General features: G+C 44.4%; 1 long non-coding RNA gene across 3 annotated transcripts; it reads right to left on the bottom strand.

Moving 5' to 3' along the window:
• Positions 1–71216: 71216 nt before the first annotated feature.
• LOC137371790 (uncharacterized) lies at positions 71217–129762 on the bottom strand. 3 transcript variants are annotated; one of them, XR_010975286.1, is made up of 5 exons: positions 129706–129762; positions 92029–92119; positions 91439–91672; positions 79171–79401; positions 71217–73450 (listed from the first exon to the last, which is right to left on the bottom strand). It is a non-coding gene; the product is annotated as an uncharacterized lncRNA (long non-coding RNA). The 3 variants fall into 3 exon arrangements; XR_010975287.1 differs by lacking the exon at positions 129706–129762 and adding an exon at positions 129621–129662; XR_010975288.1 differs by lacking the exon at positions 91439–91672.
• Positions 129763–144179: the final 14417 nt, after the last annotated feature.

Genomic DNA, 144179 nt, shown 5'->3' with positions numbered 1-144179 from the left:
ATCAAGAAGATGCCTGAAGGTTTTCCTTTTTAATACCAATGAAGCATTGCGGGAGCTGCTTTGATTTGAACACAACCGATTTTAAGTGAAACAGATCTGACTGAAAAATACCACACTCTGGAAGCATCATTCGGGCCATTGACACATTTGTTTAGTTTCCCTTTGCATCTGCTGCTTCTTTGGATGGTTCTGGAAACATTTCTCTCTGAAAAGTATCACTTTGCAGAATACAGCTTTTATGTTGATTGATCTACACTCCAATGAATATGTGGCCGAGAGCTAAAAAGATTTTAAAGATTACTTTTCCTGCTGTGCAAAGGTCCACTTTAACGTCTGTATCACCCAGCCACTCCTCAAAATCCCATCAGCAAGGACTTTTGCAGTACAATCCACCGATGTAACAAAGCTGGTTGCCCCTTATCTGGTACCTCAGATTAAACACCAAACTCTATCTAATTCCCTTTGTTTTGTCTCTCTTATTAGTTTATCCTCAAGCTTAGTAGCAGTCACCAAAACGTCATGAGCATGGGGACTTCTGCTTTTATTTCTAGTACACAGGTACAGCAAGTGATTAAGAAGTGTTATGACCAAGGTGGGAGTAATGCATTGTTAATTTAGTCCCAGGTCACAACATATTAGTAAAGTCTCCCACCTACTGGAAATGAGCCAAATTGAGCACTTTGTTTATCCCCCAGTATAAAGCACACCAAACCAGGTTTCTTGAAACAACAACAAAATGAACTATTTATTAATAAACTAAAAATGTAAAAAATAATGGGATAAGTTTATATGTATGAAAAGATTTGATAACTCATAAATCTTCCTAACCCTCATGTACACACATACATTCAAAAATCAACGGTTAACTGGTTGATTAAAAAAATGTTTTAAATTGCAACTGTTTCTCAGGCAAAATAAAATAATTGTTTATCAGAGTCTGGTAGGATATTTCCGGATTGGTGAGGTGTCCCAGAGTCGAATAGTCTGATGTCATTCGATATCTCTCAGGTGAGTTTGATAAACAGTCTGTGATGGGTAGGCATTCAAAGCAATGCGTCTGCAGCAGGTGTCACACCAATCCTTCAGCTTAAGGTGTAGCAGCAGGTCTACTTAAATTTTAAAGTAGCAGTCTAACAGTAGAAACTTTTTTGAGATTTCAAGATCCTCCAAAAACACAAAAAAAAGGACTCACTCTTGAGGCAGGGATTCTTGAGACTGGAGGCAACAGCAACCTGTCACACCCGAAACACAAGGCTTCCTTTCTCCAAAGCAGTGTTCCTCCAGAGAATAGCAACTCCTCTTTTCCTGGGTCTTTATTCTCTCTTCAGGCAGTTCAAAACTACACTTTAAATGTAACACTTCTTTCCATGAAATGTAAAGCTTATTTTTCAGAGAGAATATGTCTTTTTCTCTGGTCAATCAGCAGATCACAGCTCCCAGTCAGCTCACTGCTCTCCCTGGTCTGTTTCGTACTGTAGAACTGACTAAAAGCTTTTCAACAACAATCAAGTCACAGGACTGTCGTAAAACTTTTTGGTTGCTCGGATATGAGATTTACAGCCGGCACTTCAAACACCAAATCAGCATTTAGTGCTCACAGAAAATCCTTTTTTTCCCTCAGTCTTAAAGGCACACAGACCTCTTAGTTTTTTTTGAAAAAACAAAACTCTTATGACAGAATGCAATGTTGTCGTTTATTGCAAGGGAAATGGAATGTAAAAGTAGAGATGTATTGCTGCAGTAGGACAGGGCATTGGTGAGACCACATCTAGAGTGTAGTGTACAATATTGGTCTCCTTACTAAAGAAAGGATATAATTGTGTTGGAATCAGTTCAGAGAAGGTTCACTCGACTGATTCGTGGAATGAGAGTGTTATCTTATGAGGAAAGTTTGGACAGATTCGGTCAGTATTCATTGGAGTTTAGAAGGATGAGAAGTAATCTTATTACTTGTCCCAAGATGCTTCACAGGAGCATTATAAAACAAAATATGACACTGAGCCACATAAGGAGATATTAGGACAGATAACCAAAAGCTTGGTCAAAGACATAGGATTTAAGGAATGTCCTAAAGGAGGAAAATGAGGTAGAGAGGCAGAGAGATTTAGGGAGGGTATTCCAGAGCTTAGGGCCTAGGCAACTGAAGACATGAGCAGCAATGGTGGAGTGATTCAAATCAGGCATGCTCAAGAGGCTCGAGTTAGAGGAGTGCAGATATCTCAGAGGGGCTGAAGGAGATTACCGAGATAGGCAGGGGTGAGACCATGGGGGGATTTGAAAACAAGGATGAGAATTTTAAAATAGAGATGTTGCTTGACTGCGAGTCAATATAGGTCAACGAGCACAGGGGTGAGAGATGAATGGGATCTGGTGTGAGTTAAGACATGAGCAGCAGAGTTTTGGATGACCTCTACTTTATGGAGGGTAGAATGTTGGAGACCAGCCAGGAGTGCATTGGAATAGTCAAGTGTAGAGGTAACGAAGGCATGGATGAAGGTTGCAGCCGCACTAGAGCTGAGAAGTGGCGAAGTCGGGCGATGTTATGGAGGTGAAATAGGAAGTCACAGTGATGGCGCGAATATGAAGTCAGAAACTCATCTGTGAAACTCAACTGTTACACTGAGATTATGAACAGACTGGCTTAATCTCACACTGTTGCCAGGGAGAGGTATGGAGTCAGGAGCTAGGGAAAACGATGGCTTCAGTCTTCCTAATATTTAATTGAAGGAAATTTCTGCTCATCCAGCACTGGATATTAGATAAGCAGTATGATAGTTTAGCAACAGTGGAGAAGTCAAAAAAGCTGATGGTGGGGTAGAGCTGGGTGTTGTCAGGGTACATGTGAAAGCTGTGCTTTCAGATGATACTGAGGGGCAGCATGTAGATGAGAAATAAGAGGGGGCCAAGGACAGATCCATGGGTGTCACCAGAGGTAACTGTGTGGGAGCAGGATGAGAAGCCAATGCAAGTGATTCTCTGGTTATGATTAGATAGATAAGAATAGAAACTCTGTTTCTAGGTGGCAGCACAGTGGCGCAGTGGTTAGCACCGCAGCCTCACAGCTCCAGGGACCCGGGTTCAATTCTGGTACTGCCTGTGCGGAGTTTGCAAGTTCTCCCTGTGACTGCGTGGGTTTTCGCCGGGTGCTCCGGTTTCCTCCCACTGCCAAAGACTTGCGGGTGATAAGTAAATTGGCCATTGTAAATTGCCCCTAGTGTAGGTAGGTGGTAGGGAATATGGGATTACTGTAGGGTTAGTATAAATGGGTGGTTGGTCGGCACAGACTCGGTGTGCCGAAGGGCCTGTTTCAGTGCTGTATCTCTAAATAAATAAATAGAACCAGGTGAGAGCAGTCCCACCCAGATGGACAACAGTGGAGAGGCATTGGAGGAGGATGGTTTGGTCAACTGTGTCAAAGCTTGCAGACAGGTTGAGAAAGATGAGGATAGAAAGTTTACATTTGTCACGGTCATATAGGATGTCATTTGTGACTATGATAAGACCTGTTTCAGTACTGTGGCAGGGGTGGAAACCCAATTGGATGGATTCAAACATGGAGTTCCGGCAAAAGTGGGAACGGATTTGGGAGGTGACAACACGTTCAAGGACTTTGGAGAGAAAAGGGAGGTTGGAGATGGGATAGTAGATCTTCAGATCATAAGAAATAGGAGCAGGAGTGGGCCAGTCGGCCCCTCGAGCCTGGACTGTCATTTAACAAGATCATTGCTGATCTGATTGTGGCCTCAACTCTCCTTTCCTGCCTGGCCCCCATAACTCTGATTCCCTTGTTCATCAAAAATCTATCTGACTCAGCCTTGAATATAATCAGTGACCCCGCCTCTGCTGCTCTCTAGGGAAGAGCATTCCACAGATTAATGACCTTCTGAGAGAAGAAATTTCTCCTCATCTCCATCTAAAATGGGAGACCCCTTATTTTTAAACTTTGCCCCATAGTTCTAGACTCCTCCACGAGGGGAAACGTCCTCTCAGCATCTACCCCTGTCAAGCCCCTCAGAATCTTATATGTTTCAATAAGATCATCTCTCATTCTTCTAAACTCCAATGAGTGTAGGCCCAACCTGCTCAACCTTTCCTCATATGACAACCCCTTCATCCCAGGAATCAGTCTAGTGAAGCTTCTGTGAACCGTTTCCGATGCAAGCATATTCCTCCTTAAGTAAGGAGACCAAAACTGTACAGAGGACGCTAGGCACAGTCTCACAAATGCCCTATACAGTTACAGCAAGACTTCCCGACTTTTATACTCCACCCACCTTGCAGTAAATGCCAACATTCCGTTTGCCTTCCAAATTACATGCTGTACCTGCATGCTAAAATTTTGTGATTCGTGTGTAAGGACATAAAGATCCCTCTATACCATAGCACCCTGAAGTCTCTCTCCATGTAAATATTGTTCTACTTTTCCTACCAAAGTAGACAGCCTCACATTTTCCCACATTATACTCCTTCTGCCAATTTTTTGCCTACTCACTTAACCTATCTAATATCCCTTTGCAGACTTTTTGTGTCCTCCTTGCAACTTGCTTTCCTACCTATATTTGTTTCATCAGCAAATTTGGCTACAATACACTCAGTCCCTTCATCCAAGTGATTAATATAGATCGTAAATAGCCGAGGCCCCAGCACTGATCCTTGTGGCATTTCATGAGTTACAGTTTGCTAACCTGAAAATGTCCCATTGATCCCGACTCTTTGTTTCCCGTAAGCCAATCCTATATCCATGCTAATATATAACCCCCAACAGCTAGAGCTCTTATCCTATGTAGTAACCTTTTATATGGTGCCTTATTGAATGCCTCTTGGAAATCCAAATACACTACATCTACTGGCTCTCCTTTTTCCACCCTGCTTGTTACGTCCTCAAAAAACTCTAAATAAATTTGTCAAACATGATTTCCCTTTCACAAAACCATGCTGACTGCCTGATTGCATTATGATTTTCTAAATGTCCTGTCACTACTTCCTAAATAATGGATGATAGTATTTTCCTAATGACAGATGTTAGGCTAAGTGGCCTATGTTTCCTGCTTTCTGTCTCTCTCCTTTCTTGAATAGAAATGTTGCATTTGCAGTTTTCTAATCCATTGGGACCTTTCCAGAATCTAGGGAATTTTGGAAGATTACTACCAATGCACCTACTGGCAGCAGACCTGGGAATGGATGTTATTGCTGCCTTTGATGCATGCGGTCGGCTGACTGCGATCATGCAGTGGGCGTCCACTTACCACAATGGAGGCGCGGGAGCTGTCCAATCACTTGATGGGGGTGGGCTCTGAGGTGGTGATTGTGGCATCAGATGACTCCAAAGCAAGTGCTGGTGCCATATTTAAAGCACTGTCAGCTGCTTGTATTGCTGCTATTCAGTGAATCACTGATTCTGGATTGCTGCTGGACCTGGTGAAGTGGTGTTGGAACTCTTGCCCCCTCTCCCCCTGTAGCAGGACGTACCAACGTTGGCACAGAGTGGGAGTGATCTGGCACTATGGTGAGGCAAGACACAGGGTGGCCCCATGGTTTAACGATGCCTGCCTGGAGGTTCTCCTCCAGGCTGCAAGGGAAAGGAAGGAGGTCCTGTTTTCAAGGGATGGCAAAAAGAGATCCTCCATCATGACCAAGCAAGCCTGAATGGAGATCGCAGAGGAGGTAAGCAGCTGTGGGGTCACCCCACTCAACTGGATCCAGTGTAGAAAAAGAGTGAACGACCTGCTTCGTTGTGTTAAGGTGAGGCTTCCATACCTCTCTCCTCTTTGCAGCTTGCATGTGGAAAGAGCACCATGTGGGAAAGGAGTAACTGCGAAGGTGGTGGCAAGGGGGGGAGTGACTTGAACCCTCAATCTTTTTGACTCAGGTGAGAGTGCCAGCAGCTGAGCTACAGCCAAGTCGAAGACTGTGATTTTCCTGGTCGGTACGAATTATCTGCTCATTTGGAGAAATTCACAAAGCCGTCAAGAACCAGTGAAATTTCTGAACGCTTTTGTTTAAAGGGACAGTTAACAGTTATCTTCTCAAAAAACCAGTTTGATTAACTTTTGACTAACATCCTGGCAGATGCATGGCTGCATCTCGGTGACAGGCCGCCGCCGCCTTTCACAGCTCATCTACACTACGTTCCCTGAGAGTGGACGTGGGGAGAAACCATGTAAGGAACCCTATCGGGGTTGAGGGGCTGCCACCAGCAAAACTTTTGTTGCTGGACCCGTAACACGAGGGATACCTTGAGGACTGGTGGGGGCATCCTAGATCACCGGCCTCTGTCGACTGAAGCTAGCAGGGGTCCAGGGTGGCTGCTCAATAGCGGATGGTAAAACATGAGCCTCTGCACAAGAGAGTGAGGATTGTGTTCATTTAACCTCCACACATCTTGAAATCCACATCACGCATGGTTGGCATAACGAGATCTGCACAACCTAACACAGATATTTGTGTTCCCATGCAGGTCATCCGCTGCAGGTGGCACGAGCTGAAGGGGTACAGCCGTCAACCTCTGAGGAGGAGGAACAGTCAGAGGATGCACCATCACATCATTCTTTTGCACGTTCCACCAGCGCAGACACTTTCACATTGGTGGGTATGCGCTCGGGCTTAGAATCAGGGTCACAAGCTAATAAGAGCACCACACATGTTCCCAAGCAGCTAATGGGGGCTATGACAGCTGAGGCCGCTGATTGTCAGAGGACTGTGAGTGGCCAGGCCCATGTTGAGCCCCAAGCTGATGATGAACCTCTGGTGTCGATAGCATAGGCCATGCTGAGTTGCAGACAGTGGTAAGGCAACAACTGGTGGAGCTGCCAGAGACAATGCATGGCCATGAGCTGCCGATGGAGGAGTCCATCCATGCCATGAGTGCTGTGATGACTCAGGCATGTGAGCACATAGCTTTCTCCATTGAGAGGTTGGTGACCCTCATGTAGAGCAAGATCCCGCAGATGCACGCAGACCTGCACACCATCGCCTTGGCCATGCGCTCAACGTAGCAGTGGCAAGGTGAGAGAACGATGAGGTGCCTGGAGTCCTCTCCAGGCCCTCTTCCTTATTTGATGTGTAAAGAGGTTCAAGTGAGCCTTGAAAGGATGGAGGAGAGGCTGACCTCAACATCTGGGAGTTATCCTCAGGGTGCTGTTTGTGTGGACAGTGGCTCCTCAGCCCCTCCGCCAGTGAGCTCAGCTCCAGTAACCGCAATGACGATTGGAGCCACCTGTACCTGTGCAGAAACCCATCAGGCAGCTGGGGCTCTCCAGGCCTCAGGCAGCCAGAAGAAATCGTCGAAGTCATCCCAGGCCAAGGGGCAGCCTGATCAGCAGCCTGCCTGCATCCCAGCTGCTAGCGCAGGGTTCATACCTTGTAGAAGCACTCGTAAATGTATAAAGAAGAGCACCTAAACACACTTGGGGATTCATGGGTGTCCTCTATTTGCCATTTCTAGTGTTTTATAAACCTTTGTCGTTCATGCAGTTCACATTAATCGTTGTGAAATGCTCATTCTTTAATTGTGAGCTGCTATCTTCACCCTTGCTGGCTCATTGGGCTGTCATTGTAGGCATAGGCCATGTTTGGTAAGTGTCTCAGATTTGCCAGAGCATGTGATGAAACTGGGCACTAGGCGCGGAATCAAGATAGAAAGGAGGCGACAGTTGGAATACAGTGGGTTGAGTCTTTATTCAGTTCACTTTGAGAGGCCATTATGGTGGCTGGAAGCGGGTAAGCATGAGATTGTCTCTTGCCCTCCTTGTTCATCTCTCAATGTGCCTGGCCTCCGGTACTAGGGGTTCAATATACAGTTCTGCCTGCTCATTCGTCTCCTCCACATCCCCCTCGTCGGTTGAGGTCTGGCAATCAATCATGTGCTCTTCACGCAAGATCTACCCCTCTGCAGTGTCAGATTGTGCAGAGCACATCAGACCACCATACTATATGAGACCCTCACTGGAGAATACTGGAGGGCTACACCAGATCGATTGAGGTACCAGAATCTCATCTTCAGCAGCTCAGTGGCCTGCTCGATGGTCACTCTGGTGGAACCACGGCAAATGTGCACCTGCTCTGCTGCAGTGCGATAGTTTCTCACAGGCATCAGTAGCCATGTCTTCGATGTGTAGTCCATGTGCCCGAGAATTCATCCCTGAAGGCGAGCGGAGAGCCTGAAAAGCTGTGGCACCTGAGACTGTTGAAGTATCTAGGTATCATGGCTGCTTTCCGGGAAGCAGGCCCACACCTGAAGGAAACACTTTTGGTGGTTGCTGACCAGTTGAACGTTGATTGAATTAGTTAGGCCACAACTTGAACTTGCAGTCTGGTCACCTCATTACAGAAAGGATGTAATTGTACTAGAGGATGTTGCCAGGACTGGAAAGTTCCAACTATGAGTAAAGATTGGATAGGCTGGGGTTGTCCTCCTTGGAAAAGAGGAAGCTGGGGGAGATTTGATTGAGATGTACAAAATTATGAGGGGCCTGGATAGAGTGGATGGGAAGGGCCTATTTACCTTAGCTGAGGGGTCAGTGACTGGGGGCATAGATTTAAAGTGATTGGTAGAAGGATTAGAGGGGAGATGAGGAAAACTATTTTCACCCAGATGGTGGTGGAGGTCTTGAACTCACTGCTTGAAAGGGTGGTCGAGGCAGAAACCCTCATCTCATTTAAAAGGTGCCTGGATGTGCACTTGAATTGCCGTAACCTACAGGGCTACAGACCAAATGCTGGAAATTGGGATTAGGCTTGGTGGCTGTTTTTTTATCTGTTGGGCCAAATGGCCTCTTTCTGTGCTGTAAACTTTCTATAATTCTATGAATGGAAGCCCTTCCTGTTGAAGGCAGCTGGCTGCTCAATAGGAGTCTTGATGGCCACATGCGTGCAGTCGATACCTTGCACCTGGGGGAATCCAGCGATGGCCCCGAACCCGATGGGCTCCCTCATCCCTTATCCAATGCTCCCCATGGCTACTGTGACTGTACTGAGTCCTCCCATCGATGTTGTCACATATCAACGACTGGGGATCTGAAGGCAAGTGATCCCCGCCCGCCGTTGACTTAATTCTAAACCCTCCATGCAACTGTATTACAATGAGCTGTTCACCAATTTAAATTGTAGTCCTGCTGCATTGGGATGGCGACGCCACCTTGGAGGTTTCCCACTGCTGACACAATCTGGAACTGACTTCATGACGTCAGGTTTCCAGTCATGCGCATCCGTCCCTTTTCTTCAGCACCCCCGCCCATGCCTCCATTCCCACTGCTGCTGGCCTCACAACATTCCCCCCTTTCTCTGCAGCCATTTCTTTTAAGACCCTCAGATGCAGCCTCTCTCAGCCTTTAGCCCTGTTAGTTTTCCTAGTACTTTTTCTCTTGTGATAGTGATTATTTTAAGTGTCTCCCTCCCTTTTACCTCTTGATTTCCTACTAATCTTGGGATGCTTTTTGTATCTTCTGCTGTGAAGACAGATGCAAAATACTTGTTCAAAGTCTCTGCCATTTCCTCGTTATCCATTATTAATTCCCCAATCTCATCCTCACAGGGACCAACTCTTACTTTAACTACTCTTTCTGTTTTTATGTACTTGTAGAAGCTTTTACTGTCTGTTTTTATATTTCTTGCTAGTTTACTCTCATACTCTAATTTCTTCCTCTTGTTACAGACAGATGGTAAGGGGCGTGGGTAGTTCACCTCACAACTGACCGCAATTGTGTTTTGTTAAATTGATACGTTAGCCCCTGAGTGTCCTTAGGGTTGAATGAACAGACACATGACTGGTTTTCTCATGGGTAAAAAAAAGATAACTATTTTTAAACCATTCCTGAAATAGTTGCAACCTCACCCACACACACATACACAAGACTGGATATATAGAGAGAAAAGGATAGGAGGTAGTTGGAAGTCCAAAGTGAGGTAAGTGATCATGGTTTACAGAATATTGTTGAGTCTTCTCAGGAAGAAAAGTCTTTTTAGAATTGCGGGCCTGTTTATTCACGGTCTTGAACTTGCAGAGGTATTGTAGAGCTCTAATGCTTGTAATACAGACCAAAGCTGGTGGTGTGTAGTTTGTTACCTTTACAGATATTTAATCTCAGTCACTTTGTGATGTCTCTGCTGTAATTGCTGTTAAATTTCAGCAGGATTCTTCTCTTGCCTGTCTAGATCTTTCAGACAGCTCTTGGTTGGACAGGCTTTCTGTGATGTTGGCTTGATCTCCCCCCCGCCACCTCCCCCCCTCCCCCCCCCCCACACTCTCTCTCTCCCTCGAGGGCTTAAGGTAAAAATCTCTCACATTGGAATTTCTGTTTGGAGACAGATGGCCCTCTCCTCTGTTGTAACCACACAGTAGGCCAGGATATCATAACCATGATTAATGTTTGAATGGGTACTATTAGGTTATGATCTTGCTACTTCAGATCCATTAATCCTGGTTTTGACGGTGAATCAGACTGTCTCCGGCATCCTTTGTTAATCCATTCATGTCAATAAGGGTCATTAATATGCGATAGTCCTTTCAATTTCAAAGGCCTTCTCCCCAGAGCTATTTCACACGGTTAACGAGTTCCATCTTTTCAGACAAGTTTGTTTATTTCCAGTACAGGAGGGGTCATATGGCCGCTATTCCATTTTGACTGTTGTTCACGTGTCCAAGTTCTTGTGATTTAGTTTGAACAGTTGACTTTTTAACTTATTAATTCCTCCATTTCATTGTTTATTTCATCATGGCTCCTTCCGTGCATGACACTCTTTACTTTTTTTTAGCCATCCTTTGCTTGTTTCTAAAATTTTCCTGATCTTCTGGCCTACCATTAATCTTCACAGCATTGTATGCCTTTTCTTTCAATTTGATACCATACTTAACTTCCTTAGTTAGCCACGGTTGTTGCTTCCTTCTGATAAGAGTCTTTCTTTCTCAATGGAATATATCTTTGTTGAGAGTTATGAAATATCTCCTTAAATGTCTGCCACTGCTTCTCTACCGTCTTACCTTATAACCTAGTTTCCCAGTCCACTTCAGCTAACTCTGTCGTCATACCTTTGTAATTGCCTTTATTTAAGTTTAAGACACTGGTTTCAGACCTAAATTTCTCACTGTCTAACTGAAAACCAGGTGAAGCAGCATATTACTTGTACTTCCTTCAATTTAGTATACTGTATTCACTGCTCACAATGTGGTCGTCTCTACATTGGGGAGACCAAACGCAGATTGGATGACCACTTAGTCAGTGAGCATGAGCCTGAACTTTTGGTTGCTTGCCATTCCAACTCACCACCCTGCTTTCATGCCCACATTTCTGTCCTTAACCTGCTGCAATGGTCCAGTGAACATCAATGCAAGCTCGAGGAACAGCACCTCATTTTCCGATTAGGCATCTACAGCCTTCTGGACTGAACATTGAGTTCAACAATTTCAGAACGTAACTGAACTTTTAAAATTTTATTTTATTATTTTTTAACCACGTGCCTGCCTTAAACTTGGTTTTTCATGTTTGTGCTTTTGGACAGAGCTGCTCATTACACTCTCTTTGGACTAATGCTTTTTCTTTCACCACACCATTAGCACTCTCTTTGCCTTTGTCCCATGATATCCTTGTCATTTAATCTCTCCTGCCCTCTGCTCTGTCACACACCATCCCTTTTGTTCTCTTTCCTCTTTCTCCCTGCCCCCTTCACTTGCTCAAAACCTATTACATTTCTAAACTTTGCCAGTTCTGAAGAATGGTCACAGACCTGAAATGTTAACTCTCCACAGATGCTGCCAGACCTGCTGAGTATTTACAGCACTTCCTGTTTTTATTTCAGATTTCCAACATCTGCAGTATTTTGCTTTTATTAAACTGCAGATCCGCTGACTTTTCAAAAATAATTGGCTTATCATGCTCCATGTCAAGTTTTGTTTGTACCTCTTTCATAAAAGGTTTACTCAATAGCACAAGTATCTCACTAGAGATTACATCAGTACTTATAAAATGGCTTAAATCCAGCTATTTTACAACTCACTTTAGTGACCTCAATGCATTGTCATCATCAAAATTAAAGCAAGTAGTACTTTTATACTCCTTAACCTTACATCGATCCTCACTCCTTAGTAAATCAGGGTAACATTTTAACCAATCTGTTCTACATAATGTTGAGGTGCAAGTACTATCTAGCACTTCACAGTTAAAGAAGTGGAGTCAGGGAGTCATTATGACACAGAAGGAGGCTATTCGGCAATTTGTGTCCATGCCAGCTCTCTGTAGAGCAATTCAGTCAGTCCTATTCCCCTGCCCAATCTCCGTAGCCCTGCAAGTTTATTTCCCTCAAGTGCCTGCAAGTCCCTTGCAGACCTCAACAAGAACTATGACACCCTAGGCAGTCATGGAAATATGCAATCTGAAAAACTTCCCCAAAAACCACATGTTTATTGGGATGCCAGAAAGGCAGTTTGAAGCAGCACTGCTACTATGAAAAGACAGGCTGTAACAACTGTTAGGATTTCTGAATGCATGAGAGAGATGCATATGTGTTTTCCTGTACTTATCTTCTCTCTAGTCCCTTTTAGTGAAATTCTCTTTTTAAAGAGAAATCACATTTCATTCTGCTGGGTGTGGAGGTGTCATGAAGGCCCCTACCTGCCCAGAATGAGGCATATTAATTTTGTCATATGAACATCAATTTTAAATTGTTGCTGGAGTGAAGAGGTGACTTGTTTTACAAGGGAGCACCAGACACTTGGCTGGAAGGACATTTGTATACTAAGAGACAGTGCTTGGAGAGACAAAGAACTACTCCCTGGTCCAATTAGCCCAAATGGATTTTGTTCACCAGACATTGAAGGTGTAAGGAAGCTCGCATTCCAGTGTCTGCTGAGATGATAGAATCCACAAACGCAGAAGTGGTTAAACCAGCTGGTCACATGACTAACCGGCTGGTCCAGGCTTTTTGAATTAGGCACAAGGACAGTTTGAATTCAAACTACAGAGTGTAACTGAACCTGGAACAAGAAAGCCTCTCTCCTGGCTGGCTCTCTCTCACTTTCTTACAAGCCTCTGGGCCCACTGAAGACACGTCAACCTCAAGAGAGAAAAAAACCCTACATCAAAACAAGTTAAAGCGTAAACTGGGGGCCCCAACGAACAACAAGATTTACCAGCAACCAAAGACTCAACATCAAACTCAAAGAACTGTAACTACTACCGGATATTGCCTCAAACTTTTCCCCTCTATTCCTTCTATTTTTTCTGTCTCTGTCTGCATGTGTGTTTATCGCTAATGCATGCTAGCGTGGTCGCATCGCATATTCGTAGTCGTTAACCGAATTAGGATTTAAGATTCATACATTTCTACCGTTCTTGTTTAAATCTATGAAAACCTGTCTGAATTGATTTATTTTCCTTACAATTGGAAAGCGGTGAACAAGGATTCACTGAAGGGGAGCTACAACATGGTTTTTAAAAAAAATTAAACCCTGTTACGGTTAGACCAGGCAAAGGCTGAGATGGAACCCCTAGACCCCTTCTCACCTGGTCGTAACACTTATTTGCCCTATGCCATTTTGCACGTGACTCTGGTGATAATCCAGAGATTATTATATTTGAGGTCCTGCTTTTTAATTTGGTGCATAGCTCCTCATACTCCCTATGCAGAACTTTTTTCCTAGTCCTATCTATATCATTGGTATCTATGTGGACCACGACCACTAGATCCTCCCTCTCCCATTGCAAGTTCCTCTCCACCCCTGAGCAGATGTCCCGAACCCTGGAACCGGGCAGGCAACACAGCCTTCTGGACTCTCGCTGTCGGCTGCGGAGAACAGTGTCTATCCCCCTGAGTTTACTGTTCCCTACTACCGCTACATCCCTTTTAACTCCCCCCCACTTGAATGCTTACTGTACCATGGTGCCTTGATCAGTCTGCTCATTCATACTGCAGCCCTTGCTCGTGTCCATTCAAGCTGCAAGAACCTTAAACTTGTTGCACAATTGAAAGGGCTGAGGCTGCTCCACTCCCATCTTCGCGATCCCTTTACCTGCCTGATTTGCAGTCACACCCTCCTGCCCCTGACCACTGACCAAATCAGAAGACCCTATGCTAGGAGGTGTGACTGTCTTCTGGAACAAAGTGTCCAGGTAACTTTCTCTCTCCCTGATGCATTGCAATGTTTGCAGCTCGGCCTCCAGTTTATCTACTCTGAGCCGAAGCTCCTGAAGCTACAGACAATGCAGACATGGTTGCCATTGATTGCCGTGGCATCCAGGAGTTCCCACTTACAGCTGCCATGACGCATCACCTGTCCTGCCATCTTTATTGTGTTAATTAAATTAAATTTATTTTCCTTAATTAATTTATAGTTCCCACGTTCACCAAACTCTCTTCTTCACCCTTTGTGCACTCAAGCAGCACCAAACTCCTCCTTCATGCTTTGTGCACTCAAGCAGCCCTCAGTGCAGACAAGCAGCACTCAGAGAACCCTGCGTTTTATACTATTTGAAAAACAATGATGAGTCAGCTTTGCTAGAGCTCTGCTAGAACTCAGCAATGTGTTTAACTAGCTACAGCTATTCTCAGACAGCTTGTATCCCTGTTTAAAACTGGAAGAAACTTAACTTGACTCTTAACTCAAGCAGTAATTTTACTGAATTGCTAAATGTAAACAAAGAGATTGGGGAAGAGGAGGGTGGGTAGAGAGGAAAGATGGATTGTGACTGGGGAGAGTGGTTGGAAATTGGGGCTGGTGAGAGTGGGTGGAGGGGGAAGATGGATTGGGGCTTGGGAGAATGTCTGGTGATTGGGGCTGGGGAGAATGGCTGGAGATTTGACTGATGCTGAGGAAGGTGGCTCAACATCGATGCTGGTGAGAGAAGAGATTAGTACTGGGGAATGGGTGAATATTCTTGTGGCTGGGGAATTGAGGCCACTATCAGCTGTGGGGAGGCCAAAGGCTTTCTTGAGGGGCTGTGGCCGTGCCCACGAGGAGTGCTGGAAAAGGTACTTAACTTGTGGAGCCGGCAGCTCCTGCCTCCCTTTCACTGCTGGGTTTCCCACTCTCTGGGAAACACGTGTTCCAACAGTCAATTTTAAGTCAGTCTCCTAATTGCACGGTAGGAGCCCAGTTTAAATATGTTAGTAAAGTATCCTGCCTCTCTACGGTGGCACACTCAGGTACTGCAATATCCATCAGCTTAAAAACGGTAGTGGGCACTTGTTGGGGCGTGTTTATCCTTATTTAAGTCAGTAACCACATCCCCTACAACTCCCCACCCCCCAGCCTCGCTACCTGCTCAGACCCTTTCCTGCCCATCATAGGGGGTTTTAATATCAGGGCCATAGTTTCTGCTTAGAATCACATTGGATTGTCACATTAGGTTTAATGGTCATATTTCATGACAATCTGTTTAAATCAGCATTAACACCAATGTTAACCCACTTATTTTCATGAATTGCCATCAAGGTTACAATAATGCCAATCATAAAATATAGTATCGTAGAATGATAAAGCAGAGAAAGTGGCCATTCGGACCACTGTGCCTGTGCCAGCTCTTTGAAAGAACTAAAAACAGAAAATGCTGGAAATACTCAGAAGGTCTGGCAGCATCTATGGTGAGCGAAACAGAATTAACATTTCAGGTCTGTGCCCTTTCATCATCTGTTCTTGCTTTTCTCGTACTCCATGCTTCTGTTTATAAAGCTAAGGATCCTGTTAGTATTTTTTAATAGCCTTCTGCCATCCACAGAGACTTGTGTATGCATACCCAGGTTCTCTCTGTTCCTGCACCCTCTTTAATGTTGTACCAGTTAGTTTATGTTGCCTTTCCTCATTCTTCCTAACAAAATGCATCACTTCACACATCTCTGCATTAAATTGCATCTGCCATGTGTCTGCCCATTTCATCAGTCTTTGTATATCCTCCTGAAATTTGTTACTCTTCTCCTCACTGCTTACTGTATTTTCAAGTTTTGTGTCATCAGCAATCTTGTCCTGAAAATTCATACACTTCCTCTTTAAATTACTGGGAAAATAATGGCATTTGTAAAAAGAAAGTCCTGTGAATGGCTAAATCATTATTGATTGATATCAGTTCCTTATTGTAGATGTTATATCAGGCAGCAGTTCATCATGGCCTCCATTTGTGCTAGGTGTTCACTATTCACGTCTGCTTGTAAGTTCATCTGTGTTCAAAAGAGCCTATTTTTTGCTTCTGTACAAAAGCTTCCATTTTGTTCGAATATGTTTCTACACTCTTTTCTGTTCCAAATATGCAGACATGATTTTCAGCATCATTAATCTTGCTTATCTTTCCTCTGCCATTTCCTTCAATGATTTTATCACACACTTTTGACTTGAGTTTGCACTGCTCTAAAGAACAAAGATTACTGTCAGAGAAATTAGCAGAAGAATATAGCACCATCATATTGGAATTTTAATACAGGCATTTTTTAAAAATCCTTTTATAATGGTGGACAGAGGATTGTCACCTAAAAGTGTTAAGCATTCATCAACCAGTGTCACTAACATTAATTTCTAAGCTTAATATTTCAAATTCTCTGAATGTGTATTTAGCTATTTTCCAGCTTCTGCAGTTCAGATCAGGTGTCAAAAATGAGGAATAGTATCTTAATCATAGGAACTCCTGAAGTATTAAAATATATTTATCTCCAATTTCTCTCCATTTCTGCCCTAGCCTTCTGTACTGACTCACACTATTGTATGTTCCACTTATCCAAATGACCATCCCTCATGTGTGAAATTAGATAGTGTTGACAGCTACTTTGGCTGTGAATGGTATTGTAGCTGAGCCCTACTCAATGCCAACAAACATATACTTTCCATTAGAAATCATTGGATAGCAATCAAGTTAGAATCATAGAATCCCGTAGTGCAGAAGGAGAGCATTCAGTCCATTGTGCCTGTGTTGGTTCTTTGAAAGAGCTGTTCTGCTTAGTCCTGCATCCCTGCTTTTTGTCCGTAACCCTGTAAGTTCCTCATTCTCAAGTACCTGTTCAACTTATTTTTAAAATTAATCCTTGGAATCAACTTCCACCACCTTTTCAGGTCCAGATCCTGACAACTCTCTGAGTGAAAAAGAGTTTTGCTCATCTCCCTTCTGGATCTTTTTCTAATGATTTTGAATCCATAACCTCTAGTTATTGACCCACTCACCAGAGGGAATATTTTTCCCCTGTTTACACTATCAATGCCTCTCCATCTTGAAAACCTCTCTTAGATCATCTCTTAATCTTCTCTATTCCGAGGAGAACAGTCCTAACTTTTACAACCTCTCCTCATAACCAAAATCCCTTATCCCTGGTAACAACCTGGCAAACCCCCTCTAACCTTACATCTTTTCTGAAGTGTGGTGCCCAGTTGAAGTCGAACCAGTGATTTATAAAGTTCTAGTGTGATCTCTTTGCTTCTATATTCTATTCTTCTACTTATAAACCCAAGTAACCTATATACATTTTTAACCACCTTATCAACTTGCCCTGCCACTGTTAAGGATTTGTGTATATGGACACCAAGGGGTATCTGCTCATTGAGGGCTAGAAGGGATTGGGAGTAGGTAGCCAAGAAGATCAATTCCTGGAATCTGGCCCTGACAACCTGGCAGCAGTACCATAAGATGTCTCATGACCTCACATGGATTTTCAAGGCCAGCACATGGATGACATCTCCTACCCACTACATCACCAACTTCTCGCACTACTCAATGCACCACACTCCCATCACTCACCCTTTAGCAACCCTGGCAATCAGATACACCACCTCAGCCTCATGCACATTCCAATAATGCCAACCTCACCCAGCTCCCACTGCTTCCACATACCTCCAACTATTCAGCTATTGCAGGCACATCGCACAAACACAATGCAGCATAACCACTGACATTCTGCCGTCTCTCTTGCAGGACAAGGTGGCACACAATAGACGGGAGAAGAGAAGAACTAGTATGGGAGAAAGATGCCTGTATGTCCTGAGCCCTACGGAGCAGATAGCTCTCTGTAGCATGGGCTTGGCTGTGATGGAGCCCATGGTGTCCGGCATCACTGAGAACATTGAGGATGGTGGTAGTTCCTGCCTTATGTCTCTTCACAATTCCCAGATCATGTCATCTTATTATATGGCAATGTTACAAGCTGCAGGTAATGTGACCATGGACCTCTTGCTTCCTTCCTCACCCCAACTTTCAATTTTCTGATTTCCTACTTTCAGAAACCCAAGAATTGCTGTCTGCCCAGTCACAGCACATCCAAAAGGAGGGGAGAGAGCAACAGCACAGCAATTATAAGGAAGCTCCATTACTTGATCTGACACTCTGCCACCAACTCAGTTACTGGTACTGCACGTGCCTCAGAAGCAAGTGTAGAGTTGGGACCAGCATGTGGTCAGTCACTGGGCAGGAGTGGGCTACAGCCAGACCAGGGCAACAGGATGGTTCATTTGTCAGCTCACCAGAGGGCAAGTTTGCTGATGCGTTCTGCTACAGGAGGCTCAAATAAGGACATCAATGGGGAAACATACATGAGAATGCTGATGATGTAAATCTGGCCTGCCAGACAGCCTCCTTTCACTGTCAAGGAGCATGCTGGAGTTCTGGCTCCAACTTGGCCTCATCTACAGGGATAGGAGCAGTCCTTTTCCTAGAACAGCCTGATAGAAGATGAAGACCTGTAAAGAAGCTCTCGCAGTGGGATTGTGAGAAGTTCTCAGATGATATTATTGACTTAAAGGTTGTCATAGAGATGGACCAAAACCCTCGTTTCCTTATCTTGTTGAAGAGGAACTCGCTAGGATGCCTCCGAGAATCCAGAGATTCCAATTGAGGCTAATGAGGTTCACGTACGAAAAGGTATATGTACAGGGCAAGCAACAAACGACAGCAGATGCATTTTCCAGAGCTACTGTTGACCATCCTACACAACAAGATATTAACTGTAATAATGAAATTGAGTCATATTCTCATTTCATTGCATCACAATGGCCGGCAAGTTCAAAAATGCTCAAAGAAATTTGTCATGTTTAGATGCAAGATGAAGAATGTATCTATATCAGCTAATATTGCAAGCAAGGCTGGCCGCAGCATGCCCCACTGATAAGAGGATGAAAATCTTCTTCAAACACGGAAGACACTTTACGATTGTGGATGATTTGCTGATGTATGACTTGAGGCTGGAGATTCCAGAGTCACTCCGGGTAGACATGTTGGAGAAAATACACCAGGAGCATATAGGGATGATGAAATGTAGAGCACTGGTTCAGGCTTCTATGTGGTGGCCAGGAATTTTGAGAGATTTAGAAGAATTGATTTCTAATTGTCAGGTATGCGCAGTGCACAGACAGGATCACTGGGAACCTCTCATCTTGACCCAGTTCTCAACCAGACCATGGCGATAGATCTATTCAGGTTTATTGGAAAATCCTATCTGATTGTCATCGACTACTTTTCAAGGGGGATTGAGGTCAAATGTTTGTACACAACACAACAGAGGCAGTCATTCGAGTGTTACAAGAAATCTTTGCAAAACAAGGTATACCTGACCATACCAATAGTGGACCATAATTTGAAAATGACTACTTCACGCACTTTGTGGAAAACTGGATTTGTAAGTCTTACAGTTCCCCTAGATATCTGCAATCTAATGGTGGAGCCTAGAGAGGAGTCAGACTATCAAAGCAGTGTTAAAGAAAAATCAAGATTTTCAAACTGTACTCCTAAACTGTAGAACTACTCCATTGCTATGTGGATTAACACCATTAGAACTGTTGATGGGAAGGAAGCTTAGAACACAACTTCCAAATCTGCCCAAAATGTTACTTCCAGGGCTAGAAGTCCAGGATCATCAAAGAGTTCAAGACAGAGAAAAGTCTTACCAAAAGCAGCAAGCCTATCATTATGATAGAAAATACCATACCAGGAACCTACCTAAGTTGTATGAAGGACAAAAGGTGTGGGCACGAGACCAAGGCAGAGAAGGAGTAATCGTCCAGAGAGATGAGAATCAACAGTGATCTTATTTAGTACTTACTTCAGAAGGTACTATAAGAAACAGGAGGAATCTTATTCCCATTAATCAGAAACATTAATCGGTCATACATTTGGACGAACCAGATGCTGAACCTGAAATTCAGATAGCACTGGATACTACAAATCTCAATGAAGGCCGTCCAAGTCAAGAAACAAGAGTTCAGAAAAAGACTACTAATCTTCCGGGTCTGACAACAATATGATCAGGGAGAGTTGTGAAGCCTCCTGACAGATTGAATCTGTGATATCAGAGACTTGGGGAGATGGGGTAGTATGTAAAATTTAAAAAGTGAATGTATAAATATGGATAAAGGGGGAGGGCATATGTAGTATAAGGGTCTGAAATGGTTAATGACTGAGACAGTGTAGAGAATACCTCCCACCATAATGATGTAAGAGATCACATGTGAGAGAGACTGGAGGGAGATGCAGCATTGCTTCAGAGGAGTAACACAGATTGGTGTGAAGCTGTACATAGAAAGAGTTAATGTTCAAAGTACTGAAGACTCAGTAATCTCTGTAAACTAGACTAACTAAGTATATTAAGGTGGCAGCGGACAAACCAAACATACAACACATGATAGTTAAGAGGTATTGAAAGCCCACTCTAGTTATCGGTAAGGGTCCCACACAATCTACCAGAAACCTGCTAAAGGGTTCGTCAAAGGAAAGTATTGGTATTAGTGGGGCGGGCTTGATTGCAGGTTGTGGTTTTTCAACAACCTGTCAGGTATGGCAGGTCATACAGAATTCAACTACATCTTTGTGGAGCTGATGCCAATGAAACTGCTGGCTTATCTGGGCCTGGGTCTTTCAGGTACCCCTGTTCCTAACCATTGGGATTTTGTGGGCAAGGTTTCCCTTTGCTAGCCAGGAGGAACTAAAGTTTAGTGGACCACTGTCCACTCCTCCTCTGCAGATCGCTGAGGAGGTCTCCACTTTCTCATCACCACCCAATTTTTCAAGTAATAGCATTCGGGAAACCTTTCTGCCTCTGCCTCAAAACATTTGGTTTGTGCTATTTCTTTTAAGTCGGGGTCTGCCTGTTGAGCTTCAATTAAGGATGATTTGCTGAACACCTCCTTCTCGCTTAAATCCCTGAAAAGATTTTGGCCAGCCAGACCTCTGAGTCGTCTGTCCAAATTACTGGCTCAGCTCCCTCTAGTGGCACTGGCTTAGCCATGGACCTGGTCACGACACAGTCAGGGAGTATGCCGGGGCCTTCCTCCTGTAACTGTTCTGTCTCCCTGGCCTCATTTGGCTTGTCTTAGCCTGCCTGAAAGGCTATCTCTCGACCCCCAGCCAAATCATTACCCAACAGCAAATCTACACCAGCCACAGGCAGACTAAGGACAGAATTTTTGTCTGTATGCCTCAGGGACTAGCCATAGGCAGCTTTGGTTTGCTCATAATCTAAAGAGCTTTCCTCGAATAGCATGAAGTAAGCTTCATGGGCTCTTCCCACTAATCCACCTTGTAAAAGAGTCCAAGACGCTTTTGGCCACTTTAACATATGAGCTCTTTTCTCAGAAGAGATAAAATATGATTGCACCTCATCCTCATTAAATTTTGGCACTAATCGTGAGTGTTTCAGGAAATCAAAGCTTTTCTCCAAAACAGGATCAGTATTTCAATTATTAGTGGCACCCACACTTTGCAATTTCAGTCTTTCCCTATCTAGCTCAAACTGCATTACCTCTCCCTTTGCATTTCTCTTTTCTCTTTTTGCCTTTGCATTTCTCATTGAAACTCTAATTCCATTTTTTGCATGGTAATTTCTCTTTCTATTTGAATTCCAGCTAATACAACTTCATCAGTCTCATGTTCCATGCCTGTTTCTTCTGTGTCCGGGTCAATATCAAAATGATTAGCGAGGGTTTTAAGAATCTCGGGCTTTCTTGCTTTCAATCTTAAACTTACTCATGCCTGGTTAGCTACAGCTTTTAGTTCCTCAACAGTTGATTGATTTAATGCAGCCAAAGATAACTTTTCCTGTTCTAATGGAGCCATGTTCTAATTTTTTATCTGAAAATATGAGAAAACCTGCTGATTTTTAAAAACAATTTTAGCAATTGATTTACCTCCCATTTCCAATTCACTTGTTTAACTGTTCAGATCCCAGACAAGCCCCCAGATCTGTTATGGACAAGAACGAGATGATGGGTATGGCTCCCACTTTTCACCTCTCGACTGACCGAAGACCGCGTGTTTTAAAAAAGTGTTTTAGCTCCTGAGTGCTTTCATTGTCAGGAACAGACAAATGACAGTTTTTGTAGTAAGTTTTAAAAGAAAGATAAATGTTTATTGTTCAACACCAAAATATACACAACTACACCCACTGTCATACAGTACACACACTCAAGAAAAAATTGTGATGATAAAAGTAACACGATTATTTTAATGATTTCAAAAGTTCTCTGCCACACTTGTTTTTCCCCAGGGTGAAAACTTGAAACTATGCATGCCTGTATTCCTTTTTTTGTCCACTGAAGAAAAGCTCTGGATGTTTAGGAGGATGGATTTGCTATTGTTTTATGTTCACAGTAGCAGATTTGTCTTGTTATACTTCAGTCAAGGTTCAATGGCGAATGGCTCCTCAGGTGGGGAGTTCAGGGCCAATTCGAGTCTCTGCCTATATATGGCATTAAGCTGGTGGTCTTCGGCAGGATCTTTTCTCTTTGTTGGCATAGATGTTTTTTCAACTCTGTCAACCTAGAAAATATGTTGTTAAAACTCCTTATTAGAAACCTAGTTTGTGTCATGTGACCAGCACATCCCTTTCCATTGTCCTCATAAATAGTTTCTGATGGCCGTTGTCAGACAATGCAGTCCGGGTATCACTCATCCACATACCACCTTGATATAATAAAGCTTTTCACATCCATTTTCTAGATTGCAAGTTTGGAGTTGAAAAGTCGGCAACAGTATTTGGACCCAGTTTTTTTTTAGTTAGTTGGAGAAATGCAGCCATTATCACAGGAAGAGTCATTTGCATTTTAATGACTTCTTAAAGATATGTCCAGAAAGGTCGTTTGCAGTTTAAGACTACACCGAGACTTGTCTAGACATGAAAATTAACTCGGGGTTCTTGCAGTTCCATGTGTATTGGCAGGAAAGAAAAGGTCACCTGACGTCTCAACACCATTTTGTTTTACAGGGAAGTGTCTATTTCAGGTTTATAGTTCATAAGTTCGTATTATGTGAGCATGACACACTGCATGAATTTATGTATGTATGTATGTGTTTGCAGTAGAAGCGAGTTCACAGTGCCTGGGAGCGGGGATGAACTGGAGGCAGATTGTCATTGTTTGGTGTTTTGATGTCAATGGAGGAGGAGGCAATAGAGCTAGGAGGGGTTTCAGCAGGGCAGCTTGTTGCTGAGAGTGAGTTGGGTGTGGAGCCCGCAGAGTGAGTTGCTTCATGGAAGTGTCTCTTGAATGTTATGATGAGCACTACCTATGGCACACCTATGGCCAGTGATGAACACAGGGAGCTCCAAATGCATGACGGGCAGAAAGAGTTGGTGGAAAGTACAGCGTCCAAACATCACTCTTGTCTCTCTCACAGGTCAGATAGCAGATGAGGCAGCAATGAAGGCAGAGAAACTGCATAAGACCTCAGAGAAGGAGCTACTATCTGAAGAGACAGCTTCACATCATTCGAGCACAACCTCCACCAGTGCAGATACTCACAAGCTATAGGCATTTGCACGCGGTTAGAAAGGGTGGCACAAGCTGTTGAGCATAGCACAGAAGCGTGCGAACAGCTTACAGAGGCAATGACAGCTGTGGTCATTTCCCATAGGAGGATTGAGGAAGGACCCAGCGATGCTCAGCTTCATGCAGATGGCAAGCCTCGACAATCGTCAGCAAAGCAGCAAACGCTGAACCAGCAGTGTGAAATGTGTGGACATCTGTCAGAGATCCCAGAGGCTGCTCGTACCATGCGCGGATTTTGGAGGAGTCCATCCAGGTCATGAGTGGTGCCATGCCTCTGGCTTATGAGTGCATGACCTCCATTGAGAGAGTGGTGACCCTCGGAGAGCCACATGCAGGCATACCACCCAGTGCATGCAGGAGGTGTGTGCTGACTTGCATAGTGTTGCCTCATCCATGAACTGTGTGGAATGATGAGTGAACGTGATGGCCCCAAGACACCTGGATCCCTTGCTAGGTGCTCAAGCACTTCAGGTACGCAGGGAAGGTCAGGTGGGCCTTGAAAGGGTGGAGGAGCGGCTACCTGAAGCCCATAGGGGCTCCTCTCAGGGTTGTCCTGCTGTTGACAGTGGCTCCTGGGCTCATTTGATGCTGACACCAAAGCTTCATGAAGCCATGATGACAGAGGCAGGTTCTGCACAGATGCAGGTAGCCCTCCCCCCATGTGCCGGCCCTTTAGGCCTTAGGCACCAAGAGGGCATATGCTGCAGTCATTTAATACACCAGAGTAGAAAGGCAAGCAGCCTGCCTCCACTTCAGCTGCATACGCCGGGAGAGCATAAAGTAGGAGTACCCGCAAGCATTCATGTAAATCCACTTAGTTGCATTTCTGTCTCTCTGGGTGATAGTTTATTGTGTAATGTCAGAGATTTTGTTTAATGCGTCAAATGAAAGATCATGTCTTGCTTCAGATAATGTATCATGTGATCATTTCTGCACCATTGGGCCGTCACCAGCTGGTGAGCTTTTGAGAACGAGGGAATGAGCAGATCTGCACTGCATGAGGGCATTGGTGAATATATGCCATGACGTCATGTCACGATGGGCCCACTGGGATGGTAAGGGCATTCAAGGAAAGGCCATCAAGTCTGTGTGAGGGAGAAGAATGAAGCGTTTACATGGGCATTTAAGGTAGGCTCAGGGTGCTTTGCCATTGGCCAACCTGGTCTTGAGCCACTTCTAGATCCTCCGCCTCAGAAGTAAACCTTTCAGCTGGATGGACTCTTCTGTGACCATGAACCTCCAATCATGTTAATATCCGCCCTACTCATACATCTCTTTCATCCTCATGAACGTGCCGCTCCTCTGGGTGTTGCTGCACCGCTCCTTGTCTCTGCATCTGTCTCTCTCTCACACATTCTCCTCCTCGCTGGAGGAGTGAAAATCTGAGTGCATAAGACCTATTGCTAATTGATGCACTCACATCTCAAAGCCTCTCAATCTCTGCTGCCTGACAGCCTCTGAAAAAAATTAGCCAGTCAGGTTCCATTCTGACGCGTTCCCTTACCATTTTACCAAACACCACCCCCACCCCTCCAACCCAGCCCCAGCCTCCAATCCCATCGCCCTTGGGCCAGTAAAGTTCAGCCCTAGGATTTTATATGTTTTCTCCTTTCCGCATTCATTTCATGACCATTACTATAGGGTTTACAGCGGAGGGAAAATGAGTCATAGGACCACCCTGTTGCAGCTTCGGATTTCCCACAAGGCACTGAACAGACCAGTTCAAGTTCAATTGTGTACTTTTATTAAAGGGAATTCATAATTTGTGGATATGATTTAATAAGTTTGGGACAGTGATCAATAAAGGAACATGCAGTATTATATTAAGTGGTAACTTTATCATGGTCCAGATAACTGGGGTCTAAATTAATTCATGTGGAGCCAGTCTGAGTTCAGTACTAACAATGGTGTCCCATAAAATATCAGTAATAGCTTTATGCAGCTTAATGTCAAACCAAGCCAAAGTGCTAATTTTAGAACTGTGAGCCCTGGTTGGGTTTGTAACCCATCCCCACATCCTGCAATAACCAAGTTACAACCATTCCTTAATTCATGACTACTGATACAGCGTATTGATGCTTTACAAGTTTCATCATAATGCTGGGGAAACAGCAGTTTGAAAATTGGTGGCAAAATCAGAATGTCAGAAATATGTAATGTTAGAACTTGCGATGGTTAAATGAACCCTGCACTTTGGCAGTGGAATGTATGGTCCAGGGTGGTCCATTTCTGGTGAGTTAATCAATCTCAAGAACTACTACAATTTACATTTAACCTAGTAAAGCATACCAAGATTCTTCACAGGAGTGTTAATGTATAAAATGTGACACTGAGTTACATAAGTAGATAAGGCTTCTTTGATCAAAGGTTTTAAGGAACATTTTAAAGCAGAAAAAAAGAGGTAGAGAGGCAGAGAAGTGCAGGGAAGGAATTCCAGAGCTTAGGGCCTAGGCAACTTAAAGGCACGGCACCAATGGTGGAGTGAGTAATACTGGGGATAAGGAAAAGGCCAGGATTGGACGAACGTAGCCATCTTGAACTGATGTCATAGCAGTGCATAATTGGCTTCAGCCTCTCTGGAGCTGCAGAGGTCAACTTTGGGCAGGGTTCTGGTCTTGTTAGATCTCAGTGGCAATAGTTGGACTTATACATCGATTCATAGAATGGTACAACACAAAAGGAGGCCATCCAGCCCCCTGACTCTGTGATATCTGAACATCAGATGAAGCTAGCATAGGGCTTAATTTGATGGTCACTATTGTCCAGTCTTGACACATATGACACCATACTTCAGCTAACTGACAGCCCTTTTGGCATTGCTTTTGTGGCTAGTGTCACTTGGTCTGTACAATAGTGGAGCCATACACAGCAAGGTGCAACAGCTTGCACCGCACCAGCATGTCCACTCTTGTGTCCAAGCATGGCTTTTGCTCTTTCCGTGCAAATGTTAACAGAACAATTCTACTCAATATTTTCATCTGCCACAGAGAGTGGCAAATGCGACACCCTTATTCACGAAAGGGTGTAAGGACAGTCCTAGTAAACACAGGCCAGTTAATTTAAAATCAGTGATAGGTAGAAACAATAATCAGAGAAAAAAATCAACAGACACTTGGAGAGGTTTCAGTTAATTAAGGAGAGTCAGCATGGATTTGTAAAAGGCATATCATGCTTGGCTAATCTAATTGAATTTTTGAAGATGTAACATAGAAGATTGATGAAGGGAATGCGGTGAATGTTGTCTATATGGATTTTAAGAAAGTGTTTGATAAAGTACCACATAAAAAGCTGGTTAACAGAATTGAGGCTCATGGAATAGGAGGGTCAGTGTCTAAGTGGATAAACAATTGGCGTCAGGACAAAAGAACAGAGAATCATGTTAAATGGTTCATGCTTGGAAAGAGCCATGGTGAAATAAACAAAATTGGAGGAATTATGAAAATAAAAAGCCAACTGTTAAACTGAACCACAAAAACATGGACACTTGTGTTACAGACAAAATGGAGTAGTGGTCAGGTGACCCCTCCTGTCCTGGAAATACACACCTCCGTCTGTGAGAATGAAATTAGTTAACCTCATCTGAAATAGCTCCTGGGATAACTCATTGAAATTGAAAGGAGCACCATTGCATATTGATGACTCCTATCTACACAAATGAATTAACAAAGGGTTCTGGAGACAGACTGAGTCACAATCAAACCAAAATGAATATGTTTAAGTAGCACCATTACAACAGAATGGTTCCCATTCAGACATCAATAGATAGCCATGGTTTCCATATCCTGGACCATTGTGTGGTTACATCAGGGGAGAGGGCCCTGTAACACCTGACAGAGACTCAAATGTGATGGAATTTTTTTTACCTTAAAAGGTAACCCTCTAGAGAGAGAGAATGAGATGAAGCCAAGACCACAGAAAGCCAGTTTCCAGCCAGAGTTATCCAGCTGAACAAAAGAACCTGGCTGAACAAGAACTGAATAGCCACGACAGCATAGAAATTACAAAGTGACTTTGAGACTCTCCATCTGTGAAGGTAAACCAAATTCACACCACCAACTTTGGGCTGAGTTTCAACCACTAGAACTCTACAAAACCTCAGCAAGTTCACAACTGTAACCATCTAGGCCTGCACCTTTAAAAAAGACTTTACTCCTGAGAAGATTCAACAGTATTCTGTAAACCATGAACTCATATATCATCTTGGATTCTAATTGCATCCTACCCTTTTTCTCAACCCATCTACTCTTGTGTATGAATGTGTGAGTGGGTGAAGGTTGCGACTATTTCGTGAATTGTTTAAAAATAGTTATCTTCCTTTTTTATTAACCTACGAGAAAACCTGTAATTTTTCTGTTTATTTGACCCTAAAAACATGCAGGGACTAAGACACCATTTTTAACAAAACACCATTGTGGTCAGTTGGGAGGTGAAAAGTGGAAGCCACCACACCACTTACCACCTGTCCATAACAGGTTGTTTTTCAGACTGTAGAATGATAGACAGTGGTGTTCCATAAGGGTCAGTGCTAGGACCACTGCTTTTTTCACTATATATAAATGACTTGGATCTTGGAATACAGAGAAGAATTTCAAAATTTGCCGATGATATCAAACTTGGAGGCATGGCAAACAGTGAGGATAACATAAACTGCCTGCAAAAGGACATAGGCTTGCAGAATGGGCAGTCAAGTGGCAGATGGAATTTAATATAGACAGGTGCGAGGTGATGCATTTTGGGAGAAGGGATAGGGAGAGGTAATATAAACTTAATGGCACAGTTCTAAAGAGTGTGCAGGAGCAGAGGGACCTGGGGATCCATGTGGATCGATCTTTGAAGTTGGCAGGACATATTGAGAGAGTGGTTAGCAAAGCATTTGGGATCTTGGGCTTCATAAATAGAGGCATAAAGTACAAAAACAGGGAAGTTTTGCTGAACCTTTATAAAGCTCTGGTTAGGCTCCAACTAGAGTATTGCATCCAGTTCTGTTCACCACACTTTACAAAGGTTGTGAGGGTCCTTGAGAGAGTGCAGATGAGATTTACCCGAATGTTTCCAGGATGGGAGATTTTAGTACAAGGTTAGTTTGGAAAAGCTGGGATTGTTCTCCCTGGAGCAAAGGAGATTGAGGGGAGATTTGATCGAGGTGTACAAGATCATGACAGGCTTAGATAAGTTAGACAAGGAAAAACTGTTCCCATTAACCGATGTTAGAAGGACTAGGGGACACAGATTGGGCAAGAGATGCAGGGGGAAATGTGAGGAAGATCTTTTTACGCAGTGAGTGGTAATGACCTGGAACTGCTCATGAGGGCGGTGGAAGTGGAGAAAATCACTGATTTCAAAAGGAAATTCGATGGCACTTGAAGGAAATAAACTTGCAGGACTACAGGGATCGAACGGCGGAGTGGGACTGATTGGATTGCTTCGCAGAGATCCAGCATGCTCTTGATGGGCCAAATAGCCTCATTCTATGCCCCATATGACTCTGTGACCAATCTAAAATTTTGAAAAACTCCTCGCCAGTAGTTCCCATTGAGGCAAAACATCCAAATAAGAAATCCTTAGATGAGATGGTGATGCATTGAACTAAAACCATCATTTGTGTTGCACTGGCACTTGTCATTTCATAGTGAGCAAGATCTTTGTCTCATTGTTTGGACTAACTCCTCCTTCATGTCTCCTGCCACATCAGCAATTCTGCGTCTAACCGTGTTGTCAGATAGTGGGCTGAGACTTAACTGGTCAGCAGCTTTCCTTCCACATACAGATGCCATTTCAATTGCTGCTGGCAGTGTTAGATTTTCAACAACTGTATGAGGTGTTCCACTTCTTGATATTTGTTATGAGAGCATAGGATGTTTCAAGTTAGATCCTCATATGAACTGTGTTGCTTGTTTATTCTATGGGTTGCGGGGGGTAATATCTAGTGTTGGGCATGTTCTTTAAATGCTGCTTGAGTCTCCAATTGCTTCACCCTGTAAGACTTCTCCTTCTCGTCCATCATGCTCATGGTATAGAAGGGAATGCCATACCTGCTCCTGAGAAGCCCTCACTGCAGGTAGGGAATGTGGTGGTGGGGAGGTCTAACAGCTGTTGGTAGTGTGACCCTGTTAGAAATATTGAGAACCAAATCTGTCAACAGAATGGCAAAAAATAGTTGAAAAATGCACTTTGCAGCTGCAAATATCGCTGCTCAAAATGTCCAAATTCTTCAGGCTCAAAAGCTCCTCACTCCCGCCTCAATCAGCTGATCCTGGCAGCTGTTGCACCTCATTGCTATTTGTCTAAGCTACCCCAAGTGCATTCCAGGTGTAAAAGCAAGAACCTTGGAGATGCAGAGCTCATTATAATATGTCAATGGGGTCCTTCAGGATTTGGTGAGTGATTGCATAATAGGCCAAAAAGTGCAAGGGAACTTGGAAGCCTTTCAATGGGGTGCATTAGGCAGAAATAGCTTCTACTGGATTTTCCTGCTGGACAAAAATGTTCTGCGCTGTTTATGCATTGTTGAGAAAAGTCACCTTCACATACCTTTTGGGTGACAGGAGAGAATGAGTTAAATAGGCAGTGGGCACTGAGTCATTTTTCAACAAGGTGAGGATGTTGGGAGCAGGAAAAGGTTATAGGACAGCGTGGGAAATAGAAACTGTGACACTGCTGTAGAAGTTGTACTTTTGAGGTTGGGGCAAGGCACATTGTTGGGGCTAAAAGTGAGTGCTTTACTTTGCATCTAATCTGAGCCATACCTAACCTGGCAATGCTAGCCACTGACTGGTTGCCTGAAGTGGAAAGTGTTTCATTCCCAGCATTAAATCACTCACTTCAAAGAGCGTATAAAAAAAAACATCATAATGGGAAAGTCATATAAAAGAATAAAATCTTTTCAACCAGGTCTTGATTTTTTTTTTAGAACTGGTATTAAATAACTGAGAGAAAATTATTTTTTGGCAACATAACAGAGTTAATTACAGGTTGCTTTTAAATTCAGAATATTTCTTCATTGATGCTGATGCTTGACGCTTCATAGATCATCAAAAAGCTACCAATCTATTATATCTGAGACTCCATTACTAGTGCCATTAGAGTTGAAAAGGTGCTACTTCTGATATTAAATTACTAGGTAATTGCAAACCATAAGCTGAAGTGTACTTTAGGCCAAGACTTAGCTCTTTTGTATTTACAAAGTATAGTAGCAATCTCAGGAAGATTTTTCTTACCTGAATTTAGAATAAAAGATATTATCTAGAGGCCACAATAGGGGAATAATTGGTCTCATTATTAAGCCCTGCCTGATGGTAGGGTTGCCAATGTGGGTTAGATCTTCCAATGTGTAAAACATGACCCTCACCAGTGGCTGTGAAGGTGACTACTGTCCTCAGTTGCTTTACCACTGGTTCCTTCCATACTGCCGCAGGAGACATAGGGAGGGTGTCGCAGTCCACTGCTTGTAAATGCATGAGGCAGGTGATGGATGGATTGTTTGTCAGGGCTGAGAATTATGTAAACTTCTGTGATGACAATAGCTAGAATGAGCGTACAATGGAATTCGTGTCTCTGGCTGGTTTCCTACAGGTACAGGGCTCCATCGACTATGCACATGTGGCAATCAGAGCACCCTCGATCAATCAGGCGTATTTGTGAACAGCAAGGGATTTCATTCCATCAAAATGCATCTGGATGCAACCACAAAAGAAAATGTTCATGCAGATCTGCATCAGATTTGCTGGCAGCGACCGTGATGCTTTCGTACCATGGCAGTACAACATTGCCACTGGCTCAGACCTGGAACTAACTTTAAAGAGTGGTTGCTATGTGACAAAGGAAGCCCCCTTCAAACCTGGCTGATGACACCTCTGAGGAACCCCGCCAATGAACACCATGAGTGGTACAACTCCAGCCATATGCCAAAAAGATGTGTCATTGAGCAACCCATCAGCATGTTCAAACGAGGGTCTCTAGGATAATCATGGTCTACTGCATTCTGCATAACACAGCGCATCAGCGTGGACTAGAAGTGCAGGAGGAACAAGCTGCTTAGTATTCCTTGTCTGATAAGGATTGCAATGAAGAGGAGGAGGACAAGGAGTAGGAGGAAGAAGATGAAGATGCTGCTCGAGATGTTTGGCGATTCAGTTAGTCACTCACATTAGACCAAAGTAACTATCACATCCCCCACCATCACTACTGCCACAAAGCAGTCCTATAATCATCTGCTTACTCATTGCATATGGACCAATTGTTCAGTCAATGAGCATCAAACAAATGAAAACTCAAATTGACACTCACCATGCAAGAATGGCAACATGGGAAAGTGGTGCAAAGTAATAAATTTAATGTGACTTAATAAATTGAAAATAATACATTTTCAAAAACACACGTTTGTACCCTCGTTGAACTAAAAAGCTTTTCACTTGCTTTCCCTAGCACGTCTACATGCTGCGAACTCCTGTGGCTTCAACAGAAGTAGGGGCAGGCTACTCTATTCCTTGCTCTGGTTTTTGAGGTGCTTGTGGCCGACGATCTCTGGGACCATGAGCAAAGACTGCTTCATCAGCACCTAAATAGGGGAAGGCTGGGGTAGTGGGAGAGGAAGCAGTACGCCGGCTACTGGTTGGGGTGGGAGTGGAGGTGCAGCGCAATTGGTGAGATATGAAAATGCTTTGAGAGGAAGTTTGCAGTTTCATCTCCCCTATCGTCATGATACATCTCCAGGGCCAGCCTCACTAATGCCTCTCTGTGGGAGAGTAACTTGAAGTAGATCAGTAAAGCTTTGTAAGCCCACGACTTATGTATCTGTTTGAGGCAGTAGAAATCTTGGTCTCCATAGTTTGCAGCATGCCCATCAGAGGCTGCAGGGATTCATTAGTGCATCGCAATTGAAGTTCCACAGAGGAAGCCAGTTCCTCAATGGGAACATTTTATGCTCGGAGTTCTGATGAAATGTCACAGACCTGAAATGTTAATGCTGTTTCTCTCTCCACAGATGCTGCAAGACCTGCTGTGTATTTCCAGCACTTTCTGTTTTTATTTCAGTTTTCCAGCATCCACAGTATTCTGCTTTTGTATTATTGTATGCTCGCATGGGCCACTCCACAAATATTTGAGCTGAACTCCTCCATTCTCTGTGACATTGTGAGGAATATGCCTGGCAGAACTCCCAGTCCCTCACATAGTTGCTGCTGACCCTCTATCATTCTTCATTTAATTGATGACCCTTCTTTATACAGCTGAGCAAAACTTGGAGAGGGCAGCAGCCTTTGACACAGACTCCACAGCTGTCCCTGGTGTCATGAGTTTCTTTGTGTTATCTTAAACAACATAATGAGGTACGTGGATCCAGTTCCTCGAAGATCTCTAGAAGGTTTATTAACAGCTAAACTAGTATATACAATACGGAGCAAACTATATACAGAACCTTTGTCCAGAGTCAGTAGGGTGACAGAATTAATTTGTCTGACCCACATCGCCTTCAAGATTACGTCATTATGACTTGAATTCAGTGCATAATGAAATATAATCACCTTAATATGCATTTCTACATTTGCATGACAAAATCATATCCATCTCTTCTCTCCTCCAATGCAGAATGATTGTGGCTTCTAGTCACAGGACTACACCAGGTACTTAGCTCATTAGGATACTGAGTTCTTAAAGTGACATTACTCTTAAAGCAATCATACAACACTTGGTACCACTCTCTGCTCATGGTCACCTATGCAGTCCAAATCATCAGGTGACATTTCACCTAATTGTCTAACAGGACCCACAAAGTGCTCCTCATCATGCTGGTGTTCACTACGCATGTGTCCAGTGATGGTGCACCCTCAGCAAAATGAGCCTCTCTGAGCATGGGCTGCTGTTCTTCGCGTGATGGCCCTGGAGAGAAAAGATGGATATTATTTAGTCATGCGAATGTACAAATGTAGAAATGCATATGATTAAGGTGATTATATTTCATTATGCACTGAATTCAAGTCATGATGAGTTAATCTTGAAGGAGATGTGGGTCAGAGAAATTAATTCTGTCACCCTACACCAATGAAGTATGAGTCTTACCATTTCTAATGTCGGAGGCTGATAGCTTCCTGTTTGGCATTGGTGAGCTTCATGATGTGTGAGGGTTCACCTCTGGTCCTCTCCCTCTCTCTTGTATTTTATGCTCTTTTCTCCTCCAAGATGGGACCATAGATCAATGATCGGCTATAAGACATGTGTGCATCTAATGGATAAAGTGGCTGGGATTTTTGTTATGCGGTCGGGAACCTGACGCCTGGAACACTTCCGGGTCCTGACCCTGCGCCATCTCAGCGTCTGTGGCGTGACATGATTTTCAAACGGAAAGCTGTTAATTGGCTTGGGGGAGGGCCTGATGCCCAATTAGATGCGCCGGAAGCATCTTGGAGGTAGGAGTAGGGTAACTGAGAACAATTTTAAAAGGCCAGCAGCTTGCTATTGCCTTCAGTAATGCAGCACCAGGGAGTTCGGAGGGCCTGTGTGGGCATAGGCATGTGTCCCTGGATGACACCCTGTTTCTCTGATGCCTCCCTGGAGGCACTCATTTATGCAGTTTACAGAGGAGAGAACAGTTCTTCCTGGCCTCAGGAAGGAGAAATCCCCCCAGCAAGACCAAAATGGCGTGGATGGAAGTGGCCATTGAGGTCGGCAGCCTGGGACCCACGGGAAGGACCTGGGTCCAGTGTAGAAAATGGTTCAATGATTTCTTGCTGTCTGGTAAGGTGAGTGGCCAGCAGCACTCAGTTCATTGGGCGCCAACTCTCTAAGCACCAGAAAGCATGCAAGTTGACCTCACAGAGTGTCCATAGTTCTCCCTCACATTGTCAGAGTAAGCCAATGGCCGCTACACTGAAACGCAACCACTCACATATGGGGCGCCATTCAGATGGGGACATTATTGAGGGGAGCACCAGTTCACGTGCATGTCATGCTGGAAGAGATGAGGCAGGGCAGCCTACTCATGAATCATTCTCCTCTCATCCTGCAGGAGAAAAGAGCCCATAATACGCGGGAGATGGCCAGAACGTGAGGTGGAGTGGCCCAACTCCACACTGTGCCAGTGGTGGAGGAGGCAGCGCTGGAGACCACATGGCCCATTGAGCCTGCTCTGCCATTCAAAATGATCATGGCTGATCTTAGGATTCAACTCCACTTTCCTGCCCACTCGCCACATCCCTTGATCCTCTGAGAGCCCAAAAATCTGTCCATCCAACCTTAAATGTATTCAACGATGGAGCATCCACAACCCCCTGGGGGAGACAATTCCAAAGACTTACAGCCCTTTGAGTGAAATAATTTTTCCTCATCTCAGACCTAAATGATCTGCCCCTTATCCTGAGACTGTGCCCCCCTGTCTTAGATTCCCCGACCAGCGAAAATAATTTCTCAGTGTCCACCCTATACAGCCCCTTTTTTGAAAAATTAATTCATGGGATGTGGGCACCACTGGCTTGCCCAGCATTTATTGCCCATCCCTACCTGCCCTTGAGAAGGTGGTGGTGAGCTGCAGTCCTTGGGGTGTATGTACACCCACTGTGCTGTTCGGAAGGGAGTTCCAGGTTTTTGACCCAGCGACAGTGAAGGAACACCAATATAGTTCCAAGTCAGGATGGTGTGTAGCTTGAAGGGAACTTGCAGGTGGTGGTGTTCCCCTGCATCTGCTGCCCTTGTCCTTCTAGGTGGTAGAGGTCATGGGTTTGGAAGGTGCTGTCTAAGGAGCCTTGGTGCGTTGTTGCAGTGCATCTCGTAGATGGTACACACTGCTGCGACTGTGCATTGGTGGAGAGGGAGCGAAGGTTGGAAGTGGGTGGATGGAGTGCCAATCAAGCTTTGTCCTGGATAGTGTCAAGCTTCTTGAGTGTTGTTGGAGCTGCACCCATCCAGGCAAGTGGAGAGTATTCCATCACATTCCTGACTTGTGCCTTGTAGATGGTGGACAGGCAGTGGGGAGACAGGACTTTTGCCAAAGAATTCCCAGCCTCAGACCCGCTCTTGTAGCCACAGCATTTATTTATAGCACAGTATTTTTGCCTTGAGAATCTTATATGTTTCAATTAGATAATTTCTCATTCATCTAAAGTCCAGAGAATACAAGCCCAATTTACTTAGTCTCTCATCATAGGACAACCCTTCGCTGCACTGCCTCCAATGCAAGTATATCCTCTCTTAAATGTGGAGACCAAAACTGCAGACAGTATTCCAGATGTGGTCTCACCAAAACCCTTGTAGCAAAACAAAACAATAGTAGCATCTGAAGGGACGGTTGTGCTGGGGCTCTTATTGAGTAGGACCAGCTCAGTACCATTTTCTTGTATCTCCTACTGGGCCAGATGTGGAACAGCACCTAAGTGGACCTGCTGAATTGGCATTGCCATCCTCAGTTGGCCTCAGGCCATTGTGGATCAGAGCACACAGGTCCAAGATCATCTGCCTGGATAGATGTAGCCCCTCTGGCACTGGCACTTTGGCATTTGAAGGTTACTGACACTTGGGCAGTCTACAGTAGCGGCTTCGTCCCCTTGCAGACTCCCACTATGCTCCTCTGGCCTCCTGCTCTCCAGAAGGTTGCATCCAATGCCAGAGTAGTCTGTTCCCAACTGAACTCCCTCAGCTGGGCTTTTTGAGTTCACCAGGCCTTCCCCTGCCAACCCCAGCTGCCTAAGTGATGCCAGTGGCCTCATGACTCTCTGGATTCCTACCACTCACCACTGAGAAAAATAAGTCTCCCAGCTCCAGCAATGGCTACTCTGTGGTACTTTTGGAGCAGCTGAGCTTTATTTTGGGTCTCTGCACTGCACCTTGTAAATCAGCCTTCATGGCTTTGTTTCAGACATGGCGTTTTCCACATTCCCTTCCTTTGAAATTGTAAACTGCTGTTAACAAAGCTATTAATGAACTCCACAATGAGCTCACAAGCAATTAATTGCAGACATTCGGGGTGGTCATTCCTCCCTCCTGGGCTCACTTTAACAATGGCTTCGCATTCTGGAAGGGGTGGGACCTAGTGCCGAGCTCAAGAACGCAATCTTCAAATTGCACGTGCACCTGTTCCCACCCCCAGCCGTTTTAAAAATCCAGCCCAGTGTGTTTGGTCAGGGTGACTTGGGCAGATGCATCAGGAGTGGCATGTTTTATACATTTGAGGACAGGTGTTGAGAATTGGAGAAGCTGACTGAGGTGGTATCATGTTACATAATGATTGGTGTAGTGGCAATGGTGATTTGAGGAAAGGGAAGGTGCATTGAACAGAGTGATAGGGGGTGCACTATAGGATATAGTTTAATTTGCACCTTTTCTCACCTATCCTGACCTGGTTAGGTAATTACAACACAACAAAGGGTAGTTGTTGACGGCTATTTTAGCGACTGGAGGGCTGTTTCCAGTGATATTCCATAGGGCTCAGTACTGGGTCCCCTGCTTTTTGTAGTGTATATTAACAATTTGGACATAAATGTAGGGGGCATTATCAAAAAGTTTGCAGACGTTACAAAGATTGGCTGTGTGGTAGATAGCGAGGAGGAAAGCTGTAGGCTGCAAGAAGATGCTCAGATGGGCAGAAAAGTGGCAAATGCAATTCAACTTGGAGAACTGTGAGGTGATACATTTGGGCAGGTCAAACAAGGCAAAGGAATACATGATTAATGGGAAAATACTGAGAAGTGTAGAGGAAGTAAGGGACCTTGGAGTGAATGTCCACAGATCCCTAAAGGTAGTAGGACAGGTCGATAAGGTGGTTAAGAAAGCATATGGAATCCTTTCCTTTATTAGCCAAGGTATAGAATATAAGAGTAGGGAGGTAATGCTGGAACTGTGTAACTCATTGGTTCGGCATTTCTGGTCACCTCATTACAGAAAGGATGTAATTGCACTATAGAGGGTACAGAGGAGATTTCTGAGGATGTTGCCAGGACTGGCAAAATGCAGATATGAGGAAAAATTGGATAGGCTGGGGTTGTTCTTCTTGGAACAGAGAAGGATGAGAGGAGATCTGATTGAATTGTACAAAATTTTGAGGGGCCTGGATAGAGTGGAGGAGAAGGGTCTATTCACCTTAGCAGAGAGGTCAGTGACGAGGGGGCATAGATTTAAAGTGATTGGTAAAAAAATTAGAGGGGAGATGAGGAAAACGTTTTCATCCAGAGGGTAGTGATGGTCTGGAACTCACTGCCTGAAAGGGAACAAAGAACAAAGAACAGTACAGCACAGGAACAGGCCATTCGGCCCTCCAAGGCTGCGCCGATCTTGATGCCTGCCTAAACTAAAACCTTCTGCACTTCCGGGGTCCGTATCCCTCTATTCCCATCCTATTCATGTATTTGTCAAGATGCCTCTTAAACGTCTCTATGGTACCTGCTTCCACCACCTCCCCCGGCAACAAATTCCAGGCACTCACCACCCTCTGTGTAAAGAACTTGCCTCGCACATCCCCTCTAAACTTTGCCCCTCTCACCTTAAACCTACGTCCCCTAGTAACTGACTCTTCCACCCTGGGAAAAAGCTTCTGACTATCCAAGTTGAGGCAGAGACCCTCAACTCATTCAAAAGGAGTCTGGATATGCACCTCAAGTGCGGTAAGCTGCAGGGCTATGGACCAAATGTTGGAAGGTGGGATTAGAATGGGTGGATCGTTTTTCGGCCGGCACAGACACGACGGGCCAAGTGGCCTCTTTCTCTGCCTTAAACTTTCTATGATTCTACTTCCTGCACTAGATCCAAGACCTCCTTTATCAAGCACCTCCTTCCTCACCCTTACTGCACCCAGCAGTATGTCCAGGGAAGCTTTACTGAAATAAAAACAGAAAATGATGGAAATACTCAGCAGGTCAGGCAACATATGTGGAGAGAGAAACAGGTTAACATTTCAGGTTGATGACATCAGAACTGGGAAAAGTTAGAGATGTAAGAGGCTCTAAGCAAGCAAAGAGGTAGGGAAAGTGGGGAGGTGGAAAGAACAAACAGGAAGGAAGGCAAGGCAGACTAAATGACAAAGGGGATGATGGTACTCGTCAAAAGGAGATGGTAATGTGACAAGTAAAGAAACAAAAGAATGGGTTTACAGATGTAAATGGGAAAAAAGCAATATCATCACCAACAGCTGCTGTTCATAAAAAAATAGAGACAGAGGTTATGATCCAAAATTGATGAGCTCAGTGTTGAATCCAGAAGACTTTAAAGTGACTAATTAAGAGAAGAGCTACTGTTCTTTGAGCTGATGTTGAGCTTTGTTGGACAGTGTAGGAGGCCAAGGACAGAGAGGTCAGAGTGGAAGTGAGCACAGAATTAAAATGACAGACGACTGGAAGCTTGTGTTCACACTTGCGGATTGAATGGAGATGTTCTATAAAGCAGTCACCCAATCTGTGTTTGATGTGCTCAATGTAGAGGAGACCGCATTGTGAGCAGCAAATATAGTATATTAAATTAAAAGAAGCATAAGTAAATCACTGTTTTACCTGGAAGGAGTGTTTGTGGCCTTGGACAGTGGGACCGGAAGAGGTAAAAGGTCAGATGTTGCATCTTCTGTGCTTGCATGGGAAGATGCTCGAGGGAAGGGAGGGGATGTTAGGGAAGATTAAGGAGTGGACCAGGGTGTCATGAACGAACAATCCCTTTGGAATGCTGAGAGGGAGAAGATAGGAAGATATGTTTGGTGGTGGCATCATGCTGAAGGCGGTAGAAATTGCGGAGGTTCGTCTGTTTCATGTGGAGGCTGGTGGGGTGGAAGACTTTAGTGACTCAGGCTGCAACTTTGAACTCACTGATTCGATTTTGCAACTTACACTTAACTGAACACAATCCACAGGACTCCAAACCTCCTCCATGATTGCATCTATGAACTGAGCCTTTAAATTGTCAAGGTGAAATTGTGTCCTGTGGATCCACATTACATCTGCTCACCCACAGTGGAGATGCGAAACCTGGAATTAAAATGATAATGAGGCATTCCTGTTGAAATGGGACATTGCCATGGGCCCCATGAGCTTGTGCATTTGTCATCAGCAACCGCCCAATATCAAGTTTCAACAAGGAATAAAAATGTCCAACCTCTCGAAGACACAGAAAATTATGCTTATGCTGTAGCTCTTTCCTGCACTGCCCCAGCACTTGAATATTTTGTTTGTTTTTCAGTAAACCATAAAACTGGACAGAGTTGAAGTGTTGAACAGTCTAGGTGCATTTAAGCAGAAGCTAAGTTACATGAAGGAGAAAGGAAGAGAAGGTTAGGATGAAAAGAGGTGGGAGGAGGCTCGTGTGGAACATAAACTACAGCATAGTCCAATTGGGTTGTATGTGCTGTAAATTGTACTCAAGATGAGGCCTGTCCACTGTGCTGTACCGTCTAACCATTACTTCCTCTGATTTATATTCTACTATTTTGGTTGTGTAATTCAACACTCAATTGGCTTTGTGGATTTTTGCCCTGCAGTGTTGGGACATGTTGAGAATTGAATCTACTGAGGTATATAAGTCTCTTTCAGCTTCTTGCTGAACTATTTGAACACCATTTGTGGAATACATGTGTAGTCCATTTTTCTTTCCATTTGGCCAAAATTTGCAAAATCCAATAAAGATCTGAAAGGGATGCAATTTGTTAAAAAAGGGGAATTTGTGATCATGCCAGAAAAATTGAATAACTGACTCAGAGATTCCACATGACAAATTTTTACTTACGAACATATGAATTAGGAGCAGCAGTAGGCCACTCAGCCTCTCGAGCCTGCTCCACCATTCAATAAGATCATGGCTGATCTGATTGTAATCTCGACTTCACATTCCCGCCTACCCCCAATAACTTTTCACCCCCTTGCTTATCAAGAATCTATCTACCTCTGCCTTAAAAATATTTAAACTCTGCTTCCACTACCTTTTGAGGAAGAGAGTTCCAAAGACTCACGACTCTCTGAGAAAAAATTTCTTCTCATCTCTGTCTTAAATGGGAGACCCATTATTTTTAAACAGTGACCCCTAGTTCTAGATTCCTCCCAAGGGGAAACATCCTTTGCACATCCACCCTGTCAAGACCCCTCAGGATCGTATATGTTTCAATCAAGTCGCCTCTTACTCTTCTAAACTCCAGCAGATACAAGCATAGCCTGTCCAACCTTTCCTCATAAGAGAACCTGCCAATTCCAGGTATTAGTCTAGTAAACCTTCTCTGAACTTCTTCCAATGCATATACATGCTTCCTTAAATAAGGAGACTGATACTTTACAGTACTCCAGATGTGCTCTTGCCAATGCCCTGTACAACTGAAGCATAACCTCCCTACTTTTGTATTCAGTTCCCCTCACAATATATGATAACATTCCTAATTAGCTTTCCTAATTACTTGCTGAACCTGCATACTAACCATTTACGATTCATGCACGAGGACACCCAGATCCCTCAGCATCTCAGAGCTCTGCAATCTCTCACCATTTAGATAATATTCTTCCTGCCAAAATGGACAATTTCATATTTGCCCACATTATACTCCATTTGCCAGATCTTTGCCCACTCACTTAACCTATCTATATCCCTTTGTAGCCTCATTATGTTCTCTTCACAATTTACTTTCCTACCTATCTTTGTGTCATCAGAAAATTTAGCAACCATACATTCGGTCCCTTCATCCAAGCCATTTATATAAATTGTAAAAGGTTGAGGCTCCAGCACTGATCTCTGCGACTAGTTACATCTTGCCAACCAGAAAATGACCCATTTATGCCTGTCTGTTTCCTGCTAGCTAGCCAATCTTCTATTCATGCCAATATGTTACCCCCAATTCCATGAACATTTATTTTCCTCAATAACTTTATAAGGTGGTATCTTATCAAATGCCTTCTGGAAATCTGAGTATAGTACATCAACTAGTTCCCCTTTAGCCACAACACACGTTACTTCTTCAAAGAACTCCAATAAACTAGTCAAATATGGTTTCCCTTTCACAAAACCACATTGACTCTGCCTGATTACCTTGAATTTTTCTAAGTGCCCTGCTATAATGTTTTTAATAATAGCTTTTAACATTTTCCCTAAGACAGATGTTAAGCTAACTGGCCTGTAGTTTCCTGCTTTCTGTCTCCCTTTTTGAATAAAGGAGTTAAATTCACTATTTTCCAATCTAATGGAATCTTCCCTGAATCTAGGGAATTTTGGAAAATTAAAACCAACGCATCAACCATCTCATTACCCACTTCTTTTAGGACCCTAGGATGAAGTCTATCAGGATCTGGGGACTTGTCATCTCACTGCTCCAACAATTTTCTCAGTACCACTTCCCTAGTGATTGTAATTTTCTTGAGTTCAGTATTTTTAGCACATCTAGATGATCTACAGAGCTGCCAAAATCTGCTGAGTTAGTTTCTTTAATTATCCATTGGCAATTCTCAAGCACATATCTTGTGTGAGGCCAAGTTTTAGTGAAGATTGCAGCAGCAGTTGAAGAACAGCGGGCAAGTAGGAAAAGTGCTTGGATCGGTGAGCTCGCATCAGGTTTAACACTCAATTTTATCCCACTTTTGAATAACGCCTTCCAGAGGAGAATCTGGCATAGAACAAAAGAAACAACAAAAAGACAAGGGAATTGCAGCAAGAATTAAAAATAGAACTTATAGTTTTAGTGAGACTGCCATCCAAACTCTGATCAATGAGATTGAGCACAGGAAGAAACACTGCTGGATCTGATGTGTGGAGGGAGATGGAGTATTAACTCTCATTCCCAGAACTACAGACCAGTGCCAAAAACTTCAATGACTGAACCAAGGCAGGCAAGGTAACACACTGACCCTTTTGCAACCTCAGACATCCTGGGCAGCAGCAAAATCTTCACTCTCTCAAATTAGGAGATGCACAACTAGTCCGTCACAGTGCACTTTGCTTGGGACTTTATAATATGTCACCTGCTTCCTTGATAGCGAGTACTTGCATATGGAACCTTAAAACCATTTCTCTACTTTAACAGGGTAATACCACCAGATCTCTGACATCAATTGTCGACTGCCACCTGGAAGACAGACCTCAATTGCCATCCTCTTCTAATTCACTCAGTCTTGTTGCAGCAGGAACTGGAGGGGACTGGAGGAAGCAGCCCCAACACTCAGGAACTCGTGCCTATGTGGAGCAGATTTCGGAGTTTCACTAGCCACGGCAGATGATGAGGTTTCTGGTGCTAGGTTAATGGGCGCACATCTGCATGGTTGCTATAAGACCCCTGTAGAGCAGTACATAGCCACAAGTTTTCATACCCTCTGTGTCTCCTTAATCCCAACAACCCCAGTTGACACCAAGATCTGCAGTCTGCAGCCAGGCCCTCAAGGTGTAGAGATGCTTGAAGTCGCCCACCACAGCCATCTGAAGTGTTCTCAATGGAAGCTCAGCAGCCTTCCATTTCGCAAGCTGTAGTCACAGGGAAAACCCTTTCATGAGAGCAATAGGATAGGGAAGCAAGCATATAGGATAAGAACTAAGGGCCTGTATAAGGGTATTTCTTTATTATTTCTGTTAACTATTAGATATACCTGGAATTGAGTTGTTGGATAAGTTTATTTTCTGTTCTAGATTTGGTGATGTTTATATTAAAGTGAGGGCAAGACCCTTAAAGCTGAGATGATGGAAGAAAATTGGATGGTAGTACACCATACCTACCACTTATACCATCCATGCTTATCACATGCAACTCAGCTCCTGACCTCATTACAGCCTTGGTTCAAACATAGACAAAAGGGCTGAACTCAAGGGGTGAGGTGAGAGTGACTGCCATTGACATCAAGGCAGCATTTGACCGAGTATGGCATCAAGGAGCCCTAGCAAAACTGAGGTCAATGGGAATCAGGGGGAAACCCTCCGCTGGCTGGAGTCATACCTAGCGCAAAGAAAGATGGTTGTGGTTGTTGGAGGTCAATCATCTGAGCTCCAGGACATCACTGCAGGAGTTCCTCAGGGTAGTGTCCTTGGCCCAACCATCATCAGCTGCTTCATCAATGACCTTCCTTCAATCATAAGGTCAGAAGTTGGGATGTTCGCTGATGCTTGCACAATGTTCAGCACCATTCATGACTCCTCAGATACTGAAGCAGTCCGTGTAGCAATGCAGCAATACCTGGACAATATCCAGGCTTGGGCTGATAAGTGGCAAGTAACATTCGCGCCACACAAGTGCCAGGCAATGACCATCTCCAACAAGAGAGAATCTAAACATCTCCCCTTGACATTCAATGGCATTACCATCGCTGAATCCCCCACTATCAACATCCTAGGGGCTACCATTGACCAGAAACTGAACTGGAGTAGCCATATAAATACCGTGGCTACAAGAGCAGGTCAGAGGCCAGGAATCCTGAGGCGGGTAACTCACCTCCTGACTCCCCAAAGCCTGTCCACCATCTACAAGGCACAAGTCAGGAGTGTGATGGAATACTCTCCACTTGCCTGGATGGGTGCAGCTCCAACAACACTCAAGAAGCTCAACACCATCCAGGACAAAGCAGCCTGCTTGATTGGCACCCCATCCACAAACATTCACTCCCTCCACCACCGACGCACAGTGGCAGCAGTGTGTACCATCTACAAGATGCACTGCAGCAATGCACCAAGGCTCCTTGGACAGCACCTTCCAAACCCGTGACCTCTACCAACTAGAAGGACAAGGGCAGCAAATACTTGGGAACACCACCACCCTGCAAGTTCCCCTCCAAGTCACACACCATCCTGACTTGGAACTATATCGCTGTTCCTTCACTGTCACTGGGTCAAAATCCTGGACCTCCCTTCCTAACAGCACTGTGGGTGTACCTACCTCACATGGACTGCAGCGGTTCAAGAAGGCAGCTCACCACCACCTCCTCATGGGCAATTAGGGATGGGCAATAAATGCTGGCCTGGCCAGCATCGCCCACATCCCATGAATGAATAAAAATAAACTGCCGAAATCAGGCAAATGGCACTAATCATTTGCCATTTCCACTGAAGTCAATTACAAAGGTTGTACTTTTAACATACTATGCACACCAGCTATTTTGTTAGGCCGGCAGATCAGACTCATCGTATTACTTAGTGTCCCTAAGAACATACCTGGACTGTGAGTCTCACAATAGTCATCTCATAAAAGGTTTATGGCAATCCATAAGTAGGTAGGTGGATGGAGTTAAGATATAGATCATGACCTCATTGAATAGTGCAATAAATTTGAGGTGCTGTTCCCATATTGTTATGTTTTGGATGAAATCCTTCTTCTATGATGCCACTTAAGTACTTTAGTGGTTTAAAGCATTGCAGTCTCCAGACCCTTTGGAGGAATTCTACCCCCAAAGAATGGGTGGGTTTGGGTCAGCTGTGAAGTAAAATTGTAAAATTAGCTCAAAGGTTGGTGTGGGCTGCATGGGTTTCAATTCAGGGGGCACTGGTACCAGTACTGGGAAAAGAGGGAGCTGTACCGTTGGGACAGTCTTCATCTGAACCCTACTGGGACCAGTGTTCTGGCGAGTTGTATAACTAGGGCGGTAGAGAGGGCTTTAAACTAAATAATGAGGGGGGAGGGAGGGATCCAGGAAAAAAGATATGGTAAATTAAAGAGAAATGACAAGTCAATAGAGCAAGGTAGCAATAAGGGTGACAATAATCAGAGTATGGCAGGAAGGGACAGCATACAAACTTAAGCGTGCACCAACAGAAAAGGCCAAAGTTTGCAAAAATAACTTCTGTAGCATCTGTAACAAAACAGATGAATTGTCAGCACAAATAGAAATAAGTACGACCTGATAGCCATTACAGAGACACTGCTGTGAGGTGACCAAGGCTGGGACCTGAATATTAAGGGTACTTGACATTTCGGAAGGACAGGAAGCTAGGAAAAGGTGGTAGGGTAGCACTGTTAATTAAGGACAGCATTAGTACAACAGTGAGGGATAACCTGATTTCTAAAGATCAAGATGTAGAATCAGTTTGGATAGAGATAAGAAATAGCAAAGGTTAGAAGTCACTTGTGTAGGCAGTTTATAGGCCTCCTAACAGTAGCCTCACTAGGACAGTTTGGCAAAATTAACCTGGAAGATGAGTTCATAGAGTGTATTTGGGACAATTTCTTAGAGCATCACGTTCTAAAACCAACCAGTGAGCAGGCTACTCGAGACCTGGTAATGTGCAATGAGACAGGATTAATTAATGACCTCATAGTAAAAGAGCCTTTAGGTAGCAATGATCGTAACACAAATGAATTTTGCATTCAGTTTGATGGTGAGAAGTGTGACTAGTGTTTTTAACTTAAATAAAAGCAATTACAAGGGTATGACGGCAGTGCTGGCTAAAGTAAACTGGAAAAGTAGCTTAAATTGTCAGACGATAGAGATGCAGTGGCAGACATTTAAGGAGATATTTCATAACACTCAACAAAGATACATTCCAGTGAGAAAGAAAGACTCTATGTGAAGGATGCACCATCCATGGCTAACTAAGGAATTTAAAGATAGTATCAAATTGAAAGAAAAAGCGTATAACTCTGCAAAGATTAGTGGTAGGTCAGAAGATTGGATAGAATTTAAAAACCAGCCAAAAATGATGAAATTAGGAGGGAGAAATTAAGAGTACAAGAGGAAGCTAGCTAGAAGTATAAAAATGGATAGTAAGGTTTTCTACAAGTGTTTAAAAAGGAAAAGAGTAACTGAAGTGCGCATTGCTCCTCTAGAGAGTGAGTCTGGGAAATTAATAATGGGAAATAAGGAAATGACAGAAGCATTGAACAGATATTTTGTGTCCGTCATCACTGTACAATCCCAGAAATACTTGTATATCAAAAGGGGAAAGAGAGGGAGGAACTTAAAACAGTTAGAATCACCAGGGAAAGGGTACTGAGAAAACTATTAGAACTAAAGGCTGGCAAGTCCCCAGGACCTGATGGTCTGCATCCTAGGGTCTTAAAAGAAGTAGCTGCTGAGATAGTAGATGCATTGGTTGTACTTTTCCAAAATTCCCTAGATTCTGGAAAGGTCCCATCAGATTGGAACACAGTGAACTCCTCTATTCAAGAAAGGAGGAAGACAGAATGCAGGAAACCACAGGCCATTTAGCCTAACATCTGCCATAGGGAAAATGCTAGAATCAATTATTAAGGAGGTTATAGTAGGGCACTTAGAAAGTCTTAATGCAATCAGGCAGAGTCAACATGGTTAGGTGAAAAGTAAATCATGTTTGACTTATTTATTAGAGTTCCTTGAAGAAGTAACAAGCAATGTGGATAAAGGGGAACCTGTAGATGTGGTGTACTTGGATTTCCAAAAGGCATTTGATAAGGTGCCACATCAAAGGTTACTGTGCAAAATAAGAGGTCATGGTGTATAGGTTAACATATTAACACGGTTAGAGGATTAGCAAGCTAACAGGAAGCAGAGAGTAGGGATAAATGGAGCATTTTTGAGTTGGCAAGCTGGAACTAGTCAAGTGCCACAGGGATCAGTGCTGGGGCCTCACCTATTTACAATCTAAATCAATGACTTGGATAAAGGGACCGAATGTATGGTTGCAAAAGTTGCTGATGACACAAAGATAGGTTGGAGAGTAAGTTGTGAAGAGGACATAAAGAGTCCTCAAAGGGATATAGATATGATCAGTGAGTGGGCAAAAATTTGGCAGATGTATAATGTGGGAAAATGTGAATTTGTCCATTTTGGCAGGAAGGACAGAAAAGCAGCATATTAGTTAACTGGAGAGAGACTGCAGAACTCTGCGGTACAGAGGAATCTGGGCGTCCTGGTATATGATTCACAAAAAGTTAGTATGTGGATACAACAAGTGATTAGGAAGGCCAATGGAATGCTGTCGTTTATTGCAAGTGGAATGGAATATAAAAGTAGAAAAGTTTTGCTACAGTTGTACAAGGCGTCTGTGAGACCATATCTGGAGTACTGCATAATAAAAGCAAAATACTGCGGATGCTGGAAATCGGAAATAAAAACAAGAAATGCTGGAACCACTCAGCAGGTCTGGCAGCATCTGTGGAAAGAGAAGCAGAGTTACCGTTTCGGGTCAGTGACTCTTCTTCGGTTCCGAACGTTTTGGACCCGAAACGTTAACTCTGCTTCTCTTTCCACAGATGCTGCCAGACCTGCTGAGTGGTTCCAGCATTTCTTGTTTTTATCTGGAGTACTGCATACAGTTTTGCTCTCCTTACTTAAGAAAGCATAAATTTGCATTAGAAGCATTTCAGAGAAGGTTCACTCGATTGATTCCTGGGATGAAGGGGTTATTTTATGAGGGAAGTTTGGACAGGTTGGGCTGGTATCCTTTGGCGTTTAGAAGAATGAGAGGTAATATTATTGAAACATATAGGATCCTGAGGGGATTTGACAGAATGGATGCTTCAGTTACACAGGGCATTGGTGAGACCACATCTTGAATACTGCATGCAGTTTTGGTCTCCTTATTTAAGGAAGGATGTAAATGCGTTGGAGACGGTTCAGAGGAGGGTTAACCATAGTACCATAGAAACCTTCTGGCACAGAGGAGGCCATTCAGCCCATCATGTTTACTAGATTGATACCTGGAATGAGCAGGTGATTTTATGAGGAAAGGTTGGACAGACTGGGCTTGTTTACACTGGAGTTTAGAAGTGTGAGGGGAGACTTGATTGAAGTCTGTAAGATCCTGAATGGTCTTGACAAGGTGGATGTGGAGAGGATGCTTCCTCTTGTGCGTGAGTCCAAAATAGGGGTTACTGTTTTAAAATTAGGGGTCGCCCTTTTAGGACAAACATGAGGAGAAATCTTTTCTCTCAGAGGGTTGTACGACTTTGGAACTCTCTGCCTCAGAGGGTGGTGGAGGCGGGGTAATTGAATATTTTTAAGGTGGAGATAGATTCTTGTTAGGCAATGGAATCAAAGGTTATCGAGGGTAGATGGGAGTGTGGAATTCGAAACACAAACAGATCAGCCATGACCGTACTGAATGGCAGAGCAGGCTCGAGGGGCCGAATGGCCTACTTCTGTTCCTAGCTCGTATGTTCGTATATATGTGCGTATGTTTGTATGAAAGGAGGGTTCCCTTATGGGAGAGACTAGAGCTAGCGGACACAGTTTAAAAATAAGGGGTCTCCCATTTAAGACGTAGATGAGGAAAATTTCTTTCACTCAGAGGATTGTTAGTCTGTGGAATTCTCTTCTCAAGAGAACAGTGAAGGCAGCATCATTGAATATTTTTAAGGCTGAGTTAGATAGATTCTTGATTGACAGGGAAATCAAAAGTTATAGGGGGTAGACAGGAAAGTAGAGTGGAGGCCACAATCAGAACAGCCATGATCAGGCTCAAGGGGCTCCTAATTCATATGTTTGTATGTAAATCTCAAACCTGAGTCCACGCATCACTAACATGATTTACATTGTGAAAATTCAGTAATGTGTGAAAGAGTAATTGATTTAACACTGGAATTTTATTAAATTATAAATTTAACATTGGGCTGAATTTTACAGACGCCCTGACGTCAGGGCTCGTGGCTGGGGGGTGGGGGGGCAGAAAATGCCTCCGGGAGAGGGCCGTCACGCACCCCGATGCTGAGAGGGCCCGACCCAATATTGCTGGCGGCAGTGAGGCCTTGTGGCTCCCCCCACCTCACCCACCATCACTCAGTGATGGGAACCCCATTAGCATATGTAAATAAATTTAAATTAATAAATTAATGATACTTACATTCCCGCCGTTTGTCCCAGTCCGATCTTCCAGTCACTGGTCGGCACTCCCGTTCCTTTGGATCCCCGTCCGGGGAACGGAGACGTAACACTGGTGGGGATGGGGGAGGAGATAAGTTTCTCAAGTGCGGGAGCGGTGTTGGGGGGTGGGGAGTGGGGGTTGGAGGGGAGCAGGATCAAACTAATACTATTGTTGTAAGGGATGGTGGGAAGGGTTATAGTTTAAAGTTTATGTACTTTGGGGGGGAAGGTGAGGTGGACAAGGTCAGTGTTTTGGGGGGGGGGGGAGAAAGCAAGTAATTAATTTAATTGTTATTGGGGATGAGAGAGGGACAGAATAAAAGTATTTAATTTTTTCATAAATGTTCCTTTAAATATTTAAATTGAATTATAGAGCTTATAGCCCTTGAAAAATTGCGGCAGTGCCTGCACACAGGCAGCTAACACCATTGCCAGGGACGGACAGCCCGCCCCCTCCACGTCATCTGGGGTGGGGGGCGGTATTCTCCGGCTATTTAAATGAGCCACCGCACTGAATAGTGTGGCAGCTCCGCACCGCACCCACCACTGGAGTATAAATTTCAGCCCATTATTCCAGGTGTTATGCCAGTGTGCTTTGTTGTACAATAATTTTCTTTAATCCACTGATTAGAGATCTGCATTTATATATTTTATAAAAAGACATGTAAAAAAAGATGACTTTGCTAGCAGCTTAGGATGGTCACCTAAGTTGCAACACTGTATCCTACGCACAAGGACTTTGAGGAGGGAGGCGAAATGTCTGCTAATTCCCCAGCAAGAACCAAAACCAGCAGGTTTAAGGAAATTGTTTGTTCTTTTTCCTTTAGCAAGAAGAAGAAATGCTGCTAACTGCTATGTTCGAATCACCAAGTGACTGTCATGTGACAAGCTTCTGCCCATCTGGTGTTTTCTCTGCAGCAAAGGAGAAGCAACTGGACTCTGACACGTTCAGACTCTAAGTGGGGATCCCTCCCTCTCTCCATTCCAGCTTGAAAGCTTTCAAATCCTGTCTGTCGATTGACCACCTTTGCATAGTCTGGCTACAATCAGAAACATCATTGGAAGAAATCATCTGCATTGCTGTCTCCAAAGAGACCCACCAAACCAGTCATCTATCTCTTCAAACTAAAAGCCTCAGGACCACTGATTGCAGATAGAAGCCAGCCAAATCACCAAACTCCACAGACTGTGTACCCCTTTATTCTATGGGCTCTAACTCAACCAATCGACCTTTCCCCACTCTGTAACCTATTTATGTATGTGTAAACCTGTAGTCATAGAGAGATACAGCACTGAAACAGATCTTCGGCCCACCAAGTCTGTGCCAACCATCAACCACCCATTTATACTAATCCTACATTAATCCCATATTCCCTACCACCTACCTACACTAGGGGCAATTTACAATGGCCAATTTACCTATCAACTTGCAAGTCTTTGGCTGTGGGAGGAAACTGGAGCACCCAGCAGAAACCCACACAGTCACAGAGAGAACTAGCAAACTCCGCACAGGCAGTCCCCAGAACCAAACCCAGGTTGCTGGAGCTGTGATGCTAACCACTGCACCACTGTGCCACCCTCTGTGTGTGAGTGAAAGTTGGCATGTTGTTTATTATTTTTATTAGTTCAGTTTAGGTACAATAAAGTTAACCTCTTCCTTTGTTAACTCAAGAAAACTTGGCCAATTAGTTCTTGTTATGATCATAGCAAGTAAGTATTCAAACACCTACTGAATTGGCCAGTACATCAACTTTAAGAAAGAATTAAACCTGTTGTGGTCAAACAAGGGGCTGGATTTTATGAGCCCACTGCCGAGAGCTCAGAAAATGGCGGCCTGCTCTCATGCCAAAGAGCCGCCGCAATCTCAAGGGCTGCAGCTCATTAAAATAGCATGGAGGAGGTGGGCTGTTAGTCCCCAGCATTGTCGTCAGCTGCCTGTGCGCAGGCGCTGGTGCCATTTTTAAAGGGCAGCCAGCCCTGCCAAATTATTTAAATTTTTAAGCACATAACCCCCAAAATTAAATACATTTCTTATGCCCCTTTCCCATCCCCCAATAATGATTGCATTAACTATTTGCCCTCCCCCCCCAAAACACTTACCTTTTACATCTGACTTTCCCCCCCAAACTGCACAAAGTTTGAACTTCAACCCTTCCCACCATTCCCTACACCCATTACATGTATTTGACCCCATCACCCCCTCCCTACCAGTATCATACCGCATTCCCCGGACGGGGAATTGAAGGCGCTGGAGTGCCGGCCGCTGTGCCGAAGATCACGGCGGGCCCTCAAGATTGGAGGTAAGTCTATGTAAATTTATTAATTTTATTCATTTGCATATTTTAATTGAGGTCCCATTGCCCAGCAGTGGGGGACCGCCACGGAGCCTCTCTGCCGCTGTGAGGATCGGGCCTGGCCCTCCTGGCATCGAGGTCCATGGTGGGCTTTATCTGGAACTATCTTCAGGTCCCCCCCTTGCCATGGATCACGACGTCGAGGGCTTGGTAAAATCCAGCCCAAGGAGGGAGAAAAGAGGGAAGTCCTTCAAATCCTCCTCACTTAACCGTAACACAGGAAGCATGAGAAATGCTTTTTTAAAAAATCTTAAACTGTGGTTTTTAAACCTGCTCTGATTAAGTTATATTTCTGTATCTGTTGGAACCATAGCAACAGGTGGATTCTTCTTGGATGTAATCTTACATAATCCTAAGCATCTTCTTGGGCACTTGAGATGACTTTCTGCTTTGAGAATGGTCGTATTTTGGGAAGTAATTCATTTCAGTCACCACATGTCTGTAAGGAGCCTAATAATTTGCCCACCACTGAGGTCAGATTGACTGGTTTATAATTATTTGGCCTATCTCTCACACCCTTTTTAAACAAAGGTACAATGTTTGCAGACCTCCAGTTCTCTGGTACCTCGCCTATATCTAGTGAGGATTTGAAAATGATTCTCAGAGCATCTGCTATTTCTTCCCTGGCTTCCTTTAACAGCCTGGGATACAATCCATCCAGCCCTGGTGATTTATCCACTTTCAAGGATGTCAGACCCTCCAGTACTTCCTCTCATTATCCTTATCATATCTAATATTTCACACTCCTCCTCTTTACCTACAATGCATCATCCCTCTCCTTTGTGAAGACAAAGTACTCATTAAAACCCCTGCCCACATCTTCTGCATCCACACAAATGTTACCTTGTACTTCGCTGATAGGCCTTACCCTTTCCTTAGTTATCCTCTTGCTCTTAATATACTGATAAAACGTCTTTGGGTTTTCCTTGATTTTACCTGCCAATATTTTTTCATGTTCTCTCTTTGCTTTCCTAATTTCCTTTTTTACTTCACCCCTGCACTTGCTATATTCCTCTAAGCTTTCTAAAGTATGAAGCTTTTTGTGACTGTCCTAAGCTTTCTTTTTCTGCTTTATCTAACCCTGTATGCTTCTAGATAACCAGGGGGTGCTAGATTTGGTAGTACCACCCTTTTTCTTTGTGGGTACATGTCTACACTGTGCCCGTAGAATCTTGCTTTTGAATGCCTGCCATTGGTCTGCCACTGATTTTCCTTCAAGTAGCTGTATCCAGTCCACTTTCGCAAGATCACCTCTCAGATTCATAAAGTCTGTCTTCCTCCAATTTAGAACTTTACTCCTGTTCTATCCTTGTCCTTTTCCATAATAATGCTAAATCTAACTATTATCATTACTATCGCCAAAATCGTCATCCATTGCGACTTCATCCACTTGCCCAACTTCATTCCTGAGACTAAATCTAGAATTGCGTCCCCTCTCGTTGGGCTTGTTACGTGCTGACTAAAAAAGTTCTCTTGAATGCAGTTCAAGAATTTTGTGCCCTCTGTGCCCTTCACGCTGTTTATATCCCAGTTGATATTAGGGTAGTTGAAATCCCCAACTATTCTTGCACCTTTGTTTTTGCACTCAGACATTTGCCTGCATATTTGTTTTTCTATCTCCCTCTCATTATTCGGGGGTCTACAGTACACTCCTAGGGCTGGATTTTAAGAACTCGCCACTGATTTTGGTGGCAAGCTCAAAAATTGGTAGCTTGCCTGCGCGGGCCGCACGCCAAAGAGCCACTGCAATCTCTCGTGCGACGACTGATTTAAGTGGCGGGGGCGGCCCGCCCACCCTATCATGTGGAGGGGGCGGGCTGTCTGTCGCTGGCAATGGAACAAGCTGCCTGTGCGCAGGAGCTGGCGTCATTTTTAGAGGGAAGTCAGCTCTGTCGGTATATTTAAATTTTTAATGAAGAAACCCCCAATATTAAATTAATAAATTTAAAATGCCACTTTCCCCCCCCATAACAAATACAGTAACTATTTTCCCTTTCCCCCCAAAACACTTCCCTTTTACATCTGATCTTTCCCTCCCCAAACCGTACAAAGTTTAAAGATCAACCCTTCCCACCATCCCCTACACCATTACGTGTATTTGACCTCATTCCCTCACCCTGCCCCACTGAAAATCTTACCTCCTCCCCCCTCCCCACCAGTGTGGTGCCGCATTTCCCTGGACAGGGATTTGAAGGCGGGCCATCAAGATTGCAGGTAAGTCAATTTAAATGTATTAATTTTATTGATTTGAATATTTTAATTGAGGCCCCATTGCCCAGCAGTGGGGTGTGCTGCCACGGAGCCTCGCCGCCATCTGGAGGATCGGGCAGGGCCCTCACAGCGTCGAGGTCCGTGGTGGCCCTCATCCAGTGCCACCTTCAGGCCCCCCACCGCAATGGAACGTGACCCCTGGAAGAGAACAAAATCCAGTCGCTAGTAGCATGGCTGCCCCTTTTTTTTATTTCTAAGCTCAACCCATATGGCCTCATTTGATGATCCATTGAGCATATCATCCCTTCTCACAGCTGGAATCAATTCTGAGAGATAGGATAAACTGTCACTTAGAAAGGAACGGATTAATCAGGGATAGTCAGCATGAACTTGTTAAAAGAGCGTCGTGTCTTTCCAACGTAATTGGATTTTTTGAGGAAATAACAAGGAGGATTGATGAGGGTAGTGCAGTGGATGTTGGCTACATGGACTTTAGTAAGGCATTTGCCAAGGTCCTACATGACAGACTGGTCAGTAAAGTAAAAGCCCCTGTGATACACGGGAATGTGGCAAGTTGGATCCAGAATTGCCTCAGTGACAGAAACCAAAGTGCAATGGTTGACAGATGTTTTTGCGAATAGAAAGCGGTTTCCAGTGGCATTCCACAGGGCTCAGTGTTGGGTCCCTTGCTGTTCGTGGTTTAGATTAATGATTTGGACTTAAATGTGGGAGGCATGATTGGGAAATTTGCAGATGACACAAAAATTGGCCTTGTAGTTGATAGTGAAGAGGATAGCTGCAGACTGCAGGATTATATCAATGGTTTGGTTGAGTGAGTGGAAAAGTGGCAAATGGATTTCAATCCAGAGAAGTGTGAGGTAGTGTATTTGTGGAGGGCAAACAAAGCAAGGGAATACACAATAAACAAGAGGATATTGAGAGGAGTAGAAGAGGTGAAAGACCTTGGAGTGTATGTCCACAGGTCCCTGAAGGTGGCAGGACAGGTAGATAAAGTGGTGAAGATAGCATATGGAATGCTTTCCTTTATTGGCCGTGGTTTAGAATACAAAAGCAGAGATGTAATCCTGGAACCGTATGAAGTGCTGGTTAGGCCACAGCTGGAGTATTGCATACAGTTCTGGTCACCACATTACAGGAAGGACATAATGCTGTGGAGAGAGTACAGAGGAGATTTACAAGAATATTGCCAAGCTGGAAAATTGCAGCTCTGAGGAAAGATTGGATCGGCTATGGTTGTTTTCTGTAGAACAGAGGAGGCTGAGGGGTAACTTAATTGAGGTAAACAAAATTATGAGGGGCCTAGATAGAGTGGACAGGAAGGACCTGTTTCCACTATTGGAGAGGTCAATTACCAGGGGGCACAGATTTAAGATTGGTAGAAGGATTAGAGGGGACATGAGGAAAATATTTGTCAGCCAGAGGGTGGTGGGTGTCTAGAATTCGCTGCCCAGATCGATGGTGGAGGCAGAAACCCTCAACTCACTTAAAAGGTACTTGGACCTGCACCTGAAGTGCTGTAACCTGCAAGGCTACGGACCAGGTGCTGGAAAATGTGATTAGAATGGGCAGCTAGTTTTTTCAGCCTGTGCAGACTCGATGGGATGAACAGCCTTTTTCTGTGCTGTAACTTTTCTATGGTTCTATGGAGCCTATCAATATATTGGTCCACAAAACAACTAGAACGGGGTCTGGGACTGCCTATCCAACATAAGGCTATAAAGGAACCTGAGAGTGTCTCAGTTTATCCAGGGTGCAGCAAAACATTCCAGTGCATCAGAGCTATAGAATAATTGACTAGATCCCCCTGTTTGTCTGCAGTGTAGAATCAGTTCCTGGTATACCTGGCATACTTTGTTTTAACTGCCCTGCACATCCAATGTGACAGATGTGACAGGGTAACACAGAACATGCCAATGTAGCCTGGTAAGCTGGAGACTCTGCTTGAAGTTTTGAAATGTGTTGAAAAAATTGATCAAAACAAATGTTCCCCTGTAAACTGCTCAAAATCTCAGGGATATAGATTAAAAATTAGGAAGTTAGAGATAAGAAGGGAAGAACGGTGGAATCTCTTCACTCAAAGGGTCGTCAAGTGTGAAATAAATTGCCAGGAAAGTTCATTGAAGCAGTCCAATAGCATCAGTCAGTCTGCGGTTCATGCTTACAGTTAACTGGAAACACTTTCACCACTTTCCCTATGGGCAACTTTAAACAGTAAGATGGGATTAGTTAGCAAACAGGAAACAGAGAGTCAGCATAAATAGGTCATTTTCAGGTTGGCAAGATGTGATGAATGGAGTGCCACAGGGATCAGTGCTGGGACCTCAACTATTTACAATTTATATCAATGACTTGGATGAAAGGACTGAATATATACTTGCTAAATTTGCTGATGACACAAAGGTAGGGAAGTAAGTTATGAAGAGGACATAAGGAGTCTGCAAAGGGATATAGATAGGTTAAGTGAGTGGGCAAAAATTTGGCAAATGGAGTATAATATGGGAAAATGTGAACTTATCCACTTTGGCAGAAAGAATAGTAAAGCAGCATAATATTTAAAATGAGAAAGATTGCAGAACTCTGAGGTATAGAGGGATCTGGGTGTCCTGGTACATGAATCACAAAAAGGTTGGTATGCAGATACAACAAGTGATTAGGAAGGCAAATGGAATGTCATTTATTGCAAGGCGAATGGAATATAAAAGTATGGATATTTTGCTATAGTTGTATAGGGCAGTGCTAACACCACATCTGGAGTACTGTATATAGTTTTGGTTTCCTTATTTAAGAAAGGATATAAATGTGTTAGAAGCAGTTCAGAGAAAGTTCACTCGACTGATACCTGGGATGGGGGTGTTATGAAGAAAGGTTGACCAGGTTGGGTCTGTATCCATTGGAGTTTAGAAGAATGAGAGGTGATCTTATTGAAACATATACGATCCTGAGAGGACTTGACAGGGTGGATGCTGAAAGGATGTTTCCTCCTGTGGAAGAGACTAAAACTAGAGGACACAGTTTAAAAATAAGGGGTCGTCCATTTGGATGGAGATGAGAAGAATTTTTTTTCTCTCATGGGGTTGTGCGTCTTTGGAACTCTCTTCCCCAGAGAGCAGTGGAGGCAGAGACATTGAATGTTTTTAAGGCAGAGGTAGATAATTTCTTGACTAACAAGGGAGTCAAAGGGTATTGGGGGTAGGCGGGAAAGTTGAGTTGAGGCCACAAGCAGATCAGCCATGATCTTATTAAATGGTGGAGCAGGCTTGAAAGGGCTGAATGGCCTCCTCCTGCTCCTAATTTGTATGTTCGTATGCAACACTTTACATAATTTTAGCTGAAGTCAGGCACCTCTAAATCTTTCTGCAAATGACTACCTCCTAACCTGTACTGCCCATGGCTTATGGCGGGTTGAGGGTGTAATGGTGGAAATGCATTTTGAGAAGAAAATAGTATTGGGCTTTCTGATAATGTCGGTTAACCTCTATTTACATGGAATTACTGGGTGACCTCCCCCCCCCACACCCCGCCTGCCACTGATAGGAGCACTAGCTTCCTCAATTGAAGTCAGAACAAATAGTCCTCCAGCGGTAATTTGGTATATTGTTTGCAGTTTTCGGCCCACTATGTTGCACATACAGGTGTAAAGGGGTGGTAGCAAGATAAAAATTTGCCCTACAGTTTAATAGACCTGAACCACTTTCCACTGCACTCTAATACTGAACTTCTGATTCGTGGATAAAACATAAATGCATAATGCATGTGGTGATTGTCAAGTTGATGGTATATTTATCATGTCTGGTACATGTTCATCTTCCTTCAAACTGACTACTTGATATAAAATTGACAGTTAATGTATTAATATGCTTTTTATTTCAGATTTAGTTTTTGCAAGTTGATGAAAGCAGATTAGCTAGATTTTTTTATATTCACCAACTTTTATAAGCTATTTGTACAATAAATGAAAGTCATATATATCAATATATATTGCTGTTGGGAACTGTGACAATATGAGTCATCTATACATATATTTTTTTAAATTTCTTCTTTAGTTTCAATGAGATCCGAATTGCAAGGCTTGCCTTTTCCACCTATGAGCAACTATACCAGAAAGGAATGGCAATAGACCAACATACCTTAATGCGAGCCCTTAAGGTAGGGTCAAGTGGTTTTGCACGTAGAGCAGAGAATTTGATTTATCTTGTTATTACCTGGTAAGAAAGAGGTCTAGGGTTCCCTTTCAGCCTTCACCTGGTCTTACTGTAACAAGGTTTAATTTTAAACACACTGTTTTTAGCTCCTCCTTGGTGAATCCTTGTTCACCGCTTTCCAAATATAAGGCAAAGAAACCAGCACAAACAGGTTTAAAGAAGAAAAGTTTAAATTTATTAAACTTGAATTTAAACTCTAATTCGGTTGACGCCTACAGATACACGACACGCCCATGCCAGCATGCATACATGATACACACATGCAAATAGAGACAGAAAAGAGCAGAAGAAAAATAAAGTGGAAAGGTTAGAGGCAATATCTGAAGAATTTTTGTTACAGTTCTTCGAGCTCACTGTAGAGTCCTTGATTGTAGGTAGATCTTGCTTTTCGTTGTGGCCCAGTATTCTTCTTAAGCCTAGTTCGCTGTAGGAGACTTTTCTCTCTTGGGGTTCATGTGTCTTCAATGGATTCAGAGGCTTGTGAGAAAGAGATGGGAGCAAACAGGAGAGATCTTCTCAGTCCACCAGCCAATAGATACTGAGTTCAAAAGTGTTTGTACAAACTCCAGAAAACTCCACGTTGCCCAGATTAGTCATGTGACTAACTGGTCTGACCACGTATTGGATTGTATCACTTTAGCAGTCTCTGGAATGCTCCTCCTACACACAATACCTAGTGATCAAGGTCCATTGTAGGTTGAATGTGTCATTCCAATCACCATCTGTTAATATGCAAATGTATTTTCCAGCCACGGCTGATCTGTTTAAGTCCTTTTTTCACTCCAGTAACAGTTTAAAATCAATGTTCATGACAAAATTAATGTGCCTCATTCTTGGGGGCCTAGCATGACAATCTATTCTGACATCTGCAATTGTGTTACAATTTATACTAGCTGCAGAATTTACACTTGTATACTAAGTGCACACAATGACAAGAAAGGGGGCTCATACACTCGCGTCACATCTGAACTGCACGGATACGATTGTAACTGTCTAATTATTTGAGACGTTTGTTTTTGTGTAAAAATGCAGTTTCCCATGATTGCTTAGTTCAAAACCTTGAAAATGCCACACAAACGTTATCTGACTCCCAAAAAAGTGATTTGTCAGAGTTTTGTCTTAACGTGAATTTTCTTGCACCAGTTTCCTTCTTCCTCATCCGAAAACACAACCTCCAGTATCTTAGGAAAGTGGGCAATTTCACATGTCAGCGAGACCATACGTGTCAGCAGACTATTGGATAGTGGAGGGCATCATGATTAAGCCAGCTCTTGATCTTACATCACTTTAACACTCATGCACTAGGTAGGCAGGAACAGTGGCATTCTCTCCCCAGACGAGGCCAACTGTACTATTAATTCCAAATCTGGCATATTTGATGATGCCACTTCCATTAATTACTTTTTAGAATTTTCAAAGTACCAGCATCTGAAACCCCATCAAGCCAGTAGCTCTTAATAAACATAATTCCCTTTTCAAGCAATCCAGTTCAGGTATAGAATAATGAGGTGTTTTTATATTGAATCCGGACTAGAGAGAGCAATGCCAAATGGACTTCCAAGTGTCATTTGTACTGTATTCTACAGCTCTTCTCTCCTGTAAGATCATTGGAAGCCAATGGAAAATTGAATACACAGGGCTGAATTTTAATAGCCCTCCAACGTCGGGGGTCGTGGCTGGAGGGGGGCCTGGAAAATTCTTCCAGAAGAGGCTCGCCACGACCTCCGACACCGGGAAGGCCCCGCCGCATTTTACCGGTGGCGGTGAGGCCTCGGTGCGGTGCCTTCATTTTAATATGCAAATGATATTGAAATTAACGAGTAATTACTTACCTGGTCGCGACGGCCCTCCCACATTGATATTCTGGCCGGTGGCTGGAACTCTTGAGTTCTGATGCGTGACACTGGTGGGGAGGGGGGAGGAGTGAAATTTTCAGGGTGCGGGGAGAACTATTGTAATTGGTTGTGGAGATGATGGGAAGGGATTGAGGGTCAAATGTTCTGACGTTAGGAGGGAAAGTTCAGTAAATCAGAAGGTGCTTTTTTGGAGAGATATGTCACTGTAATAAATGAAGACTCAGTGTGGGGGAGGTGGGAGAGGGGAACCTTATCTGGAATAAAATTTTTCGGCAGGTTGCAGTGAAGTGGGACCTTTAAAAATTGAAATGAGAATGAAGGGCCTAAAGCCCTTTAAAAATGGCACTGGCGCCTGCACGGTGATGCTGGGCACCTGTTTCCAGGGACAGAGCAGTCGCCTCCCTCTACGTCATCGGGTCCCCTCCACTTAAATGAGCCCCCGCATGAAATATTGTGGGGGCTCAGTGACGGAGGACCCGCGTGGGCCGAATGCCGAGATCACAGTGCGCCGCCGCTATTTGCAGCACGCTCCTAAAATTCAGCCCACGATCTTCTGCGACTGCGGTCATTTTCACTTATGATTGCCGTCAACAGCTTGAATCCCAAACTGTCTTTTCTCACCTCACACCCTCACAAAGTACCTGAAGTCAAATATTCCTGTAACTCCTTCATAAGACAGGCATCTACATTTCCCCTGCCATTATCAAAACTCTTAAAATTTGAACCCAGAATTCTATATTCACAAGCTGGGCTTAATTAAGAGAATGGCACTCACAAAAAAACTGCAAAAATTCCTATTATCCTGTCTACAACGACTTCTAAACACTATAGGTAGGAATTGGACTTCGATACATCCATTGTAAAATGGATGAAACAAGTCCCAGTCTCTGAGACCAATGTCCTGCACCCCAACATGGCATTAGATATGTTACTGAGGGTCCTAATGACTGTTTTAGGCTCCCTTTTAGAGATTGGTCTATGAAATGCGGAATCAGACATTGGGCTTGCAGCAGCTGCTGAAACGTTTTCGGGTAGTGCTCTCTCGACTTCACAGTATTGGTGATACCCCCTGCCCTGACTTTTACGGCTACCCTCCCCCATTTTGGGACTTATCTTTGGGCCAATGTGGCGAATTAAGTGGCCTGACATTTGTGCAGGTAAAATGGACAAGCAGCCTAACACCCAACACCAGGTGAGCTTCGATCCTTCTGGTTGGAGCATGCACTCTTTGACTATGTGCCTGCAAATGGGCATAACCAATGTGCACCCTTTGTGCCAGCTAATATTTGTGCTCAAGCTTGTAATCTACTGCTCCTTTGAGGTGCTCCCTAAGTAAAATGAGATGAATGGTTAGTGGTTGAGTTAAAAGCATATGAGTGACATAGGTTCTTGCTCTATGCATGCCATGATGATGAGAGGTGGACGTGCACTGTCATTTTAAGTGGTGTTCTTGAAGACTAGTTATATGAATTGCCAGAGTGGTTGCTCGTTGAAATGGTGCTTGAGTATTTTTATTGCATTAGTGACATCCATATGCTGAGAAAGTCCATATACTGAGAAAGATAATGATAGGGAAAGAGGTGAGTGAAGGCAATATGAGTGGTAGATGTGTACTGGCACTACTGCCTAGATTTACCCTAGCAATGCTTCTGAGGTCATTGAACCTCTTCATGCATTATTTGGCAGTTCTTAGAGTGTGGAGATGGCATTGACTGCCTCTGCCACCTCCCTGCATCATCTCCTTATGGTGCTTCCTGCCCTCTGAACCAAACTCTTTTGCTCTTCTAACCCTCACTTACCAAAAAAATGCCCATGGATGCATCTGAAAATCTGGGGGCACTTGCAGCTGGTGGCACCTCCAAAACCTGCTGTTTTCTTAGACATTTTGGCCACAGCTGCTCTCCAGAAAAATTTGTTACCCTTTCGTAGCACTAAACATATTTAGAACAGTATTGCTGCTCCAAAATTATCCTGCAGAGGAAATGAAGGCCACAGCAAGAAATTGCAATGGTGGAGTTGTGTAGATAGGCATTAGGCACCTCTTACTGCTCAGCTGCCAGTGGGAAACGAGTCCAGACCAATGTCTCAGCCACAACCTCAAAAAGACCATCCATCCTTTGCTGGACCAGTGTGGCATTTTCTTTTTCAACCACCCGATGGCCTATTTTGTGAAGTTGCTAATTTAGAACCAGATTGGTGTGTTGCATTTTTTTTGTTCATTCATGGGATGTGGGCATCGCTGACTAGTCCAGCATTTATTGCCTATCCCTAATTGCCCTTCAGAAGGTTGTGGTGAGCTGCCTTCTTGAGCCGCTGCAGTCCATATGGGGTAGGTACACCCTCAGTACTGTGAGGAAGAGAGTTCCAGGATTTTAACCCAGCGACAGTGAAGGAACAGCGATATAATTCAAAGTCAGGATTGTGTGTGGCTTGGAGGGGAACTTGTAGGTGGTGGTGTTCCTATGCATCTGCTACCGTTGTCCTTATAGTTGGTAGAGGCCCTGGGTTTGGAAGGTGCTGTCTAAGGAGCCTTGGTGCATTGCTGCAGTGCATCTTGTAGATGGTACACACTGCTGCCACTGTGCGTCGGTGGTGGAAGGAGTGAATGTTTGTGGATGGGGTGCCAATCAAGCGAGCTGCTTTGTCCTGGATGGTGCCGAGCTTCTCGAGTGTTGTTGGAGCTCAACCCATCCAGGCAAGTGGAGAATATTCCATCACACTCCTGACTTGTGCCTTGGACAAGCTTTGGGGGGGGGTCAGGCGGTGAGTTACTTGCCGCAGGATTCCTAGCTTCTGACCTGCTCTTGTAGCCACGGTATTTATATGGCTACTCCAGTTCAGTTTCTGGTCAATGGTAGCTCCTAGGATTTTGATAGTGGGGGATTCAGCCATCGTAATGCCATTGAATGTCAAGGGGAAATGGTTAGATTCTCTCTTGTTTGAGATAGTCATTGCCTGGCACTTATGTGGCGCGAATGTTATTTGCCACTTATCAGCCCAAGCCTGGATATTGTCCAGGCCTTGCTGCATTTCTACACAGACTGCTTCAGTATTTGAGGAGTCACCAATAGTGCTGAACATTGTGCAATCATCAGCGAACATTCCCACTTCTGACCTTATGATTGAAGGAAGGTCATTGATAAAACAGCTGAAGGTGGTTGGGCCGAGGACATTACCGTGAGGAACTCCTGCAGTGATGTCCTGGAACTGAGATGATTGACCTCCAACATCCACAACCATATTTCTTTGTTATAGGTATGACTCCAACCAGTGGAGTGTTTTCCCCCTGGTCCCCATTGTCTCCAGTTTTGCTAGGGCTCCTTGATGCCATACCCGGTCAAATGCTGCCTTGATGCCAAGGGCAGTCACTCTCACCTCACCTCAGGAGTTCAGCTCTTTTGTCCATGTTTGAACCAAAGCTGTAAGGAGGCCAGGAGCTGAGTGGCCCTGGCGGAACCCTAACCGAGCATCACTGAGCAGGTTATTGCTAAGCAAGTGCCACTTGAGAGCACTGTTGACAACACCTTCCATCACTTTACTGATGATCGAGAGTAGACTGATGGAGTGGTAATTGGCCGTGTTGGATTTGTCCTGCTTTTTGTGCACAGGACATACCTAGGGAATTTTCCACATTGCCTGGTAGATTCCAGTGTTGTAGCTGTACTGGAACAGCTTGGCTAGTACTGGTACTGCAACAGCTTGACGGCACATTTTGGAGCACAGGTGTTTAGTATTATTTACGGAATGTTGTCAGAGCCCATAGCCTTTGCAGTATCTAGTGCCTTCACTCGATATCACGTGGAGTGAATCGAATTGACTGAAAACTGGCATCTGTGATTCTGGGGACTTCAGGAGGAGGCCAAGATGGATCATCCACTCGGCACTTCTGGCTGAAGATTGTTGCCAATGCTTTAGCCTTATCTTTTGCACTGATGTGGCAGGCTCCCCCATCATTGAGGATGTGGACATTTGTGGAGTCATCTCCTCCTGTTAGTTGCTTAATTGTCCACCACCATTCATGACTGGATGTGGCAGGACTGCAGAGCTTGGATCTGATTTGTTGGTTGTGGGATCGCTTATCTCGGTCTATTGCATGTTGCTTACGCTGTTCGGCACACAAGTAGTCCTGTGCTGCAGCTTCACCAGGTTGACACCTCATTTTGAGGTATGCCTCGTGCTGCTCCTGTCATGCCCACAGCGTGTCATGGATGCCTAGTTTTGAGTTGCTAGATCTGTTCGAATGCTATCCCATTTAGCATGGTAGTGCCACACAAGATGATGGAGGGTATCCTCAATGTGAAGACGGGACTTCATCTCCACAAGAACTGTGCAGTGATCACTCCTACCAATACTGTCATGGACAGATGTATCTGTGAAGGGCAGATTGGTGAGGACAAGTTCAAGTATGTTTCTCCCTCTTGTTGGTTCCCTCACCACCTGCTGCAGACCCATTCTAGTAGCTGTGTCTTTTAGGACTCGGCCAGCCCGTCCAGTAATAGTGCTACTGAACCATTCTTGCTGATGGACATTGAAGTCCCCCACCCAGAGTATATTCTGCACCCATGCCATCCCCATTTCATGGCCATCATTAGACTAGCTTTTAATTCCAGATTTATTAATTGAATTCAAATTCCACCTTCTGCCATGTTGGGATTCAAACCCATGTCCCCAGAGCAATACCCTGGGTCTCTGGGTTACTAGTCCAGTGACAATACCACTACGCCACCACCTCCCCTCATACGAACATACGAATTCGGAGCAGAAGCAGGCTGTTCAGCCCCTTGAGCCTGCTCCGCCATTCAATAAGATCATGGATGAACAGTTTGTATTTTGAATTCCACACTCTCATCTACCTGTGATAACCCTTGATTCCCTTGCCTAACAAGGATCTATCTACCTCCACCTTAAAAATATTCAATAACCCCGCCTCCGCCACCTTCTGAGGCAGAGAGTTGCAAAAGTCGCACAACCCTCAGAGAAAAAAAATTCTCCTCACCTTGGTCATAGAGAGATACAGCACTGAAACAGGCCCTTCGGCCCACCGAGGCTGTGCCGACCATCAACTACCCATTTATACTAATCCTACATTAATCCCATATTCCCTACCATATTCCCACCTTCCCTCAATTCTCCTACCACCTACCTACACTAGGGGCAATTTACAATCGCCAATTTATCTATCAACCTGTAAGTCTTTGGCTGTGGGAGGAAACCGGAGCACCCGGCAGAAACCCACGCGGTCACAGGCAGAACTTGCAAACCCCACACAGGCAGTACCCAGAACCAAACCTGGGTCGCTGGAGCTGTGAGGTTGCAGTGCTAACCACTGCGCCACTGTGCCGCCCACTTTCATTACATCGCTTTGATACGAAAATTGTAATCTACACAGAATACTGGCCATGTAAAATTTCAAAGCATTTTGAATGGGAGATTTACACACATCAGAAAAAAGTTAGGAATTAGCATTTCCAAGGAATTTCATACTATCAGCATATAGATAAACCTATATAGCTTTTTCATTCATGGGATGTTGGCTTCGCTCTCAAGGCCAGCATTTATGCCCATCCCTAGTTGTCCTTGAGAAGGTGGCAGTAGCTGCCTTCTTGAACTGCTGCAGTTTGTATGGTCTAGGTACACCCACAGTGCTGTTAGGTTGGGAGTTCCAGGATTTTAACCAAGCAACAATGAAGGAATGGCAATATATTTCCAAGTCCCAAAAAGGGAAACCCCTAATTTTGAAACAGTTCCCCCTAGTTCTGGATTCACCCACAAGAGGAAACATCCTCTCCACATCCACCTTGTCAAGGCCATTCAGGATCTTAAAAACTTCAATCATGTCTCCCCTTACTCTTCTAAACTCCAGTAAAAACAAGTTTGTCCAACCTTTCTTCATAAGACAACCCGCTCATTCCAGGTATCAATCTGGTAAACCTCCGCTGAACTGCCTCCAACATGTTTACATCCTTCCTTAAATAAGGAGACCAAAACTGCACACATTATTCGTGATGTGGTCTCGCCAATGCCCTGTATAACATCCTTGCTTTTATTTTCAATTCCTCCCAGAATAATAGATAGCATTCTATTAACCTTCTTTATTACTTGCTGTACCTGAATACTAATTTTTTGTGACTCATGCACGAGAACACGTAGATCCCTCTGCACCTCAGAATTCTGCAGTCGTTCTCCCTTTAAGTAACGCTGTTTTAAAAAAAAAAATTCCCGCTAAAGTAAACAACTTCACAGTTTCCCACATTATACTCCATCTGCCAGATTTTTGCCCACTCACTCAACCTATGTAGGTCTGCAACCTTATGTCCTCTTCACAACATACTTTTCTACCTGTCTTTGTGTCATCTGCAAATTTAGCTACCATGCCATCACTCCCCTCATCTAAGTATTTGATATAAATTGTAAAAAGTTGAGGCTGGTACAGGACTTAGGGATGCAGGTTTCACCGTAGTTTGGAATTTCCCCTCAATCTGGCACACGTGGCAACTCCTGCAGTACACGACCACATCTTTGTGGATTTTTCGCCAGTCAAACTGCTGTCTTATGCGGTCTTTCGTATACCAGCATGTACAGCCACTGTAGTCTTGTGGGCCCTTCTCAATATTTCTCTCCGGTACCTCTGCAGCACCACTAACTGGTGAACTACTGTCCACTCCTTCTCCTCAGGTCTGAGGAGAACTCTATTTCCTCATCAGTACCTCATTCTTTAAATTGTAGCAATCGGGGACTCCCTCTGCTTCACTTTCAGACTGGGCAGCCTGTGCTAACTCGCAATACTGGGTCGGCTCACTAAGCTTCAGCTAGGGAAAAGGTATTTAATTCATTCCCCGGGTCTCCTAACTTTCCAAAGAAAGTCTCGGACAGGCAGACCTCATGGCCATCTGCCTGCAGTGCCAATTCAGTCTCCTCTGGGGGAGCTGGTTTGATTAGATTAGATTAGAGATACAGCACTGAAACAGGCCCTTCGGCCCACCGAGTCTGTGCCGAACATTAACCACCCATTTACACTAATCCCACATTCCCACCAAACATCCCCACCTGTCCCTATATTTCCCTACCACCTACCTACACTAGTGACAATTTATAATGGCCAATTTACCTATCAACCTGCAAGTCTTGGCTTGTGGGAGGAAACCGGAGCACCCGGAGAAAACCCACGCAGACACAGGGAGAACTTGCAAACTCCACACAGGCAGTACCTGGAATCGAACCCGGGTCCCTGGAGCTGTGAGGCTGCGGTGCTAACCACTGCGCCCTGCGCCCTGTGCCGTTTGTTCATGGCCTGATCTACTACACTTTCAGGGAAACTGCAGGGGTCAGTCTCCCGCCAGTGCCCTGTCTCTCTGACCTCCTGCGGTCCTTCTTTCACCACTGGGGGGGGGCTACCCCCACCAGATCATTACCTAGGAGCAGGTCAACCCCGTCCACAGGCAAACTCGGGAAAATCCCTACAGTCACCGGTCCCGAAACTAGGTCGCACTCCAGGTGCACCTGGTGTACAGGTACAGGCATACACTGCCCTCCAATACCATTCACCACCATTCTAGTGTTCACTGCACTCTCCGGGGGAAAGGTCAGGCTTTTTCCCAGTAAATGGCCTCTGTGTCCCTGAGAATTACTATGGGCTTGTTTTCCCCACTTGAGGGATAAGGGTCACTTTCCCTTCAAACACAAAACCCTGATATCCTTTAGGAATTCTATTAGCTTTTCCTGCACTTGCAGCCGTAAGCTTCCTGGGTTGCACTCTTACTGTAGTTAAAGCCATAGCTTGTTCTGCTGTACTTTCCACCAAGGTCCCTTCTCCATCACTGAGCGAGTGTGTCCTGATTAACCCTACAGGTTTTCCCTTTAGGTTCCAGCACAGCTTTTAAATGCCCTGCTTTATTACAACAGAAGCACACAGGTCTCTGGGTATCGATCCTGCTCATCGCACCTTCTTTTTTGGCTAGAGGAGGACCCCTTGTGTCTCCTGCTTTTCTTTCTCCCCCAGGACTGCTTAGGCTCCGATCATCTTCCACCCTTTGTCCTTATCGGATTTGTGGGGGTGAGTACGGAGGTTCTCCCCGGGAAATCGATTTATAAATTAAAGCAACTCATCGGCCAGAACAGCTGCTTGCCGGGCTCTCTGAACCTGCTGCTCCTGTACATGTGTCTTTATGGAGAGTGGGAGTGAGTGTTTAAAGTCTAACAGAATTACTTCTCTGACATTCTCATAGCTGAGCTGTACTTTAAGAGCCCTCAGCCACTGGTCAAAAGCCAGCTGCTTACTTCTTTCAAACGCCAGATAAGTTTAATTAGCTTGCTTCTTGAGGGTTCTAAACTTTTGGCGATAGGCTTCAAGTACTAATTTGTATGCCCCAAGGATAGCATTTTTGGTCAGTTCATAATTTGATGAACTCTCATCTGGCAACAGGGAATAAACCTCATGGGCTTTTTCAGTTCGCTTGCTTTGTAGTAAAAGAGACCAGGTCTCAATTGGCCATTTTAGCTGCCTTGCCAGTTTCTCAAAGGATACAAAAAATTATTCTACCTCCTCCTCATTGAGTTTTGGAGTTAGTTGAGCTACTTTTAACAATTTTGTACCTAACCCTGAATTATGCTCCTCCATATTGGCCATGCTTTCACTAGGGTTACTCTTTCGCCCCCTTGTAACTCAAGCCGCTTCAACTCTCTCTCTTTGGATTCCTTCCGGAATATTCTTTCTCTCTTTCTCTCCTCAAATTCAAGTTTCCTCTGTTCCAATTGTATCTTTGCTAACAATACCCTGTTGAAGTTTGCTTCTAACCCGGTTTCTGCTTCTTCAGATTCAAGGGAAAAATGGTTGGCCACCAGTCTTAGGAGTTCAGATTTCCTAGCCTTGCCACGTACAATAATCCCACACTGCTCAGCCATTTTTCTCAACTCCTCCATAGACAATGCTTTTAACTTATCCCAAGTTACTTCATCCTGGCTTGGAGGGCTACTAGCTTCAGTTGCAGACATGTTAGTATTCAAGCACACTTTTTCTTTTGGGCCTCCTTATCTCGAGAGACAATGGATACGCGCCTGGAGGTGGTCAGTGCACACACAACCACAAGAAAACCTGTATTGAAATCTTGCTCTTTTTTGACTGGGAACAATTTGGCTTCCCACTTCCAATTTCGCATTTGCCTGTGGATCAATTCCAGGTGCTAGCACCCAAATTTCTGTTACGACCAGGTGAGAAAGAGGTATTGGGTTCCCTTTCAGCCTTCACCTGATCTCACTGTAACAAGGTTTAATTTTAAACACTAAAATAAAAGCAAAATACTGTGGATGCTGGAAATCTGAAATAAAAACCAGAAATGCTGGAAATACTCAGCAGGTCTGAAAGCATCTGTGGAGAGAGAAGCAGAGTTAACGTTTCGGGTCAGTGACCCAACTTCAGAACTGGCAAATATTAGAAATGTGAAAGGTTATAAGCAAGTAAAGCAGGGGTGGGGCAAGAGATAACAAAGGAGAAGGTGTAGGTAGGACAAGGTCACAGAATAGCTGACCAGAAGGTCATGGAGCAAAGGCAAACAATAGGTTAATGGTGCGTTGAAAGACAATGCATATGTACAGATAGGGTGTTAATGCACTGAAAATTGAATGGCCGCAAGTACAAACATGAAAAAAAACAATGGGTAAGCAAACTGAACAAACTAAGATGAAATAAAATAAAATAAACACAAAAAACCCAAAAAATTAAATATATAAAAAAAGAGGAAAAAGAAAAACATTATTAAAAATAAAAGTAAATTGGGGGTCCCGTCGTGTTCTGAAATGATTGAACTCAATGTTCAGTCCGACAGGCTGTAATGTGCCTCATCGGTAAATGAGATGCTGTTCCTCGAGCTTGCGTTGATTTTCACTGGAACACTGCAGCAATCCCAGGACAGAGATGTGAGCATGAGAGCAGGGGGGAGTGTTGAAATGGCAAGCAACCGTAAGTTCGGGGTCATGCTTTCGGACTGAGCGGAGGTGTTTCGCAAAGCGGTCACCCAACCTGCATTTGGTCTCCCCAATGTAGAGGAGACCACATTGTGAGCAGCGAATGTAGTATACTACATTGAAAGAAGTACAAGTAAATCGCTGCTTCACCTGAAAGGAGTGTTTTGGGCCTTGGATAGTGAGTAAAGAGGAGGTAAATGGGCAGGTATTATACCTCATGCGATTGCAGGGGAAGGTGCCATGGGAAGGGGACGAGGTGGCGTGGGGTAATGGAGGCATGGACGAGGGTATCACGGAGGGAACGATCCTTCGGAATGCTGACAGGGGAAGGGAGGGGATGATGCGTTTGGTAGTGACATCCCGCTGGAGTTGGCGGAAATGGCGGAGGATGATCCTTTGTATATGGAGGTTGATGGGGTGGAAAGTGAGGACAAGGGGAACCCTGTCGTGGTTCTGGGAGGGAGGGGAAGGGGTGAGGTTAGAGGTGCGGGAAATGGGCCGGTCACGGTTCAGGGCCCTCTCAACCACAGTGGAGGGGAATCCTCGATTGAGGAAAAGGTAAGACATATCAGAAGCGCTGTCATGGAGGGTAGCATCATCAGAGCAGATGTGTTGGAGACGGAGAAACTGGGAGAATGGAATGGAGTCCTTACAGGAGGCAGGGTGTGAAGAAGTGTAGTCGAGGTAGCTGTGGGAGTTGGTGGACTTATAATAATGGATATTAGTAGAATATGTCCATTTTTTCATGTTTGTACTTGCGGCTGTTCAATTTTCAGTCCGTTAACACCCTATCTGTACTAATGCTTTGTCTTTCAACACACCATTAACATATCGTTTGCCTTTGCTCTATGACCTACTGTTCAGCTATTCTGTGACCTTGTCCTATCTACACCTTCTCCTTTGTTATCTCTTGCCCCACCCCTGCTTTACTTGCTTATAACCTTTCACATTTCTAATATTTGCCAGTTCTGAAGAAGGGTCACTGACCTGAAACGTTAACTCTGCTTCTTTCTCCATGGATGCTACCAGACCTGTTGAGGATTTCCAGCATTTCTTGTTTTTATTATATATTAATTTTAAACACACTGTGTTTTTAGCTCCCCCTTGGTGAATTTCTTTTCACCGCTTTCCAATTATAAGGCAAAGAAACCAGCACAACAGGTTTTCTCAGGTTTAAAGATGAAAAGTGAAATTTTATTCCACTTAAACTTAACCTCTATCTGGTTAACGCCAACGGATGCACACCGCGCCCCATGCTAGCATGCATATATGATACATACATGCAAATAGAGACAGAAATAGCAGAAGAAAAATAAAGTGGAAAGGTTTGAGGTAATATCTGAAGAATTGTTGTTACGGTCCTTCGAGCTCACTGTAGATTGGAGGTCGATCTTGATTTTCGTTGGGGCCCAATATTCTTCTTAAACCTTGTTCGCTGGAGGAGACTTTTCTCTCTTGGGGTTCATGTGTCTTCAGTGGATTCAGAGGCTTGTAAGAAAGAGATGTGAGCAGACAGGAGAGATCTTCTCAGTCCAGGGACAAACAGCTTTCTGCCCAAACTGTTTGTACAAATTCAAAAAACTCAAGTTGCCCAGCAGATTAGTCATGTGATTAGCTGGTTTGACCATGTCGGTTTGTGTATTCGGCCATCTTAGCTGTCAACCTGGAATGCGAGCTCCCCCACCTTCAATGTCTGGTGATCAAAAGTCCATTGTGGGTTGAATGTCAGGGCATGCTGCTTTGTCCTTCCAAACACGGTCTGTTAATATGCAAATGTGTTTTTCAGCCACGGCTGCTCTGTTCAACAAGTCTTCTTCACCCCAGTAACAGTTTAATTTCAATGTTCATGACAAATTTAATGTGCCTTATTCTGGGTAGGTGGGGGTCTAGGATGACAGACTCCACTCGTCACATCCTGCCAATCAGAAAAGGACCCAGTTATGCATACTCTCTGTTTTCTGTCAGCCTGCCAATCTTCTATCCATGCTAATATGTTACCTCCTACACCGTGAGCTCCTACTTTGTGCATTAACCTTTTATGTGACACCTTATTTAGATTTTTAGAGATACAGCACTGAAACAGGCCCTTCAGCCCACCGAGTCTGTGCCGACCATTAACCACCCATTTATACTAATCCTATACTAACCCCATATTCCTACCACATCCTCACCTGTTCCTATATTCCCCTACCACCTACCTATACTAGGGTCAATTTATAATGGCCAATTTACCCATCAACCTGCAAGTCTTTGGCTTGTGGGAGGAAACCGGAGCACCTAGAGGAAACCCACGCAGACACAGGGAGAACTTGCAAACTCCACACAGGCAGTACCCAGAATTGAACCCGGGTCGCTGGAGTTGTGAGGCTGCGGTGCTAACCACTGCGCCACTGTTCTGGAAATCCAGGTACAGTACGTCAACGGGCTCCCCTTTATCCACAGCACATGTTACTCCTTCAAAGAACTCCAATAAATTGGTTAAACATGATTTCCCTTTCACTAAACCATGCTGACTACTCCTGATTACCGTGAGTTTTTCCACGTGCCCAGGTATAACCTCCTTAATGATCGATTCTAACACCATCCCCACGACAGACGTCAAGCTGTCCATCCCTACTAAGACCTGGATTGAGCCTGTCCAAAGTGATTTCATATCCAACCTGAACATCCTGCAGACAGTAGAAGCTTTTATTCTATCAGTCTGGACTGTGGTTGAATCCAGATCGCTGAATTAATAAGAAAGTGTGTAATCTGCCTCTATCTCCTTATTTTAATTTTATGTTTCTTGATGAGAGAGAAAGCTAGAGAAGAAATGAGAAAAAGATACAGGGTAAATGAGAAAAAGATACAGGGTAAATGAGACTCGGAGATGGACTTACTGTGCATTGTTGCTGATTCAACTCATAGAATTTGTAATCTAACATAAAACAGTCCTAACTGCAGATTTCCAAGATTTGTAAACTATTGCTCGACATATATTTATAGGAAGGCTGATGCTAACATTGCATAAGTGCCTTACATGACTTTGATTTAGATTTGTTTTGGCAAAAAATTGCAATAGTAGGCAAAACTGGGCACTGAGAAATATAAATTAAACTGCCCACAGTATCTCACTGTTAAAATCAAATCTGAAATCCTATGAATGTGGAATATTTTCTCCCTGAACCTAATATCTGACTGGCATGGAGTTTTGTATTTGATTTTTATTTCTTTCCTCTATTTGAGCAAAACTGTATCATAAAAGTTAGTGAAAATACAGCAATTGATAGTGAGCATACATAACAAAATATAACTAAGTTCATTATTCAGAACTTCACAGGGATGGGACCAGAGGCTGTACTTATCTCCTAAAATCACTAGTGTGTGCAGGCCGTCTGCTGGGGTGGGATTTCGACAGGTTGATCCTCATTACAGTATAGCTGTACCAGGTTGCATACAAACTCTGTAAAAATAAAACAAATAGTGGAAAAAATGAATTACTTCTGCAGCTAATATAATGAATAGCCCCCAGAACAGCACAATATTTTGGTGTCAGGAATCCGTATTATCAGACTCAGATACTCCACTAATGATGTGATCTGCTGAGAGCAATGTGGCTGGTCAACACCATGCCTGGAAATCCAATGGTGCTGCACTCGTTTTATGCCTATTAAATGGGCCCCAAGTATCCAATATGGCAGGCGCATGCATGCCCACATTCTGAACTGGAAATGCAGCACCCAAAATATTGATATAGGCATCAAAAGGAGCATCCAGGACTCACACCTGAAACAGGTGTTAGTCCCTTTGCATATGAAAATAAGGGGCCAGTGCCTGTTTGGTGCATCCTTTACTAAATTGGTTTGTACAAATCAGATCCACATACAGCCTAACCAGTGGTTTTTAAAGAGACCACTGCAGGCCGCCACCAAAACGTAAAGTATTTAAAAAGTACTAAGCTGAATATGGAATTGGGCGAAGCTCCTACCAGATCCACATTAAAACCAGGAGCTGTTGCCGGACATTGGCTCTCTCTCTCTCCCTACCCACCCTCACCCCTTTCACTTCACCCCCTCTTCTCTATAGCTCTGTTTGTCTCTCTGTTGAGCAGGCAAGCATGGGTTATGTGGGTTATTTTTTCACAGTCCTGGTGTAAAGAACATATCCATTATTCCTATACAACCGGCCTCTTGACGTGCATAGCTGTACAAAGGACAGGCAGAATGGTGGGCCTATGCAGTCTTTAAGAATCGTGAAAGCTGTGAGGAAACTAGGCACAGATGTGCATGATTTTCTGGATGTGGTCACTCAACAGGATGAACACCGATGGAATGGTAGCTTTTCAGATTTAGGAAGGCTGTTGGCTTATTGGGAAATGCCCTGATTGTTACATGGTCACAGCCAATCAGAGCCTGAACTTGTGAGAAGCCTGCTGTAGCAGAAGAGCCTACAGCTCTTTCTTGTTGACTGCTGGTGTCCATGGGGTTTGTTATTAAATAATTGGCCTTGACAAATAGGATATCAGTAACCAACTGGTTGAAGGCATGGACTACAACTGACTAATCTTACTCTTATCATGAGCCTCTAATGGGGCCCAAGGCAAATAAATTAAGAGCCTTAGTTACTTTGTCTGCCACAGGCTAGGAGAGTTGGTTTCAGGCCTACGTGGAAGAAGCTGCACAGGTCTATGACAGTCTGTCTAGAGAAGTGTAGCCTCCTGATGCACTGCTCCTCAGAATGGTGAAGGTGACTGACGCTGGGTCTGTAGACCTTGGGAAGGGTAAGGACATCTATGAGTATATGTCCTCCTGCGTGTTATTCTCAGAGCTCCATTGTAGCTTATTAAGGTTCTATGACCTACTGCTGCTGCTCCTATCACTCTTCTTCCAATCGCAGTAGAGTGGCCTTGGAACTATACCCAGTATAAGTTATCACTTTTAGGAAAGTAGGCAAGAAAATTTGAGAAAGAGAGAAGTTATTTCTTCGCAATCCCTTTTTGCTTTAAATACCACCTATTTTATGTGGAAGATAATTATAGCTGAGGTGTGGAATATGGTGAAATAAAAAGGCTAACTGAATCCTGGAACTTTTAACGAAAATCAGAAAATGTTTGAAATAAATCAGCTAGCATTAGAAAAAGAACAGACAGGCATTTTGGGTGGAGACTTTTTGTCAGGCTTGACTAAGGAAAGAGAGGAGGGAGAAGCAGGTAAATGTCAAGAGTTTAATAATGTTTAAGTCTATGAACAGATTTTCTTTTAAAAGATAGAAAGATTTGAGAAATACTGCAAATTTATGATTCTGTTTCACAAGCGAATAGGCCCAAAAGCTGACCTTTAGATCGATATTTTGGGTTTTGATAACTACAAGTCCAACCTTTTGGGCCACATTATATATCGTCTGGTAATCCCACTTCATCAAGTTTGTTAGGAACCTCATTATTACTTACGGTCTCTGTCGTAAGGAATCATACCAAAATGTTATTTTCTAGTTCTCCAGCTTATCTGTCATATTAATACAAATCACGCATGTTAGCACTACTGGATCTCCTCCTTGTACCAACACTTCCCTGACAAAAGCTACTCCATAACCCTGTAAATATACCTTCATGTAAATGAAATACTATCAGTAATCCTTTGCCTCCACCATTGACGCAGTCCCAAAAAACTTCACCTGCATTAAGGAACAGAAAATCCATTGTGGCTCTTCTGGCGACACCTTGAAAGGGTTCATTTGCATTTGTCAGTTTTCTAATTTCCTTCTGTCATTGTGGGGAGTACTGTTGGTACTCGAATTTAACCCTGCCGCTTAAATTTTGTATAGCATATCTTTACACTTATCACTGCAAATTAGCAAAAGTTGTTGCTTAGTGAATGTTCAACCAGAGCTAATCTGATACTGATCTGATACAGTTTAAATTATGGTTCCTGTGGAAGTAGTGTTTAACTTCTCTGCAGCACTGACTGTGTAAATAGAGGCACTGCCAACTTCATTGCAGCAGCTCCAGACTCAGGCAGATTTCAAGTAAATTTAAGGAATTCAAGTAAAAGAAAGCATATGATTTACATCTCAAATCACGCAGACTTAAAATAGGACATAGTCCTGTAACTGTAAATGTGTAATTCTCTAAACTCCCTTTATAAAATTTTTTTTCATGCATTTAAAAGTGGTATAATACTGTGAATTCATAAAATCTGCATCCTTAGGAAATGAAAATTTAATAAAACAAACTGAAGCTATTAGTTAAATAAAAGCAAAATACTGCAGATGCTGGAAATCTGAAACAAAAACAAGAAATGCTGGAATCACTCAGCAGGTCTGGCAGCATCTGTGGAAAGAGAAGCAGAGTTAACGTTTCGGGTCCGAAGAAGGGTCACTGACCCGAAACGTTAACTCTGCTTCTCTTTCCACAGATGCTGCCAGACCTGCTGAGTGATTCCAGCATTTCTTGTTTTTGTTTGTGAAGCTATTAGTTGATTGACTTGGTATTTTTGTAGACCTATGTAACACAACCCTATTGGGGAAGACAGAATTTAGATTGTTCATCTCATTTACAAATGAAAAGTAGTGTTTCCCTATCCAATGTCATGTGCAACAAGGATTGGAGACAACATAGGATCATCTTAAATTCCCTGATATTTTGGGGGCGCTATATTAAGTCAATATTAATGTCATATACTCTAACAGCTATATACATGCTCTTTGATACTCAACATAACTCTAGTTGCCTTAACAACACTCAACATACACTCCTTATTTGTTCTCATTCATCTTAAATTATTGATTCCCTGTTATGAGTGATGAGACGCAGAAGTGCTAATTGTTAAGTGACAATCCAGATTGTGTGCCCAGGGAGTATTCACATAGTTTACATAACTAGTCATCTGTGGTGGCCACAACAGAAAACCAGCATAATTTAGTCAGGCACTCGATTCAACAACTCAGGTTAGTTAGCATCATTTATTCCAATGTAAAACAGAGGGTGCAGCCCTCTCCGTAGCCCCCCTTGGAAGTGTCATTATGGAGGCCTACCCCTGTTTTGTTGGGATGTGCTGTGCCACCAGCCACATTCGGCGAGATCCTCTTGAGAAGGGCGTCTGCATGGGCATCTCCGGCATGGGTTTGAAGGCTGTGAAGGAGTTCTGTCTTGAAGTCACACAGCGCAACTGGCTGATGCAATGCCAGGATACCTGATCTGGATCACGCAGGTCCAGGCAACAAATGTACGTGTCATTCTGCAGACAACCAGCACTAAGCTTCAAGATGGACCATGCACTAGAGTTCTTTAAAGGGTCAGGCAACCACATTGCAGGTAAGGTAATTTTTAAGAACTTCTCCTATTACAATTTGTCAGGAAATACTCTGGAATGTTTTGGAGATGTTGTGGTGCGTTCCTAGATTTTCCAGAGAGTGATACTGCATCCTCACAGAGGATTTGGTGACGTTGTCCACACAAAGGCTGCAACAGGTATGGGAGCTGCAGTTGTAGTGTCTCTGCAGGACGACAGGGAGATGGAGCAGAGGCTGCAGAGAAAACAGCTCTCTGCGATGCACCTTTCCCACTTGGAACTGGACTCCTCCATGTTCTTTGACAGTGCCGGGGTCTGCCTGGCATGGTAGCCAATGCACTGAGCAGCTCGGTGTGCCCATCAGTGCTCTCCTGTATGCTGCCCCATCAATGTACTCATCCGAGTCCTCTGCAGCAGAACTCGTCTGCGACCTCACCCTTCGATGGCAAACAAACCATTTTTTCCCCTTGGCCTGGCTGGGTGCTCGTGCCCAGATGACTCACCATATGCTGATCCCAACTCTATGCTTGCTATTAAGGTACAAGTAGTGTCAGTATTTGAACTGGTGGCTGTGAATGTCAGATCAAGTGACAGGGCCTCTTCATTAGTGCTGTGCTGTTGTTCTCTCTCTTCCTTCTTGGGCTGCTGTGGCTGGGCAGATAGCAGTCCTTGGGTGCCTGAAAGTAGGCAATCAGAGGGGAAGGTTGTGTGAGGGAAGGGGTGTGGGGTGGGAAGCAAGAGGTCCATGGTCACACCGTCAGTAGCTTGCTCATCATGCCAAATAGCAGGGAATTGAAAAGGGGCATAGACAAGAACATACCATTATCCTCAATGTTCTCAGTGATGCCGGATGCCATAGGCTCCGTTGTAACTGGTCTCATGATGCTGAGAGCCAGCTCTTCTGTAGGGCTCAGGGGATGCAGGGATCCCTTGTCTCCTACCAGTTCTGCTCTACTTTGCTCCCTAGTTGGTGGTGGTAGCAGATGTCATATGAAGATGCATTTACTGACCATGAAGTCATTACACCTCAAGGCACTACTATCAGGTCCTTTACAATCATGGTAATGAGGCAGGAGCACCAAATTTGCATGCTGCTTACCTCCAAAGGAACTGGTGCAGGCAGACTATGAATCATGACTCCCGTGCTCAAAAACAGGGCAGACGACTTTTTAGCCCAGGGTATTTCAAATTAAAACGAACATGTGTACATATATAGAGAATAAAAAATTAACAAAAACTAAGAAAGCATATGCTGATAGAAATCATAATATAAATGTTTTTATTATCTCACCCGGACAGTGACTAAAGAGGTTTATTGCTGCTTTAGATCCATGCAAAAAGGATAGAACCAGCTGCAGCATAAAGCTGAAGAGAACAGCAAACACATTTAAAGAGACAGTCAATTTCTGATGTTTGTGTTGGGCTTTTACTTTCTCTCGACCTATTGCTGAAAAATGTCCTCCCTTTCCATTGGTGGAAGGGAAGGGTTTAATATATAATCCAGTGGGAAGGGAGTGTTGAGGAACCAGTCAAGGGTCCCTTTCTCAAAAATCTTCTGAAGGGAAGCCCTTGTTTAGAGATTAAGCTGAGTAACTTGACCTTCTTGTTACAATCATTCCACACTGCTGTAGTTTCCCTAAAAACTATTCTATAAGCAAGTGTAATCTCCAAACACTTGAGCACGCAACCTTGGCTGAAACTCCAGTGCAGCGCTGAAGGAGTGCTGGACTGTCTGGAGTTGCCATCTTGGCCGTTGTGTTTCCTAAATTACAACAGTGATTACACTTCAAGAGTACCTCTTTGACTGTAAGCCACTTTGGGATGCTGTGAGGTCATGAAAGGTAGTATATAAATGTAAGTTCTTCTATCATTCTAATTGTAATGATTTAATCACCTCTATATCCACCAGATTGGGCAGGTGTTGTTTTGTTGTCTCTGACATGCGGCGTGCAGGAAATGGGGGCAATGGTCTTGGCAGCAGAAGGAGTAGACATTGTTGCTTGAGCGAGAACATGGTAGTTGGTCTCATCATGGTCACTTTGCTTCTTTTGTGGCTGCTAATCCCAGCTGATCTCAAACAGGGTGGCAGAGGAAAGTCCAGCTCAACATCTCAATACTGTGCACACTAGATAAATAAAGCACAATAAACTCAAGTCTGCTACTATATTCTGTACTGTGTGCCCAAAATTTCAGAAAGCACATTTCAATGCTGTTGTATGGGAGCCTAAAAACTAGTACTAAGGAAAACAAACCTTTCAATAACTACCTACAGACTTACCTGTGCAGGAGTTTTGCACAAGTGCCTGGAATTCCACAAATGTCCAAATCAACATTGTTCATGAAAGCATTCAGGGCTTTCTACAATAACTCAACACCAACAACATGCATTTATGTAGCACCGTTAATACAATAAAATGTCCCAAGGCGCTTCACTGGAGCCTAAAAAAACAGACAAACTTTGACACTGTCTCAACAAAATGTACTGCCACCAAAGGAATTGAAAATGTGGACTCTTGACTCTTGGTAAGACAGCACTTCCAAAAAGATAACAGTCTGCAAAAGGTGAACGGCTGGCAACTATCTGAATCTTACAAAAATCTGTTTTGGTTTCCACACATTTTCTTATATATGCAGCAATCAAAAACTCAGATTTCTTTCTGATATTATTCCTCAAAATGATCATGTGGCTACATCTGACACTGGGCCTGTCTGGATGAAAATGGTGGGCAGTCATCCTATGCATAATAATGATATCGTTTGATAAGTGTGCACACAATTGGATTATTTTTAATCAATCCCAGATAGAGAGCATGGTTCACTGATTTTGAATGGATAGAATTAGCTTGAAGTCAATAGGCATATCATGTGATAAATTATACTGCAGTCATAAATTATAGTGATATCATTTATGGGGCCTTGCAATGTGTTATGATTGTAAATTATTAATAGGGTAGCGTGATCATCAATCTGCTTATATTTAAACACACATTATATTCAATGTAATCCAACATCACCTTGTGAAAAAAGCCATCACTATTTTCTTTTTATATATGCTGCTTTAGAGGGAGTGGGCACAGGTGGATAAATGGGCAGGAATCCATACACTGAGGGCAGGATTTCCATTTGGGGTTTGGACCCTGATGTCACAGTCCCTTCCAGGTCCCGACCTCCCGACCCCGTACTGTGTCGGCAATGTGCATGTGTTACAGTTTTGATATGGAAATAAGCTAATTGGTCTGGAGTCGTGCTCGCCGTCCAATTAGTAGTGGTGGACGGATGTAGGAGGCGGGGCATAGGTAGCAGCAAGCCTGATTTGAAGGACGGGCTGCAGCCTCTGCTGAGGTTGCCATACACCCAACTAATGGAAGAAGGAGCAGAGCAGACGGCAGTAAGAAGGGAGGCCCCCAGTTCCGGGGCAGCACACTCTGTTTTTCTGACGCCTCACTGGAGTGCTGCTGAGGTGGTGACTGAGCACAAAAACATCCTGTTCCCTGTCAGTGGCAACAGAAAGCCAGCAAGTCTCACCAAGAGGGCATGGCTGGAAGTGGCTTACGAAGTGGGCTGCAGAGGAGTGGTGAGGAAGAACTGGGTGCAGTGCTGGAAGCATTTCAATAACCTTGTTAGGTCTGGAAAGGTGAGCCCAACGGTAGACCCAGATGGCATGCCTCCTGGTCACGAGTCACCAGAGTGCAAAAGAGATGGGCATCCTGAGGGTGCATAGAGCTCTCCTGACTATGGGAAAAATGTGTGCTCAGGAGCCTTGATGACCCATAAGCCTGGATCAGAACCCTACTGCTGTTAATCAGGATGTTGGAGTGCAGACTGCAGCAGCGTATGCAAATGAAAAGCTATGAATGGTGAGGGAGAGAGGCAATGTTCTTACTGCATCGTCATTCACCTTGCAGGCCAAATGGGAGTTGAATGCTAGGGAGAATGAGCAACCAGAACTGGAGGGTGAGGTGCCAAAGCTAGCGTCGCTGACACACTTTGAGGAGCTGGCCCTTGATTTGACCAGAGTGTCAATCCACAGCGACATTGAAGATGGAGAAACAGGGGTCTGCCATAGCCAGGCTGAAAGCATCTCAACTTCTCCAGGTTCAGGGAATGTATGGCAATGCTTCCCGTGCAATGAGCTATTAAAGCATGAGCTGTCATTTGATTGTTGTTAGCAGTGTGAGCATCTGTTGACTGTCCAGATCTCTCATCACCATTCTTTCTTCTGTCTTCCACAGGACCAGCTGCAGAGGGGCAGGAGTCCACACAAAGACAACAAGTTCTCGAGGAGTCAGAGGAGGAAGACACGTCAGAGTCTGCACCGTCACATCTCTCCAGCGCAGATACTTGCACCTTGGTGGGTCCTTGCACATTATTAAAGATCGTGGCACAAGGTGAAGCGCACATTGCTTCGGAGCAGGAGGATACAGGGGAAACAGAGTCGGCTGTGGCCAGTCCCTCTCAGAAGATGGAGGACAGGTGTATCCCTGCTCAACAGGGCAGAAATGCAGAGCCTAGGGAGTCATGAAACAGGCAGCTCTACCTGGAGAACCAGTGTCAGATGTGTGCCTACATGTCAGCATTACCTGAGGCACTGCAGAGTCATGGACTGAGAATGGAGGAGTCCATTCATCTCATGTGCTCCACGATGCCTCAGTACTTTGAGCGCATAAGCTCTTCAATTGAGAGAGTGGCCAACCTCATGGAGAGCCATATAACTCAGACTGGATGCAGGAACAGAGCAATGAAATGCACGCCGCAGTCTGTAGCACTGAAATGCATGCCGCAGTCTGTAGCACTGACCGGTCAGTAGCACATATGGTGCAACAAAGCATGGAGTGAATGCCAGCTGCACCCCAGATGATGGTTTCCTTCAGTGATCAAGGGCGCCATGAAAAGGCTGAAAAGGTGGCAGTTGGCGATAAGGAGGCCAGCGCTCACGGGGCTCCATCATCATCATCCGTCCCCATGGCCCCTCCAATGGACAAAGCACCTGTAGAGTCATGCACTGTGACTGAGGCTGTCCCCGAATTGTTGCCAGTGCAGCAACCTTTGGAGGTGCCCTCCCCAAGACCTCCACACCGAGGCTAACCCCCATGGGCATCTGAGGCCCAGACAGGCACCAATGAGCAGTCTGCTCCCACCTGGTTGAGTGGTTAAGTAACCAAATGGAATTCAATCCAGAAAAGTGTGAGGTAATGCAGTTGGGGAGGGCAAACAAAGCAAGGGAATACATAATAAACAGGAGGATATTGAGAGGGGTAGAGGAAGCGAGAGACCTTGGAGTGCATGTCCACAGGTCCCTGAAGGTGGCCGGACAGGTAGCTAAAGTAGGGAAGAAGGCATATGGAATGCTTTCCTTTATTGGCCGAGGTATAGAATACAAAAAAGCAGGGATGTAATGCTGGAACTGTACAAAATGCTGGTTAGGCCACAGCTGGAGTATTGCGTACAATTCTGGTCACCACTTTACAGGAAGGACATAATTGCTCTGGAGAGAGTACAGAAGAGATTTACAGGAATGTTGTCAGGGCTTGAAAATTGCAGCTATGAAGAAAGATTGAATAGGCTAGGGTTGTTTTCCTTAGAACAGAGGAGGCTGAGGGGTGACTTAATTGAGGTGTACTGGATTGTGAGGGGCATAGATAGAGTAGACAGGAAGGACCCGTTTTCCCTAGTGGAGAGGTCAATTACCAGGGGGCACAGATTTCAGTGTAGAAGCATTAGAGGGGACATGAGGAAAAGCATTTTCATCCAGAGGGTGATGGGTGTCTGGAATTCGCTGCCCGGATCAGTGGTGAGGCAGAAACCCTCAACTCATTTGAAAGGTACCTGGAGCTGCACCTGAAGTGCTGCAACCTGCAAGGCCACGGATCAGGTGCTGGAAGGCGGGATTAGAATGGGCGGCTAGTTTTTTCAGCCAGCGCAGACACGATTGGCTGAATGGCCTCTTTCTGTGCCATAACTTTTCTATGGTTCTATGGTACATTGGTTCATCCTCAGCCATAGGGGGAGCACCTCGTAGGAGTGTCCATGAGCGCAGGCCACCACGTTGGCAATGTCACTTTGTGTGTCACTTGGGTGTCTGTGATGTAATATCACACTGCACTTGTACTGTTGCACGAGGGCAGACTTGTGTGTCTTCATTTCACCATGGTGACGACTGCCGTGCACCGTCGGATGACCCTCAAAGAGGGCACAAATGTCATTGACCATCTGCCAGGACAGGCACAGCCGTCTGCGGCACTGACACTCTGACATGTCCAGGTAGCTTCTCCATTGGTGGTGGAGCCTTGGCTGAGGGTCTTGCTTTTGCTGCCTTTCTGTCCCTTGTTCCTGACCCCTGTGCTCCTGTTGCCCAGCTGTCTGCCTCTGCTCCTGGAGATGCTGCTCCTCATTGCTGGTCGGCCATATCTTGGATTTGCTTAATTCTATGTCGTTTTACATCCTTCCTTCCTTTCTAGTGGAATATGCAGTTTCCCTGAGACCCTGCTCATGAACCCCGTGAGGCCTGTAAGCAGAGGTACCTGTCAACGTCCACCCCTCCAAACAGGCCCTCCACAAAATGCCCTTGTCAACAATGAGGAAAGATGACAAATAATTCTCTAGACTCTGCAACTGCTTGCCTTTGATTGAGAGCCTTTTCTAAGTCTTCTCCATTTGATGGAGTCTCTTGTTGGTGTCCCGCTGCTCTGAGTGGCTTCCCACTCTGTTTGCGGCTCTTCTGCTTGTCGTGGTTTAGATCCTGCGTGGATCCTTTGGCCTCCAAATGAAAATTCAAGCTCATTAAGTGGCACAATTGGCCATTTAGAGATGTCAGGCAGATTAGCTCTTCAGGCTCTCGGCGGAATCTTTTAAACTTGGAGCGTGTCGGGAAACTGGCACACCAACATGAGAAGCGGGTTGAAGTGCACCCCTGCCCCCGATCCCACCCTCTCACTCAATCAAAAATTCTGCCCTGAGTGCTCACTTATTTTTCCATATAACGTATTTTCTATGAAAAGTGACGCACCTAAGTTTCTAGGCCAGTGTTTTCTTGGAATTGTAGATGGCACCGCTACTAGCAAGTTATAGTTTTGTTTGTTAGAAAAAAAAGGGACATAATGGAACATAGTTTTCTGATAATATGTGGTAACAGTCCACATTGGTCTACAGTTTATTTTCATATATAGTAAAGTGTTTTTTAGGGAGTTCTGTAGTAACAAGGACCAGGGAAGAAGGGCCCTAGAGTAATTGATATTATTTGATATTAAGCATCCTCCAAAAGGTTTAATTTAAAGGATTAAGTCATGGCATGAGAGCTCAAAGCCGGGGTGTGCTCCTCGTGCTCTATGTGGAAAGCCAGGAACAATTCCAGTGCCTGGGACCAGCATGTGTACAGGAAGTGTCTCCAGCTGCAGCTGCTGGAAGCCCGGGTTTCAGAGCTGGAGCGGCGGCTGGGGACACTGTGGAGCATCCGCGAGGCAGAGCGTATCATGGATAACACATATAGAGAGGTGGTCACACCGCAGGCTCAGACTCCACAGGCAGGAAGGGAATGGGTGACCACCAGGCAGAGCAAGAGGACTAGGCAGGCAATGCAGGAATCTCCTGTGGCTATTCTCCTGCAAAACAGATATACTGCTTTGGATACTGTTGGGGGGAATGGCCTCTCAGGGGAAAGCAGCAACAGCCCAATTCGTTGGCTCACGGTTGGCTCTGCTGCACAGGGGAGGAGTAAAAAGTGTGGGAATGCACTAGTTATAGGGATTCAATTGTAAGGGGAGTAGATAGGTGTTTCTGTGGCCGCAAACGAGACTCCAGGATAGTATATTGCCTCTCTGGTGCTAGGGTCAAGGATGTCTCAGAGCAATTACAGGACATTCTGAAGGGGGAGGGTGAACAGCCAGTGGTCGTGGTACATATTGGTACAAACGGCATAGGTAAAAAAACAAGGATGAGGTCCTAAAAGCAGAAGATAGGGAATTAGGAAGTAAGTTGAAAAGTAGGACCTCAAAGGTAGTGATTACTACCAGTGCCACATGCTACTCAGAGTAGGAATGGCAGGATATATTGAATGAATACGTGGCTGAAGAGATGGTGTGAGGGGGAGGGTTTTAGATTCCTGGGACATTGGGACCGGTTCTGGGGGAGGTGGGACCAGTACAAACTGGACTGAGACTGGGACTGGGACTGATGTCCTGGGGGAGTATTTGCTAGAGTGGTTGGGGAGGGTTAAAACTAAAATGGCAGGGGGATGGGAACCGTTGCAAGTAGTCAGAGGAGGGAGATCAAAGACATGAACAAAAGACAGTAAGGGAAATAAGAAAAGTGATAGGCATAGAAATCAAGGGTCAGAATCAAACAGGGCCACAGTGAAAAATAGTGGGAAGGGGACCAGTAATGTTGAAAAGACAAGCCTTAAGGCTTTGTGCCTGAACGCACGGAGCATTCGCAATAAAGTGGATGAATTAATCACGTAAATAGATGTAAACGGGTATGATATAGTTGGGATTACAGAGACATGGCTGCAGGGTGACCAGGGATGGAAAATGAACATCCAGGGGTATTCAGTATTTAGGAAGGGTAGACAACAAATAAAAGGGGGTGGAGTTGCATTGCTGGTTAAAGAAGAAATTAATGCAACAGTGAGGAAGGATATTAACTCTGACCATGTGGAATCTTTATGGGTAGAGCTGAGAAACACTAACGGGCAAAAAACATTAGTGGGGGTTGTATATAGACCCCCAAACTGTAGTGGTAATATTGGGAATGGCATTAAACAGGAAATTAGAGACGCATGCGATAAAGGAACATCTGTAATTATGGGTGACTTTAATCTGCATATAGATTGGGCAAATCAAATTAGTCACAATACCGTAGAGGAGGAATTCATGGAGTGCATTCGGGATAGTTTTCTGGACCAATACGTTGAGGAACCAACAGGCCATTGTAGACTGGATATTGTGTAATGAGAGAGGAATAATTGAGAATCTAGTTGTGCGAGACCCCTTGGGGATGAGCAACCATAATATGATAGAATTCTGCATCAAGATGGAGAGTGACGCAGTTGATTCTGAGACTCGGGTCCTGAATTTTAAGGAAACTATGAAGGTATGAGGCGCGAGTTGGCTATGATGGATGTGGAAATGTTACTTAAAGGGATGACAGTGGATAGGCAATGGCAAACATTCAAAGAGCGCATGGATGAACTGCAACAATTGTTTATCCTTGCCTGGCACAAAAGTAAAACGGGGAAGGTAGCCAAACCATGGCTGACAAGGGAAATTAGAGATAGCATTAGATCCAAGGAAGAGGCATACAATTTCGCCAGAAAAAAAACAACAGACTTGAGGATTGGGAGCAGTTTAAAATTCAGCAAAGGAGGACCAAGGGATTGATTAAGAAGAGGAAAATAGAGTACGAGAGTAAGCTTGCGGGGAACATAAAAACTGACTGTAAAAGTTTCTATAGGTATGTGAAGAGAAAAAGATTGGTGAAGACAAATGTAGGTCCCTTACAGGCAGAAACAGGGGAATTTATGAAGGGGAACAAAGAAATGGCTGACCAATTAAATGCATACTTTGGTTCTGTCTTCACAAAGGAGGACACAAATATCATATAAATGTTGGGGAACACAGGGTTTAGTGAAAGGGAGGAACTGAAGGAAATCAGTATTAGTAGAGAAATGGTGTTGGGGAAATTGATGGGTTTGAAGGCCGATAAATCCCTAGGGCCTGATAATCTACGTCCTAGAGTACTTAAGGAAGTGGCCCTTGAAATAGTGGATGCATTGGTGGTTGTCTTTCAAGATTCTATAGACTCTGGAACAATTCCTACAGATTGGAGGGTAGCTAATGTAACCCTACTATTGAAAAAGGGAGGTAGAGAGAAAATAGGGAATTATAGACCAGTCAGCCTGATGTCGGGAGTGGGGAAAATTCTAGAGTCCATTATCCACATAAGAGATTAGCATGTAAAATTAAAGCGCATGGGATTGGGGGTAGTGTATTGCGATGGATAGAAAATTGGTTGGCAGACAGAAAACAAAAAGTAGGAATAAATGGAAACTAAATGTAATATCTCCAAATTTGCAGATGACACAAAACTGGGTGGGAGGGTGAGTTGTGAGGAGGATGCAGAGAGGCTTCAGAGTGATTTGGACAAGTTGAGTGAGTGGGCTAATGCATGGCAGATGCAGTATAATGTGGATAAATGTGAGGTTATCCACTTTGGTAACAAAAACAGGAAGGCAGATTATTATCTGAATGGCTATAAACTGAGAGAGGGGAATATGCCACGATACCTGGGTGTTCTCGTACACCAGTCGCTGAACGTAAGCATGCAGGTGCAACAGGTGATAAAAAAGGTAAATGCTATGTTGGCCTTCACAGCAAGAGGATTAGAGTACAGGAGCAGGGATGTCTTGCTGCAGTTATACAGGGCCTTGGTGAAGCCACACCTGGAATATTGTGTGCAGTTTTGGTCTCCTCATCTGAGGAAGGATGTTCTTGCTTTAGAGGGAGTGCAGCAAAGGTTTAGCAGACTAATTCCTGGGATGGCGGGTCTGATGTATGAGGAGAGATTGAGTCGGTTAGGACTATATTCGCTGGAGTTCAGAAGAGTGAGGGGGGATCTCATAGAAACCTATAAAATTCTAACAGGACTTGACAGGGTAGATGCAGGAAGGATGTTCCCAATGGTGGGGGAGTCCAGAAACAAGGGTCATAGTCTAAGGATACGGGGTAAACCTTTCAGGACTGAGATGAGGAGAAATTTCTTCATCCAGGGAGCTACCACAGAAAGCATTTGAGGCCAAAACATTGCATGTTTTCAAGAAGGAGTTAGATCTAACTCTTGGGGCAAAAGGGATCAAAGGATATGGGGGGAAAGCGGGAACATGTTACTGAGTTGGATGATCAGCCACGATCATAATGAATGGCGAAGCAGGCTCGAAGGGCCGAGTGGCCTACTCCTGCTCCTATTTTCTCTGTTTCTAACAGGTGGATAGAGACAATATTGGAAACAGTCTCTTTGGGGCTAATTTTCCCACTGGGAAAGCACTTGGGGAAATCGCAGGCACTCTAGCTTGTTGATGCTTCCTTGTTAATTCATTTTAACAAATGGAAAATTGTGGGAAGCATGTCAAGATTTCATGATATGAACTGCTGGGCAAGGCTCCTGCAGTAGCACATATTCATAAAATTGGCCATTTTTAATCATAGAAACAAATGAAAGAAAAACTGAAAATATCCATGTGAAAATGGCATTGCCATTTTTAGTACACAAACTGTAGACACCAGGAGGTGATTATGATAGCACATAAAAAACATAAACATACAGTATAACTTACACATTTTTACTTTACAGAATAATTATTAAAGTAGTTCAAGGGGAAAGCTATTTTTTAAAAAGCCGAAAGCAAACTCAGGAGACAAGTGGCTGTACTTGGTTCTAAAATTCACAAGAAATATAAGAATTCAGTGTGGGATTGTCCTTAAGTAGGGGTCACAGAACTTGTCAATGACCAGATAATTCAAGATGTAACAAGAATTGACACAATAAATTTCTGAGAGCAGGCTATTTGCCGCTGTCTGTCGAGTATAAATCATCTTCTGCTTGATATGTGTGATCTTTAAAAAGGTGTTTATTAAAAAATGGGAAGGCCTGAATCAATATGCTGTTCATGGCCTTCACAAAAAGAAAGACAAATTAAATGTCACAGCTCACACATAGGAAGGTTTTCCAGATTTGACAGGGGGTCAAGGCTAATATGAAACCTAATGGACTCTGTTTTTAAACAATAAAGTCTTGATCACTTCATGCTTTTATGTATATTATTGCATGTATGTTTCAATAAATCTTTTGTAATTTTCTGCTTCAAGTAATTGAGCTTACTATAAACTGGAAATTGCTTAATGCCTTTGTATGACTTTCCTCTGTCTGCTGTTTTAGCAGAGGCATTAACCCATTCTAGATAAATGGGTTAACAACCATTGTTAAAATAGTGGGCAGAAGGATACCACATAAATAAGCATTGGTCCCATAATATAACCAACAATCATTTCTGGGTTTATGCATTCTAAAACAGTGAAATTTATTTCTATTAGGAACATTCTCCTCAGATACTCACAAGACTATCAGATTATTTGTTTCTATTGTCATTCCTCATATAGCTATTCCTATTTAGTAACTGTGCTATGGTTTGTCCTGACCTTTTGCATAGGATTCCACTGCTTTTCACTTTTTTTTTTTCTTTTCACTTTGATGCTGGTAAATAGCCAAGCATCACCCTTCAAATGAGCTGTTAGATCAAGCCAGACTGTGAAGCAATAGGCTTGAAGAAAGCGTGAGGTAACAATTACTCCCATCTACTTTGGGTTATTTACATTGCATTGGAAAGCAGATAACATACTAGTCAAAGTCACAGTTCATTACCTCTCAAAGACTTCAGTTCAGTCTCAGTCTTGTGGCAAGACTTTTTTTAAAAAATGATACGTATAAATTCAAATAAAGAATTTGCCGATTTCCCCCGGCACACATTGGGCTGAAGTTTGTTCTCCCCAGGCATCGGGTTCTGTGGTGGGGCGGGCCTGAAGATGCCTCGGGGAGAGGGCTGCCACACACCGTGGCGCTGGGAAGGCCCGGCCCGATATTACCAGCAGTGCAAGGCCTCGTGGTTATCCCCCACTGCCGCTTGGCGATAGGACCCCAATTTGAATATTTAAATAAATTTAAATGAATTAATTAATGAAGCTCACATCGCTGCCAGATGTCCTGCTGTGATCTTCGGCCCAGTGGCCGGGAGTCCCGTGCCTTCGAATCCCTGTCCGGAGAAATAAGGTGCCACACTGGTGGGGAGGGGGGAGGAGGTAAGTTTATCAGTGCAGGAGGGGCGGAGGGAAACGGGGTCAAATTAACGTTATGGGTGTTGGGAATGACGGGAAGGGTTGACGTTGAAAGTTTGTGCAGTTTTGGAGGGGGGGGGGGGGGGGGGGAGGTCAGATTCTTCCCGAACCAATCACCTACATGTTTGCCTGTGATGTTTGATTGAAATTAAATTATATTAAATTAAAAGCTTACCTGTATACTCACTCCAGCTGCTCTGATTCCCTGCTCTTTCTGTTGATTGTGACGTCACTGTGACATCACTTTTCAATTTTTTCCCTGCTCTTTCCCGCAGCTCACTGAGTTCTAGCTGTCTCTATGCTGCTTCTATCTCCGCTGCTGGTCTCACTCTTTCCCACTGCTCACTAACTGAGTTCTAGCTGTCTCTGTGCTGCTTTCATCTCGCCTGCTGGTCTCACTCTTTCCCGCTGCTCACCGATTGAGTTCTCGTTGCCTGTGTGCTGCTTTTATCCCCGCTGCTGGTCTCGCTCTTTCCTGCTGCTCACCGACTGGGAGTTGAGAGGAAAGATGCTAAAGCACATCCATGCAAGCCACCAAGGAATTGAGTCGAGTCTGAGGAAGGCAAGAGAAGTGCTCTACTGGCCAAACGTAAGCAATGAAATCAAGCACCACATCAGCCTGTGCAGTGCATGTAACGAATATGAAGCTAAGCAAGCTAAAGAGTCACTGATGACACACGACATCCCAGACAGACCATGGATGAAGCTGGGAGTAGACCTCTTCACTCACAGGAATTAATTATCTTGTCACCGGAGACTACTACTCTAACTACTGGGAGGTAGACCAGCTGACTTCAACGACTACTGGTGAGATTGTAGAATGCCTGAAAGCACACATTGGTCATTACGGCATTCCAGATAGTGTGATGAGTGACAATTGCCCCAGTTCATAAGTGAAGAATTCAGCTGCTTCATAAAGGATTTGGAAATTCAACACTTCATCTCCACACTGCCCCCAGTCAAATGGAAAGGCTGAGGCAGCAGTGAAAATCGCGAAAGGAATCATAAAGAAATCAAGCAAATCCAGCACAGATGTATGCAAGGCAAACTTCGAGTGGAGAAACACAGCTACTGAAGGCATAGAAAGTAGTCCAGTACAAAGACTAATGCCACACCGCACCCAAGCTACTCTTCCAATCGCAAAAAAGCTACTGAAACCAGAAATAGTTACAGGAGTGAGTGACAAAATCGAGGTGAAACGGCAGAAAGCCAATTTCATTTTGACAAAACTGCCAAACCATTGCCAGAATTGAGCATTAGAGAACCAATCAGGGTACAAACCTTCAACGCTCTCAACAATGGTCAGCCCAAGTGGCAACTTCGGACCTGTGTAGAGCAGTTGTCACCTCGATTGTACGCAGTGGAAGTGAACAACCAGCTATACCATCGCAACTGCAGGTACGTACGCACAACTGGAGAAGCTGTTCCTTCATTGCAGGCGGCCGATCGGGAAGATGTGAACTCACCATCTGCACAGACCACAGATCAACCATCAGTCCCATTGGTCCACAGCACCTCAGCAACGGAAATGGAACAAGAGTTATCATGGCAACAAAAGTAACACGGGAACAACACTCCCCGGAGAAGGAAAATTACCCTGATGAACAACCAACGACAATGCGCACATGCACCATTAAGAGACGAGCACGATTTCAAGACTATGGGCTGAATTTTAACGGCCCTTGACGCCGTGGGTCGCAGCGCTGGGGCCGGTAAAATGCTGCGGAGAGAGGTCCTCCTTGACCTGCAACATCGAGAAGGGCCCACCACATATAGGCGGCAGTGGGACCTCGGTGCGCGCTCCCCCCCCACTGGCGCCTGGAGCCTACATCACATGTAGGTTAACGTTTAAAATATGTAAATAAACTTACTTGCAGGTGGTGGTCGTCCCACTCTGATATTACAGCCGCCGTTCGTGCTCTGCGCGCCTTCGGAACTTCATACAGAGATCCGGGCGAGAACCTGGTAGGGAGGGGAGGAGGAATAACATTTTCAGGACGGGAGAGGTGGAGAAGCAGGGAAATCAATATTTATTGGATGTGGGAATGGTGGGAAAGGGTTGGAGGGTAAAAGATCGAAGGTTGGGGGAGACCTTTTGGGTATTCATACAAGCAATTGATGGTCATTTCATTGCCTGAAATGACCATTGCAGGGGTTGGGGAAGGGCCTCCATCACTTATTTTTTTACCTGTAACAAAAGTCATTATCTCTTTAAAAAGTACACTTATTGGTAAGGGCTTAAAGCCCTATAAAAATGGCGCTGGCGCCTGCGCGGTGGTACCGGACGCTGTTGCCGGGGACGCGGAGGCCGCCTCCTTACATCATCGGGGGCAGGCACTCCGCCCCCACTATTGAAATGAGCCCCGGCGCAAAATATCACGGGGCTGCTTGGCGGCTGCTGAATGCGGGCACTGCGCTAAGTTTAATGGGCCCGAATAAAATTCAGCCCCATGTATGCAATACATGTGCAGAGACTGATGAGAAGAACGAACTGCTAATGAATCAAAACAGTTGTATGCGTAGTGGATAACTTGGACAACTCACAGAGTAAATGATAATGCATGCTTTTTTTTTGTCTTTTTGTATGAAAGGGGGATGTTTGGGAGAGAAATGCAATACAGTGCTAATGTGCCACCTGGCTTGCCGTAGTCATGTGACCTCTACCATGAGGCACTCACTGCAGGCATCCATCAGAAGGCAGTTCAATAAAGATACAGTACAAGCAAGACTTTTGTCTTGTGAGCTCATAACATTACTTCCTGGTTCCCATCCCCCTGCCATGTTAGATAAAATCCTCTCCTGTAGAGCTGGCAAACCGCCCCACAAGGACATTGGTTCTGGCCCTGTTCAGGTACAACACATCTGACCTGTAGTTTCCATCTCTCGTATCCCTGAGATATCAGGCTGGATTTTGTGTAGGAAGCGGGGCTCCCGGCGCTAAGCTGAAAAGGAGGCGGAGCCCCTCCTCAGGCTTTTCGTCCCCCCCCCTCCCCCTCAGAGTGATCCTCTGGTCTTTTTACATCTATGTTTCATGAGCCGGGATCCCCATCCCTTTAAAGACAGGGATCCTGTCTCCAAGAGCTGCCGGCCAGAGGGCTGGCAGCTCGGCAGTATGGCAGCGCCAATGGGAGCTCTAGAATTCCCTCCCTAAATTCTCTGCCATTCTACTTCTCTCTCTTTTAAGATGCTCCTGCAAAGCAAGCTTTTCATCATGTGCCCGATATCTACTTTGGCTCAGTGTCAAAAATGATTTTATTGATATTTCTCCTGTTAAGCGCCTAGGGACTTCTTGCTGTGTTAATGGTGCTGTATAAATTCAAGTTGTTATTTTTCCTCTTTTCCTTCATTCTTGAGATTTGGATGTCACTGGTTAGGCTAGCATTTATTGCCCATCCCTAATTGCCCGTGAGAAGATGGTGGTGAGCTGCCTTCTTGAATCACTGCAGTCCTTGTGGTGTAGTTATACTCACAGTGCTGTTAGGCAGGGAGTTCCAGGTTCCAGACCCAGAAAGTGAAGAAACAGTGATGTAGTCCCAAGTCAGCATGGTATGTGACTTGGAGGGAACTTGGTGGTGTTCCTATGCTTCTGCTGTCTTTATTCTACATTGTCATATTAGACCGGCTCCTCTGTAAGCAGCCAGAACACAAATGCCTGACTTGGAAGAATATTGCCGTTCCTTCACTGTCACTGGATCAAAATCTTGGAACTCCCTCCTTAACAACGCTGTGGGTATACCCACACCAGATGGACTGCAGCAGTTCAAGAAGGCAGCTCACCGCCACCTACTCAAGGACAATTAGGGTTGGGCAACAAATGATGCCTTGCCAGGCCACATCCCATGAAAGGATAAAAAATCATATGTAAACAAGGATTAGAAGATTTCTGATTTCTGCCAAGAGGTTTTTGCTGGTACTGTTGCTTTTGTCCACCTTGTTACTGCCACACGGTGAGGGGGATTCCCAATGTTCAACTCCCACCTGACCATAGCAAATGTTTTTTATGATCAGGGTTTACCTCTTTGTGTATTATTTGTCAAATAAACAGACAGTGACAGGTTTTCTTGTAGGTTTAAAGCAGAAGATTAATTATTTATTGAGCAATATGCCTTATCCCAAAATAGTCGCAACCACATCCACTCACGCAGTCACTCGCGTGCAGGCACACACACACACACGAAACAGATAGAGAGGAAAAGGGTAAATGGTTTTCAAGTGAGTTAGGGTTTCAAAGTTCACAGTAAACCTGTTGAATTCTCTTGGAAGTCAAGTTCTTGTTGGTTGCAGGCCTGAGGTGTTGGTAGATTTCTCTGTTGGTTGAAAATTCAGTTTGAAAGATCACTTCCAATTCACTGTTGCATAAGTTGAAAATGTAGAATTTACAACAGCGCGCCTTCCTTTCTGGCTTGCTAGATTTTCTCCCAGCTGTTAGCCAGACAAGCTTTGTGGTGATGCTTCTTTCTGGGTGTCTCTCCTTCTCTTTGCCTTGAAGGCTGTCTTTTTAAGGTAAAAAACATTTGTTGCATCAGATTCGGTTAGACTCGCTTTGATCTCTCCCCCATGGTGATCACACAATGGCCCAGGATGAGAATAATCCAGTAATGATGTTTCCACTGCTTATCTTCTTTGTTTCAGCAGAACCCATTCAATTCAGGAATGTTTCAGGATGGGTGTAATTAACACTTCTCAACCTGGCTAGGCATCCTTTGTTCTAAACAGACAGTGTGGCAATGTTTAAATACATATGCGATCATCTTTTGCAGCATTGACCATTTTTTTTTTTAAGAAAGGTAAAGTCAATTTTTATAACTCTTCAGCTTGAGTCTGTACTTTTTTCATCATCACACTTCTTGTAAGCGTGACAGTCTTCAAAACAGGTTTACTGTAGTCATGGATGGCTGGTAAGTTTGTCCTTGGGGCTGTAGGATGAGGGAGGCAGCCAGGAAGAAGAGAGAGAAGAGGAACAGCTAGAGAGGAGGGAGGAAGAGGAGGATATTACACAGGAGGCCGTAGCCATGGTGAGTCTTCAGCGAGCAGCTGTCTTACCTCATCTTCACTGAGGAGCAATGTCCCAGGCACATTTGCTTCATCAAAAAGACTACCATCAAGCTATGTCCCCTGCTACAGCCATATCTGGAAGCTATTATGTTTCTGCAGAATATTGTCATGTATTGCTACTGCTCTTATGTGGAGGTATTATAGAATATTGTCATACATCCTTTATTTCTAATAAATGTTTGAGGATTAGGAAACACTAAATGTCTTATTAATACTCTTCAAAGATATAATAAAACAAATCCCTTACATGCAGTGCCCATGAGATTGGTACTGATATTAACTCATGCAGAGGACACATTATCAGGTTGTCTCAAGCATGTCGTCTTGACTGCTTATGCAAGCCTCAGCAAGGTTAGTTTGAAGTTCATAAAGCAGCTCCAGTGTGTTGTATTGTTTATAGCCTTAATTACATCCTGCTAGTGTCCTGCCATTATGTCAGCACGTCCTCTCTACGTCTGGTTAATCTCCCTTCACCTCCCGTGCACACCCACCATCGCCTGTTTCTTGTTCAATGTATTCATCAATGAAAAACCATGGTCTTTCATTATCTCTTCCCAGTACAACCATGACACAACTTTATTCATATTGGCTACTTCCATATGTTTTCTTCACTGTCTTACTATTCACCTACTATATTTCTTATCGCTTCTCTTAAACAGTTAATGTGGTAATAGTCCAGGCTAGACCTTGTACTTTACAACCACTGCCTAATTAGTCGTTAATATGCATGTGTCTATATTTATATTAAGAAAAATGTGCTATGGTTATTCTTCCTGGTGCATCTATTCTTACACAACTTCAAACTGCCTGTGCCTGTCGGGGTCACTGTGACCCTTAGACTGCCGAAGGTGATTTCAACAACATCTTTCAGTTTGCTGTTCACCATTGTATCAGAGATACATGGCGGGTAAGTCTCCGCTTTGGACCCAATTGGGAAATTTGGTACAAATTGTACTTGAAATTGTGTTACTTGGGTCATAGTTCAAGTTTTCACTAAAATGCACTTGCATAATCATAAATGTAAAATCTTCCTTGAAGCAGTACATTTGGTCAGCGTAATAAAACATAATTGTTTTTCTCTTTGTATGAAATAATATTCATGGATTTATTTTAAGAGTGGTGAAAATTTATTAATACAGCTGAAAATGGGTTTATCACAAAAAATACGCATTTTAAATAAGTGTCCCGTCCTCCACATGTGAGTAAACCAATTTAAAATCACTGAAAATTATTTTAAAAATGATACGGAACCATATACTGGTTTCATTGGAGTACACAAGTCAGTTTATAGTCATGGGGATGGATTTTTTTTGAAGGCCACAAGTACCGGCGGCAGCAGCTGAAGCAGGTGCCGCTTCTGCTAGAGTGTCATGCCACCGGCTGAATGTGATCATGCAGCGGCCAGCCAATTAACTATCTGGAAGCATGGGCCCATCCAGTTAACAAGCAGGGGTGGGCAACAGGATACCGATGGTAGTATCACCTGGCTCAAGGCAGGTGCTGGCACCATATTTAACAATTGCCTCAGCAACACTATTTAAGAGACCTCCAGGAGAAGTGAAGATGCCTGCACCTCTAGACTGGAATTCAAGACTGCTGCACCGCTGGACAAGAATTACACCCCTCCACCAGGACACAAGACTCAAGGAGCTGACTGGGAGCTTACTGCCACCGTGGCAGAGGGAAAACAACGAGTGGCTGCACAGTTTCGTGATGCCTCCCTGCAGGTTCTCCTCCAGGCTACCAGGGCAAGGCGGGAGGGCCTCTTTCCAAAGGCAAAAAAAGACTGTCTCGCCTGACCTAGCAAGCCTAGACGGAGATTGCAGAGGAGGTCAGCAGCTCTGGGATCGGCCCCCCGCCCCCCAAACACCACAAATGGGTCTGCCAGGTTGAGTTCTCTAAACTATTCTCCTGTTTGGGGCTTGCATGTGGCAATGTGAGATGGTGAACGAGACGGAGCGGGATGGATGAGTTATGAATTGGACCATTCAATACAGTGTTTATTGAGTTTTAGTTTTAGAGATACAGCACTGAAACAGGCCCTTCGGCCCACCGAGTCTGTGCCGACCATCAACCACCCATTTATACTAATCCTACACTAATTTTCCTCCTACAACGACTGAAGGCACTGGATACTGCAAAGGCTATGGGCCCTGACAACATTTTGGCAATAGTACTGAAGACCTGTGCCCCAGAACTTGCCACACTCTTAGCCAAGCTGTTCCAGTACATTTATAAACACTGGCACACTGGCATCTACCCGTCAATTGGAAAATTGCCCAGGTATGTCCTGTACACAAAAAGCAGGACAAATCCAACCCAGCCAATCACTGCCCCATCAGTCTACTCTCAATCATCAGTAAAGTGATGGAAGGTGTCATCGACAGTGCTATCAAGTGGCACCTGCTTAGCAATAACCTGCTCACTGGCGCTCAGTTTGGGTCCGCCAGGATCACTCAGCTCCTGACCTCATTTCAGCCTTAGTTCAAACATGGACAAAAGACCTGAACTCAAGAGGTGCGGTAAGAGTGACTGCCCTTGACATCAAGGCAGCATTTGATCACATATGGCATCATCAAGGAGCCCTAGCAAAACTGGAGTCAATGTGAATCCAGGGAAAGCTCTCCGCTGTTTGGATCGTACCTAGCGCAAAGGACGATGGTTGCAATTGTTGCAGGTCAATCATCTCAGCTCCAGGACATCACTGCAGGAGTTTCTCAGGATAGTGTCCTCGGCCCAGCCATCTTCAGCTGCTTCATCAATGACTTTCCTTCAATCATAAGGTTAGAAATGGGGATGTTCACTGATGATTGCACAATGTTCAGCACCATTCACGATTTCTCAGATACTGAAGCAGTCCATATAGAAATGCAGCAAGACCTGGACAATATCCAGGCTTAGGCTGTTGGGTGGCAAGTAACATTTGCACCACACAAGTGCCAGGAAATGACCATCTCCAACAAGAGAGAATCTAACCATCTCCCCTTGACATTCAATGGGATTACGATCACTGAATCCCCCACTATCAACATCCTGGGGCTTGCCATTGACCAGAAACTGAACTGGAGTAGCCATACAAATACCGTGGCTACAAGAGCAGGTCAGTGGTTGGGAATCCTGCGGCGAGCAAGTCACCTCTTGACTCCCCAAAGCCTGTCCACCATCTACAGTGGAATACTCTCCACTGGCCTGGATGGGTGCAGCTCCAACAACTCTCAAGAAGCTCATAAGAACTAGGAGCAGGGGTAGGCAACTCAGCCCCTCGAGCCTGCTCCGCCATTCAATACGATTACGGCTGATCTCATCCTGGCCTCAACTCCACTTTCCTGCCCGTTCTCCATAACCCTTCAACCCATTTCTAATTAAAAATCTGTCTATCTCCTCCTTAAATTTACCCAATGTCCCGGCATCCACCGCACTCTGGGGTAGTGAATTCCACAGATTCACGACCCTTTGAGAGAAGTAATTTCTCCTCATCTCTGTTATAAATCTGCTACCCCTTATCCTAAAACTATGTCCTCTTGTTCTACATTTCCCCTCTCTATGTCTACTTTGTCAATCCCCTTAATCATCTTATATACCTCAATTAGATCTCCTTTAATTCTTCTAAACTCTAGACAGTAAAGGCCTGAACTGCTCAATCTCTCTTCATAAGACAAGACCCCCATCTCCGAAATCAATCTAGTGAACCTCCTCTGAACTGCCTCCAATACAACTACATCCTTTCTCAAGTAAGGGGACCAAAACTGTACGCAATACTCCACGTGTGGTCTCACCAATGCCTTGTACAATTGCAGCAACACTTCCCTACTTTTATACTCTATTCCTTTAGCAATAAATGTCAAAATTCCATTTGCCTTCCTTATCACCTGCTGTACCTGCAAGCTAGTTTTCTGCAATTCATGCACGAGGACACCCAGATCCCTCTGCATCGAAGCACTCTGAAGTTTCTCTCCATTCAGATAATAATTTGCCTTTCTGTTCTTCTGACCAAAATGGATAACCTCACATTTATCCATGTTAAACTCTCATATGCCAGATTTTGGCCCATTTATCTAATCCATCCATATCCATTTGTAGATTTCTTATTTCTTTATTGCAATTTACTGTCCCAACCTATTTTAGTGTCATCTACAAATTTGGCTGTGGTACCTTTTTTTTTAAAGAACATTACAGCGCAGTACAGGCCCTTCGGCCCTCGATGTTGCGCCGACCTGTGAAACCATCTGACCTACACTATTCCATTTTCATCCATATGTCTATCCAATGACCACTTAAATGCCCTTAAAGTTGGCGAGTCTACTACTGTTGCAGGCAGGGCGTTCCACGCCCCTACTACTCTCTGAGTAAAGAAACTACCTCTGACATCTGTCCTATATCTATCACCCCTCAACTTAAAGCTATGTCCCCTCGTGTTTGCCATCACCATCCGAGGAAAAAGACTCTCACTATCCACCCTATCTAACCCTCTGCTTATCTTATATGTCTCTATTAAGTCACCTCTCCCTGCATCCAAGTCATTTGTATAAATTGCAAATAGTTGGGGCGCAAGGACAGAACCCTGTGGCACCCCACTAGTTATATCTTGCCAACCAGAAAAAGACCCATTTATCCCGACTCTCGTTTTCTGTTGGTTACCCAATCCTCTATCCAAGCTAATAAATTGCCCCTAACCCCATGTCAGCTTACCTTGTGTAGATTATAGATTAGATTAGAGATACAGCACTGAAACAGGCCCACCGAGCCTGTGCCGAACATTAACCACCCATTTATACTAATCCCATATTCCTACCAAACATCCCCACCTGTCCCTATATTTCCCTACCACCTACCTATACTAGTGACAATTTATAATGGCCAATTTACCTATCAACCTGCAAGTCTTTTGGCTTGTGGGAGGAAACCGGAGCACCCGGAGAAAACCCACACAGACACAGGGAGAACTTGCAAACTCCACACAGGCAGTACCCGGAATCGAACCCGGGTCCCTGGAGCTGTGAGGCTGCGGTGCTAACCACTGTGCCACTGTGCCGCCCTAACCTTTTGTGCGGCACTGTACCAAATGCCTTCTGGAAGTCCAGATAAACTACATCTACAGGATCCCCATTATCCACATTGCTTGTTACAGCTTTGAAGAACTCTAGCGAATTAGTCAAACACGATTTACCCTTCATAAAACCATACTGACTCTGATGGATTGCACTTTGACTTTCTAAATGTCCTGTTATTACTTCCTTAATAATGGATTCTAACAATTTCCCAACGACAGATGTTGAACTAACTGGTCTATAGTTTCCTACTTTCTGCCTCCCTCCCTTTTTGAATAAGGGCTTTACATTAGCTTTTTTTCCATCCACTGGAACCTTTCCCATATCCAGAGAATTTTGGAATATTATAACCAATGGATCCACTATCTCCACTGCCATTTCCTTTAAGACCCTTGGATGTAGGCCATCAGGCCCTGGGGACTTGTGTGCCTTCAACCCCAACAGTTTGCTCAGTACTTTTTCCTAGTGATGATGATTGTTCCAAGTTCCTCCCTTTCTATAACCTCTGCATTACCTGGTAATATTGGGACGGTACTAGCTCAACACCATCCAGGACAAAGCAGACCGCTTGATTGGCACCCCATCCACAACATTCACTCCCTCCACCACTGACAAACAGTGGCAGCAATGTGTACCATCTACTCTGTAAGATTTAAGGTAGTTATGGAAAAGGACATAGAGGGACCGGAAATAAAAGTACTGAATTGGGGGAAGGCAGGTTTCAATATGATAAAACAGGAACTGGCCAAAGTGGACTGGGAGCAGCTTCTTGTAGAAAAGTCTACATCAGACCAGTGGGAGTCATTCAGAAGGGAAATAGTGAGAGTTCGGGTCCAACATGTTGCCGTAAAGGTGAAGAGTAGAACCAACAAGTCCAGGGAACCCTAGATGTCAAGGGATATAGAGAATTGGATAAGGAAAAAAAAGGAGGCTTATAGCAGATTCAAAGCACTAAGAACAGCGGAGGCCCTAGAGGAGTATAGAAAGTGTAAGGAGGTACTTAGTTTTAGTTTAGTTTAGTTTAGAGATACAGCACTGAAACAGGCCCTTCGGCCCACTGAGTCTGTGCCGATCATCAACCACCCATTTATACTAATCCTACACTAATCCCATATTCCTACCACATCCCCACCTGTCCCTATATTTCCCTACCACCTACCTATACTCGGGGTAATTTATAATGGCCAATTTACCTACCAACCTGCAAGTCTTTTGGCTTGTGGGAGGAAACCGGAGCACCCGGAGAAAACCCACGCAACACAGGGAGAACTTGCAAACTCCAATACCCAGAATTGAACCCGGGTCGCTGGAGCGGTGAGGCTGCGGTGCTACCCACTGCGCCACTGTGCCGCCCTTAAAAAAGTAATTAGGAGAGCGAAGTGAAGGCATGAAAAAACAATGACAGACAAGATAAAGGAAAATCCCAAGGTGTTTTATAAGGATATTAAGTGCACGAGGATAACCAGGGAAAGAGTAGGACCCATTAAGGAACAAAGTGGCAATCTGTGTGTGCAGCCGGAGGACATAGGTGAGGTTTTAAGTGATTACTTTTCATCTGTGTTCACTATGGAGAAGGGCAATGTAGGTGTAGAGATCAGGGAGGGGGACTGTGATATACTTGAACAAATTAGCATTGAAAGGAAGGATTAGATGTTCTCGCAGGCTTAAAAGTGGATAAATCCCTAGGCCCAGATGAGTTTTATCCCAGGCTGCTATGTGAGGCAAGAGAGGAGATAGCAGGGGCTCTGACACAAATTTTCAAATCCTCTCTGGCCACAGGAAAGGTACCAGAGGACTGGAGGACAGCGAATGTGGTACCATTATTGAAGAAGGGTAGCAAGGATAAACCAGGTAATTATAGGCCAGTGAGTCTAATGTCAGTGGTAGGGAAACTATTGGAAAAAATTCTGAGGAACTGGATTAATCTCCACTTGGAGAGGCAGGGATTAATCAGGGATACAGCATGGCTTTGTCAGGGGGAGATCGTGTCTGACAAACTTGATTTAATTTTTTGAGGAGGTGACTAAATGTGTAGATGAGGGTAAAGCAGTTGATATAGTCTACATGGACTTCAGTAAGGCTTTTGATAAGGTCCCACATGGGAGATTGGTTAAGAAGGTAAGAGCTCATGGGATCCAGGGCAATTTGGCAAATTGGATCCAAAATTGGCTTAGTGGCAGGAGGCAGAGGATGATGGTCGAGGATTATTTTTGTGAATGGAAGCCTGTGACCAGTGGTGTACCGCAGGGATCGGTGCTGGGACCCTTACTATTTGTAGTGTACATTAATGATTTAAACGTGAATATCGGAGGTATGATCAGTAAGTTCGCAGTTGACAGGAAAATTAGTGGTGTTGTAAATAGTGAGGAGGAAAGCCTTAGATTACAGGACGATATAGATGGGCTGGTAAAGTGGGCGGAGCGGTGGCAGATGGAATTTAATCCTGAGAATTATGAGGTGATGCACTTTGGGAGGACCAACAAGGCAAGGGAATATACAATGGACGGTAGGACCCTAGGAAGTAGGGACCTTGGTGTACTTGACCAGAGATCACTGAAGGCAGCAGCACAGGTAGATAAGGTGGTTAGGAAGGCATATGGGATACTTGCCTTTATTAGCCAAGGCATAAAATATAAGAGCAGGGAGATTATGATGGAGCTGTATAAAACGCTGGTTAGGCCACAGCTGGAGTACTGTGTACAGTTCTGGGTACCACATTATAGGAAGGATGTGATTGCACTGGAGAGGGTGCAGAGGAGATTCACCAGGATGTTGCCTGGGCTGGAGCATTTCAGCTATGAAGAGAGACTGGATAGGCTGGGGTTGTTTTCCTTAGAGCAGAAAAGGCTGAGGGGGGACATGACTGAAGTATACAAAATTATGAGGGGCATTGATAGGATAGATAGGAAGAAACTTTTTCCCTTAGCGGAGGGGTCAATAACCAGGGGCACAGATTTAGGGAAAAGGGCAGGAGGTTTAGAGGGGATTTGAGGAAAATATTTTCACCCAGAGGGTGGTTAGAACCTGGAACACACTGCCTGAAGGGGTGGCAGAGGCAGGAACCCTCACAACATTTAAGAAGTATTTAGATGAGCACTTGAAATGCCATAGCATACAAGGCTACGGGCCAAATGCGGGAAAATGGGATTAGATTGGATGGGTGCTTGATGGTCGGCGCAGACGTGTTGGGCCGACGAACCTGTTTCTGTGCTGTATAACTCTCTGACTCTATGAATCTAAGATGCACTGCAGCAGCGTACCAAGACTATTCAGGTAGCACCTTCCAAATCTGCAGCTGGGCAGCTGATGCGTGGGAACACCACCAGCTGCAAGTTCCCCTCCAAGCCACACACCATCCTGACTTGGAACTATATTGCCATTCCTTCACTGTCACTGGATCAAACTCCTGGAATTTCCTTCCTAACAGCACTGTGGGTGTACCTACCCCACATGGACTGCAGCGTATCGAGAAGGTGGCTCACCACCACCTTCTCATGGGCAATTTAGGAATGGGCAATTAATGCTGGCCTAGCCAGCGACGTCCACATTCCATGAAATGAATAAAAGGTCACAGTTTCCCATCCATCCTCTAAAACAAAAAAATTCTCTATTCCCTCTTTTAGAATCTAGTTGGTACCTTGTTTAAGCTTAATTTTAATGAATGCCTCTGGACCTGCTCTTTGCTCATACTCATGAGTTCACTAACTGCTATGCTTATCCTGATTGAAATTTTATTAAGTAGTTTAAATAGTTTGGGTATAAATTTAATACAGTATTATATAGTTTCCTGGCCCTAGTTTAAACCACTGCCTTAGTTTAAAAAAAAAACTAATACTCACTAACCAATCACCATATGCTGTCCTCTGACATTGCTCCTTGCTTTTTTAAAAAATATACTGACCAGGTCCATGGCGTTCCCCTGCTCTCTGTCTCTCTCTCTTTTACCCTCTGCAGCCACTGCTGTTATCTATAAATCAGGACCGTGCCATTTCTTAGTAAAGTGAATTAATTTTCATATTTCTAAACTGTTATAATTTGCTGACTACTGCCTGCTCTAAGAAAATATGTTCAATTTTAAGACCCTCCTTGAACCATCATAAATGGCCACAATTGGCAGAAACTCACCATCCTCATTATTTCAGTCTGGGGCAATGTAAGATTTGTGGGCAAGGCCAGCTTCCTTCAAATTGATTTTTAAACTGTGACAGATTGCAGAAACTCGATTTACTTTCAACATAACCTATTTAAAATTACTTGATCTTTTTTGCTGATTCAGGCGATTTCACCTGAATTGTGCTGATAAAACTAGCACAAGCTAATGGAAACTCTGAGCAATGGCACTTTATAGGTGGAGACCTACCAATCGGTGGGTTCTACCATTCATTTCTCATGCTCCCATTGCTTGTAAGACTGCACCAGTGATGCCAATTGGAAAACATGTTTTTCTCACATCAGAATATGTGAGAAAATAATTCTTAGTTTGGTGTAATTATTTGGCATTCAAAATTTTGAGCTCCTCCAGTTGCAGGCCAATAAATGCAGCTGAGGACTACGGAATAGAAATTTGCAGGCGTGATGTCTTAGATTAAGTCTCAGCAGTGCTGGTAAGGATATTACAATTAACCTCAGTACTTCAGAGTTTTGGAGGGAAAATCAACAAGAGTTCCCACTCATAAATTTTGCTAGAAACTGCATATTTGCTGATGTTGGGTGTGATACCCAACATTGTTGAACGGAGAGAGAGAGAGAGAGAGAGAGAGAGAGAGAGAACAGCGGGAGCAGAGCTTTGAAAAGCGCGCCAAGAAATCGGAAGCCAGAGAGAGAGAGAGACTGCTGGGTAAGTGAGGTTACATATTTGGGCGGTTGCTTTACCCGAAACACTACTCGGGTAGTGTCTCCCACCCATCCTCCTCCTCTAACCGAAGAAGAAAGTTCTGTCCGTCGGATTGCTAAGCTAACAAGTTTTGACTTTTTTTTTTTGGTTTTCAGTAGATTTATTGGGAATTTAGAACAGTGGGAATGGAGGTTAAGGCAGTTGAATGTTCCTCCTGCAGAATGTGGGAGGTAAGGGTCGCCAAGAGTGTCCCTGCTGACTGCATTTGCGGGAAGTGCACCCAACTCCAGCTCCTCGAGAACCGCGTTAGAGAACTGGAGCTGGGTGAATTTCGGATCATTCTGGAGGCGGAGGGGGTTATTGAGAAGAGTTATAGGGAGGTAGTCACACCTCAGGTAAAAGAAGTAGGTAGATGGGTTACCGTCAGGGGAAGGAGAGGGAACCAGCAGGCAGTGCAGGGATCCCCTGTGACCGTTTCCCTCAACAACAGGTATACCGTTTTGGATACTGTTGGGGGGGGATGACTTACCAGGGGTAAGCAATGGGGTACAGGTCTCTGGCACAGAGTCTGTCCCTGTTGCTCAGAAGGGAAGGGGGAAGAGGAGCAGAGCATTAGTCATTGGGGACTCCATAGTTAGGGGAACAGATAGGAGGTTCTGTGGGAACGAGAGAGACTCACGGTTAGTGTGTTGCCTCCCAGGTGCCAGGGTTCGTGATGTCTCGGATAGTGTTTTTGGGATCCTTAAGGGGGAGGGGGAGCAGCCCCAAGTCGTGGTCCACATAGGCACCAACGACATAGGTTGGAAGAGAGATGGGGATTTAAGGCAGAAATTCAGGGAGCTAGGGTGGAAGCTTAGATCGAGAACAAACAGAGTTGTTATCTCTGGGTTGTTGCCCGTGCCACGTGCTAGCGAAGCGAGGGAGAGAGAGGAGTTGAACACGTGGCTGCAGGGATGGTGTAGGAGGGAGGGTTTTGGTTTCCTGGATAATTGGGGCTCTTTCTGGGGTAGGTGGGACCTCTACAAACAGGATGGTCTTCACCTGAACCAGAGGGATACCAATATCCTGGGGGTGGGGGGGTAGATTTGCTAGTGCTCTTCGGGGTGGTTTAAACTAATTCAGCAGGGGGATGGGAACCTAAATTGTAGTTCCAGTGTACAGGATGTTGAGAGTAGTGAGGTCAGGGATAAGGTTACAAGGACGCAAGAGGGCACTGGCAAGCAAGAACTTGGTTTAAAGTGTGTCTACTTCAACGCCAGGAGCATCCGGAATAAGGTGGGTGAGCTTGCAGCATGGGTTGGTACCTGGGATCTTGATGTTGTGGCCATTTCGGAGACATGGGTAGAGCAGGGACAGGAATGGATGTTGCAGGTTCCGGGATTTAGATGTTTCAGTAAGAACAGAGAAGATGGTAAAAGGTGGGGGGGGGGGGGGGGGGTGGGTGGCATTGTTAATCAAGGAGAGTATTACAGAGGCAGAAAGGACGTTTGAGGACTCGTCTACTGAGGTAGTATGAGCCGAGGTTCGAAACAGGAGAGGAGAGGTCACCCTGTTGGGAGTTTTCTATAGACCTCCGAATAGTTCCAGAGATGTAGAGGAAAGGATAGCGAAGATGATTCTCGACAGGGGCGAGAGTAACAGGGTAGTTGTTATGGGGTACTTTAACTTTCCAAATATTGACTGGAAATACTATAGTTCGAGTACTTTAGATGGGTCAGTTTTTGTCCAGTGTGTGCAGGAGGGTTTTCTGACACAGTATGTAGACAGGCCAACCAGGGGCGATGCCACATTGGATTTGGTACTGGGTAATGAACCCGGCCAGGTGTTAGATTTAGATGTAGGTGAGCACGTTGGTGATAGTGATCACAATTCGGTTAGGTTTACCTTAGCGATGGGCAGGGACAGGTATATACCGCAGGGCAAGAATTATAGCTGGGGGAAAGGAAATTATGATGCGATTAAGCAAGATTTGGGATGCGTAGGATGGGGAAGGAAACTGCAGGGGATGGGCACAAACGAAATGTGGAGCTTATTCAAGGAGCAGCTACTGCGTGTCCTTGATAAGTATGTACCTGTCAGGCAGGGAGGAAGTTGTCGAGCGAGGGAGCCGTGGTTTACTAAAGAAGTTGAAGCGCTTGTCAAGAGGAAGAAGGCGGCTTATGTTAGGATGAGACGTGAAGGCTCAGTTAGGGCGCTTGAGAGTTACAAGCTAGCCAGGAAGGATCTAAAGGGAGAGCTTAGAAGAGCGAGGAGAAGACACGAGAAGTCATTGGCAGATAGGATCAAGGAAAACCCTAAGGCTTTCTATAGGTATATCAGGAATAAAAGAATGACTAGAGTTAGATTAGGGCCAATCAAGGATAGTAGTGGGAAGTTGTGTGTGGAATCAGAGGAGATAGGGGAAGCGTTAAATGAATATTTTTCGTCAGTATTTACAGTAGAGAAAGAAAATGTTGTCGAGGAGAATACTGAGATACAGACTACTAGGCTAGATGGGATTGAGGTTCACAAGGAGGAGGTGTTAGCAATGTTGGAAAGTGTGAAAATAGATAAGTCCCCTGGGCCAGATGGGATTTATCCTAGGATTCTCTGGGAAGCCAGGGAGGAGATTGCAGAGCCTTTGTCCTTGATCTTTATGTCGTCATTGTCAACAGGAATAGTGCCGGAAGACTGGAGGATAGCAAATGTTGTCCCCTTGTTCAAGAAGGGGAGTAGAGACAGCCCTGGTAATTATAGACCTGTGAGCCTTACTTCGGTTGTGGGTAAAATGTTGGAAAAGGTTATAAGAGATAGGATTTATAATCATCTTGAAAAGAATAAGTTCATTAGCGATAGTCAGCACGGTTTTGTGAAGGGTAGGTCGTGCCTCACAAACCTTATTGAGTTTTTCGAGAAGGTGACGAAACAGGTGGATGAGGGTAAAGCCGTGGATGTGGTGTATATGGATTTCAGTAAGGCGTTTGATAAAGTTCCCCACGGTAGGCTATTGCAGAAAATACGGGAGTATGGGATTGAAGGTGATTTAGTGCTTTGGATCAGAAATTGGCTAGCTGAAAGAAGACAGAGGATGGTGGTTGATGGCAAATGTTCATCCTGGAGTTTAGTTACTAGTGGTGTACCGCAAGGATCTGTTTTGGGGCCACTGCTGTTTGTCATTTTTATAAATGACCTGGATGAGGGTGTAGAAGGGTGGGTTAGTAAATTTGCAGATGACACGAAGGTCGGTGGAGTTGTGGATAGTGCCGAAGGATGTTGTAGGTTACAGAGGGACATAGATAGGCTGCAGAGCTGGGCTGAGAGATGGCAAATGGAGTTTAATGCGGAAAAGTGTGAGGTGATTCACTTTGGAAGGAGTAACAGGAATGCAGAGTACTGGGCTAATGGGAAGATTCTTGGTCGTGTAGATGAGCAGAGAGATCTTGGTGTCCAGGTACATAAATCCCTGAAAGTTGCCACCCAGGTTAATAGGGCTGTTAAGAAGGCATATGGTGTGTTAGCTTTTATTAGTAGGGGGATCGAGTTTCGGAGCCACGAGGTCATGCTGCAGCTGTACAAAACTCTGGTGCAGCCGCACCTGGAGTATTGCGTGCAGTTCTGGTCACCGCATTATAGGAAGGATGTGGAAGCTTTTGAAAGGGTGCAGAGGAGATTTACTAGGATGTTGCAGAAGACACACAGACAGACAGCTGTGGTGACAGCACCTGGAAAAAGAGCTCTCAACCATTTAAACTGAAGGAATAGGATTTTAGTTTGTTTAATTATCTCTCAAAATTCTAAAAAAAAAGTCAAGCCAAAACAGAGATCTCTTGGTAATTTAAACTGAAGGAAGGGAAGTTAGACTGTGACAATCTTTTATCCCTCAAAAACTCTAACGTCAGATTGATTCTATTGAATGTGTTTGCAAGTCATTAATTATTGAAATTCGCTGGAGAAGGAAAGCATCACCTACTGCTAGAGTTAGACTACGGACTGTTCTACTGTGGAAGAACTTTTTTTTCCGCATCGGACAGCTGTGAGGACTTCAAGCAACATTCTGTGAGGACTTCCAGGAACTTTGGACTGTAAATTTAAAAGGACTCTAATTTTTCTATTTTAAATGTTGTTTCTATCTTCATAGTGTTTAAGAATTTAATTCTTCTAATTAAAGAGTTAATTTATTGATTTAAAGACACCTGGTTTGGTTAGCCTCATTCGGGGATTAATAGATGGTACAATTTGGCTGGGTCTTTCTTTAATTTGGAAAGTTTTAAATGATATGTTAATTCAATCCCGTCACTCCACAGATTGCCTATCAGTGCGTTTCTCCCACCACAATCAGAATCGTATATTTTGATTGGGGTTTTGACTGGAGTGGTCGGTCGTAACAATTGAGCAATCGAGGATTTTTGTCCATGATTAATTCACTAACAAAACAGCAATTATCACACTTCAGTCATTGCCAGTGAGGAGCTGGAGACTTTTTTTTTTAAGTGAATCTATATTTTACTGATATGGAGTTGCCTTTTTGAACGTCATTGTTAATGGATACTGCATCTTTCTGTTGCTGGTATCTTTTGTCTTGTGAACAAAGCAGTGTTTAGACCTTTTCATTATCTTCACCTTGCTTGTGTGGTAATCGCAGAGCTCCAGATACGATGAATTGGAACAAGGCAGGAATAAAATGAGTGTGCAGGCTGTGAATTAGTCAGCAATTTAATCAGCTAGTCATGCAGATTACTTGTGGAGTAAATGTACAAAGATTTTCATTCTTTCTTTACAGCTAAGTTATTACAAATGACTACAATCTTCAGCAATTGAAGCAACAATTAACTTCGTAAGCACGTTAGCTAATAAAGGCTGACTTTGTTAGGGTTTGGCTGTATTACTAGATGAATCATATTGTGAGAGCATGGTGTTCCCATGAAAGCAAGATGCGGGAAGGATTGGCATAAACACCAGTCAAAGCATATGGCCCTGCTGGCCAATTATAGAATAATATTGACAGCCTTCATGAAGTGAACCAGTCTGTGGCTTAGACCATCCTGCCAAAAACAAGCACAGGTGGAATTCTCATATTCAAAGTAACTAGAATTTAGAACAAATATTTTCTCACCATCCTTTATTTTCTGCTCCTTCAAGCTGTTTGGCCTGTGGATCCTCTGACACCTAGATCAGAAGCAAGGTTAGAGCCACGGACTGGTTCAATTCTCTGTTATTGTCAATATTATTGCAATGATTGGTCAGCGAGGCTATATAATTCAAGTGGGGACTGTGCCATTCCTCTCCCTTTGTCACTTCCACAAAATGGGGTGCCTTGCTTCTACGGAGTATTTTATTTAGTAATCTTGACAAAACTCAACAGCTGAAAAGGGAAAGCCTAAGTGAGAGGCAGCACTGGGAATTGAACTCAGAACTTCTGGTAAGAAGCCAAAACATGAATCCCTTGACTGCTTATGTATGTTATAGCAAATGGAATAGCTATCTTGGGCAGCTTTTTATAGTTGTGTACTTAAAGCCGAGGTGTTCAAGATTATAACCACAGGGCTGATACATATGAAAAGGCTTTATGTTAATTCTGAAAGTGCAAACTGTAGATAGACAATCCACAGATGAAAGGACCTTACTTGACAATGGAAGCAACCTTGCCAGAATTTTAATCGTAATTAGTGTGGCTACTTGAAGGATTGCTAAGTACTTGAGGTCAACATTTAGTGGAATAAAGACCCAATGGTGAGAATACACTGATGTCCAGGGTATGTTATCAATATTTGTGTATTCCAATGAGTAATTGACCTTTCCCATCTACTCAATTATTAGTGGAAAAAAATAGAGCTTTTTGCTCCACCATTAATAAATGAAATGCTTTGTCTCTCCTCAACAATGGCAACTCCTGAATGCAATACCAATTATTCTTTGGTGGAAATTTGTTAAAATTGATCGATAATGGTAACTGGAAACATTTTTGCATCCAGAATAAGAGGATGTTGGCTAATTTACTAGATAAAATATACTGTGAGGGCGCCACAGTGGTTAGCATTGCAGCCTCACAGCTCGAGCGACTCAGGTTCAGTTCTGGGTACTGCCTGTGCGGAGTTTGCAAGTTCTCCCTGTGACCGCGTGGGTTTCTGCCGGGTGCTCTGGTTTCCTCCCACAGCCAAAGACTTGCAGGTTGATAGGTAAATTGGCCATTGTGAATTGCCCCTAGTGTGGGGATGTGATGGGGAATAATGTAGGATTAGTATAAATGGGTGGTTTTTGGGCGGCACAGACTCGGTGGGCCAAAGGGCCTGTTTAATGCTGTATCTCTAAACTAAATTAAAAACTAAAGAGTTGGGGATTACAGATCTTGGTATAGATGTGCCTTCAATTACACGAGTTTCAATTTGATCTGACTGTCTCTTATGAGGAACTTTATCAAATGCCTTCTGAAAGTTCATATAAAGAACATCCATGGGCATTCCCCTCTTCAAAAATTTCAACCAGATTCATCAGCCATTATCTACCTTTTACAAATCTATGCTGGCTCTCTCTGTCATCTGAAAATTTTCAAAATTCTATCTTATCCTTATCTTGTCCTTAATTATAGATTCTAGTAATTTCCCGATGTCACACACACTGGAGGTGTGATGATACAACAATCATGGACTAACACTGAAGAGTTTTGAAAAATGAACCTTTATTTTTAAAAAAGTGAACACTGGCCCAACATGGCCACCGAAGATAAGGGGATTGGCCTTTTGTGTATTCAGTCTGACAAAGACAAAGAACAAATCTTTAAAGCTAAAAGGTGTTAATTAAACCCATCTTACACCTATCCTAAAAATATTCTAGAATTGAATGTCTTCTTCTAAAACAAAGGAAGTGTGAAGTAGCCATGTACTGGACCATTGTGCAATCGCCATGGGGAAAAGAGGAGAATGTCTCCTACCAGGAGGTGACATGTGACACAGTTTTACCTTAAAAAAAAGACAGCCAGAAAGAGAGAGAGACTAACCCTACTTGTAACCGTTTGAGTTCCAGCCAAGCCAGGAAGCACAGTGCACTACTGAAAAAATCTGAAGTCTACAGTATACAGCAGTGAGAGTTAGACATAACCCACCATCTTACCATCTTCAACACAACCTTCATCAAGAGAGAAATCTACCATCATCTCAGGCCTGCATCCACCGAGAGCTTGATTCTCAAGAGAATTCAACAGGTTGATCGTAACCTTTAAAATCCTGGGATTGAAACCATCAGGTCCTGGGATTTGACATTATTTACTGCCTTTGTCTCTATTTTCTTCATTGGAGTGATTCATTTTGTTCAGAAGAATGAGCAGCGGCAATATAAATTAAAGGGTACAATTCTAAAAGGGGTGCAGGAGCAGAGGTATCTGGGGTTATATGTGCACAAATCATTGAAAGTGGCAGGGCAGGTTGAGAAAGCAGTCAACAAAGCATACGGGATCCTAGGCTTTATAAATAGGGACATAGAATTCAAAAAAAGGAAATTATGATAAACCTGTATAAAACGCTGGTTCGGCCTCCACCAGAGTATTGTGTCCAGTTCTTTCAGAAAGATATTAGGGCATTAGAGGGAGTGCAGAAAAGATTCACAAGAATTGTTCCAGGAATGAGGAACTTCAGTTACGTGAATAGGTTGGAGAAGTTAGGGTTGTTCTCCTTGGTGAAGAGAAGATTGAGGAGATTTGATAGAGGTATTCAAAATCATGAGGGGACTGGACAGAGTAGATGGGGAGAAACTGTTCCCATTGGCAAAATGATCCAGAACCAGATGACACTGATTTAAGCTGATCAGCAAAAGAAGCAACAGCGTCATGAGGAAAAGCTTTTTTTACGCAGTGATTGGTTAGGATCTGGAATCCGCTGCCTGTAAGAGTGGAGAAGGCAGAGTCAGTCGAGGCCTTCAAAAGAGAATTGGATAATTATCTGAAGAGAAAAAAATTGCAGGGCTACAAGGAAAAGGTGAGGGATTAGGAATAGGTGAGTTGCTTTTGCCGATTGGCACATAAAGATGTGCTGTAACCATTCTATGATTCTATGATCTTATTAATCTATTACTTAGGCTAATTTTGGGGAGTCCCTGTCCCCAATTCATTATTAGTTTCCTTGGGACGTCTGGCATGCTGACTTCTTTGTCTACCGTAAATACTGATGCGAAGTAATTATTCAGCCATTTGTCTGCCATTTTCTTATTTTCATTGTCAATATCACCATTATCAGTTTTTAAGAGGCCCACATTGCTCCTGGCCACTCTCTTTTTCCTAATGTATTTATAAAAACATTTGTGTTGATTTTGATATCCCTTTCAATTTCTTTTCATACTTTTTGCAGCTCTTACAATTTATTTTGTCACCCTTCGCTGTTCTTTATATCGTTCCCATTTTCTCAGATCTGTACCTTTTTTTGCATTTTTGTATGCTTTTTCTTTTAGTTTCATGTTGTTTCTTACTTCCTTAGTTGTCCCTGTTTGTCTTCTTTGGCAAGTAGACCTCATGCTCCTTGGGGGTATAAATCAGTTCTGTATCATGTTAAATTATTTTTTGAACACCTTTAAGTGCTCTTCTGTCATTTTATCCATTAACAGATTTGGCCAGTTTACTGTGGGCAATCTCTGTCTCATCCCATTGAATTCAGCCTTACCTAAAACTAGAATATTTCATATTTCTCCCTTTCAAACACTACATTGAACTCGATCATGTGATCACTATTAGATATATGTTCATGCACTGTTAATTAAATCTGGCTTACTACTCATTACTAATTCTAATGTAGTATGCCCCCTTGTTGGTTCTAGGATATATTGCTGCAGAAAACTTTTCCGGACACATTCAAGAAATTCACTATCTTTCCGTCATCTGCTAGTCTGCTTATCCCAAATTATATGAAAGTTAAAATCCCCCATTAAAATCACTCTGCCTTTGCTACATGCATGTCTAATCTCGGCATTTAAATGTCACTTCACAGCTGCCACCAGGGGCCAATACACAACTCCCACTACAGTCTTAAATCCTTTTCTATTTTGGAATTCTAGCCATAAAGTCTCCATTGCCTTCTTACTTCTCATTATATCCTCAATCACTGAGACTACTCCTCCCCTTGTACCATTTTTCCTGTAGATCCCGTAACCTGGTATATCTAGTTCCTGAAGCCAGCATTTATTGCCAATCCCTAATTGCCCTTGTAAAGGTAGTGGTGAGCCAGCTTCTTGAATACTACTGAATGGTTTGCTAGACTATTTTAGAGGGCAGTTAAGAGTCAACCACAGTGCTGTGGGTCTAGAATCAGATATAAGCCAAACTGAGCAAGGACAGCAGATTTCCTTCCCGAAGGGACATTAGTGAACAAGATAGGTTTTTAATGACAATCTGGTAGTTACATGGTCACATTTGCTAATAATAGCTTTTTATTCCAGTTTTACTTAATTAACTACATTTAAATTTCCCAGCTGCCATGGTGAGATTTGAACTCATGGCTCCAGATTATTCATCCAGACATCTGTTGTCATAACATAACCACTATGCCAACATTCCCATCTAATCCCTTTTCCTTTGTAGTACTGTAATAGTATCGTTGATCAATACAGCCACCTCCCCTCCTTTCTTTCCTTCCCTATCTTTCCTGAATACAGTGTAGCCAGAAGTATTGACCTGGATTTTGTGGAGGAGGCGGGGCTCCTGGCACTGGGCCAAAAAGGTATGGGAAACCTTGCCTCAGCCTTTTCATGCCCCTTGGAGCAATCCTCCGGCATTTCAAGCCTATGTCCTGTGCCGGGATCCCATCCCTTTAAAGATGGGATCCCGCCTCGAAGAGCTGCCAGCCAATCACAGGGCTGGCGGCTCAGCAGTATCAGCAGCACCACCGGGTGTGGTGGCCACTACCAGTACTACAGAGGCCTTGGACCCAGGCCCAGCCCTGGAACCCCAGACATCAGGTAGGTGAGGTGGGGTTGCTGTGGCCAGTCCGAAGGCCCCGGTGACGGGGGTGGATGTGAAGTCCAGGAGGGGGGAGGGGGGGGGGGGGAGGGGATTCCTATTGAGTTGTAGGTTTTGCTTGCTGGGGACCTCTGTGGGCCACAGATGGCCCACAGAGGGACCCCACCCCAAGCCCACAGGGATTGTGCCTCGTTTTACAAGGCACCCTCCCCATGTGGCAGAGGAAACCCCGTTCCGCTGGTTAGACCCCAGTGATGGCAGGAAGAGGCCCTTAAGTGGCAGTTAATCAGCCACTTAAGGGCCTTAATTGGCACTGGGCAGGTAGGCTGCCGTCAGCCAACCCCGCCCCGGCAAAATCACTTGGCGGCGGGGTGGTGATGGGCCCTCCACCCCCTGCCATATGTTGCGATTCTATGGGCTCCCCCTTGCCACCAACCCCTCCTCAGGAGGACCCATAAAATCCAGCCCATTAAGTGTCCTTAACCCACCCTTGTTTGAGCCACTGTAGCACATCCTTTGTGGCTATTTGTCTCTGCAGCTTACCAACCTTATTTATGATGCTTAGAGCATTTACACACATATGGGTCAGGATCTTTATTTAAATTAGATGGCAGGAACAGGGGCAGGCAGTCGCTTATTCCCACCCATCGGGTTGGTGTGCCAGGTTCCTGACATGAAACCAGCACACTCAAAATTTAAAAGGCTCCACCAAGAGGCATAAAAGGCAACCTATCCAAGGTCAATTAATAGCCAGTTAACCCTATTAATGAGCTCGTTATCAGCTTTTTAGGGGCCAATTTTGAACTTTCTTTCTAAGGGATCCACGCAGGGTCTCAACCACGACGGGGAGGAGGAGTCGCAAATACAGTGGAGAATGGTGGAACAGCAGCAAGAGGTACCAGTATAGAGGAAAAGCTCAGAAAAGACTGTTATCAACAGACAACCAGTTGCATAGGATCAAGAGATTTATGGGTCATATTTTCTCACTCTTGACAAGGACATTTTGTGGAAGGGTGGAGTAATGGAAGGGTGGTTTGGGGTGGTGTGAACAGGTCCTGAGGCTTATGGGCCTTATAGATGGGGGTGGCACGGTAGTTCAGGAAGACTGCACATTCCAATTGAAAGGAAGGAAGGACATAACAGGAAATGAGATTAAGCTACTTCGAGAAAAGATTGACCCGCTATGAGGAGCAGCATCCACAGGAGCAGAGGCAGACCCCTGGGCAACAGGGTGCAGGAGTGAGGAATGAGGGCCAGGAAGGCAATGAAGATCTATATCCTCAGCAGAAGGTCTACTGCCTACAGAGAAGCTACCTGGACATGCCAAGGAAGGCTGCACCTGTCCAGACAGGTTTGCTGGCCTGTGTGCGCTTGTTTAGGGTCATCTGACGGTTCACAGAAAACTTCGCCCTGGCCTTCTCCTGGCTGCATAAGTCACAGTGACCTTGCACGTTTTTGCAACCAGGTCCTTTCAAACAGTGACGGCAGACATTGGCAGCAGCATATCATTGCAACAGGGAGGTGACGGATGCTCTGTCCAAGATGGCATGGGTTACATTGAATTCAAGGTGGATAGTGGTATTCAAGCTCTAAGGGAAGTGGGATTTGCCTCAGTTGCCAGATTCCCTCAGGTGCAGGGGATCACCCATGCAGTCATCAAAGCACCGACTGACCAGCCAGGGAGATTTCTCAACAGTAAGGGATTCCACTCCCTAAATGTCTTGCTTTGGCAATCGCAAATGCCACAGCTCTTCATGGAACCATCGGACGGTTGGATGGTTGTTAACAGATAAGGCTTATCCTATGAGGAGATGGCTGATGACTCTGGTGCGTAACCCTGCCACAGAGGCTGAGAAACACAACAGCTGATGCCACCTGAGCACAAGGGTCATTATTGAGCTGGCCATTGGCCTGCTTAAGATGAGAACCAGGTGCCTTGACCAGTCGAGTGGCACCCTCCACTACATGCCCTCAAGGGTCTTGCACATTGTGGTGGTCTGCTTTGCACTGCATAACATGGCCCTCCAGAGAGGGGTTGACTTTGAGTGAGAGGAAGCATCTGTTAAGAACAAACGTCAGCAACCTTCCAATGGCACTACCATTGCAAGACTCCAGTGTCTCCATCTGGCACACTCTTCCCCAATGCACTGCCAAACGTTATTCTCCATCCTCATGCCTTTTGCCATGAAGAAATGAAAATACACAAGTCTGCCAGAGTGCAACAATATGCCCAGTGCTTTATCCAAATAACAGTTGACTGTGTATATTTCTCATAACCACCTTCTGTTATGACTCCCACAGGGCCAGCTGCAGAGGGGGAGGAGTCACACCAAGGCCTACCTATTCCGGAAGAGTCAGAGGAGAGACACCTTGGAGCCTGTACCATCACATCTTTCTTGTGCACCCTCCACCAACGAAGATACTCGCACCTCAGTGGGTTCTCACGTGTTATTAGAGATGGTGGCACAGGACTACTTCATTCTCATCCCATGACTCTGCAGTGCCTCCGGTAACTCCAACATGTGGGCACTCATCTGACACTGGTTCTTCAGGTAGACTCGCCTGTTTCAGTATTCCCTAGTCTCTGCATCTCTGCCCTGCTGAACAGGGCTACGCCCATCCTCCATCCTCCGAAGGGGACTGGCCACAGCTGACTCCACCTCCCCTGTATCCTCCTGCTCTGCGGTGATGTGCGCTTCACCCTGTGTCACAATCTTTAATAACCCCTGATGACCCACCGAGGTGTGAGTATCTGCACTGGTGAAGAGTTTACAAGAAGGATGTGATGGTGCAGGCTCCGAGGTGTCTCCTCCTCTGACTCCTCCTGAACAGGTAGACCTCGTCTTGCCTCCTCCCACCTTTGCAGCTGGCGCTGTGGGAGTTATAACAGAAGGTCATCAATGTTGCCGAGCACCATCTCGCCTATAGTCAGGAGAACTCTATGCACCCTCAGGACGCCCCTGACTTTTGTATTCGGTGACTGCTGATCAGGAGGCATACCATCTGGGTCTACCTTTCGACTCAACTTGCCAGACTCAAGCAGGTCATTGAAATGTTTTCTGCACTGGACTCAGTTCCTCCTCACTGTACTGGAGAGGGACATTATAAATCCAGCCTATGGTTAGGGGCCTACACTTACCTGGGAGACCAGAGAGCCAGCGGACCTGCAAGGAAATGCACGGAAGAGTATAAATCCAGTCCGAGGTTCAGGGTTTACATTTACCTGGGAGACCAGAGAAGTAGGCTGCGGCTGTGGCTGGAAGTTGGTGTGCCCTGGGTTTGAAGAAAGAGTGAAAAAAAGAATCTAACAGTGATATCACAGAAAAGTCATAAATTGGTTGGTTGGTGAGTAACTGTGGTTAGGGTTTGTGTGTAAGCAGCTGGAAAATTAGAAAAACGTTCTATTTTCTTTTTTTAAAATAACCCTCAAGTAGCTGCCTTATATGTGGCAAGATTTATTACTGTGAATAAGGTTTAAATTAGTAATTTAAGTGGCTCGTGAGCAGAGGCATTAATTTAAAAAAAAACAATTTAAATAATTAATCAAATAGTTAATTAAAATACAATAAAAATGGCAAAGCAGGTAATGTGTTGTGGCTGCAGTTTGTGGGAGCAGGTGGGCACCAGTGTGATCCATGGAAACCACATCTGCAGCAAGTGTCGGACGTTCGACTCAGAGTCATTGAGCTGGAGGCCGAGCTACAGACACTGTGATGCATCAGGGAGCGGGGAAAGTTACCTGGACACTTTGCACCCCTTCTGATTTGGTCAGTGGTCAGGGACAGGAGAGTGTGACCGCGAGTGAGGCAGGTAAGGGGATCGAGAAGGAAGAGGTAGAGGAGACTTGGCTGCTGCAGTTATCTAATAGGCTTGATGTTCTTGCAGCTTGTATGGATGAGAGCGAGGGCTGCAGGGTGGTTGAGCAAACTGACAATGTCACCGTGGTACAGAAAGCTATTGGGTGGAGAATTGGTATAGGAGGGAAGGCGCAGATTTCTGAGGCATTGGGACCGGTTCTGGGGCAGGTGGGACCTGTACAAGATGGACAGGCTACACCTTAACAGGACTGGAACGAATATCCTTGCAGGGAGATTTGCTAGTGCTGATGGGGAGGGTTTAAACTAGCTTTAACCGAGGGGATGGGAACCCGAGGGGTAGCTCAAATTGGAAGGAAGTAAAGCTGGTAACAGGAGGTAGAAAAGTAGCAAGTGACATTAGAAAGCAGGCAAGACAAAGGTGAGCATCAATTAGGCTTAGAATGCAGAATATCAAGAAGACAAGGTTAAGGCTCTGTACCTGAATGCACACAGCATTCGCAACAAGGTAGGTGATTTAAAGGCCCAAATAGAGGTAAATGGGTATGATCTAATTGCCATAATGGAAATGTGGCTACAAGGTGACCAAGACTGGAAACTGAATATTCAAGGATATTCGGCGTTTAGGAAGGACAGGCAAAAAGGAAAAGGAGGTGGTGTTGCGCTGATAATAAGGGATGGGATCAGTATATTAGTAAGGGAGGATCTCAGATCGGAAGAACAAAATGTGGAATCTGTTTGGGTGGAGCCAAGAAACATGGATTTATAAATAGCAAATCATGTTTGACGAACCTGTTGGAGTTTGCTGAGGATGTTACTAACAGAATTGATAAAGGGGAGTTGGTGGATGTGGTATACTTGGATTTTCAGAAGGCTTTTGATAAAGTCCCCCACAGGAGATTGGTTAGCAAAATAAAAGCTCATGGAATAGGAGGTAATATACTGGCATGGATTAAGGATTGGTTAACAGGCAGAAAACAGAGAGTAGGAATAAACGGGTCATTCCTGCGTTGGCAGGCTTTGACTAGTGGGGTACCGCAGGGCCCCAGCTGTTCAAAATATATATCAATGATTTGGATGGGGGGACCAAATGAAGTATCACCAAGTTCACGAATGACACAAAACTAGGTGGGAATGTGTGTTGTGAGGAAGATGCAAAGTGACTTCAAGGGGATTTGGACAGACTGAGTGAGTGGGCAAGAACATGGCAGATGGAATATAGTGTGGAAAAATGTGAGCTTATCCGCTTTGGTGGGAGGAATAGATGTGCAGAGTATTTCTTAAATGGTAAGAGATTAGAAAGTGTAGATCTACAAAAGGACCTGGGTGTCCTTGTCAATAAGTCACTGAAAGCCAACATGCAGGTGCAACAAGCAATTAGGAAGGCGAATGGTATGTTAGCCTTTATCGCAAGAGGATTTGAGTACAGGAGTTGTGAAGTCTTGCTTCAATTGTTTAGAACATTGGTTAGACCGCACTTGGAGTACTGTGTGCAGTTTTGGTCCCCTTACCTTAGGAAGGATATTATTGCCAGAGAGGGAGTGCAACGAAGGTTCACTAGGCTTGTTTCTGGGATGGTGGGACTATCTTATGAAGAAAAATTGGGGAAACTGGGCCTGTATTCTCTAGAGTTTTGAAGAATAAGAGGGGATCTCATTGAAACCTACAAAATACTTAAAGGGATAGATAGGGTAGATGCAGCTAAGCTGTTTCCCCTGGTTGTGGAGTCTAGAACCAGGGGACACAATTTCAAAATAAAGGGGAAGCCATTTAGGACAGAGATGAGGAGAAATTTCTTTACTCAGAGGGTTGTGAATCTTTGGAATTCTCTACGCCAGAGGGCTGTGGAAGCTCAGTCATTATGTTTAAAGCAGAGATTGACAGATTTCTAAATACAAATGACATAAGGGGATATGGGGATAGTGTGGGAAAAAGGACATTGAAATGGATGATCAGTCATAATCATATTGAATGGCGGGGCAGGTTTGATGGGCTATTTTCCTATGTACGTGATAGTACAGATAGGGCCAAGAGTGAGAGCCCAGAAGGCTGTTACCTGCCTGGTGCCAAAGTTTTGGACATCTGCTCATGGCTGGAGAGGCACTTGAGGTGGGAGGGGGACGATCCAGTTATCATGGTCCACATGGGTGCCAGCAACATAGATAGGACTAGGAAAGAGGTTCTGCATAGAGAGTATGAACAGATAGGGGTTAAATTAAAAAGCAGAACTTCAAAGGTAATAATCTCTGGATTATTACCTGAGCAATGAGCAAATTCGTGTTGGGTAAATAAGATTGGAGAGTTAAATGTGTGTTTCAAAGATTGGTGTGGGAGAAATGGGTTTCGATTCATGGGCCACTGGGGAAAGTGGGAGCGGTACCGCTGGGACGGACTTCAACCGAACCATGCTGGGACCAGTGTTCTGGTGAGTTGTATAACTAGGGTGGTAGAGAGGGCTTTAAAATAAATAGTGGGGTGTGAGGGACCAAGTAAGGGAAGATGTGATAATTTAGAGAGAGAGGAGAAGGCAAGAGAGCAATAAGGGAATTGATAATCTAAGTGTGGCAGGAAGGGACAGAGCATACAAACCTAAGAGTGCGTCAGCAGATAAGACCAGAGGTTGTGAAAATAATAAAAAGACAGATTAAAGGCACTCTATCTGAATGCACGCAACATTTGCAACAAGGTAGATGGATTGACAGCACAAACAGAAGTAAACAGATATGATCTGTAAACCAGGTGGCCTTCTTGCGGGCTGGGAGGGGGGCCTTCCTGATCGGGCATCCAGTGCCCCATGGAGGGCCACCCCTGAAGCCCCAATCGTCCCCAATGCACAACACTCCCCCACTCCCCTAACCGACACCCCTTGCCTCGCCGGAGCCCGGCTGATTGTCCCCAGCGAGGCCCTAAAAACGTAGCTGTCTTCCAGGGCCGACCTTCACCTTGCCTGCGATGGCTGGGTGTAGTCCCAGCAGTGGCCATTGCTCCCGGTGGCGCTGCTGGGACTAAGAAATGTCGGCCCACTGATTGGCCGGCGGCTCCATTAGGCAGAACTTCCTGTTTCAAGGAGGTGGAAGTCCCACCCAAGATCAATTAAGGTCTTGGGGTGCGAAAAACCCCAGCCTGGCTCCCCAGGCCCGGTGGAGGTGGGCTCACCACCATCTTTTCGCCGGTGGGCAGGGTCTCCCGCCCAACAAAATTTCTGGCCATAAAATTAGTTTGGAAAGCTAAGAAACAGCAATGGGGAACAAACATTGGTGGAGTTGTTTATAGGCCATCAAAATAGGTAATGTAGGGCATGGCATAAATCAGAAAATTAGAGGTGCATGTAACAAGGGTAGTACAGTAATCATGGGGGAATTCAATCTACATATAGACTGGATAAACCTAATTAGCACTAATGCTGTGGAGGACACATTTCTGAAATATATACGAGATGCTTTTCTAGAACTGTATGTTGAAGCACCAACTGGAGAATGGGCTATTTTAAATCCGGTATTGTGCAATCAGAAAGGGCTAATTAATAATCTCGTTATAAAGGAACCTCTAGGGAAAAGTGACTACAATATGATAAAATTTTACATTAAGTTTGAAAGTGATATATTTCAATCTGAAACTAAGGTCTTAAATCTAAACAAAGGAAACTACAAAGGTATGAGGGACAAGTTGGCTGTGGTAGATTGGGAAACTACAGTAAAAGGTATGATGGTAGACAGGCAATGGCTAGCATTTAAAGAATTAATACATGGTTTACAACAAATTTACATTCCTTTAGGGCACAAAAACCCAACAGGAAAGGTGATCCAACCATGGCTAACAAGAGAAGTTAAAGAGGCTTATAAAGTTGCCAAAAAATGTAGTAAGTCTGAGGATTGGGAACATTTCAGAATTCAACAAAAGGAGGGCCAAGAAACTGATAAAGAAAGAGAAAATAGGATATGAAAGTAAACCAGCAAGAAACATAAAATGGACTGTAGAAGCAATGGTATGTAAAAAGGAAAGGATTAGCAAAGACAAATGTCGGCCCATTACAGGAAGAGACGGGAATTTACAATGGGGAGTAAGGAAATGGCAGAGAAACCAAATACTTTGTGTCTATCTTCATGGAGGAAGATACAAAAAACCTCCCAGAAATACTAAAGAACCAAGGGACTAATGAGAATGAAGAACTGAAAGAAATTAGTATTTGTAAAAAAGTAGCACTGGAGAAATTAATGGGACTGAAAGTTGATAAGTCCCTGATGATCTACATTTCAGAGTGTTGAAAGAGGTGGCTGTAGAGATAGTGGATGCGTTGGTGATCATCTTCCAAAGTTCTATATATACTGGAATGGTTCCTGAAGATTGGAAGGTAGCAAATGTAACCCACTATTTAAGAAAGGAGAAGAGAGAAAATGGGGAACTACAGACCTGTAGTAGGGAAAATGCTAGAATCTATTATAAAGGATGTTATAACTGGACACTTAGAAAATAATGGTAGGATTGGGTAGAATCAACATGGATTTATGAAAGGGAAATCATGTTTGACGAACCTCTCAGAGTTTTTTGAGGATGTAAGTGGGAACCAGTGAATATGGTGTATTTGGATTTTCAGAAGGCTTTCAATAAGGTCCCACACATGAGGTTAGTAAGCAAAATTAGAACACATGAAATTCGGGATAATATACGAGGAGGGATTGAGAATTGGTTAACGGACAGAAAGCAGAGTAGGAATAAATGGGCCATTATCAGGTTGGCAGGCTGTGATTAGTGGGTAACTGCAAGGATCAGTTCTTGGACCTCAGCTTTCACAATCTATATCAATGATTTGGATGTGGAGAGCAAATGTAATATTTCCAAGTTTGATGATGACACAAAACTAGGTGGAAATGTGAGTTGTGAGGAGGATGCAAAAAGGCTTCAGGGGGATTTAGACAGGCTAGGTGAGTGAGCCTCACCAGGCAGATCGGTCCTTCCCTGTGCCCTGTGCCTGACTGCCATGCACACCCCCCCCGGGGCGCGGAAAGGCCGGTAGCTTTCTCTGGGCGGCCTTTCACTCCCCCCAGCACACCCACTTGCCACTGGTAAAATACCCGTGGAGGCAGGCACGGGCCCTTAAGGGCCTTGATTGGACTCGGGCGGGCGGGCCATTCCACCCGACCGCCATAAAGTCGACCAGAGGTGGGAGCGGGGCAGCTCGGCCTCCCGGAGCCTCCCACTCAATTTTACACCGCCCCCACGCCACTAACTGACCCACTGGGGCGGCATAAAATTCAGCCCAAAGTTCTTATGGGGCTTGACAAGGTCAATACAGAAAGGATGTTTCACCTGGCTGGGGGGGGGGGGGGGGTCTAGAACCAGGGGACAGTCTCAGAATAAGAGGTCGACCATTTAGGACTGAGATGTGGAGGAATTTCTTCACTCAGAGGGTGATGAATCTTTGGAATTCTCTAGCCCAAGAGGGCTGTGGAGGCTCAGTCATTGGGTATGTGCAAGACAGAGATTGATAGATTTCTAGATATTAAAGATATCAAGGGATATGGGGATAGTGCGGGAAAATAGCATTGAGGTAGAAGATCAGCCATGATCTAGTTGAATGGTGGAGCAGGCTCAAAGAGTCAAATGGCCTACTCCTGCTCCTATTTCCTATGTTCCTGTTTCCTAAATACAACTCCTATGCTGCTGACCTCATGAGCTGCCTCCAACCAGGCCTTCTTGGTCAGTTTTGCAGAATTTTATTGCCGCTGGCAGTGAACAAGATCCTTCTCTGTGCTGTCACCACCTCCAGCAGCACCTCAAGTGAGGCGTCTGAAAATTGGGGGATTGCCCTGGCACGGGAGCCCTCTCTACCCCCTGCCCTCTGCTCAGCCTCACCTTCCTTTTTCAGACGAACAGCATCCACAGCAATGGCTGTCACTTGCCCTTCAAATCAGGCCCTCTTCTCCCTTTGTCCTGCCTCCTTCCTGTGTCCGCTGCTGCTAATTGGGCAAATAACATGATTCTGGGCCAATTAACTGGTTTTCCTATTGAAATTGACTTGGGGTTTTACTCTGATTGCTTATGTTTTATATGTATAGTTTTAGTTTAATAGCCCCTTAACTCCCACACAGTTAAACATGAAACTGTAAATGAAAAACACTTTGTTCTTATTCCTGAGGATCCATTGCTCTTCAGGCTCTGTTGGCTGCAACAACACTTTTCTGATTTTTCTCCTGTTTGTGTCAGATGCTTCAAATATATTTAAAGGCATGATCCTTTTAAATATGCAACAGGACCTCTCTCAAAACACCATGCTCCTGTTAAGTACTCACTGGGGCCTCTCCTGATACACCATGTTCCTGTGAAATATGCACCAGGGCCTCTCCTAATACATGTCACTCTTTTAAATATACACTGGGACCTCTCCCGATATATCACTCCTGTTAAGTACTCACTATGGCCTCTCCCAATATGTTCCACTATACTCTCCTCCTGTTATAATACCCATCAGGGCCTCTCCTGATAGACTGCACTGCTGTTAATATTCATCAGGGCCTCACTCGTTATATCATGCTCCAGTTAAATACTCACTGGGCCCTCTCTGTATACCTTGCGCTCCTATTAAATATTCACAGGGGTCTTTCCTGTTATACTGCCCTCCTGTTAAATACTCATTAGGGCCTCTCCCAATAGACAGCGCTCCTGTTAATATTCACCAGGGCTTCCCTCGATACATCATGTCCTTGTACTCAGTGGGCATCTCTTGATATACCATGCTCTTATTAACTGCTCATCGGGGCCTCCCCCAATACAATGGTCTCCTGTTAAGTGCTTGCTCCGGCCTCTTCCTATACACCGCGTTCCTGTTAAATACTCACCACGGCCTCTCTAGATACACTGCACTCCTGTTAGTTGGGCCTCCTGCGTTACATCGTGCTCCTGTTAAATATTCACTGGGGCCTCTGTCAATACACCACGCTCCTGTTAAATATTCACCAAGGCCTCTGCTACTACACCGTGCTCCTATTAAATATTCATCAAGGCCTCTCCAATACACCACAGTCCTGTAAATACTCACTGGAGCCTCTCCTGGTTCAACATGCTCCTGTTAAATACCCACTGGAGCTTCTCCCAATGTGCTCCGATATACTGGCCCCTTTTAAATACAGAGCTTCTCCCAATACACCAAGCCCCTGACAGGTTTTTATCAAGGCCACTCTTGATACACCGTGCTCCTGTTAAATCCTCTCCTGATACACTGTACTCCTTACAAAAACTCATTGGAGCCTTGCTTGATCCACTGCACTCTTTACAAAACTTCCCTGGGACCTTTTCTGATACATTGCGCTCCTGTTAAATATTCACTGGGGTCTTTCCTGCTACACCGTACTTCTGTTAAATACTCATTGGGGTTGTAAGAAAATTATGTTTTATATTTAATCATGGTAATTGTATCAATATTTAACAAGATTGTAGTTAGCTATGACCAGTATATAATCATGTTTCTTATGAGCTCACAGGACACCAGTCTGGTGTATACTGAGCCTTTAATGAAATTGACTGTAATGGCTGCCCCGAGTCAGAGTACCTTGTGGTAGAGGTCACATGACTTTGGCAAGCTAGGAGGCACATTGGTACAGTATTGCATTACTATCCCAAACATTCCCCTTTTCATACAAAAAACCCCCCAAAAATTTGCATGCATTACTGTTGACACTGAGTTGCCCAAGTTATCCACTATGCATATGACTGTTCTCATGCATTAGTAGTTTGTCATTCTTGTCAGTCTCTGCACATGCAGTCATTAAATGGTGCCGGTCTCTTAATGGTGCGCATTGTCGTTGGTTGTTCATCTGGTTGATTATCCTTGTCCTCTTGGCACTACTATGTTGCCATCATATAGCCTCAACCTTACTTTCGAGGGCTTCATTTTTGGATCGCCATGTTGAGCCACTTTACACAGGTCTGTGAAGGTCATGATGTGCATGACTCACCAGTGTCTAGCTGGCACTTTATGTTGACTTGATATTCTCCTTCTGCAGTCATCATTCCAGCAGTCACAAACCATTTATCACCTATCGACCTGACTGAACCAACCTGTTGTATGGTGTACAGTGATTCATCAGAATTTTCAACTGACATCTCTCTGGTGGCCATCTGTACCTACTTGTTGTGCTTCCTTCTAGTCATAAACTTGTGTGCAGAATAATTCAGCTTCTTGCAGTGAGAACATTGCTTTCCCCACACTGTACTTGCCTTATTTTTCTGTGCATGATGTATTCCGCAGGATTTGCATCCTGCTCTTTGTGATCTTTCTGCCCTTTTGGCCTGGAATGTCTGTCCTATCCATACTCGTACCAAGAGGACAAGTTACTCTGAGAGCCCGATGCAATGGCAAGAACAAAGATTTGGCGTTCCAGATCATAGATGGCAGGCAAAAGCCACTCATCTCAGCCGAAGCAAGTCTAAAGCTTGGACTGGTAATCCTCAAAGTACAAAAAGAAATTTGCAATATGTCGCAGCACACTAAACCATTGACCGCGGAACAGATCCTAGAGGAGTACTGGTCTGTCCTGCCATGAATATGCTCTAGCTGCTGATTTACAGCCTCAGTGCTTCTGCACACATCGCTTGCTTTCCTGAGAGTCAGTTTGTCTCAGTAGACGTGCTCTCACTGCGGGATCTCTTATGCCTAATACAATCCTGTCTTTAATTAGATCATCTTTTTGTTGTGCAAATTCACAGGATTCTGTGAGCTGTGTTAGTGCAGTCTCATATTGATCAATGGACTCTTTTCACCTTGGGCCCTAATATTGAACACATACCATTCATAGGTTACGTTCACTTGGGGTTCAAAGTGTGCCTTCAAGGTTTTCAAAATGTTTGCTGTCCATTTTTTATGCTGTTCAGAGAGATTTAGGGTGGAATACACTTTGTAACAGTCTCTCCTCAACAGTGATAAATGTGTAGCTACTCGCAGCTACTCTGGTTTGTTAATTAAATCCGGTGCAATTTCGTAATTTTGCCATTGCGAGCGGAAAAACTGCCAGTTCTTTTTCATATCACCTTTCATTCAGACTGGCGCAAGCAGAGGAAAATTTGCAGCCATTGTCTTATCTTGTGCTTTCAGTTGTTTCTTTGTTCCTTTTCTGTGGCTTCCTATGACTTTTAGCAGTTTTGACCATTCCTGTGCCTTTGTTCCGTAATTATGCTTCTCAACAATTTTTCACCACTCAATCTCAGCCCCACTCTGACACCATGTTACGAGCTCACAGGACGCCAGTCTGGTGTATAGTGCGTCTTTAATGAAACTGACTGTAATGGATGCCCCCAGTCAGAGTACCTCATGGTAGAGGTCACATGACTACGGCAAGCCAGGAGGCACATTGGGACAGTATTGCATTACTATCCCAAACAATGTTAACATCCCATTATGTAGGATTTCACTTTGTATCTGGTAACCACTGGAACTATGGTGCCATGTACCATCTTGTTTGGTTTGTTCTTTCACAATTTTGACACTGGAACCTTGATCAATAAAGGCTCTTATGGTATGGAACCTTGGGCTCTAAGGGATTTTGTGGTGCACGCTGCACCCATCTCGTTTACTATGGACGTTTGGGTCCTAAAGGATCAGATGAAGATGCTTGAAACTGTTACATTTGTGTAACAAACTCAGGTAACCATAAGCATGAACTAAACTGGTTTAGACAGGCTTGTTAATGTTGAGATATGCCCGAGAAAACTTTGTTAATTTCAAATTACTGCTGAATTATCAAGAAACTATGTGGATCATGGTTGATGAATTACCTGTATATGCTCAAACTACTGATAACGGGGAACAGCTTAAACTAATCAAAGCTGTTTGTGCAAAAGATATCATATAAGGTAATGTGTGTGACAGCACGTGTATCGAGCCAAGCTGAATTGGACCACTCATAGAATGACATGCGCCTTCAGAGCCAATCATTGTGTCAAAGCATTGTGCCGGAGGGAACTCTTTCATCTGAAATGGGATAAAAGAACACAGCAAAGGCTGATAGATATTGCAGAGAAGAGGAACATCATATTGGACAGCCTCAGAAACTGCAAGGAAGACAAAGAGAAGGCGAGGCAACGGGGTTCAAACCGAGCAGCATGTTCTGCATCCTCGGTTGATACGAGAAGCCTGCAGAGGCGAATAAATTATCGACTGATTTGTTAAGTTTTACCTTTTTATACATAATAAATTCTTTCAAGTTGTTACGAATTAGTGCTCCTGTTGAGTATTCGCTGGGGCCTCTCTCGATACACTGAGCTCTTTTTAAAAACTCACCAAGGCCTCTCCAGATGTCCTCTGATATAGCTGCTCCTGTTAAATACTCAGCAGGGGCCTTTCTCGATAGATTGCGCTGCTGTTAAATGTTCTCTGTGGCTTCTCCTGATACACCGCTCTCTTTTAATACTCACTTAGGCCTCTCTTGATACATCGCGTTCCTGCTAAATACCCACCAGGGCCTCCCCCCCACTATGCCATGCTCTTATAAATACTCACTGAGGTCTCTCTCAAGACACTGCACTCCTGTTAAATACTCACTGTGACCTCTTTTGAAATACCTTCTTCCTATTAAATACTCATCAGGGCCTTTTCCAATTCACCACACTCCTGTTAAATACTCACCAAGGCTTGTCTCGACACATCGCGCTCTGTTAAATACTCATCGGTGTCTCCCACAATACACTGCACTCCTTCTAAACACTCACCAGAACCTCTCCGAATACACTCCACTCCTGTTAAGTACCCACTGACGCCTCTCCTGATGTGCCCGAATACACTGCGCTCCTTTTAAGTACTCACCAGGACCTCTTCCTACACTCCGTGCTCCTGTTAAATACCCACCAGGGCATCTCCTGATACACTGCACTCCTTACAAAAAACTCACCGGGACCTCTCTTGACAAATTGCGCTCGTTACAAAAACTCCTGATACATAGCGCTCCTGTTGAAAACTCACTGGAGCCTCTCCCAATGTGCTCTGATACACCGTACTCCTGTTAAATATTTACTGCAGTTTTTGCTCATACACTGTACTCCTGTTAAGTACTCACCGAGGTCTCTTCTGATCCATGGTGCTCCTGTTAAATATTCACCAGGGCCTCTCCTGATACACTGCTGTTCTGTTAAATACTCACCAGGGCCTCTCCTGATACTCCGGGCTCCTGTTAAATACACACCGAATCTCTTGGTACACTGCTCTTCTATTAAATACTCATTGGGACCTCTCCAGATGTGCTCTAATATTGCTGCTCCTGTTAAATACTCACCAGGGCCTCTCTCAATCCACTCCTCACCTATTAAATGCTCATTGGGACCTCTCCAAGTGTGCTGTGATATAGCCGCTCCTGTTAAATACTCACCGGGGCTTCTCTCGACGTGATCTGTTTATTTAGTGTTTCATTTCTGCAGAACATTTTGCTGTTGTTATATGAAAGTAAATATGAATGCGACTGAAGGACAGTTTCTCATGCAACAAACAGGGTAAGTCCTGTATTTTAGATTTTTAGGATTTTTGGGCTTTTATTCTGCTTTGTTTTCTTGGGTCTAGTGTAATAAAAATTTGACAGCCTTCTAAATCTCCAATATGGCGGGCATTAAACACACATTCAATATAAGCCAGAAATGTGCCGCCAGCCATATTGGTATTGGAAAAACAGTTGGTGTCTAGGACCCATGCCTAAAACATGCATGAGTCCTGTTGCTTTGCTTCTTCAAATAAGGGACCTAATGCCTGTTTGCTGTCCTCTTTGGGGTGGGGGGACTTCATTCAGAGGAAACCAGGTCTAGGTGCGGCCTATCATGCCATCCTTAAAGGGATCACTGCTACCCTTGAGCCCTGATCACAGTCTCTGCCCTCCTCACCTGAACCTGGCCTCTGCCCCATATGCTCAAATTTCTAAGATGGAAATCCTGCTCCCTTGCTGCCTGGATAGTGCCCTTGTCATATATGGGTAATTTTGTAATGCGCCCAGAGATCAAACAGTAAACTCTTCTTGCTGTATTTCATTTAGCTGGTTATATTATGTACCCTCATGTGAACTTCCTTGACTTTGGAAAATGGTAGAAAAACACTTCAGCAAACCTTGGTGAGGCTGCAAACTGCCCAACAGTTGTATAAAGCAGTAACTGAATAAGTGAACAATAGCAGTGATACACTCTAGGTGTCAGTGTTGGCTCAGTGATAGCAGTCCTGTTACTGAGTTGGAGAGTTGTGACTTTAAACCCCATTCTAGAAATTTCAGCACATGATATAAGTTGACGCTTCAATGCAGTATTGAAAAAATGCTGCACTGTCAGAGGTGCTATCATTCAGGTGACCTGTTTGGTTACTCTTTTGAATGTCGTAGTTCAGTGGCAGTATTTGAAGAGAAGGGGAGTTCTCCTAGTGTTCTGGACAAAATTGATTTGTTAACCAACACAAACCAGCTAAGAACAGATTTTCTAGTAATTATTCTCCTTTCTGTTTGTGACACTCTGCTGCTGTGTTTGCCTACATTTCAATTATATCGATACTTCAGAGGTACGTCATTTGGCTGTAAAGTGCTTTGGACGCCCTGAAGATGTGAAGTAGTCTTTACATAGAATTAATAGAATGTGCAGCACAGAGAGGGAGCAGTCGACCCAAGTCGCTTCCCATCCCTCTTCATCTAACCCTATCAGTACATCCTCCTATACCTTTCTCCCTCATATACTTGTCTAGTTTTTCCTAAAATGCATCTATTCTATTCGCCTCAACTACACCATTTTGTTTCATTCATTCATGGGATGTGAACATCACTGGCATGGCCAGAATTTGTTGTCCATCCCTAATTGCCCTTGAGAAAGGACCAACGAGCTGCCTTCTTTAACCACTGAAGTCCATGTGATGTAGGTAGACATACAGTGTTGTTAGGGAGGGAGTTCCAGCATTTTGACCCAGCGGTGATCAAGGAACGGCAATATATTTCCAAGTTAGAATGATGCATGACTTGGAGGGGAACTGGCAGATGGTGGTGTTCCTCTGTGCCTGCTGCCCTCATCATTCTAGGTGGTAGAGGTCGCAGGTTTGAAAGGTGCTGTCAAAGGAACCTTGGTGGGTTGCTGCAGCGCATCATGTGGAAGATGCACACAGCTGCCACTCTGTGCCTGTGGTGGAGGGCGTGAATGTTGAAGGTGGTGATTGATGTGACAATCAAGCAGGCTGCTTTGTCCTGGATAGTGTCAAACTCTTGAGTGGTGCTGGAGTCACACTCATCGAGGCAAATGGGAAGTATTCCATCACACTCCTGACTTGTGCCTTGTAGATGGTGGACAGGCTATGGGAAGTCAGGAGGTGAGATGCTGCCCACAGAATTGCCAACCTTTGACCTGCTCTTGTCGTCACTGTGTATATGTGGTTGGTCCAGTTAAGTTTCTGGTCAATGTTGATCCCCAGGATGTTTCTTGGTTGGGGATTCAGCAATGGCAATGCTGTTGAATGTCAAGGGGAGCTGCTTAGATTCTCTCTTGTCGGAGATCGTCATTGCCTGGCATTTGTATGGCATGAATGTTACTTGCCACTTATCAGCCTGAGGCTGAATGTTGTCCTGGTCTTGCTGGATCATTATCTGAGGAATGGAACTGAACACTGTGCAATCATGAATGAACATTCCCGCTTCTGACCTAATGATGTGAAGAAGGTCACTGATGAAGCAGCTGAAGATGTTTGGACCTAGGACACTGCCCTGAGAAACTCCTGCAGCGATGTCCTGGGGCTGAGATGGTTGGCCCTCAATAACCACAAGCAGCTTCCTTTGTGCAAGGTATGACTCCAGCCAGTGGAAAATCTTCCCCTTGCTACCGATGACTCCAATTTTACTAGCGCTCCTTGATGTCACACTTGGTCAAATGCTGCCTTGATGTCAAGGGCAATCACTGTGACCGCACCTCTGGAATTCAGATCTTTTGTCCATTTTTGGACTAAGGCTACAATGAGGTCTAGAGCCAAGTGGTCCTGGTGGAACCAGGTGGTAGCGAGTTCCATATTCTAACCACTCTCTTAGTAAAGAAGTTCCTCTTGAATACCTTATTGTACCTTATTTATTGTCTCCCCCACAAAGGGAAACATCTTCTCTGTCTACCTTATTAACCCCTTTCATTATCTTAAGTATCTTTATCAGGTCACCCATTTTTCTTCTTTTATTCTAGATTAAAAGCCCCAGCCTGTTCAGTCTTTCCTGAGAGGTATAACCTCTTAGTTCTGATATTATCTTTGTAAATCTTAGAGTCATAGAGTTATACAGCATAGAAACAGGCCCTTCGGCCCATCGTGTCTGTGCCGGCCGTCAAGCACCTATCTATTCTAATCCCATTTTCCAGCACTTGGCCCGTAACCTTGTATGCTATGGCGTTTCAAGTGCTCATCCAAATACTTCTTAAGTTTTGTGAGGGTTCCTGCCTCTACCACCCCTTCAAGCAGTGTGTTCCAGATTCCAACCACCCTCTGGGTGAAATTTGTTTTCCTCAAATCCCCTCTAAACCTCCTGCCCCTTACCTTAAATCTATGCCCCCTGGTTATTGACCCCTCCGCTAAGGGAAAAAGTTTCTTCCTATCTAAAACCTATCATGCCCCTCATCATTTTGTATACCTCAATCTGGTCTCCTCTCAGCCTTCGCTCCAGCACAGGCAACATCCTGGTGAATCTCCTCTGCACCCTCTCCAGTGCAATCACATCCTTCCTATGGTGTGGTGACCAGAACTGTACACAGTACTCCAGCTGTGGCCTAACTGGCATTTTATACAGCTCCATCATAACCTCCCTGCTCTTATATTCGAATAAAGGCAAGTATCCCATATGCCTTCCTAACCACCTTATCTACCTGTGCTGCTGCCTTCAGTGATCTATGGACAAGTACACCTCTGATCCTCTGTACTTCCTAGGGTCCTACCATCCGTTGTATATTCCCTTGCCTTGTTAGTGCTACCAAAATGCATCACCTCACACTTCTCAGGATTAAATTCCATTTGCCACTGTTCCGCCCATCTTACCAGCCCATCTATATCGTCCTGTAATCTAAGGCTTTCCTCCTCAATATTTACGACACCACCAATTTTCGTGTCATCTGCGAACGTACTGATCATACCTCCTCTTTTCACGTCTAAATCATTAATGTACACGACAAACAGCAAGAGTCCCAGTACTGATCCCTGCGGTACACCACTGGTCACAGGTTTCCACTTGCAAAAACAACCCTCGACCATCACCCTCTGCCTCCTGCCACTAAGGCAATTTTGGATCCAATTTGCCAAATTGCCCTGGATCCATGGGCTCTTAACTTCTTAACCGATCTCTGAGGTGGGACCTTATTAACAGCCTTATTGAAGTCCATGTAGACTACATCAACTGCTTTACCCTCATCTACACATCTGCACCTCCTCGAAAAATTCAATCAAGCTTGTTAGACATGATCTCCCCCTGACAAAGCCATGCTCACTATCCTTGATTAATCCCTGCCTCTCCAAGTGGAGATTAATCCTGTCCCTCTGAATTTTTTCCAATAGTTTCCCTGGCACTGATGTTAGACTCTTTGGCCTGTAATTAGCTGGTTTATCCCTGCTATCCTTCTTGAATAATGGGACCACATTTGCTGTCCTCCACTCCTGTTGTACCTCTCCTGTGGCCAGAGAGGATTTGAAAATTGGTGTCAGAGCCCCTGCTAACTCCTCCCTTGCCTCACATAACAGCTTGGGATACATCGCATCTGCACCTGGGGATTTATCCACTTTAAGCCAGCTAAAACAGCTAATACCTCCTCCCTTTCAATGCTAATTTGTTCAAGTATATCACAATCCCCCTCCCTGATCACTACATCTACATCGATCTTCTCCATAGTGAACGCAGATGAAAATTAATCATTTAAAACCTCTTTTATGCATCTTCTTTGTTACCTCTAGATCTTTTTTATAATATGGAGACCACAGGACTACACACACTACCCCAAATGTGGTCCAACCAAGATTCTATTAGGATGTATAGTCTATATAGTTTAACATAACTTCTCTGTTTTTCAATTTTAACACTCTATAAATGAACCTCAGTGCTTTGTTTGCTTTTTTATATCCTTTTAACCTATGCCCCTATTGTTATATTAAGTTATTGGGCAAAATTGTGGCAGATGAAGTTGAACGTAGTGAAGTTTGAAAATCCACTTTGGCTCTATGAAAGACAAATTGGAATGGAGAGAGACTGTTAAATAATAGATATGTGGAACAGAGTTGCAATTTGTTGTTCTGGATTTGATATTGTTGTTCTATTTGTAGTTTAGTGAGGGCAAGACCCATAAGGCTGGACTGAAGAAATGCAATCAGATGCTGGCAGTAAGGAGGTGGTAATACAGATTGGGGACCGCTGGTTTATTGGGGTGACCTGCTGTCTGAGAGCTATTGCACCTTGGGGAACTGATGGTCAATCCTCCTTTTTGTGACGCTCATTCACCTCCTTCCCTTCATCAGGTCAAAGTTGCATGCAGCATGCAGCAGTCCATGTTCACATGCAGCAAGACTGAGACAACATCTAGGCTTGGACTGATGAGTGGCAAGTAACATTCGTGCCACACAAGTGCTAGGCAATGACCATCTGCAATAAGAGAGAGGCTAACCATCTCCCTTTGACAAATAATGGCATCACTATTTTCTGTATCTGTAGAGATACAGCACTAAAACAGGCCCTTCGGCCCACCGAGTCTGTGCCGAACATCAACCACCCATTTGATACTAATCCTACACTAATCCCATATTCCTACCACATCCCCACCTGTCCCTATATTTCCCTACCACCTACCTATACTAGGGGAAATTTATAATGGACAATTAACCTATCAACCTGCAAGTCTTTGGCATGTGGGAGGAAACCGGAGCACCCGGAGGAAACCCACGCAGACACGGAGAACTTGCAAACTCCACACAGGCAGTGTGGAGCTGGAGCTGTGAGGCTGCAGTGCTAACCACTGCGCCACTGTGCCGCCCTTGTTGAATGCCCTATCATCAACATCCTGGGGTGGGGTTTGCCATATAAATGGACCAGCCACATAAATGCTGTGGCAAGTAGAGGAGGTCAGAGGCTGGGTATTCAATAGTAAGTGGCTCACCTCCTGACTCCCCAAAGCCTCTCCACCACCTACAGGGCTCAAGTCAAGAGTGTGATGGAAAACTCTGCACTTGCCTGGATGGTGATAGCTGCAGCAACACTCAAGAAACCTGACACCATCCAGGACAAAGTAGAGGTCACCTGCTAGCTTTTTACTGAATAGTTATTACTGAGCAGGGCACCCCACTCTGCCCCATTTAAATGCTACTGGAATCCTACATAGGGTTGCCAACTCTGGTTGGTGGTTTTCCTGGAGGGGTGATCACATGACACTCAATGGCTACAGTTTGTAAAGATTATGTCCTCTGTAGTTGAGTGTCTTTGCTCGCAGTTTCTTGTGATGCATTTCCTCTTATATGAGCTGACCAACTACGAGGAAATTCCAACATAATATGAATGATTGGCTGAAACTGAGGATAGGTAGCACCTCAAATGGCAAGGCTGCCAACTCTGGTTGAACATATTCCTGGAGGTGTCATCACATGATCTGCCTCCAACCACCCCGCCGTCATATTCCCGCCATTGGTCATCCATCATGTCTGTACTTGCGGTGAACAAACACTTAATTTTTTTTGTTGTGCACGGTCCATTCAGTTCAGTGTGCGATACCTTTATATTTTTTGCATGGCATCTTAGAAGGGAAACTTATGAGCGACCTTCTGAGTGGCTGCACATCTGCACACGTGTACACTTACAGGGAACATTGCTTGCACTGCACCGCCTTCCCACGGCCGATTGCAAAGTGAGCAGACTCAGGAATTTTTAACTCCCCCAAAAAGTGTGACTTTGAGCTGGGTGAGATGTTAAATATTAAAAATCTCAAAATTGAACCCAACCCACTTCAAACTCACTCCCTTCCAGTTTTCATGGAGGCAGGGTGGAGGTTGGGCAACCAACTCACTCCCAGGAGGCGTGTTGCTTATTCAAATATTTTAATCAGTCTGTGTGCCTCAGACTTTTTTCTCCATTTTAGGTTTAACTCGGCAGCTAACTAGTGGCCAGGACTGCTGAATCCAACAGTTAAGTGCCTTTCCAACAGTATTTGTGGGCCAGGAGGATTAGGAGTGCTTCTCCCTGGCAACCCAAGTTTACCTGTAAACCACTCCTGCGATCAGCTGATAGCCCCCACCCCGAGCCATGACTTCCCATCAACCTGGCTTTTCGATTTCCCCAATGCCCCACCTTTCTGATCCCTCCTCTCTGCTCCCCAACTGTGGCCTGGTGCCGAAGCCTTGACAGCCAGCCTCTCAATCTGACTGGCTATGACCAGGAAACAGAGACAAAAAATGTTTGAAGTATTGTCATTAAATTAGTTCATCCGGTCTCCTGAAGGCAAGCCAGCCACTCGCCCTCCCCGCTTCCCTTTATTACCTGATTGGGTGTATCTTCATTGTCAGTCAGACAGCTTTTTTCCCATGGCCAATATTTTATTAACTCATAAACAAAGTGCTAATATTCTTCTTAATGCCCTATGATTTTTCTCAGCAGAGTCCTGAAGAATAGTCTTTAATTCATAGGGTCTTGAGGCCAATCCTGGAGGCTGGAAACCCTATTGTGCACCTGGAAGACAGTCACGCTGGTACAGGATGGAAATTGAGAGTCAGGGCCACTGAGGCACAAAGGCCCGGTCTGAAGACCAGCAGCAGCGCACAGGAGACCAATTGGCCATCCTGGGAGATTCCTGGGTAATTTGGGAGCAACCCTAAATTACCACGACAAATGAAGATGAACCCATTAATTCCTTTAATACTCATTTGAAACAAAAATTGATGTTTGTCCCTGTGATAAATCTAATTGGAATGAAATTGCAAAAGGCTCAGGACAGATAGGTATTTACCCTCCGGACTGGCTACATGCAGAAGACCACAATATTTATCCCCAGTTTCAAGGTACTCCCAGCTCAGGTCTTTGCAAACCTCTCCTTTCTTCAAAATTTTGATTCTGTCTCCATATTCCTATTCTTTGTGCAGCTCCTCCACTACCCCCGTAAAATAGAAAGGGAGAGAGAGACAGGGACATAAAAGAGACACAGAGAGCACGAGAGTAAAAGAGACAAAAGATACAATGAAACAGAGAGCAAGATGGCTTGGAGCAATGGAAAGCTTTTCATGGCCTCATGGCTTCCCAAAACACTTTACAGCCAATGAAGTATTTTTGAATATGTTAATACCATTTTTTTTTTTTAGTAACTTTGATGAGGGATGAATATTGGCCAGGACATTGGGGAGAATCTCCCTACTCTTTTTTTAAAATAGTGTTATGAATCTTTTACATCCACTTGAGAGGTTTAATGTCTCATCCAAAGCATAGCATATGCGACAGTGTACCACTGCCTTAGTGCTGCACTTTAGTGTCACCTTAGATTATATACTCAAGCCTCTGGAGTGAGACTTGTGCCTTTTTATTCTGAGGAAAGAGTGCTATCCATTGAGCCAAAGCTGATACTTTGTGCGGGGCTACAGGGATGGAGGGCTCGTGGGGTGGGAGTGGAAAAATATATGTGGCTGAATTTTCTGTAACAGGCTGTTATGTATTAAAAATTAAGGATAGAAAAAGACAAACTAATTTTACATTATAAAATGTATAAGGAAGGCGGTGAGAGTTTTTCCAAGGGAGGGGTGAACAGAAGGGCCAGGGAATGTATCACTGATTGTCTACTAGCAAAGATGGCCAAGGTGGCATACCGAACGAACCATGCAAACAATGAACCTTTTCTTCTGGGTCTCCAGCACCAGCACGCAGGAGACCAATCATCCATTCCAAGAGGCTCACTAGCAATCTGGGCGATTGGCAATGATAGCCTTTTGTATATCATAGCATAGCTTAATGGCAAAAACAGCATGGTTAAACCTGCTGCAGGCCAGGAATGGAGTAGCAAATTAGAGCTGCTCAATTTTAACTTCCCTTTCTCCTGGGTAGAGGGCGTTAAAATTTCATCAAATGTATGTTAGGTTGATATGCTCTTCAGGGCATATTATAACATCTCTGATCTTCTGAAGAAATTTTATCTTTGAAGGTCACAGGTTTTGTACAAGGTATCCGTTTTCTCTCTTTAAACTACATAGTTGGGGGGATGGTTCTGGTGAGGGGAAATTTATAAAGTTAACAAGAAAGAAAAAGTCAATAGTGCAGGGTAGCGATATGGGCAATGATAACCACAGTGTGACAGGAAGGGACAAAGCGTACAAACATAAGAGTGCACCTGTAAATAAGGTCAAAGTGGGGAAAAATGGTAAAAAGACAGAATTAAAGTCTTTTTATCTGAATGCACACAGCATTCACAACAAGATGGATGAATTGATAGTACAAATAGAGATCAATGGGTATTATAGGATAGCCATTTCAGAGACGTGGTTGCAAGGTGACCAAGGCTGGGAACTGAATATTCAAGGATATTTGACATTTTGGAAGGATAGGAAGAAAGGAAAAGCAGGTGGGTTAGCTCTGTTAATAAAAGATAAGATCAATACAGTAGTAAGAAATGATCTTGTCTGGGAAATTCGAGACGTAGAATCAGTTTGGGTGGAGTTAAGAAATAGCAAAGGAAAGAAGTCACAGGTGGGAGTACTTTATAGGCCCCTTAAAAGTAGCTGCACTGTAGGACAGAATATAAATCAAGAAATAATGAGGGCTTTTAGGAAAGCTACTGCTATAATCATGGGTGATTTTAATCTTCATATAAATTGGACTAATCAAATTGGCAAAAGTGGCCTGGAGGATGAGTTCATAGAGTGTATTTGGGACAGTTTCTTAGAACAATACCTTCTGGAACCAACCCAGGAGCAGGCTATTTCACACCCGGTAATGTGTAATGAAACAGCATTAATTAATGACTTCATATTAAAGGATCCTCTAGACAAGAGTGACCATAATATGATAGAATTTCAAATTCAGTTTGAGGAAACTAGTGTTTGAAACTTAAATAAAGGCAATTACAAGGATGTGAAGACAAAGTTGGCTAAAGTGGACTGGGAAAATAGGTGAAAAGGTAAGACAGTAGAGAAGTAGTGGCAGACATTTAAGGAGGTATTTCATAAGTCTCAACAAAGATACATTCTATTGAGAAAGAAAGACTGTATGAGAAGGATGCACCCTCCGTGGATAACTAAGGAAGTTAAGGATGGTATCAAATTGAAAGAAATGATGTACAATACTGGAAAGATTAGTGGTCTGCCCGAAGATTGGGAAAACTTTGGAAACCAGCAGAGGAGGTCTTAAAAAAAAAGGAGAGAGAAATTAGAGTATGAGAGTAAACTAGCCAGAAATATATAAACAGACAGTAAAAGCTTCGACAAATATATAAAAAGAGAGTAGCTGCCATAAGCATTGGTCCCTTCGAGGATGAAACTGGGGAATTAGTAATGGAAAGCAAAGAAATGGCAGAGACTTTGAACAAGTATTTTGTATCTGTGTTCACAATAGAAGACTCAAAAAGCATCCCAAGGATAGTAGAAAATCAAGAGGCAAAAGGGAGGAACTTAAAACAATCACCATCACTAGAGAAAAAGTACGAGGAAAATTAATGGGACTAAAGGCTGACAAGTCCCCGAAACTGATGGCCTGTATCTTAAGATCTTAAAAGAAGTGGCTACAGAGATAGTGGGCTGAATTTTATTCTCCCACCGGCGCTCATGGCAGCGGCTGAAAAAACGATGGCCTGTAGGCACAGAATAACAGAATTGTTACAATACTTTAAACAAAGTGACTCCTGACAACGCAGCGGCCCGCCAACATCATCAGAATGCTCCAAGCTACACACATGCGGTCTCCTGTGCCCAGTGAGATGCTGCGCATGCGCAGCCTCCCACTTACCAGGGCTAATTGGCGCATGCGTGGGAAAACATCATCGGCTACTCACTTCCCCCCCATTCAGCTATGCTCTCCCGCCCCACTGGCGGCTTTCCCCGCTTGGCCACTCGCTCCAGGCCTCGAAGCTTTCTCCCCCTCTCCCCCAGCCGATTGTTCCCTAGTCCCGCCTCCTGCCCGCACCTCCCCATCCACCCCTTTCTCCGGCTGCTTGCTCCCCACTTCCCCCCCCCCCCCAACCACCCCGTTCTCCGGCCCCTCACTCCCCCTCTTCGCTTCCCCCCCCTCACCACCCCGTTCTCCAGCCACTCGCTCCCCGCTCCTCGCTTCCCCCCATTACCACCCCGCTCTCCAATCGCCATCTCTGGGCTGCACCACTTCCCTCCTCTCGGCCATTCACTCCTACGTCATCCCGTCACCCCCCACGGCTTGCCTTGCTTCATCGGGTGGCGCGGTGTAGAATGATTGAACGTGGGAGTGAGTGACCGAGAAGAGGGAAGTGGCGCCGCCTGGAGCTAGCATCTGGAGGGAGGGCATGGAGGTGAGGGGAAGCGAGGACTAAGCAGCCGGAGTGCGGGGAGGTGGGGTAGTGAGGAGCGGGGAGCAAGGGGCCGGAGAGCGGGATGTGGGAGGTGGGGGCAAGCGAGGAGCAGTGTCATACCAGAGTTCTTTCTTTGTCAAAAAAAATCAAAACATTTGAGCTGGAGACATCCAATAAATGATACAAATGAAGCAATGGCAGGAGCAATGGGGGACTGTTGGGGGTGGAATGGAGGCGGCAGCCTTTCAGGGGATTTTCGTGTTGAAGTTTTTCTGTGATAAATTAAGCAGAGCCATCTTTAATCCTGGCAGCTGCCGGAACGTTGCAGACAGTGACGTTTAAGTGGAAGAGGCTGAATTTGCACATGTGCTAATACTGCACCACCTAGTGGTTGTGTTGTCAGCCACCACAGCCTACTTTAAATCTGTGCTCCCTCATTCTCGATCCTTTCACGAATGGGAACAATTTCTCTCTATCTACTCTGTCCAGACCCCTCATGATTTTGAATACCTCTATCAAATCATGGGCCACGCACCACCACGCAGCTGCAATCTAGCACGCAGTGACTTATTTGAATATGCAGGGCATGCCCCCCCAATCACGTGGCGGGACGCCCTCAACAATGCCATGAACGGTGTCAGCTGCCTCTATGCAGGCACTGGCACCATTTTTAAAGGGCTGTACAGAAACTACACTGTACCCATCCCCCCGCCCCCCCCCACCCCCCCCAATACACTATAAATAAATTTCTGACCTGTCCCCCCACAATACAATGAAAAGAAATGGTCGCCCCGTTTCCCCGCCCCCTCCCCCCAAAACACTTACATTGAAGATTTGACCTTCCCCCCCACCACTACATGAAGTGCAGAGGTCACCCCTTCCCCCCCCTCCCCTTACACTAGAAATGCAGAGTTGATCCCCTCCACACCTCGGTGATGCCAGCTTTCCCGGGATGGGAAAATGAAGGTGCGTGAGTGCCACCCATCACACAGAAGATCCCTGACAGCAGTAAGAACGTGGGGAATTGTAGGTAAATGTATTTATGAGGTTTATTTAAATATTTAAAATCAGGTCCAGTTGCCGAGCAGGGGCGGGGCTGGGGGTGGCGCCACAGAGCTTCGCCGCTGCCTGGAGGATCGGGCCCGGCATCCTGCTGTCGGGCTCTGTGGCGGGCTGATACAGCTGCGATCTTCCGGCCCCCCTCACCATGGAGCCCGCCGCCAGAAAGGCTTCCATTAGTTATCCATGAACAAAATTCAGCCCAGTGAATGCAAAACTCCCCAGATTCTGGAAAGGTTTCAGCGGTTTGGAAAACTTCAAATATAACACCTCTATTCAAGAAAGAAGGGAGACAGAAAGCAGGAAACTATAGGCCAGTTTGTCATTGGGAAAATCCTAGAATCCATTATTAAAGAAGTAGTAGCAGGACATTTAGAAAACCATGATGCAATCAGGCAGAGTCAACATGGTTTTATGAAAGGGAAATTGTGTTTAACGCATTTATTAGAGTTCTTTGAGGATGGATAAAGGGGAACCAGTAGATGTAGTGTATTTGGATTTCCAAAAGACATTCGATAAGGTGCCAAGTAAAAGGTTACTACACAAAATGATAGAGGTTTATAAGATGATCAGGGGAATAGATAGGGTAGACAGTCAGAAACTTTTTCCCCGGGTGGAGCAAAGCGTTACAAGGGGTCATAAATTTAAGGTGAAGGGTGGGAGATATAAGGGGGATGTCAGGGGAAGGTTCTTTACCCAGAGAGTGGTCGGGGCATGGAATGCCTTGCCTGGGGAAGTTGTTGAGTCAGAAACTTTAGGGACTTTCAAACGGCTTTTAGATAGGTATATGGATAAAGGAAAATATGGGGTATAGATTAAATTGTCCTTGACAGAGGACAAAGGATCGGCACAACATCGTGGGCCGAAGGGCCTGTTCTGTGCTGTATTTTTCTATGTTCTATGTTCTAAGAGGCCATGGTGTTGGGAGTAATATATTAGCATGGATAGAGGATTGGTTAACTAACAGGAAGCAGAGAATAGGGATAAATGAGTCTTTTTTGTGTTGGAAAGCTGTAACTAGTGGAGTGCCACAGGGATCAGTGATGAGGCCTCACCTATTTACAATTTATATTAATGTCTTTGATGAAGGGACCAAATGTATGGTAGCTAAATTTGCCAATGACACGAAGATAGGAAGGTAAGTTATCAAAAAGAGGTAGTCTACAAAAGGTTATAGATTGGTTAAGAACATAGAAATAGGAGCAGGAGTAAGCCATTTGGCCCCTCGAACCTGCTCCACCATTCAGTAAGATCATGGCTGTGATTCCTGGCTTTGACAACAACTGTAGGCTGCATTCCACACAGTTCCAAAACTGCAGCACAGGCAAAGTACAATCTGCTTATAAAAGCATTGCAAAAGAAGTGGATTGTACTTTGCCAATGCTGCAGGTGTGGAACTTTGTGGAATGCAGAATCCCCCACCTTGCAAGGCTATCATGGTGGTGACTGACAATTCCATCAAACTCTGTGGAGGCAGAGAGAGCTGCGTTTAAACATGGACAGGTGTTCACAGTGCAGAGACAGGAAATGAAGAAAGAGACAGTTGCAAGTTGCTCCCTGCTCACATTCAACCGCTAACTTCAGTGAGCAAAGTTTATAGTCAGCTTTTTACAATAGTTTTTGAGTATACAATAAATACCATTTGAAACCAGAAATCTCCCTTGTCTTTTCTTTGTTTTAAGTAGATTATTTTCATGGTTTGTTGCGACACCATCAAATTTACGATGTAAATACGTGAAATTCACGGTTCGTAAAATGTTGTGACCGTGAAATTTGTAAAATTTGACCGTGAATTTGATAGGGCCATATACATAAGACAAGCCCTTCATCCCAGGAATCAGCCTAGTGA

This window comes from Heterodontus francisci, chromosome 7 (assembly GCF_036365525.1).
Source record: "Heterodontus francisci isolate sHetFra1 chromosome 7, sHetFra1.hap1, whole genome shotgun sequence".
NCBI lineage: Eukaryota > Metazoa > Chordata > Chondrichthyes > Heterodontiformes > Heterodontidae > Heterodontus > Heterodontus francisci.
Note: the sequence above shows the minus strand (reverse complement) of the source record. Positions and strands in the feature narration are given on the sequence as shown.